Below are 108,744 nucleotides of genomic sequence, written 5' to 3'. Positions count from 1 at the left end.
TGTTTTCATTGTTTTTGTTTGTTTGTTTGTTGTTTAACGTCCCTCTCGAGAATTTTTCACTCATATGGAGACGCCACCTATGCAAATGTTTGTCCTATACTCGGCACTTACGGCCATTGAACAGTGAGGGATCTTTTTCGTGCCAGCATCTACTGCGACACGGGACCTCGGTTTATACGGTCTCATCCGAAGGACCGGTCTCCACGTCTCACAGTGGGATTCGAACCCGCGACGTAAGGATCAACTCCTTACTTCGCGACTCTAGAGCAGACGCTCTAACCACTGCGCCACGCGGGTGACGTTTTCATTGTGAAATAAAATTGTAAATTTTAGATTTCAAAATTGTAGTCTAATAGATAATTACAGGAGGCCTCCCATGTCAATTTCAATATCCCCCCCCCCCACTGACGTCAAACACACAGACAGCCGCACGAGATTTACATGCATATTAGGCCTCCATAGCTCCTGACCTATCGCTTGGCGAAATTTACATTCCGGTAGAATGATCAAGAAATCGTCTCAACTAACTTTCAAAGAGTTATCACAGAGAAAACAAATAGAAATGAAAATATAACATTATCGTACATTTAAACAATAAAATGCTTTCTTTGGTTGTTAGTATGGGAATTAATGTCGCAGCTGCGACGTTAATTCCCAAACTAACAACCAAAGAAAGACATTTTATTGTTTATATTTATATCTGTACAAATAATCACTTAAAGTAGGATTAAAAATATTAATTATTGTATTATTGATATGTACGTCATAGTACCTTTCTTTGATGGAGTAGCGACTGATCAAGAAATTTGTACACGTGATATGCCCAGTGTTGTTTATGCACTGATAAACGGCAATGGTTTTCTTTAGAAATAAAGGAGAAAATATTCAGTGGATGTAAATATATATGTATACTTACTAACTGGGTTGCAGTAAATCATAATTATAAAAGAATATGACATCAAAAGTGACTGTTTCATATTTCTGTCAAAAATATGAGTTCTGAAAATAAGAATATTTTAAAATGGATATTGATATTAGATATTTGTTTGGTTTACTACATTCTTTGATAAAATACATTTTTATTTGACAAGATAAATAAAGAATAATAATGGCAAAATCTGTATCACACCCCATATCAACCCGAGACTCCAATATCAGCCAGAGGGCTGATATTGGTCGAGGGTTGATATGGGGTGTGATACAGATTTTGCCATGTATTGTTTTTATTATATATTTGAAAATTTTAAAATTTGCCCATAATTAAAATAAACATGCATTTCTTATCTGTTTTTGTTGTATATCTGTTTTTAAAATATTTCTAAGTTTAATGGCCAATAAAAATTAAAGTAATAATAACTACATAATGTTGAATGATACAACATATTTAATGAAATAAAAATTAAATTAACAACATTAACAGTAAGACAGGACATTGCTTCAACTCTTCTCTGTGAAGTTTCTTTGTTTTCAGTTTACTCTTTACAGATCTCATATACGTACAAGGGTTGTCTCTCCGTAGACAAGCGTTGTTTTGTAGAAACCCGGTGTAATATATTAATGAAACTTTGTACATAAAACCAACAATAACTAATAAATGTATGGACACATATTGGATAATTATAAAGATTAAAACTATTTAAATGAATTATTTCATTGCCCGGTGTATGAAGATGGCTTAAATCCTACTGAAAGGTATTTACTTCTAAGAATTTCGAAAACAAAAATAAAAATTCCTATTAATGTATTGTAAACTAATTTTCCTCGAATATTGGTGTATATATTTTAATATGAATTTTATAGTATATAATATCCTCTGGTTTGAAAGCTGACGAATTGGAACATGACATCTGCGTTGACACAGGCGGCGCACTTGATGCTGATCAATAGTTCTGATCTTGAATTCACTCCTACGGAAACGTCTTAAGCCATGAATCTTTGGTACACATGAAAATGTTTTTTATTCTTAATATATCAAATTTACTGAGTACTGCTAGGGCGGTTTTTCTAAGTATGTGAAGGAGGGAAACAAAAAAAGAGAGACTGGCCGAGGAATCGGGCAAGACTGACACTGTGCAACTCAATTACAGAAGACAACCCCCTCCCACTCCGCCCCCCCCCCCCAAAAAAAAAAAAAAACAAAGAGTTTTTTACTATATTATTTTTTGATACAGGTACAAGTACATACTTTGTTTACGCATTTTAATGTTAAATTATTTCATAATAAATAAGATATTTCAGATTTATGTCTATAATCTTCATGATGAATTATAGAATTTCATTCTAGTAATAAGTGTATTTCTCCCCCAAAATTTGAACTGCTGACGTTTTAACTCTTTTTGACGTCAGAGATTGCTCCTGGTGATTAGGAACGATACCATGGCAATTACTTGTTTTCACGTAATCATGTTAAAACTCTGTAATTTATCTGCCAACAATACACTACATAAACCCAGGGAAATTTTATAAAGACATATTTATTTTTGAAAAAAGATATGAGCACAGTCTACGGAATTTTGGGACAACCCTCGTATATTTATGTAAAAAGAACAAAATAGAGATACACCTCTTTTTTGCCCCTTGTTAAGAGTGTCTCTTAGAACGATGCAATAGTTTATAATCAAAATCTGTTGTCATTCCTGTTATAAAGTGAGTATTGATTCTAAGTAAAATAATGCACAAAGGTCACAGGAAGATCAGATCAATTTCCAATTTTTTCTCATCCTTGGCTCACCTGAGCCGAAGGCTCATGTGAGCTTTTCTGATCATATTTTGTCCGGCGTCCGTCTGTACGTCTGTCTATTTGTCCTTTGGTCCGTCTGTAAACTTTTCACATTTTCAAGTTTTTCTCAAGAACCACTGGACCAATTTCAACCAAATTTGCCAGAAAGTAACCTTGTGTAAGGGGAATTAAAATTTGTTCAAATGTAGGCTATGCCTTCCTCCAAGGGTAGATGATAATGAATAAGTGAAAAATAAATGGACTCTTTTCAAAATTTTCTTCTCAAATTTGTTCAAATCAAACCCCGGGGTTATTCCAGGGGTTATTTTCCTTAAGAAAATAGTGTCCGCAGCCGTCGCCCACTTCAATTTTTAAATATGTTGTGTACAATTTTTTGAAAAATCACATTTCTCAAAATCTTTGCGGGCGATGCATGTGGTCTCTATTATCTGAAAGAAAATTCCACTGAAAATTGATGTCTTCTTTAACTTTTTTATCCGTTTGTCTTATCATGACAAGGAGCACACGGTGGATCTGACCGGTCGACAGGGGATGCTTATTCCTCCATGGCACCTGATCCCACCTGTGATGTTTTAAAGGTCTAGGTGATTGTTCTGTTCCCAATGGACTATTGAGCTTGATTACTGTTCGTTATCTTTATATTTCATTTCAAATGAATATTTGTGAAAGATATTATTTCCGCTTAATCATGCATGCATAAACTGCATTACACATACGCAAATCATTTGATTTAAGTCCAGAGAAACACATGCTTATTTTGAAATAATAAAATAACACGTCTATAGTGTTTTATAGAATATGCAGTACGTCCTTTTTTTAAAGTGCTAATGATTTCAAAATGGTATTTTTTTTTCAATTATTATTATATCAATAAAGGGATATACATTAGTAAATGGACGGCTATGAAAACTTTCTTTATGCTTTTCCAAATCTACAAACTGAATACAGGAGGCACTTTTTTAATTATTTAAAATACATGAATAAAAAATGATATCGTATTAATGCATAGTTGTAGCAATACTTCTATCATGTTTTACTTTTGTAATCAAGTGCCTTGCCTTTACATTCATGTACATACGTAGTGCTATGCAGACCAGACAGACAGACATTCTTTATTCCATCTCTAATATAGTGATTAGTTGTATCATAAACATATTGAAAAACATTACGTGGCAACAATGCAAAGGTTTGAAACACAAAGTCAATAATATAATGTATGTACAGGTGCAAAATCGAATAGTGATCACATGTTATTTTTTTTAATCACAAAGAGTTTCTGACTGTTCGTGATTTGAGCATGCTGTTATTTATTTTGATAGTAGAATGTTTATGTCCTTCATCATCAATGTGATGCCGGTTGCACGTGACATTATAAATGTGGCCCATTCCTCATCTGGAATGATTGCGTTCTTCTTGTACCCTAGCAGAGTATTTACTATAAAAGTTTCGGGCTTGTATGTGAGCTCGACATATGTGTTCACTGGTATACAATTGACGATTAAATTCATTCGATGTTCGCGGCTCTTGGACAGAATTGGACAATCTAAAATAAAATGTTGCACAATGTCCTGATATTTTCTCTTGCATAATTTACACAATACTTCTTCCTTCTCATACATAATTGAAAGATGTTTACATGCAAGTACATACGTAGTGCTATGAAGATCAGTTTTTTTTTTGTTTGTTTGTTTGTTTGTTTTGTTTTTTTTTTTTTTTTGCTTTTTTGTTTTTTGTTTTGGTTTTGTTTTAGTCACTAATTCTGATTTTATTGTAGTGCATTTTCCCCTAGCATGTTGTTATTTGCTAGTTAGAACCGTAATACCGTTTACCAAATTTGTGCTCAGTTATTTTCCCCCTGCATTTGATATGCTAGTAATTAAATAATTTTTTTTTAATTTGATTTCAATTTCTATTCTAGGAACAATTGACAATTTTCAGCTAAACTTAAAAAAGGTTTTTATTGTATGAAAAAATAAAACCTATAACGGTTCCACTCTCTAATTTTAATCGGTAAAGAAAAATAAATTATAATAATATACCGAGATGCTCACATTTGTATTAAAACATTAGACTGTCATAAAATTTTTAATTTATTTCTAGTAGAACAAATTAATGCATACTGTCAATTTACCAGAACAATGTTCCTTATTACACAGACTCTCGTTTATTTTTTTTATGAATGCCCTTAAGGAGAGTTGCTTGTCTGGTTTCTGGCTAAATAAAATATTCATAGTATATTTGGTTAAAAGTCTTTTATATTTTGATATTATGGATTGAAAAGATAATATTTTTCTTTCAGTCTCATAAATAGAAATTGTAAAACGAGTTTGAAATATAGCAGGAAATATGGACTAAAATTTTAAAATTTATCAAATAATTATGATTTTAGAGCAAGTTTAATCCTGTTAGAATTTGAAAGCATCAAATCTTAGAACTTATTTGAACAAAAAATCAGTAAAAGGTGTTTATCTCCTATTAATTGGTCTTTTTTGGTGTCATTTTTTATCTTTATATTGTATACTGTATGAATACTTCACCATATGTGAAAATAAGAAAAACATTAATATATGAAGCATATAAAATAACTAAAAAAGAGGAAATTCGGATCAGCTTATATCTATTTTAATTAAATTATTTCTCTTAATTTGGCATCATTTTATAGACCCAAAGTAGTATTATCTTTTTATACGAAAAGAAAAGCATTTAACCTTTGGAAATAGAAGAAGGCATCACATGATTTGCAACAGCTATTTTTTTTTTTTTTTCAATTCTTAATGTCAAGGGAAAAGATGACCCGACCTGTTCCAAAAATATAACCGTCAGTTTTAACATCACATAGTAATTTTTGTCTTTTTTTTTTTTTAATATGTCAAAATTTTAAATTATATTACTAGTATGTGGTTATTTTTCTGGAGAACTGGTCTCTCAGGGCTTAATGATAAGCAATAAATCTAAGAATGATTCTTCTTTTAAATTTTATCAAATTTAAACTTTTATCTAGTTCTATCCCCTGCAGGAGAAACAAAAATAGACCAGGAAGATTAAAGTGTAGAGATAAAGGACAGCACTGACAATAGGAATACGCTGTGCATCATGTAAGTATAAAATCAATATTAAACACATTTACAATTGAAAGAACAAAACGTTGAATCAAATTTTTTGAAATCAGTGGTAGGGCGCTCACTTCATGATCGGGAAGTACCGGGCTTGATTTTCGTTCGTGGCGCAGCAACAAACCTAAGAGATACACATAGAATGAATGATAGTGACTGTTCCTTTGCAAAGCCCTCGCCTAAGAAGTTAAAGTCGAGAGTCTTTCGGATGAGACTTTAAATCAAAGTATTCAGAAGTACAGAGAGCCGGGCTCATTTACAAAGTGATGAAAAAGAATTAATTATTTACGTGAAACATTCACTGTAATAACAGATACATAACAAGAAGTTCAGAATGGCATAAAGCATAAAAACGTCAAAAAATTAAATAAAATATAGTTAGAATTTAACAGCGTAAACAATTTATCTTTGTATCGTTCTGCGGTCTAATACCACTTACAGAAGTAAATAAACATTGACGCAGCAAGGTCAAACGAGTCTTTAGCGGGGAGTTCTGCAGCAAGGTTATAAACATTGACTCGGGCTCCAGCTCCAACTCTGGCTCGAACTCAAAATTGTACTCCTAGGAGTAGGTGATCAAAATCTTAGGTTATAAAAATTTTCGAGTAAGTACTCCTAAGAGTACGTATTCGAAATTTTTGAGCAACTATTATTTAATATGATATCATATTCAAGAAAGTGGAAATGTTTTGGTTTCTAAATAAATACCTTGTTATAGCATGTATAGGGTTTGGACAAATTAAGATGGATTGTGTATCATTATATCAGAAAATAACTTGCCAACAAATTCAAATCACTGTGTATTTGAAATGCACTTTTCATGTGTTATATTCAATTTATATGTTTATCTTTGTGCACAAAATAATGTAATACAATATTCTGATTTAATTGATGCTTTTTTTTTAAACCATAGCTTATGATTGAGGCTAATAGAAAATAATTTTATAAACAATCAAGAAACAGAAAAGAGGAAAAACAAAACCATAATTTTTATGTTTAAGTCTTTGTTTTTGTAGACAATTCTGTTCACAAAATCTGCCTCTTGAGGCCCAGATGGTTTGGTAATTCTTATATGTGTTCCATCTATGCAGCCCAAAACTCTAGGAAATCCTGTTAATTGCGAAATTAAGAAAATTTGGCCCTTAACATTACAATATAGTAGAGTGAGAAATGGTCTTCTTTGGAATATTAATTTACTTTATATAGTTAATAACAATGACAATTTTGTTAAAAGCTGATCTTGAATGTAGACCCAATGAATCCCCTCCCCCCCAACACACACACCCTCACACACAAACACACTCCTGTAATTATACTTTTATCAGAGTTAAAGTAGCATTAGAACAAGAGTTGTTTCCCTTTAGATGTGCCAACCTCTAGCACATACATGTAAAGACAATGAATGTTATCTTAAATCAAGATTCTCTCACTGCATTTGGCTAAGTCTTCAAAAAATGTAAACAATGATTAAGAAGGATTGCAAGTTTTTCCTAATTATTCTTCATCATTTAATCATAGAATCATTTAATAAAACAATTATTGTTTTGTTATAAGAATATGATGATGCTGCCATGTAAGGAATATTATATTCACATAGCACTAATTGAATGAGAAAGCAGCAATAATATAATTTTTTTTTCAGAAGGGCAGAACTAGTCCCTCCTATACCCTCTTTCACACTCACATACACGGGTAAAGGCTTTGAATTTATGAAAGAGTTAAAGTAGTCTATGATCAAGCTTTGTCTCCCTTTAGATGCGCCATGAATTATTTGTTCTACCATATAGTCAATGTATATTAAAAACCTGCAATGTGTGAAAATTCCACCATGACTTGATGCGCGCGGTCTCCTCTTGGAAATGAGATGTACTGTGGTGCCAGTTCAGCAATGAGGGCTGACACACGCCTTATGCATCGCCCGGCTGTCGATCTTGAGATTTTGATGTCATCACCAACGAGGATGTGAGTAGCACCAGTGGCTATAAATCTTAGTGTCACTAGTAATTGAAGGAGGGGTGGGACTGGAATGTTCCTCTGAGTTGGATGTGACAAGTCTGGCAGCTGACGCAGGAGATCCATAATGGTATCTGGGTGGAACCTGTACCTTGCAAAGACATCATCTGCCGACAATACGTTTTATTTCCATCAGTGAACTCTTCAAAATTAGAGGCACGTTTGGTCGTCTGACTCGGACAGCATGGCGTTGCGGATAATACAAAACATGCCAATCTCAATCCAATTTTAAATGTTAAATGTATTTGTCATTCCAATTAAAGAATAGAAGAACTAAAAGACATATGTGAGAGAGCGAGAACCCTAAATTTATCATCCATTTATAAAAAATACGACATTTCCGAGGCATGTGTATTGTATTTAGAGGTACCATACGATAAATAGATACATACGATCAACAATAGATATAAATTGATATCGTTGTCATTCCTACTCTTGATGTATATAAAGTTCACAACAATAAAATATTTCATTTGCATTTTCTCAGGATTTGTTCATCGACATTCAACATATTGTTTACATGTTTATGTTACGTTTGTCCCAGAAATCCCGCGAGATTTTCCGACTTTTTCACAAAAGAGCGCACTAAGAAGTATAACTCTTCCACAGTGGAAATAGAACGTATTCCTCCAGTGGGTTCGACCTGTCTCTGAAATTGCGCGGAACGCGTTCCCTATGAGCCATTTGCCTGTGTGCAGCCATTCTTACATGAGCAGACATCACTTGGAGTACACAACTGAAATCTCGAGTAAGCTCTTAAGCTTACTCGAGATTTAAGCAACACATACTCCATTTGGAGTACGTGTTCTGTACTCAAAAGTTTTATAACCTATATTTCGAGTACGTGCTCCAGCTCAAAATTTCGAGACAGCTTTCGAGCTAGATTTGGAGCCGGAGCTCGAGCCAAGTTTTATAACCATGAATTATTTCGAGCCATACTCTAAATCTATTTATTCGAGCCAGAGTTGGAGCTGGAGCCCGAGTCAATGTTTATAACCTCCTAGCCAGGACACGTGTTCCCCGCATTAGTGTACTGGTTTTATTCCATAATGTCGTGATCGACAGCTGATCAACGACCAGTTTGTCCTTTCTATTTAAAAAAAAAACAAGAAATGACTTTAATCATTCTTTTGTAATTTTCTTAAATTCCTTTTGAACTACTTTACATTAGATTTGCCTCGAATACGGTTAATACATACAGCATTGTGTGATCTATTTTTGAAAAGGAGTATGAAATTCTAGTATTTACCTGTATATCATATAATGCTAGGTGCTCTAGTTTGTGTTTCTACAAATATAACACATCTCTGTGCCAGGTATCAGATATCCTGTCCATGGTTCTAAACAGAGGCATTAGATACCCACTTTTCTTATCAAATATTTGGTGTTTATTTGCATATCCATGTAATACCTCATACTACCTTCTTTACTGTGAGGCATTAACAATACGCATGACGGCATTGATTCGATTTATTCCAGGTAGAGATCTGGGACAAAGACCATCTTAAAATAACTTCTCCTTTTCAGGGATTGTAAAGTATTTACAAATCAAGCATTTACGTTAAAAAACAAGCCGAGCATAAATTTGATTTTTTTTAAATTAAAAAAAAAATTAAAATTTATACTTGTGTAAATAGATGCGAAGATAATAAACAGTAACTATGCTCTTTAGTATAATTAGGGTCCTTGGACACATTAGAGGTGGGGTCAGATGCCAGGACGCATCCTCTCTTGAGCGGTGACACCCGTTCATTTTCTTGGTTGAGTTATAAATGGAATATATGTGATTTTAACGTCATTCAATATTCGACCTAAAGATAGCTTGCATTTACAAACAAGTTCGTAATATGGACAATTGCATTTGCACAAAAATTGAAATAAAAAGAATGTAAATACCTTGTCTGGTCATGGAAGGTTAATTTTTATCTCCAAAATATGGCTGAAATATACTATTAATCAATCAATCATTAAATACCTTGTAAGATCAGTTTATTTGTAAGTAGGTCGCCAAGGTTCAGAAGTGATCGTACACGAAGCATGTCCTTGAGTAGCGAAGTAATATTGGAAGACATAAACATCATAGTAAAACATGCAGTTTTGAAACGGATGTGTCAGAATTAGAGTTTTTTTTTTTTTTTTTTTTTTTTTTGGTCTTCTCTAGTTCAATTTGACATCCTGAGTCAACGTTTCAATAAATATAAATACCATGAAGGAAATTCGATTCTCAAAATCATAGATAAAAGAAATCTTTAGAACAATATCTGCACACTTAATTATTGCTAAAACACAATTTTTTTTCCGGACACGGTTTTGTCAAACCATTTTGTTCGACCTAAAATAATAAAGATTTTCTCTTATTATACCTTGTATCAAAATTATTATATGTACCTTAAAACAAAAAACAAAACCAAAAAACAAAAAAACAAGAAGATATTATCACATCCCCACTTTCTCCGTATTTTGGGTATCCTATGACCATAATTAGTAAAACATTGATAATATATCTTGTATTGGAGGCTTAAACATTGGGCAATTTGTTATGTAGACGATTCTAAAAATTCCATTTTGCAAGAAAATAAAGCTAGGTCGGCTACAATGTACACAATAAGTACCCATAGAATTTCCAACAAATTGGCGGAAGAACTTGTTTTAATATTTCATTTTAAAAAATACAAAGATATTTTCAATGAGTATCTTCAATGTCTTTTTAATATTAACTCCAAAGTATCTGGAAAAATGAGAATGATTTTTGAAAATTTCCGTAATACAGTAATACAGTAATACTGTAATACAGTAATACAGTAATACTGTAATACAGTAATACTGTAATACAGTAATACTGTAATACAGTAATACTGTAATACAGTAATACTGTAATACAGTAATACAGTAATACTGTAATACAGTAATGCTGTAATACAGTAATACAGTTATACAGTAATACTGTAATACAGTAATACTGTAATACAGTAATACAGTAATACTGTAACACAGTAATACAGTAATACTGTAATACAGTAATACAGTAATACAATTATACAGTAATACTGTAATACAGTAATACAGTAATACTGTAATACAGTAAGTAAGAGATTTTCAACATTTTCTGGGGATTGTTTTAGTACATTTGTACAGGGTGTAATCAACCTGTAATAAGAGAAAATATTACATGCATGAAGAAAAGGTAACACGGTGTACAATTAACAAAGGGAGATACATGTAACTCTTTGTTGTTGGTCATATTGAAAAGTGATTCGGATTTTTAGACAAAAGAATTTTATTGAAACATTTTTTTTTTACATCATAAACTCTTAAACGACTTATCGCATGTTTCTCAGTTACTTGAATTTGAAAGCGAATTAAGTTACTCATGATCACAGTTTATAAATTTTGTGTTTTTATGCAAATTCAATGCGCTAGTTTAACATGTATTTATTCAAATAAATACCCTGAATTAAAAATCCAATCTAATAAGATAGAGATCACATGACCGTGTCAAAGTCAAATGCGAGAAAAGCTCATCAGCTTTTCAAGTTAATGTTACTAAAATGTACGCGATACAATCTGGATTTTCTGTGTTATGGACGACCAAATCACTGACGTTGTAGATATGAAGATGGATATCCAACCTTAAATATTAGAACTGTTAGCAAGAGAAAATCCGCAAAATCTGACAAAACTTCTAAATTACTGTTAAATCACTAATTTTCGTGGGGTTTTAATTTTTTTTTCGAGGTATGTCTGTTTGTTTGAGTTTTGTTTAACGACCCTTTCGAGAATTTTTCACTCATATGGAGACGCCACCACTCGCCGGTTGAGGGTTGCAAATTTAGACCTATAGTCGGCACTCAGAGCCATTGAGCATGAAGGGATCTTTGTCCTGCCAGCACCTACTGCTACACGGAACCTCGGTCTCATCCAAAGGACTGGTCTCCATATCCCGCAGTGGGATTCGATCCCGCGACGTAAGGATCAACTCCTTACTACGCGACTCTAGAGAAAACGTTCTAACCACTGCGCCACGCGGGGGATATTTTCGAGGTATTAAGAGACCCATGAATTCATGTCCACCACGAGGAATGTAATTTTACACATATATTACTACTCAACAATTCGTCATCAACGAAATCAAATCCCCACGACAACGATAATTTGACCCCACGAAAATATGTGATATTACAATAGCAGCAACGATAGCAAGGGAGAAGCAGACGAAGAAAATCGAATCTTAATTTCAACTCTCAATATCTCTTAAAATACGCTTACAACAACGTTTATTGTATTTAGTACTAGTAAACAAGGTTGGAGCATATTTTTCATTAAAATACGAATTTTTCAGAGCATGCAATAAGTCCTTTAAGTTCTTTATACATTCATCAGTAAATTAAAGCAAATAATAAACCACCAAACGTTACCGTCAAGCAATGTTAACACTGATAGATAAATGATAATTATGTCACCTACAATACTATGCCTTACCTGGCTATACATTGTTTCTTTTTCAGGAGTTCAGGAACAAACTTCACAATGGATCCCCGATACTGGGCCCAAGATGTCCTGCGCTGTGACCTGTGTGAGACTCCAGTTCCCCCAATGTACTGTGACTTCTGTCATGTCAAACTCTGTAAAACGTGTGTAGGGGGGCATCTCTCTGATTTATCTAAAGAATATAAAGTGGTTCCATACAAGCAAAGGGTATCACTAATAAATTACCCAGAGTGCCTTACCCATACAAAAGAGCGGTGTGAAAAACATTGTGTGACATGTGAACTTCCAGTTTGTTCTCTCGGTCTTTCATCAAATTTACATAATTACCATGCATTGCTCTTTCCATGGGAAATATTTGACCATAAACAAAATATTATTCAAAACGACATAAAAGAGTTAAAAGACGTACATGTAATACATCTTAAATATACAGAAATGAAAGAAGAGATTAGATCCAGGAAAGTACGCTTAGAAAAACACTACAAGCGTCTGACCAAAGATGTCTCCGAACAAGGGGAATACTGGCACACAGAAGTTGACAATATTGTCGATGAGCGAAAATGTGAGATTCAAGAGATGAAAAAGAGGCACTTTGATGCCCTTCAAGAAGAGGAAGATGAAATCAAACAGAGCATTTCAAAAGTGAATGATACCATATATAATTTGAATAAATTAATCGATTCCGATGATGTGTCTCAAGTCATTGCTTACAAATCCAAAAACTCTGATTTAAAGAGATGAATGCCTCCAAGAAAAGGGGTATCTTTACCAAGTTTTACTCCTCTTAAAGTTGACAAGGGGCAGCTCCGTCGTCTGTTTGGTTCCTTGTCAGCATTAGCTATAACAAACGAAGAGAGGGATGCCTTTGATACACAAGCAGCTTGTACTTCCGCTTCTGTCAGAAGTTTGCTTGACGAATCAAAGCTCATCACCACCACAGACACTGGATATAGGTTTCCTGTAAATCTACACAATATTGCCTGCCTCGACGAAGAAAAAATTTGGGTGGGAGGAAATGATAAATTTATAAAACTCTACAATCTCCAGGGTAATCTGCTTAAGGCTATTTCAACCAAATCACGTAACTTTCCAAGAGGCATAGCTGTGACAAGAACTGGTGACTTGGTTTATACTGACTCAGATACAAAAACTGTAAACATAGTGAAGAACGAAGAGATCCAGGAAGTAATCAACCTACAGGAATGGAAACCTTACAACGTCTGTAGTACCTCCTCTGGTGATCTCCTGGTTACCATGGAAAGTTCTGACGAAAAAACTTCCAAAGTTGTCCGTTACGCTGACTTCGTAGAAAAACAGAGCATTCAGTTTGATATCGATAGGAAACCATTATTTTCAACGTATCATCTGAAATACATCTGCGAGAATAAGAATCGAGATATTTGTGTATCCGACTTTGATGGACATGTTGTAGTGGTGGTAAGTTACGCTGGAAAAGTTCGATTTAGATTCTTTGGTCATCCATTTCACGCGAAAGGGTCATTTCAGCCACTAGGAATCGCTACTGACACTATGAGCCAGATACTGGTCGCAGACTACAACAGTCACTCCATACACATTCTGGACCAAGACGGTGAATTTCTTGGTTTCATTAACAACTGTGATCTAGATTGTCCCTGGGGTTTATGTGTGGACATCAGAGACAATCTTTTCGTGGCTGAATGGCACATTGGTCAGGTGAAGAAAATCAAATATCTGTCCGATATATAAGTCACCCGCCCACTTTCGTTAAAATGTGAAACATGTATATCAATTTCGGTCTGTCGATCAGTATGTCTGTTAAACTGTCCACCATTATATCTGTCTTGAACACTTAAATCCCCGTATGTCTTTTAGCATTGCGATGAAACTGTACATATATATGTCATAACTTTTTATGACTTGACAAAGATTCATTGATTTTGAGGTAACAAAGACAAAGCTGGAAATATGCTGTATGAAATGGATTTTGACCCTTTGCAATGAAACTTAAGGCGGTGACTCTTTCTAGATAAGAAGATCAAAGTTACAATTTATGTTATCAACTGGAAAGCTAGTTTCCAGATGTTATCTTTAAAAGCTCATCAGCAGTTGCAATGAAATTATTTCATTTTCCTTCATTACTTTGAGAAGAACCATATTAATTTTGAAGTGAAAATGGAAAAATTCAGGTTCGAAATTCACATTTTACATACTTAGAAATAAATACACGTTTTTTGTTTTTTGTTTGTTTGGTTTTTTTTTTTTTTTGTTTTTGTTTTTTGTTGTTTTTTTTTTTTAATATGCCATATGCCTGACGTCCATAAGTCGCATCAGCTTCCAGGGTTGGTTCGAACCCTGAAGGGCTGATATGGATCTGCAGGACTGATACGTTTTTATACCACATCAAATGTAGATTAAAGCTTTAAAAAACGTTACCGAGTACCTTTGATAAGACACCCTTTTCATTCTCTGTTTTCTTTAAATTTTAACTTTTTGTTCTTTGATCTTATGAGCTAGTATGTGATTATTTGTTTATATTTGCTCAAGTAGAGGTGTGATGTATGTTATTACTAAGTATGGAATGAACAAAATAAAAGTTATCCTTTTCCATATCACATCTTGCTTCAGCCCTCGATCAGTATCAGCCCCTGGGCCTTTGGTCTTCTGGCTGATATTGGAATCTCTGGTTCATATAGGATGTGATATGGATTAGGGTATGCACTATTCTCTCTATAAGTCTAAACTTTTGAAATGAAATTTAAAGTAGGACAATGATTTAAGAAAGATCCCTATTTGGTTTTGAAACCAAAAAGTGACAGGGCAAGTTCACTATAAATTGGTTTTCAGGTTAACTTCGTCTATAAGTAAAACATGAAACCTTTTGATTTCAAGATAAAACTGTAGACGGTCAAGGTTACAAACTAATAAATTGTTAAAAATTGTTTCTGGTCCCTTGAGCAGGGGGGGGGTGTATTTCTTTGCAACACTTCATTAGGGGGAAATCTCGTCTTTATTATGACAGGCCCATTGAAAGAGTCTGAATATTCTGAATATCCAAGAAATACCATGGCCAGATTGACATACTTCAAGAAGTGGGAATTCATCAAAATGGGTGCCTCGCAGAAAATGAACAGATCTGATCTTTTGCTAATGTATAGTTTCCTCCTTAGAACGATATGCTCAGGTAAAATTAAATTACATGTACATATCCAATAATAAGGCCAGCAAAATTATGGAACGCCATAGCTGCCTGAAGGTCATTTTCATTTTAAATGAGGTGGTATAACCTTTATGTGAAGTGGTTAAGTCATTATATATAGTGGTAAAATCATTATATTCAATGAAAACTTTATTATATGGAGTGGTTTTATCTTTATATACAGTGATAAAATCATTATATACAGTGATAAAATCATTATATTCATTGATAACGTTATTATATGCAGTGGTTTTATCATTATATTCAGTGGCAATGTCATTATATGTAGTGGTTAAATAATGTAATGAAGTGATAATATCGATACATTATGTTGTAAAATCATTATATGCAGTGGTTTTTCCATTATATACATTACTGAAATCTTTCTGTGATGTGATGAATTCAATATATACAGTACAAACATAATTTGTGTGATAAAGCAATCATTACATTGTATGAAACCCGCTGCATGTGGAGTGCCAAGTTAATTTCATTCAGTGCGACACCTTTACATGAAGTGAAAAATCTATTATGTGCATGAGTACTAACATCATTATATTATATAGTAAAATTATTATATATATATTCCTAAAATCATGCCTTGCAGTGGTAACATCTTTATATGAGGTGGTTAATATTAATCATATGATGTTGTTAATTTGTTATATGATGTGGTCAAATCTTTATATGCATTAGTCGTTTCATGTTATGCAGTGGTAACTTCTTTATCATCATCTAAACTGGTCCTTTTATTTAAAAAAATGCGCGGAGTTCCAGTTTAAAGAGTGTTTGAAAATAGGAAACCCGGACCGTGGCAAATTAAAAGCCGGGGCTATTCGAGATTTTTCTAATTTCTGATTCTATTATACAGCTTCCTGATTTTATCAACTGTCCTGAAATTTTAAGACTCATTTTTATAGGTTAATGTGTATTCGCTGTAAAAATTGCATTTAATTTTAAAATACTTAGTAATTTAGATTTTCTTGGCGATTGTTGATTTCCAAGTTCAGTGGTGGATCCGGGAATCTTGAAAAGGGGGGCCCGACAAGTTTTTGGTCGGGGTAGGTAGTCCACAGCCAAACCAAAAAACAATTGATTTATTAAATCTTATGTATATTTTGGACACAAGGGGGGGGGGGGCGGCGGGGGGGGCGGGTCCCATAGGCCCTCTCTGAATCCGCCCGTGAGGTTGGCAAATCGGGTAGGCAATCAAGTAGACATTTTACGTGTTTTGTTTGTTGTTTGTTTGTTTGTTTGTTTGTTTGTTTGGTTTTTTTTTTTTGGTTTTTTTTGCCATATTTGACAGAAAGCTAATAAACTTTTAAATTATTCTGATGTTAAAAATTATTCATTCTTTGAAAGGCATTTTTTGAGTGAAATGACACGTTTAAAAAAAAACGGTTCACATAGGCGTCGGAACGGGGGGGGGGGGGAGGGGGGAGGGCTATTGCCCCCCCTTTTTTTTTTTACAAAGGTAGAGATAATATAGGCATTGAAAATTCGGGCGTAGGTCTAGCCCCCCCCCCCCCCACTTTCTACAGGCACGATTCATTGTAGTGAAAGAAGGGTAATTGGTAGTGTTTAATTAAAAGAATTTGGTACTGAAAGATGTTCGACCAACCCCCAAACCCTCAACCCCCCCCCACCACCACCACCACCACCACCCACCCACCCACCCACACCCCCGAAATAGGATTTTAGGGTTTGGAGAAAGAACAATTTTCCTTTTTTTTTTTTTTGCTTGTCAAGTTTTTTTTTCAGGTTTGATTTTTTTTTTTCTATTTCAATTAGCCACCCCACTATCAATTTCCTTCCGACGCCAATGGTTCATTAAAATCGGATTTGATCTCCCGGAAGTCAAACATAAAAAATCCGAAATACTTGTTCATTATCTTCATGTCATTTGATAAAATATAAATTAAAGTATTATCACATATACATGTAATTATAGGACTATTAATGCAAAGCCTTGTGTCAAACTTTAATCACGCGTAAGTTGCTTGGTTTAAGGATATCCGATCCTCAGCCTTGAAGGATAACTCTTAATTTTATCATTTTATTCAAAAAGGCTAAAATGATTTTAATTTGGTTGTTTGTTTGCTGTTTAACGTCCCTCTCGAGAATTTTTCACTCATATGGAGACGCCACAATTTGCCAGTGGAGAGCTGCAAATTTTGTCCTATACTTGGCACTTACGGCCATTGAGCAGTGAGGGATTTTTTTCGTTCCAACACCTACTGTGGCACGGGACCTCGGTTTATGGCTTTATGCGGTCTCTTACGAAGGACCGGTCTCAACGTCCCACTGTCGGAATCGAATCCGTGACGTAAGGATTGACTCCTTATTCCGCGTCTCTTAGAGCAGACATTCTGATCACCGTGCCACGTTGGCGACGGCAAAGATGAAACTTGAAAATGAAATGTTTTCATGCAGCAATTTTTATTTTAAGCATTTCAATGTGATTTAAGGTTTTCTGAAGTCTTAGAAACAGTCTTATAAATAGTTGATATTAGTAATTTAACATCCCCCCCCCTCCCTTGTTTTTGTGCAAATGGAAATAACTTTTACATACTACAGGACGAACATTTTAAATATGAAATTAATATGAGTAACTTACCAGAGAAGCAAATCTTCAGTCCAAAGTAAATGTCTTTTTGTAAATATATGTCTGTCTTGATCAACCATTGAAAAACTGTTGAACAAAAAATGGTCATAATAAAGCCGGAAAAACTCTAACCCAGTAAAGAAAATTAATCGAATCCGACCTTCCAAATCAATGACCAATGAAAACCAAAATAATAATGTCCACTTCAAAACACCTGACCAATGCCCTTAGGTATATATATAAGTATGTACAGGTAATGGAGAACTAAGTGGTGGATCTAGGTGTTGAATAACAAATGTAAATAAAAATTAAAATATATATATTCTCATTCTTCTAATTATTCTGACAAGTTCTATAACTTTATTTTTAAGAAATCCAACATTATTACACTGACCAGTGGACCTTTTCACAAAATATCTTACGACTATATGAGGCGCCGTTTTGGTATTTACTGCCAAAAAGTGATATCACCTATTCGAATAGGTGATATCACCTATTCAATTGGTGATATCACCTATTCGAATAGGTGATATCACCTATTCGAATAAGTGATATCACCTATTCGAATAGGTGATATCACCTATTTGATTTGAATTGGTGATATCACCTATTCGAATAGGTGATATCACTTATTCGAATAGGTGATATCACCAAATCGAATAGGTGATATCACCCATTCTAATAGGTGATATCACTTATTCCTTTTGAATAGGTGATATCACTTATTCGAATAAGTGATATCACCTATTCGAATAGGTGATATCACCTATTCAATTTGAATGAGTGATATCACCTATTCGAAAAGGTGATATCACCTATTCGAATAGGTGATATCACTTATTCGAATAGGTGATATCACTTTTTGGCAGTAAATACCAAAACGGCACCTCATACGACTAAGACAAACAATTTTCAGTTCTCCAAAAAGTGTGTAAGTTTAATTTGTAAAAGGTCACAAAATATCTTATATTTCTATCACAATAGAATATATCATGTATATTGTGAATTATTCTTTAGAAAAAATTAATATTTTCATCAAACAAAAAAATTACAGAGCTGTCAAATTTTAATCTTAGTCCTAACATTTTTTGTGAAAAGGTCAACAGGGCTTTTTTCACAAAAAATTCTAACAACAAAGATTAAAATTTGACAATTATGTTATTTCTTTGTTAAATAAGTTTTTTTTTTTTTTTAATTTTCTGAAAGATAACTCACAAATACACTGTAATATAATGCAAATATAAGATTTTTTGTGACCTACTGTGATTTAGATACCTATTGAAGAATTGGAAAAAAAATCTTAGTCGTATGGAATGGTGGGAATTAGATATTTTGTATTTATTTTGTATTTATCTATTTCTTCCTTGTCTTCACCGTTTACAAATTCCTGAATCCGCCAATTTTTGTTATGATTGTAATATGCTTGCTATCAATGGGGCTGTTCAAGCATGTGTTTTAAAGATTTAAAGATATCAAAACAGGCAACATCATCTATGACAGTCAGCAGTTGGCAGTAAGCAGCTGGCAGTTGGCAGAAGGTAGTTGGCTATTGTATATATGGAATTCCATATGTTCCCGGGTTTTATTTTTTTCCCTGCTATTAGCACTACCTTTTCAAGCGTCTGCACAACTCTGCTTTATTTACAATCATGGCCGACTGATTCGAAAATGTGTTGCTCAGGAAAATATTTATTTCCAATTTATGAATTACGAACATAGTTCTATATTCTGTTTTCTCATTTTTGAAAAAAAGGAGTTTGTTTGTTTGTTAGAGTTAGCTGAAATTTTACCAAAAATATACTGATTCATAAATTTTCATGGATCACGCGTCTGCTTGACAAGTGTTGACAAGTTTTGAAGAACAGGGGAATTTAAATTCAGCAACTCTTATCCACTTATTAAGGTATTCTTCTTTATTTAAAATTCAGAATTATGATGCTTTTAAAGTATATATTATTTAACCATGTTAACAGTTATATTGACTTTTTAAAGCAATTTTTTTCCTAAGAATATTTTGAATAGTATTTACATACCTGTTCATGTATAATGCTTCTGTATATTGAATAGAACATTTCAGTCATTTGTTTTTATTAATTAAAATATTTTAAATCTGGCAACTTCTGATGCTGTACCGTCTTTTTACGAGATTTTCATAATAAGTCACTTTACTTTTTGTAGGTTTTAAAGTAAATTCAGTTCTTATCAAAATGGCACATAGAAGATCAACAAAGATGTCCAAGAAGGAATTCAATGATCAATTTGAGGCATTTTTGAAGGAGGTAAAATACGTTGATAACAGTACTTATAAACACACATTTGTTTATAGAGCTTTTGACTTAAGTTGCTTACTATAAATATTAAGTATATTAATTATTATTCATAGTTTCATAGTTACATAGTCAATGAGTTTTGAAAACCTCAGTTCTACCTTAGACAAAAGTTATCTGTCCTGTACATCAAGGATTGTCATGCCTAGAATAAGCTAAAATAAATGTCATCAAGTAAGCATAGTAAGATAATGGTATTTCCAATGGATAAAGAGAATTAACAATGATGTCTACAATGGAGAAAACAACAGAAAGCAAATATAATGTGTATTTTGAGCTGTTAAAATGACAGCACAAAGATATTCTGATATCTTCCAGTTATCTGTATTTTAATTTTCTGTAATATTTTGGTTATGTTGGAGTTTGTTAAAATACATATCACACTTATCTTTGATCATTGTTGATAGCTGATATGTTGTTACACATGGAAATTTTCTACTTCTGTAAAGCTGTTTAAGCTACCTTAATGTAAAACATCACTAATGACAAAAATCCTGTTTTAACTAAACATATATATCTCGTTGAATTCTGTGTACAATGTAATTCAAAATAACGTAGTCTTAAAGTGTTACACAAACAAAGCATGAATCTGATAATTGACTTTTACTCAGAGATTCTTTTATTAAACTGTTTAGTAGATGTATATATTTTCATGCACTGTGCTGTTGGACCAGTGTAAAAATATACAAAATGTTACTATTTTTAGTCAATGTCCTCTGAAGAGTCCATGGATTCTGCAAGAGTGGCCAAATATCTGAATCCTCCGAAAAAGAAAGAGAAACCATGGTGGATGGAACAGGACGATGACGAAGACGACGAAGAAATTGGAAGAGGTTTGTTTATAAGATATTGGCTAAGATGGAAGGTGTGAATTTGTTCACATAGAAAATGATCATAATATGATATATTGTTGCTAGAGCTTTGTTTATTAGATATTAATTAAACTATGAGATGTGAAATTCTTTATGTCTAAATCATGGTAAAAAATGTGTAATTCTGCTAGAAAAAAATGTTGCACAGAATATTCTATCAACTTCAAATTGTATGTTACATTTATAAGTATGGAGGTTTTTACTTTCTAATTATGTCAATATAATGCATGCAGCTTTTCAATTATACATGCTAAACATAATTTATTTTTGATAAATAGGTCTCACAGCTAGTGGGAAAAGCTTTCTGAAGAAGAAAAAACCCGAGCCGGAGACCAGCACACCCATCAGAGAGGACCAGACAACATCCATACGAGACAAGAAACCTGACTTAGACAGTTCTGATGATGGAAAAAAGATCGCAAGTCCTGCAGAGAGACGAAGTAAAAACAAGAGAGAGGTAGACATCTTACATTGTATTAACTTGTATGTGTAATGGATTCATGAATTTCTTAGCTTTAAAGAATATTATTTTTGCAACAAAATTCCATTCCACTTCATGAAAGTTTATATATTTTCTTGGTTAACGCATCCGTGACTGAAAGTAAAATGCTCTGACAAACAATCATATATTTATTCAGTTCTTTTGGGACTTCATGAAAATGGAAATTTGATTTATATTGTGGGACACTCATATTGAAGTTGGATACATGTTGTTGAATTCTTTGCAGATGAAAGCAAAAGCAGTTAGAGGGAAAACAGACAACTCAATGAGCAAGGATTCCCTTGAAGACAGTAGGCAATTCACTTCATAGTTTTACAGTGTGTTAACTTAAAGTAGTTTACATCTTTTTTACAGTTACGTGTATACACTGTAACATAAAATATTTCACTTTACAGTTAATGCACTGTAATATGCAGTATTTCATTTCATGTTTTGTCATTAACGCATATTGTTATACCTTTAAAAATGTGTTCCTATATAAATCTATACTTGAAAAGTCTAACATTTCTAATGTTTTACTGAGCGGTCATAAAAAAATCGATGTTTGACCGCAGAGTGAGATATTGGACCTGTCGATGAGATATTGGACCGCATCACACCATGGGTGGGATTAGCTAAATCTCATTTGCATTCGTTGGTGTTTGACAGTTACGGAATTTACCATATTTAACCTGAGTGGTAAAGGGAATTTACATATCGAAAGCCAGCACAAGATGCATATATGTCAAAAATAAAAAAGAAAAGATATAACAAAACATTTATTGACTGTGTTCTAGGGCAAAATGTGTTTTGTCGACCCCTCAAACAAAACTGTTTGCCTTCAGCCTAACGGCCACAGGCAAACATTTAGTTCTCGGGGCCAACAAAATGCATGTTGCTAGTCAATAAATGTATACTACTGAAAATATTTCCTATTTCAGGAATATTAAAAATGAATTTTCTGTGTTTTTTTTTAATTTTTCTTTTATACAGACAAAAGTGACATTGTACATCATTGTTTACCACTGATGTTTTTTTATTTTTTATCTATTTTTTAATCAGTTTCCGAGAAGTCCGAGGAGGAAAGCACAAAAACAAACGAAAAGTAAGAGAGTATTTCCAGACGAACTTTATCTTATTATCATAGGATTTCCTTAGTTAATAATACAAATCTGATAAATATTGCAGTGCTAATGATGAATACAAGTGATCATTCTCGGTATCATACAGTGTTATAAGTAATGAATGTAGGTTGAGAATTTTGAAATACAGTATCCTATGACTTAGGGCTTTCAAAAAAAAAAAAAAAGAAAGAACTTTTGCAAAAAAAAAATTACCGGTAGAAAGAAAGTTTGCAAAATAGGAGGTTCCTTGTGGAACTAATGTTAGCTAAAATATGTTATCAACATTTTCTCCATTAAATATTTTAGTCATTACAATCATGATTTAGGTGGTAAAAGTACTGGGTACTGACAGATATTGAAGGCCTGCATGACTGCTATATTACTATTGACTTGATAACTGACAATTTGAGGATTTGATATATTTCCACAGTAAAATTAATATCAGGATATTAATATATTAATTGTGGAATATGCAGTCATACCTAATTGACATTGTGAGCTAGAAATAAAGAAAGTAATAATCATAAGGTAATCTACCTGCTGGTGTTTTGTAGGCGTGGCCTTGGTGGAACTCGGAGCAGTGCTGAACCCTCACAGAATGGAAGAACAGGTAATTCCACATTCTATTTATATCTCACAAATAAAAGATATCTGTTTTTATTTAAGATAATTACATGGTTTAAGTTTTTAGATCGTTGCTGAGATTATCATTTAATGGTTATAATTTATGCTTAAAACCTGAGAATGTTCACAACTTTAGAATAAGAGTTATCTCTCTTTGTACGTACAGGGAAACACACCATGCCTGGTATGGAGACATTGGATGAAATGGCAGAAAAAGAGAAATTCTTTCAGGTAAATTTTTTTAAAGCCCTGGTAAATTTTTATTTTTTTATTTATTGTTAGTTTTTTAAAAGAAACCTTGAGTATTAACTAAAGTCTTGTTTTATGCAATATTTGTGCTAATCTGTGAGAAATTATTTTAAAACAAGGATGAGGAAGGACAAAAGTATTGTTCTTTTTTAATTAATAAACATGTACAGTCGTAAATTTGATCCATCATCATTCTGATGACTGTAAAAATTAGCGTGACTTAGAGTTATATAAATCAAGCATATTCTGTGTCATTTGGAAGTTCCAATCTTTTTTTTTTCATCTATTCTGAAAATGAATCAAGCAAGCGCACAAAGCTTAAGATGTTTTAAAATGCACCACACATAATTGCAATATTTGAAAGATAGGGCAGTTTTTTCCCCTGCTATATGGGTAAATTCCTCTAACTTATTTTTAAAGTTTATTTGCAAAGTAAACTTTTACAGGACTTGGAGAAGAATGCATCAGGAGAGACTCTGGATTACAGTAGAATGAACCGAGACCTCAGCCAGAGTGCCACCACCATGTCACCAGAGGGCGCTGCTAAAGCTGCTGCCACACTGGCTGCACTAGAGGACATAGAACAAGAGGAGGAAGGATCACTTAATCCTCCTCAGAAGTCTGAACCAGTCACAGATCATGTAAGTCTGAACCAGTCACAGATCATGTAAGTCTGAACCAATCACAGATCATGTAAGTCTGAACCAGTCATAGATTATGTAAGTCTGAACCAGTCACAGATCATGTAAGTCTGAAATCATGTAGGTCTGAACCAGTCATAGATTATGTAAGTCTGAACCAGTCACAGATCATGTAAGTCTGAACCAGTCATAGATCATGTAAGTCTGAACCAGTCATAGATCATGTAAGTCTGAACCAGTCATAGATCATGTAAGTCTGAACCAGTGATAGATCATGTAAGTCTGAACCAGTGATAGATCATGTAAGTCTGAACCAGTCACAGATTATGTAAGTCTGAACCAGTCACAGATTATGTAAGTCTGAACCAGTGATAGATCATGTAAGTCTGAACCAGTCACAGATTATGTAAGTCTGAAACAGTCACATATTACATGTACTCTTTATTATTTTAATCATAAGTGTTTTAACATTTGACAAATCTTTAAAATTACTACTAAATATATTGATATGTACCTCCTCATATATGCAATTTTTTTGGCTGATGCCAAATGAAACTGTGTATTTTATGCAAAATGTATAGCTGGTGATAAGACCTTTAGATGTTTAACTTGATACCAAAATGACAAAGAAATGAATAGGAATTTCCAAAAATGCTTATCATTAGGAGATGTATATATTTGTTTCTTTTTTTCAGGATCCATCTGTTCAGAAACCCAGTATGTTATCAAAAGGTATATACACATTTATTTTTAGAGAGAAAAAAATTCACTCTCAATCAGTACAATGCCAAAATGCTCCTAACTTTTTGATCATGTGACCTAGTTTTATTTACACTGTCTCCTCTAACTTTTTGATCATGTGACCTGTTTTATTTACAGTTTCTCTAATGGATTCTATGGATTCAACAATGAACACGACAGGTTCTCCAAAAGTCGGAGGCACGCTCCAGGATCCAAGGAAATCTGAGGGGCTGGATGACGTAGACGGACAGATTCATGTCCAGCAATCTACACCGGGGTCATTTAAAACTGGAACAGGTAAGACAGAGTGTTCTACTGGCATTTCTGAGTCATAATTAGAAATACTTTAAGCAGAGTGTTTTGAGGGGTTTTCTTGTCTTCTATGCCTTTGAATGAGAGATAGATCTTTAAGGTGGGGTAAGGTATAGGGTTTTATATTCAAGAGAAATAAATTTTTCCTTCACTAGTGTTTGATAATTAAGTAGTGATGTGTTTCATTGAATAGATACAAGGGAGATTTTATGGTTTGCTAATGTGTAAAATTCAATTTTTAAAAATATTAAGCTCTGCAGGAACAGTAACCAGTGGGTATTTTGGTATTGGTTTTGATTATGTTGGTAGATGCTTCTTTATGGTTTAAATTGAAAACAATTTACTTGTCAACAGGGAAACGGTCAAGTAAGAAAAAAATGTAGCTTACTAGTCATATAACAAATGTATCCATGTATTTACTAGATAAAATATATCAGTAGCTAACTTCTGATTTAACTGGAAATCTAGCAATATTAAGACAATATCTAGTTTAAATAGAAAAGAGTAGTTTATTAGCTCACCTGAGCTGAAAGATCAAGTGAGCTTTTCTTATCACCTGTTGTTCGTCATCCGTCCGTTCGTCTAGCCGTCCGTCCATCTGTAAACTTTTCACATTTTCAACTTCTTCTCAAGAACCACTGAGGCAATTTTAACCAAACTTGGAACAAAGTATTGTTGGGTGAAGGGAAGTTTAAATTGTTAAAATAAAGGGCAAAGTCCCCTTACAAGGGGAGATAATCAAGAAAAGACAAAAATAGGGTGGGGTCATTAAAAAATCTTCTTCTCAAGAACCACTGGGCCAAAAAAGCTGAAACTTATGTGGAAGCATCCAGGGATAGTGTAGATTTTAAATTGTCAAAATCATGACCCCCAGGGGTAGGGTGGGGCCACAATAGGGAATCCAAGTTTTACATTGAAATATATAGGAAAAATATTTAAAAATCTTCTTCTCAAGAACCACTGGGCCAGAAAATTTGAAACTTACGTGGAAGCATCCTGGGGTAGTGTAGATTCCAAATTGTTAAAATCAGGATCCCCGGGGATAGGGTGGGGCTACAATAGGTATTACAAGTGGGGGAATCTTTGAAGAACAGCATGGCCAAAATTACTCAGGGGAGTGATGTTGCCCATGGGCCTCTTGTTTATTTTTTATTATCATTAAAATATAGGGTAGATTGAATTAATAGTTAACCAAATAATGTTTATATCACTATTTCTAAATATATAAATATTTTGTGTGACACTAGATGTGAAAGTTTAATGGGTGAATGTGATTGATGTGTGTAGGGAAGGGAAATAACTCTTGGTTATGGTTATTTGAGGCTAGAGTTATTTGTATGTTTGTTATACAGTCATGTATGTATGTGTTACAGTGCAGAGTTATAAATTGGTGATGGTTATGTCATGCTTATTTTTTTATTGATGCATTTTATGGATAGAACTAAGCTTTTCAAAATTATAAATTAAATAATTTGACATTAATTAAAGTAGAGCCAAGCATGCTTTTTAAAGAAGTAGGCAAGGAAAGTGTTAAATTGCTGGTTTTGCTTGACAGGAGAATTCAATGCCCGAATGTCAGGTATACTTCAGTCATACATGTATCATGAGAGTCACATGACTAAAATATGGTCACATGATCATAATGTCACATGAATCAAACTTCATTGATGAAAAAATTTCCGTCTTAATTTTCTGATTTTATACATATTACTAATTCTATGATACTAAGTGACGATCAATCTACAATTCATGTGATCATTTAAGAGAAGTACCATGTATTAAATTTTTTTTACATCCAATGAGAATTGATAGAAGTCCTTGTTTGGATTCATGATATTCCTTAGATTGACTTTTGTAGTGTTTAAAAACTTCTTTATCAATGATTATTTTAAATAAATATTGTTAAGTTCCTTTAGTATATTAGGTATGTTTTCTTTGAATACAAGATCCTAATAGATTTAACTCATGTTTATGTACATTTATATTTTGAATATGAGATCATGTTAGAATTTTCATTTTAATATACATTTATATTTTCATATTGTTTTTTGCGTAACCCAAGAAGCTTCAAGATATAAATATTGTCACCTGTTTTGCAAGTTATCTTTGCACAAGTAACTGAATAATACTGCATTTATAAACATAATTATTTTCAAATTTTTGCTTGCATTATTATTTTCAATAAATTTATTCATTTTTCTATTCTTTAACAAACAATTTCAAGTCTTGATAGCATTCATACATGTATTTGAATCATAAAGAATTTAAACAAAAGACACAGAATCATAAAAGTTTCATTGAATAACAAAGCATTAATCTTTCTGTCAGATGTGGTGTGCATATTTAATTCTCATGTTCTTGCAAATAGATAAGAGGTTTTGTAAATAAAATGTAAATATTTATTGATTAAACAAATTCGAAAGATACTGAGTATTTGGTTCAAGTGTTTATGTGAAAATCTTTCAATAGAATAACATATCACACAATTTTTTTTAAATCAAGTTTTTCTATCATTATGGAGCTTTCTCTAATTTCTAGTATCTATTGTAATTAAAACTGGTTCCCTTTTTTGCAGGTTTCATGGGAACCAACACCAGTAATGAGATAGAGGCTCTACACAAAGCTTTAAGGGAGGTGGGGCTCTCTCCTACCATAAAGAATGACAGTCAACCCCTGGACTCTTCACTGGCCAACAACTCTGAACTGTTACAGAAAATTTTATCTGCTGAGCCTGAGAAAGGTTTGTCACACAGATGTTTTCATTTGAAGTTCTTTGTATCACATCAACAATTTTACTTGAAGTACGGTGAATGTTAATAGTTAGGAGACTCACTTTGCAACTGGGAGGCCCAGGTTTAATGCTCATTCTCAATTCATCTTTATGAAAGGTAGTGGAATTTTAATTTCAATTTATATAAAAACCTCTTGGTCCAGTAAAATGATACATAATCACATCCAGGAATCCAGGAACTATTGCACACAAAATCTTGAATGATTTTATAATATTTCCAGAAACTATTGTTTACTTAACAACTTGTCCACAATAGGAATTTATGGACATATCTTATTTAATTATCCGAGTCAATTTGATTTTTTGACAGGTAAACAGAGAACAGTGGAGGAAGTCCTCCAGGAAATGGACAACATTGAGAAGCGTAACAGAGGTAAACAAGATGAGGAGGACATTCAGTTGTTGTCTGACAAGAAAAAAGTGCCAGCTGACAGTAAGTTTGTCATTTACCCTTCTCTTTTTAACTACAGTTGAACTTTGGTATCTCAAACACTAATATCTCAAATACCATGGATATGTCAAAGTGATTTGGAAGTCCTTGATATTTCAAATCCTTGGATACATCAAACTTTTTTCATAGGTCCTATTGAGTTTGAGATAATGAGGTTTGACTGTATGATTTTTTTTTTCAGTTTATTATTCTAGTCTCATACATTACAGGATTGAATCACTACTTAAAAAATGGAAGGGAAGTTAAAGGGCAAATGTTATTATACCCTTTGCCCATTATGATTAGATACAATCAAAATTTAAATTTTTAAAATATTTTTGAGAGACTTGTTTTCTTAATCCAGGTGAGAGGAGGATGGAGGAGGTCCGGGGGTTTGGCCTGTCCCCCATACATCAGGACCACTCCTCACCCCGAGGGTTTGATCAGTCCCACACCGAGGATACAGAGATGTACCAGCCCGTCACACAGATAGTAAGTCTTAACACCTCTAGTCCCCAGTACAGAGTGATTGGGCTCTCAAAACTATAAACAAATGTAAAGTTAACTTACTGTCTTCTTTTCACACCTCTAGTCACCAGTATAGAGAAATAAAGTCTAAATCACTAGGCTCAAACTATAAACAGATTGAAGTTAATGTACCAAATATTATTTTTATTTACTTTATAAAAGATAGCTAACTTGCAATCTGTAACAAATTGGTGATATGGAATGAAAGGGAAAAAAATAAGAATTTTATGGAGTTCCAGAATAATTTTTGAGTTTGTAGATTTATTAAGTATGGCAAAAGTTAAGCTAAACTTAAGAAAAATTCTTTCATCTTAAGGGTTCAAAAGCCAAGGTGAGTTGTGTGTTGTGGGATAAAATTTGTGTGACATTTTAAACTTGGATGTAACAATGAATAAGTGTATCAGTCTTCACCAGCGCTGTGTGTATAGCTAACTTTGGTTTGCTCACATATTTGGTTTTGCATGTGTTCAATCTATCAGGTAACAGGATTTTTGAATGTTTTGTTGAAATATTCACCCATTTTTGCATGGATATGCTAGACTATAAGTGTCATTATGTGGTAGATAGAAATCAGACCAACCTTATTACAGAGTTAAATAAAAATGCTGAATTAGGAAGATATGTATACTATTAACATGCTGCAATGAAGGGGAGTTATTGTTATCTTTTATCATCATGGGAAGGGGCTATTTTTATGTGTAAATCCTAAAATGTGGGACATATGCCATCTCTGAAATTCTGCGGTTTTACAAAGATCTGTTTAATAAAGATATTTATACACTGTACATGCAAGTATTTATAAAAATTTGTTTTGAAACAATTGTCTAAACTTTCATAAATTATTGAACCCCCAGCATTGTTGAAATTAAACTCTCTAATGTGTACTATTCATAATAACATCGTATTTTGGATAGCTTTTATTAGTATATAAAAATAAGGGAAACAATCTCCAGTTTAGATTGAATGTCAATTAAAATTTAACAAGTTTTTATCAGTAAGTATGATTTTATTTCCAGTCAATCTCAGAGAGAGGGAGATCAAAAAAGAAGGATTCTAAAGAGAAGAAAAAGTCAAAGAAATCATCTCCTACATCCCCAGGTCACAGTCTGTCTCCAAGGTCATCACCAAGGAGATGGATGTCACCAAGGTCAAACACTGCCAAGCTGGATGAGAGGTCAAGGTCATTATCTCCGACCAAGCCAGGTAATTAATTTTTTTTTTAAAGGAGTTATGATCAACATGATGGTGTATCTGAAAATATCTTACAGTAAATAATGCATTGTGAGGTCACATTATCTACCCCCAGCTCAAGTCTTGTGTTAGAAAATTTTACACCTGACTTACAAACCAATTAAATTTTGTGTTACAAGGTCCGTATTAGGAAAAAAAATTGTGATCTAAGTTGTTAACAGCAATTTTATTATTGGGGATTTTATTTTTGAAGCTTGGTTAGACATGTTAGAAGGTTAATTTTGATTATTGAAAAATTGCATAAAGTTTGTAATACCAGGTAAGTCGACAATTGATTAACAGTACATGTGTAATGGTTTTGGTTTTTGATATGAGCCTGGATAGCTCAGTTGGTAGAGCACCTGACTAGCGATGGAAGGGTCATGGGTTTGATACCTGGTCCAGCCATTCATCTTCTCCTTTCCTGTTACACATATAATGACATTCATAAGGTGTGTCCTTGGAGTGTTATAAATTTTATTGCTTGTCATACTTGAAACCATAAGTCACCTACATTCATCATGTTCATATGCTAGTGTTTCTCTGCTCAATCAAGTTACAGTACTCGAACAAAATTAAAGTTTTACAAAGTTTTACAACTTTGTCGGCATGATATTTCATTTAGACAAGTAAGTCTTTTGAACAGAAGGAAGGTTTGAAAACTTGATTGTTTTTTAGTAAAACATTGATTCAGAAATATTGTTACAAATATGGACACAATATTTGTGTGCAAAATTTTAACAGGAGTAACAGTTGAAATCTTGCCTTCTTTTTCACATCCAGGTTCAACTTTGAAGAACAAATACAGCCATATAAAAAGTTCTGGTTATGGTCAGCAATCCCCAGGAAGAACCCCTAGTAGAGAGAGATCATCCAGTGCCAAGGAGAGGGGAACCCTGAGAGCAGAGGACCACAGAGGGGCTCAACAGGGGGGGAAAGATGGGGCTCAAGAGAGGATAACTAAGAAGGAGAGGAAACCTGGGGTAGGGGGGAGAAAGAAGGGACAAACCTGGTCCCCAGCAGACATCTCGAGACAGAAGATCATAGGTAAGTAATTGTGAATATACAGTAAAAGAAAATCTCATTTGGGAGGTTTAAGGCCCAAACATTTAATCCTTGTTTAAGAATCTTCGCATCCTCAACAGTCAATAATGTGACACAATCATGTAGATTATGAGCATTCTGATTTAAAGCAATAGTTTATTAAGATAATTATGATTTTATTCTTTAATAAATTTTTTATTCATTTTTTTTCAATCTTGTAATTTTTTATTCATTTTTTTCCAATCTTGTGTACATATTTAAGCAATATGTGTTTAAACTGTTTCAGATATTGTACACAATAGTGATAAAATTTTTAATTTAATTTGTTTTTTAACTATGACCACATTTTATAAGTTTTCCTCCAAAGTTGTGATAGTAATTATGTATTGGGTTATACTACTGTGTTTTGAGTTGATATTTGTCATTTGATTAATATTTAGGTTCTGAGTTGATATTTCTCATTAGCTCTACTGGTCAGAGACCAGAAGAGCTTATGCAATAGTAAGGTGTCCGTCGTCCATCCGTCTGTCTGTCTCTCCGTCTGTCTGTAAACAATTTTTCAAAATGCTACTCCTCCTACAGTTTTGGTCTGATTTCAATATAACTTGGCACACAAGTAGACTACACTAAGATACATAATTCTGCTTATCGGTTTTTGATTTCGATGAATGATGTTGCCGTGGTTACTAAAAATAGAAATTTCTGTGAAAAACATTCAAAATGCTACTCCTCCTACAGTTTTGATCTGATTTCAATATAACTTGGCACACAAGTAGACTATACTAAGTTGCATAATTCTGTATATCGGTTTTTGATTTCGATGAACGGTGTTGCCATGGTTACTAAAAATAGAAATATCTGTGAAAAACATTCAAAATGCTACTCCTCCTACAGTTTTGATCTGATTTCAATATAACTTGGCACACAGGTAGACTATACTAAGTTGCATAATTCTGTGTATCAGTTTTTTATTTCAATGAACGGTGTTGCAATGGTTACTAAAAATAGAAATTTCTGTGAAATACTTTCAAAATGCTACTCCTCCTACAGTTTTGATCTGATTTCAATATAACTTGGCACACAAGTAGACTATACTAAGATGCATAATTCTGTTTATCGGTTTTTGATTTCGATGAACGGTGTTGCCATGGTTACTAAAAATAGAAATTTCTGTGAAATACTTTCAAAATGCTACTCCTCCTACAGTTTTGATCTGATTTCACTATAACTTGGCACACAAGTAGACTATAATAAGACACATAATTCTGTGTATCGGTTTTTGATTTCAATGAAAATTTAAAGGTGTTGCCATGGTTACTAAAAATAGAAATTTTTGTGAAATACTTTGAATTCAAAATGCTACTCCTCCTACAGTTTTGGTCTGATTTCAGTATAACTTGGCAAACAAGTAGACTACACTAATGCCCTGTTCACACGGAGAATTTAATTCGAATTAAACGTAAGTTACTGCGAATTAAATTTGAAACGCGTTCACACGGAGAATTTAATGCGAATTAGTTTAATTCGAATTAATTTACTGCGCATTAAATTACTTCGCATTAGCTCCGTGTGAACGCTAAGCGAAGCTAATTTGAATTAAATTTTGACGCATGCGTAAGGGCAGAATTAAGTCTAAGACCACTTGTCGGTGGTCAGATATAGTAACTTGTGCTATTTTTGAGTGGAAAACCAAAGAAAATTTTGTTAATCAATAAAATGTGTACAGACACAATGACATTATGTAAAATGTACCTGCTCTGCACAATGTGACGTGATTTGAAAATGACGTCATAATAGGCTTACAGAAAAGCCTTACTGTAGAAATATAATTTTAATTCGCATTAGTTTACTTCGCATTAGCTCTCGTGTGAACGCAATTTAATTCGCATTAGTTTAATTCGCATTAGTTTACTTCGAATTAATTTACTGCGAATTAAACTCTCCGTGTGAACAGGGCATAAGATACATAATTCTTTATATTGATTTTCTGATTTCGATAAACATTGTTGCCATGGTTACTAAAAATAGAAATTTCCTTGAAATACCTTCAAAATGCTACCGCTACAGTTTTGGTCTGATTTTAGGATTACTTAGCACACAAGTAAACTACACTAAGATACATAATTCTCTGTACCAGTTTCAGATTTCGATGAACAGTGTTGCCATGGTTACTAAAAATAGAAATTTTCTTGAAATACTTTCAAAATACTACTCCTCCTCCACTTTTTGTCTGATTTCAGTATAATGTGGCATACAAGTAGACTACAGAGATACATAATTGGTGTTATTGTTTTTTGATTTTGTTGAATTATGTTGCCATGGTTACTTAAATCAAAATTTCTGTAAAATTGTTTTAAAAGGCCACTCCTCATACAGTTTTAGTCTGATATAATAATAAATCTTGCCACAAAAGAGACTAAACCAAGGATCATTATTCTGTTTATTGCTGTTTCAAAGTTTCAAGTCCAAGTGCTACTTTTATCTTCCTTTATAAATACAACCAGTAGAGCTACAGTATCGTCAGAGACTTCTGGTTTGATTATTTAGGCTCTGAGTTGATATTTGTCTTTTGATTATTTAGGTTCTGAGTTGATATTTGTCATTTGATTTTTTAGGTTCTGAATCTCCAAAACAAAGTCAGGGACATAAAACAGGTCTGGATTCTCAGCTCAGGGTCTCAATCGAGTCATTCGCTGCTTATGTAGCGGACCACTTCACTCCAACTAAAAAAATGCCCAAGGTAAACTAAAAATATGTGAATAATATTTCTCGCTGCAAAGTTGTCAGATATTACTTTTTCATGTTACATGTATTTTTAGAGGTTCTCAAGGTGTTTTAAGCTATAAATACTATTTGCTTTTGTTGTTGTTTAGAGTTTTCAACATTTAAAGTTTTTATGACGTCGAGCTCTTGGAGCTCGAACGTCATCTAGCGATCGGCCAAGTGAAATCGCCAAGGGATGTACGCGACCGAATGTGTCAGTGGATGCATCCGCAATAAAAAATAGCAATAGCTATAAACCAATTTCTTTTTAAAACGCTCACAATGAATAATTATAGCTTGAAAATAAAATTGCATCAATTGTATCTACAATTAATTCTTTAACAAAAAAACGATATTATGTATTATTTTCACACAATAAAAACGTGATGGTTGTTGCGGATGAATTTCTACAGAAAGGTGCGTCGAATGACATGAATAACATTTTGGAACGATAACCGTGGAACACAAACAACCCAACAGGCGGTAAAATAATTACAAAATTACATAAACACGAATACTATAAGACTGAAAAGATTGAATTTCTAAATCTTAGCGTTACTTTTACAATCTTCTGACCAACTTTATCCTAAAAACCGATGATGTTGACCAGTATTACTGTATTTCTCCATTTCCTCCAATATACCACGCCCTGTCGTAACTCTAGACTGGCTTGCCTGTCTGATATGCGCGATATACGAACGATTTAGACAGGCAATACCAGTCTATCGTAACTCGATCGTACTTGTAACAGAGCAGAGTCATGGTTGTAGTTTAGATGCAATCACTAAAACAACGCTTTGACATTGGCAATTAGAAAGAATAATATATAAATTCATGAAGTCCTTCATAATTCTTCAATTGACTGAAAAGATATTAGTTTGATATTTATCATAAACATGTCCGACGGTGTCTGGTCAATTCGAACCCTGCTCCATTCGGACCATGACATGAGGCCCCAGACTGTAATTGTGACATTTTGTTTAAAACTATTTTTTTTTATTATTATTAGTATGTCACTTGAGTCACTCACTCAACCTATTGCTATCTTAAGATTCTTTTGAAATTATTTTTCTTGTTCGACGTCATTGAAGCCTTTCAGGCTTTTGATTTTTTTTCTGTTGTAGGCCAAATACTCAGAAGATGAACCATCTTTGGCAGCCAGCTGGAAGGGAGATAAATCTGTGGAGGGTTTACCTAATGACTTGGAAGAACTCCAAATCCTGGTGCTGTCAGAAAGAACTGCTAATCAAAAACTCAAAGGTTTTCAAAGACTTAAAAAAAGTGAAATTGTGAATAATGATACATATGGTTAACTATACACTTGCTTAATTTTTTTTTCTTTTTTTTTAAATATAAATTTGCTTTATACAATATTTGCCCCATTTCTAAAGTTAAAATGCACAAACATACAACAGCATAGAATATTTTCTGTGATTTTGCAGAAGACCTTGAGAATTCAGTGAAACATCATGAGAGAGAGATTGAGAAACAGAAACTGAAATATGAAGAGGAAATCCACAGACTCAAACAAGAGAACTACGTCCTGTCTGCCAAGGTTTGTGACGGGAGTAAAATTAAAAATAAAACCTATTTCTGTGCTTTGTGTCCTATCTCCTTGTTATTGTACAGTAAAGTTTTTATGTTCATGTTGTTTCAAGTCTGTTGATTATGGAGGTACTGTTTGCCACCAACATAATAAATGTTTTAAGAGTATTAAAGTCTTTAATGGAGAAAGGGATGGATGCAAGTTGTTTACACCTGAACGACATGGAAATAGCAATCATGGCAATTTGAATGAAACAGAGATTAGCTAAATGATGACATTTTAGATTTTCATGAAGTACTGTTACGGTACCAAGTATTGGTTTATACTGCACCAGTTATTGGTTCAAACTACAACAGTTTACAAATCTAGAAATGTATACACTCTAAGGTCTATGAACTTTTACTTAGAATGTTTCACTATGATTTTTTTTTACAGATACCAGGGGACAAAGATGAGTTAAAGAAACAGGTGATGAATGGTGGAGCTGGTGAAATCAGCACAGAACAACTGGAACGTCTGAAGAAGGACTTACAAGAACAGGAGAATCTGATAGCGGGGTACCAGCAGGAAAACCAGCGATTGTATGACCAGGTCAAGGTCTTACAAAAACAGGCCAAGGTCACAGAAGAGAGGATGTTTGATGAAAACCAGAGACTGCAAACTGAACTTGCAAATCTAAGGTGAAAGGCATAAATAAACTTAAAAAATAATAGTGGTAATCTTAGAAATCCGTACAATTTTCTACCTTCGGATTAATCAGAAATTGTGGTTCTGCGGAATTATGACCATATGAAAAAGTTTGTTTACAATTATATCTTTTTTTCTATATGATTTTTTAAAATAAATGCATAGAGGGTCCTATAAAGAATAAACAATATAAATATAAGATCTATATTAACAGGGAAAAGACTGGTGAAGTTGGAGATGTTTCTCTGACAAAAACCAGAGCCATAAAGCCAGACAAAGCAGCCCCTGATATAAACACAGCCCTGGGGGTGGGGCAGATAGCAGAGTTAGAGGCAGAATTAAGGGAGTACAAGGTTTGTCTACTTCTGATGTCATTGGTCAAAAATCAAGTGATAAGTGTTAAAAATGAAAAGATTTATATTTTTTAAGATGTCTTCCTGTGTTATGAAAATGTAACATTTTAAAGTTGTCTTCAATAAATTTTGAAAAAGAAAAAATGTACAAATTTGAAGCTGTCTTCAATCAATTTAAACAGAGAAGAGAAGCAGCCATGAAACGTGAACTTGAGATCTCACAGAGAACAAAAACAGAGTTAGACAAACAGATGGATAAACTGATCAAGGAAAGAGAACTCTTACAAGAAAAATTAGAAAAGGCTTCATATCCAGAGGATGTCAGAGTAAGCTACAGTTATCTTCCCTTGATTACATTTATGATGGTGTTTTAAGGAATAACCATCTAGTTTTTTTTAATTTTATGATGTGATCAAGCAGTTGACTTGCGCTGTAATTTGCATAAAATAATGCTGAAGGCGTTTATGCATAAAATTTTCTCGCAAGCCAATTTCTTGATCATCATTATAAAACAAAAAAATTGACAGATATTCCTTATATTTACATGATTTCGTAAATTCACTTGCTCGATCCAAGCCCCACCCACTTCTCTCTTGCTCTCTAAGTCTCACACTCCCACCCTGCACATGAACTTTTTTGATGAACCAATAGTTTTATGAAGAAATCAAGTCCTTTATCATTTGTAGTTTTATCTCGAACAAAGAAATTTGAAATGTAAATAATATCAGATAAAGACAACAATATGAAGAAAATCTGTAGATATATACAGAATACAAAATATTATGAATTGTGATATTTTGGCAATATTCAAGCTTTAATTTTACAGTAATTATACCCCGCTCCAAAGGAGAGGGGGGTATACTGTTTTACCCTTGTGTGTCTGTCTGTCTGTAACAACATTTTTGTCACAGTTTTCTTAGCAAGAACTTATCACAGATGCTTGAAATTTTAGCACATACTTTGTTGAGACATGCCAAATGGTGGGATTCATTTTTGTACAAATCTGATGTCAAATTCTTGTTCATCCTACTGAACTTGTGTACATTCACATCAAAGCTGGGGTATTACTAGTGAGCATTTGCTCTCAGACTTCTTGTTTTACTTGAGTTATTTCCCTTAAAATATTGTAGAATATCAGCAAACAAACAAAATTTTATGTAAATGAAATAAGAACGTTATAATATCTCTGCCTTCTTATCTTTTACTGATATTAGTCTGACCCATATGTATTTACTTCTGTGATGCATGTATAAACAGCAAGTTTATTGACAATTTCGTAATATCTGTAATTGTTTTCAAGATCTGAAATATAGCATATAGGTGTCTTAAATAGCATGACAATAATTTTATAATTAATTTCCCAAAACATTGGTGATCATTTATTAGATGTAAGTTGCATCACTAATTTGATACAATTCCATGTTGATTCTTGCTGATATTTTCAGGATTGCTGCTGTGAAAACAGCTTTACCAGAAAAAAATTCAGTACATTTTCCTCTCAAAATAATTTGAAAACAATTTTGTCAAAAAATAGACATTTATGGAAACTCGTAATTTTCCCCGAAAAAAGTGTAGGGTTGGGAATTTTGCTGTAAAAAAATGGGGATGGATGGGTAACCGGAAACACATTTCTTTTAGCCTGGTTATAAATTACATGCATTCCTTACTTTACTGTAGAGGTTAGAAGACAGATATAAAGAGGAGATAGACAGACTTAACAGGAAGTTAAAGTGGTATGCTGAAAACCAGAAAATGTTGGACCAGGACACCAAGAAACTTAAAGCTAAAGAAGAGGAAATTATCAAACTAAAGTCCAGGATACAGGAACTTCAGTCTGAGGTGAGTAGACTAAACTATGTACCAAATTTATCCTGCCCCCCCCCCCCCCCCCCAACACACACTTGGCTATTGGTGGAAGAAGCATAATAGAATAAATTTATATATATATATATATATATATATATATATATATATATATATATATATATATATATATATATATATATATATATTCTGTATGTATATGAAAGGTAATTTGGGATTTTTCCCTCACTATTTATTAGGTCAACAATAAATCAAAGTACTCAGAAGTACAGAGAGCCGGGCTCACTTACATAGTAGTGAACAGTGAACAAAGACCGATTGAATTAAGTCGACTAATTAAGAAATGAATGTAATATTTTTTTCTTTGACCGACGTATCAAAGAAAAAATTGGCCGGAAAACGTCATCAATGCGCGTAGCGCATTGATGAAAACGTTTTCTGTCCAAATTTTTTCTTTGATACGTTGGTCAAAGAAAAAAATATTACTTTCATTTCTTATCATTTAATTATGATTTTAAAATAATTATATGAAATTTTCCTTCAGTTTACTATTAAATTTACGCATCAAAAACAGTGTGTAGGAATATATCACAACAATGTTGCTGAAATTCAAAATGGCTATAGGCCTAAAGAAGAAACAACGTTCTCGATCAAATATTGCCGTGTCACTACCAACCTTTTCTAACAATAATTAACAGTTCTTTAACACAAAAAACTTACCTGTTGTGTTATTAATTTTTTGCTATATCCCAATGGGTATATTTTCCCCGGTAAGCTATCTAGGTTCGTATTTAAAGGGATGCTACTCAGATATCCTAACAACTTTTTCTATAGGTCACAGAAATTTTGGATTTCATTTGCACATCTCTTCATCTGAATTTCAAACTGAACATATAAATATGTATCGCAACCTGTCCATGCTGTAAAATCTGAGAGTCTGTTGCCTACTGTTTAACACTGAAAGAATTCCGTCCTCATTCATGCAGTGTCGTTTTTCTCGATCATTCTATTCCTAAGAAATAACAGATTAACGGCATCTCCCCGCTTTGACAGCATAAAAACATTTCTTCACAGTTCTATTGTTCATACCAGTTATCTCAAAGACAAACATTTAACATAAGTATGCTGATTTCTTTCCTTCTTTCCCATTACTGTATTGTTGTCATGCAGACGATCCGATTTGTTTAGCAAAGGGGGATAATTCAAAAAGAAACGAAAGTAGAAAATAAGTCAGGAACGTAACGGACAAGTTTCGAAATTCAGGAAAATATCTATTATAGAGAAAAAGTATTTAATTGTTCCTTCATGAACTTCTGGAAGCGGGAAATATACATGTAAAGACAGCCAAAGTAGTTCCGGCTGTTAAGTGCAAGCGAACTCCAAATTCTATTGATGCAGTTATCAAAAGAATTTTTTATCCAATCAGAATCAATTATTTTATAGAAATGAAATGATTCGGTTATCCAGATTTATTTTTAGTTGTTTGTTTTCTTTACATCTGAGTAATTTTCACTCACAGTTACACTCCACCTAGCACCTATGTCAGCACACAGTTACACTCCACCTAGCACCTATGTCAGCACACAGTTACACTCCACCTAGCACCTATACCAGCACACAGTTACACTCCACCTAGCACCTATGCCAGCACACAGTTACACTCCACCTAGCACCTATGCCAGCACACAGTTACACTCCACCTAGCACCTATACCAGCACACAGTTACACTCCACCTAGCACCTATGCCAGCACCTACTGAAAATTTCGTACAAACTACTAAATCATTGCCAAATAGCCATGGCATCATTGATTATAGTTATATTTACAGTATTCACTGCAATTCACACAGCCCATGAAAACTAACAACTAACAAATTTACAATATTTCTTTCATTTGAGTTTGCTATGTACTGCCGGACGTTGTATTGTGCTCAAAATAAATGTCACTACGATACCACACTCCACAGAGAAAAACAAAATCACAAAAATATCTCTCTGTAACAAATAGTATAAATTAAAAAAATGTTTAAAAAACTAAATAAATTGTAGTTAGAATTTAACAGCGTAAACAATTTATCACATGTATCGTTTCGGGGTCTTATATACTTCTTACAGAAGTAAATAAACATTGATGCAGCAATATTAAGGTCAAACATTTATGCACAGATGGGTCCTCAGCGGGAAGTTTTGCATCAAAGTGTACATCAGGTCTCATGCTCCCCACATTAGTGTTTGCCTGGTAACAAAACCTTCAATTATTTATAGAATGTGATGCAGACAGGGGGACATGATAAAAACCCTTCGCATATATTAAATTAATAATTAATCAGAGAAGAGGGGAGAAAGTATAGTTACCATATTTTTTTTTTTTTGGAGAATGTCATATTACTTTGTTTAATTTAGTGATTGTATTGTCTCAAAGTTGATTGAGCATACGTACTATATTCTTACTCGCAAATTTGGCGGTGAGGAAGCAGCATTTCCGGTTGAACACTGTAACAAAAGCCGGCTATTGCTGTACGAGCAATGAGCCCGGCTAAAAATGATTTGTTTGATGTACTCCTACCCTTTTTTCCCCCCAGTATTTTAAATTTTATTTTATTTTTTATTTGCTGGGAAAAATACAGGGTGTTTCAACAAACTTGTCCCGACTTTTGATGTCTTTATTTTTGCACAATAATAAAATATTTACACAATTATAACTATTTTATAGCACATTTTCTGGCAATACGATTGTGATATAAACAATATAAAATAATTTCATTATATTTTTTCCATTGAAGTTTTGATTACATCTTTAAAAAATCAGGTTGTCAGGTTTTTTCCTCCAAAAATGGTTCTATGGATGTTTGAACTAATCAACACAAACAGAAAATCTCCCAAATCACCAAGTCTAGTGCATAAGATTTAAAAAGAAAAAAGGAGTACTCATATGAAAACCATCTTTCTAGGAAACAAACTTTTCAAATGATGTCAAAATATATTCCATATAGGACTTCAGTCACAAAATGGGGAAGCTGACTTAAAAACATTGCGGCTTTTTCGAGCACATAAAAAATGTCGTTAAAATGAAAACTGCTGCTGAAGTTCAAACTTTAAAAATGCCTGTCTGAAAAAATAATTGACTCAGCATTACTTCAACTTCTGTATTGATAAAATTGTTTGGGTATGTGGTTTTCATTTTTGCAAAAAATTTCTTACATTGATACTGTCAAACTTTATATTGAAACTGCAAAGCCAGGACATGTTTGCTGAAACACCCTGTAGATTTCCATCATTTTTAAAGTTTAGGTTTTATCATTTCTCAAAAATGTATTTAGATTGAACTTTTTTAAAGCAATGAATTTTAAATCTGTCCAGCTGTCCTGTATATAAACCTGTAAAGAAAACATAATTTAATTTCTAAGTATATCAATGTATAAGGTAATTAAAAAAACTACTAATCTTCCAACTGTGAAAACGGGGGTTTAAAGAACATTAAACAAACATTTTTTTTTGATTGTCAACTAAGAATTAATTAAAAATCACTGAAAAAATGTTAAAATTAATATTAATTTTGTTTTAACTTTATTTGATGTAGGATATGCCAATAGATGATTTATCATATGAGACATCCTAATTTATAAATATTTACATTTGCTGTGTTCTTCTACTAAGGCACCTATAAAATTGGTTTGAGAGCCATTTTTGTGTATACTCACACGTAGAAATATACATGGAGAAACTCACACTAAAGTGACATCACAATGAGGCTACGGAGACGTTAATAAAAATATGACGATATAGGGCAGTGAGAAATTCAAACTTTGAGTATATTTTTGATGCATTTAAACATGTAAAATGTAAATATAAGGAATGTTTTTCAGTTAAGTGTGAATTATTGATGTGCAAATCACACAGACTTGCATGTAGGCATATTATTCATGAAGCGCCAATAACTCACACAAAACTTAAAAACATTCCTTAAATATACTCATCTTTTGTTTTGCATAATCCGATTTGTAAGAAAGTCTTTTTGGTCAAATAATTGATAGTAAATGAAGCACACTTCAAGTTATTGTAAGTTTCTTTTTTTATCAGGATCAAATCATCTCCACAAACACATCTCGTAGCTATAGGCATTGTTTACTTGTCCTGATTATTTTTTTTTTTCAAACCAAAACACATGGTTAAAACCATTATTTACATGTATTTGATTTTCTTCACTTTACAACTGTAACACTCAGCCACAAAGAGGTTGTCTCTAGTGTCTACACATAAACCCCATGGAAGGTATAGATCACAGTTATCAATGTAACGGAGGAACTGTCCGTCCTGATCTAGGATGTGGATACAGTGGTTGTTACTGTCTGCTGTCAGGATCTGACTCTGGCTGTCTGTTGTGATGCCGACTGGATGAAATGATCCCTTGTTAGTAGAGGGATGACCAGTGTATCTAAATCTGAGTTTACCTGCCTGATTAACCACCACCACTGAACTGGCTCCACAGTCAGCTACACAGATATCCAGATTCCCGTTCTCACTGATGTATTTATTGATGTAACCAGATGAATACAGAGGTTTACCTTCACTATCAAACTGAATGGTTTGTTTTTCTGTACAGCCAGAGTAACGGACAACTTTTGATTTTTTATAATCATCACTGTCCATGATAACCAGGAGGTCACCAGAGGAGGTACTACAGACACCATAAGGTCTCCATCCCTGTAGTCTGATCACTTCCTGTATCTGTTCATTTTTCACTATGTTTACAGTTTTTGTATCAGGGTCAGTATAAACTAGATCTCCACTCCTTGTCATTGCTATGTCACATGGTATCTTCCCTGACTTGGTTTGGATTGACTTCAGTAGTTTGCCATGGAGGTTGTAGAGTTTCATGATTTTGTCATCTCCACGTGTCCATATTTCTTCATCACTGAGACAGGCAACACTGTATAGATATTTATACCCAGTGTCTATGGTGGTGATGAGCTCTGGTTCATCAAGGAGTGGTTTGACTGGAGGACAGAATACAGCTTCTGGTGTCTTCATTGTGTAGCCATGTTCGTCTGTTGTAATGGATAATGCTGACAGAGAACCAAACATTTGATGGAGCTGTTCTGTGTTGATCTGATGAGGAGAGAAACTTGGTAACGAAACATTTACTTTAGGAGGTAAACTTCTGAATTCAGCATTCCTGGATTTGTATGCAGAGGTTAGGGAGACATCATTGGAGTCCAGCATTCTCTTCAGATCAAGCATGCTCTGTTTAACATCAGAAGTAATCTGTTTAATATCTTTTTCCTGTTTATTTAGAGCAGCCAGGTGTTTAGTTTTCATCTCATCAATTTCAGATTTTTGTTTGTTGACAATGATGTTAATTTCTCTGTGCCAGTCTTCTCCTAGTTTGGTGACAGCTGTTGTCAGTTTCTCATAATGTTTTTCCAGGCCTGTTTTTTCTCTTTGTATTTCTGCTGAAATTTCTTCATATTTAGGACATATTGAATTTAACAGTTCGTCAGCATCTTCTTCTATAGCCTCTTGCTTGGATTTAATTACGTCCAGTAAATTCAATAAATTATGTCCTTTATGAAAACTGGATGTTTAAGACAGAGTGAACAAACAGGAAGGTCACATTCCTTACAGTGAAGTTCACACAGTTTTCCAACATGGGTCTGACATCTTGGATATTTAGGTGTAGTTCCCTTTTGTTTGTATGGCACCACTTTATGTTCTTTAGATAAATCAGAGAGATGCTCCCCTACACAGGCTTTACAGAGTTTGACATGACAAAAGTCACAGTACATTGGAGGAACAGGTGTCTCACACAGGTCACAGCGCAGGACATCTTGGGCGCTGTAACGAGGGTCCATTGGGAAAGTTAAGGAAACTGTTTACCTAGGAAAAAAAATCAATCAGTGAATTTTACTATTCAGAGAAAACTACAAAACTACATGTATTTGCATCTAAGATCAAGTGAAATAAGATTGTGTTCTATGATAGAATTTAAGTAAAGAACTCCTAGTACTGGAAAATCCCCAGAAACATGACCACTCATACACTGGAGGTGTAAGTTGGAGGAACCTCCCTCCCCCCCCCCCCCCACACTCCCACACACACACACACATTTCTCTTACAAAAATCAAAAGGAATTTATTCATTTGTCAACAATAATTGAATATTATGTATAAATAATGTCATTTGAAGATAAATACATCTAATATGAGCTGATTACTTCTGTAAAACATGTTTATAATGAATTGACATTTACAGCAAAGTGATTTTCATTCCTCACAGCTTTAAAATCTTTTATGAAGGGAACTGATATAATGAATTACATTTACAAAGGAAACGAAAATCATTCATCATTAGCACTTCATTCATTTATAAACATGGGTATTTGATTATTTAACGGCTGCGGCATAATAACTGAAAACATCTACAGTTATATTATAAGAACTTGTGGACAATTTAATAAATAATTAATGTATATGTGATTTGCAAAAAAAAAACCAAACTTTAAGCATAAATAAATTTCAAAACAAGACAACATAAAAAATGAAAGAAAAATTAGCAACATTTGAAAGAATATACATCAAAGAAAAAGGAAAATAAAGCCCTTGATTACATCTATTACAGTATACATGTATGAGCATTCTAAAGAATCTCAAAAAAAAAAAAAGAAGAAAAAATATGCAAACTCCGGACAATATGAAAGGAGTAAAACACTTTGACTTCATGGCATTTTAAAGAAAATGCATCTGATCAAAAGAAAAGTGAAAATAAAACCCTTACTTACTATTGACAGGTAGTTTTTACAACATGGCTGTCAGTTGTTTACCTGGGTTATATTTAAATCCAGTCTCTCCAGAAAAAAAATAGATTTAAATGACTGAAGGTAAAGGTCAATGTTCATAATAATTTACACTACACGATCCATTTAAAAATTTATGTTTCACAAAGATACTAAGAATTAAATTTTAATTTACCAGTGCCATTTGATTGATTATCCTGCAATATCTGGATTTAATTTTTGCATAAATTTTTTATCAAAGTGAATTGGAACTTTTATATTACCCTTAATGGCGGTAAGATGTGGTTTCATCTGAAGTCCAGGTCCCTTTTCTTCAGAGCCATTTAGTACATGAAATACATGTAGAAACTTTGCTACTGTAGAACTACGTCTGTTTCCATCCTTGACAATCTAATTTTTTTTTAAAGGTTTGCATGCACAACTTAATATGTTAACTTAGTTATAATTATCTTATATATATGTGTGAAGTAACATTTATATTTTCAAAGCCATAAGCATGGATTCCCTCTAGAAAAATAAATTGAGATCATTATTATGTTCCTTTTGATGAGAAAAGATGGAGCTTTTACATTTCACATGCCTATTACCTGTGACAAGACTTTTCTCAACATACTATGACTTTTGACTCCGTTACAATGACCTTCATGTTTGACCTACTTTTCAAAATTGTCACATTATTGAAAACTTTTGAATTGGTGAAGATGAGGCTTTCATATATAACATGTACTTAACCTGTGATAAGATCTTTCAAAATATTATATGATTTTTGAACCAGGTGACATTGATCTTCTTAAATCCCCCCCCCCCCTTCCTCAAAAAAAAAAAAAAAAACAAACAAACAAACAAAAAACAAAAAAAACAAAAAACAAACAAAAAAAAAAAACAGGATCTAGACCCAAGGTTAACAATCAAGAAAACCCATCAAGAAGATGGGTTAACCTTAAATTGGCAACAATTTATGAGTGTTTAATGAAATCAAAGGGTCACAGGATATTTAACAGTGATTTGTTTGATGAATTAGCAAGACATTTAGTATCGTTGTATAAAGGGACGAATGCATTTCATCTAAATTAGATTCTGTCATAATTAAGTATGGCATGGACTCATCAGGTAACTCTGATTAATACATTTATATTTACAGACTGGTAAAAGATTGGAAGAAAATAAAATGAGAAGTACCGAGAGAGCCAAGGATGCCAAAAAAATCCAGGATCTTCAAAGACAGGTGACTTTCATGCTTTTTAGCTCACCTAAGCAAAATGCTCAAGGTAGTTTTTCTAAAATACGAACCCTATGGACCAGGGTTGTTCTGCAATTGTGGGAATATTTTTATGCCCCCGTATTGAAGATTTGGGGGTATATAGTTTTTGCCTTGTCCATCCATCTGTTTGTCTGTTTATCTGCAAAAACTTTAACATTGCTTATAACTTTTGATTGGTTGGAGCTATGGCTTTCATATTATTTCACATGTGTATTCCTTGTGACAAGACCTTTCTTTGGGTACCATCATATTTGACCTTTTGACCTTGACCTTGGAGTTTGACCCAGTTTTACAAAATTTTACCCAACTTTAACCTTGGCCATAACTTTTGAACGGTTGGTGCTAGGGCTTTCATTCTTCACATATGCAATCCTTGTGACAAGACCTTCCTTTGGATACCAATAACTTTGACCCTTTAACTTTGACCTACGAGTTTGACCTACTTTTGAAAAAGTTTAACATTGGCTATAACTTTTGAAGGGTTAATGCTAGGGCTTTCATTCTTCATCTGTGTAATTCTTGTGACAAGACCTTCTTATGGATATCAACAACTTTGACCCTTTGACCTTTGACCTACGAGTTTGACCTACTTTGAAAAACTTTAACGTTGGATATAACTTTTGTATGGTTAATGCTAGGGCTTTCATACTTCACATGTGTAATCCTTGTGACAAGACCTTCCTAGGGATACCAACAACTTTGACACTTTGACCTTTGACCTACGAGTTTGACCTACCTTTGAAAAACTTTAACATTGGCTATAACTTATGAATGGTTAATGCTAGGGCTTTCATACTTCACATGTGTAATCCTTGTGACAAAACTGTTCTTTCGATACCAACAACTTTGACCCTTTGACCTTTGACCTATGAGTTTGACCTACTTTGAAAAAAACTTTAACATTGGCCATATCTTTTGAACGGTTAGTACTAGGGCTTTCATACTTCACATGTGTAATCCTTGTGACAAAACCGTTCTTTGGATACCAACAACTTTGACCCTTTGACATTGACCTTGGAGTTTGACCTACTTTTAGAAAACTTTAACCTTGGCCACAACTTTTTAACAGTTGGTGCTTTGGCTTTCATTCTTCACATGTGTAATCCTTGTGACAAGCCCTTCCTTTAGATACCAACAATTGTGGACCATTGACCTTAACCTTGGAGTTTGACCTACTTTTGAAAAACTTTAACCTTGGCCATATCTTTTAAACAGTTGGTGCTAGGGATTTCATATTTTCGTGTGTATTTCTTGTGAGAAGGCCTTTCCATTAATTTTGACCATTTGACCTTGACCTTGATATTTGTCTTACTTTTGAAAAACTAACATTTCCATATCTTTTCAATGGTTGCTGCTAGGGCTTTCACATTTTTACGGGTATATTCCTCAGTACAAGACCTTACTTTGGGTACCAGCCTATTTGATTTGCATATGAGAAAGTTTAACCTTCGCTATAAGTTGCCATACGAGGGCATCAGTGTTTCACAAACACATCTTGTTTTTTAATGAATATATGTAGAATTCATACATTCTCTTTAAATTGCTTTTTGTAAAGCAGTAGGTCCTAAAGGGTCATACAATTATAGAAATACGTATATTAACTTAAACTGGTGTAAATTTGAATTTACTAAAATCATCAAATGGTAGGGTCCCAGTAAAGGGTTTATGTTTTGTCTTAACAATAGGGCAATGTTATCACACTAATACATGTCAAACATTTTTGTGTTAGGTACATATAGACTGAGATTTTTCTCAGATTTTACAATCTGAAGCCAGGTTTGATAACAATAAGAAGCGTAGAGAAGCTCAGTTAATATTGAATGACTAGTAATTATTCATTCTTAAGGGAAGCATTTAATTGAGTTTTCCTGCATCTGTATATCATAGTATAAAATTTGAAAAAGAGGGCCTTCTTAAATTGCTTTTTGTAAAGCAATAGGTCCACAATAAGTCATATTAAAATTATAGAAACATGATATTCACTCACTTTAGATCTGAATTTTTTTAAATCATGACCCTAGGGAAAGGGTATGGTCAGAGTAAATGGTTTGAGTTTTGTGTAGACCTTTTAAAATTATAAAAGTAGGGGTATATAAGTCACATTTATAAATGATTTCCATGTTTGGAACATGAAGATTGAGATTTTTTTCAGATTGCCATCTGAAGCCATGTTTAACCACGAAAAAGAACCTAAGAGATAAAATTATAATCCTATATTCTTCACAAGAAGCTTTTAATTGAATATTTCTATGTCTGTCTACCAACCTTTAAAATTTGAAGAAGAGGGTCACAGAAGATGACATTTTTTATATTGAAAAATATAAAGAAAATTAATTCTTGAAGAAAGTAGGAGAGCAAATGTTACATCTTTTAGCTGATATGCAAGGTTGAAAGAATTCCTGTGTGATGTAGATTCAACTTCATTCACAGTACTGCTTCAGAAACTAGGTTTGGGGTCAGAAACTTTAGTTGGATGCACAAATCGGGATCAAAATTGTAAAAGGATAAATACTGACATTTGCAATAAGAACTCTAATTTTACATATGAATTATTCCTTTGTCAGAAAACAGAATAATTTGACTTTTTTTTATTTCAAGATCTAAAATTCACAATCTGCTTAGATATCAAATGTAATATTTTGAAAGATGTTCATCATTAATTAAGAAAATTGTAAATCTAAATTAGCTTTCTTAAATATGTAGGTCAAGGAGATGGAACAGATAATGAAGAGACGACATCCTAACTCTCTGCCCTCCTTAATGATGACAGCTGCAGTGATCCCAGAAGATCAGAAAGAGTCCCCCATAGTAACAGTGCTGGAGGGGCGTGTCCGGAAACTAGAACAGGAACTGGAGAGTAGAGATAAAGAGGAGGAGAAGATGTTGAGGGCGGTGGAGCAAAAGTACAACAATATTAAGGTCAGGACCTTTATGTAGATGTGCAACTTGTATTTTCGCTTAGCATTATATGGTCATCTTCACAATATCAGGGGTTCTGTGTGAACTTGTTGTTGTTGGACCCCCAACTTCATTCATAAGCTGACTGCAGTGACGTCTTTTGGGAAAATTACAAACGTTTTTCTCACCTATTCACCGATCACATTAAGCCTTTCTGATGTTAAACAACTACATGTAGTTACATGTGCATTTGAGGTGTCAACTGATTCCTCTCTTTTTCAATACCTGTCTAATTTGATTGGTGCTTCTCATTGAGAGAAGCTAGCCCAAGAAAAGCCAAATGAAATTTAACAGTGGTTGAGAACAAGCTGATATTGTGAGGATGTATATACATTGGTATGGTGGCATGCCATATGTCATGTGTGAAATACGACTCTCCAAAATATATAATGTATAACTAGTTTATGGTTTCTATATTATTAATGTTTTTTTATTTGACAGCTGAAGTATGAGGATAGAATCCATGACCTGGAGACTCAGCTGGCAGCTTACAAGAGGACGGACGATCAGAACCTTAAGTCCTATGAACATCCTCACACTCATGCTGTAGCCCTCCAGCAGGAACTAGATGCTACCAGGGACAGGTATAAAAAGCAGGTTGCAGATCTAGAGGAGCAGGTATCTCAACTTAACTCACAGCTACAGAAGGCACAGAAAGGCCAGGGAGGTAAAATATTGTTTACAGTGTTTACATACTGAAGTTAGGTTTCTCAATTTTCAAGTGAATTTAACTACATATTTTCTGTTCATTTGTCTTTACTTCTTGATTGGCCAATAAATTTGTAGTGAACCTATTTTTAAAAACTTTTATTTTACATGATTTTTGAAAAAAAAAATATCTTTGGACCATATGCTTTGTTTCATGAAGAAAACTTCCTTTACACACTTTGTTTAACTCTTATATCAGGCCCAAGAAGACGAAATTTTAAATTAGGTATCAATATTTTTCTCCAGTTCCAAAAAGTGAGATTCAGGCTTCAAAGGAGAAGGAGATAGAACTGAGCAGCAAACTTCAGCTTCTACAATTAGAACTGAACAGCAAGAACCATGATCTTCAGGTTCTACACAAGTCTCTAGAGAGACTCCGAAAGGAAAAACAAAATACACTAGTCAATGGTCTATCTATAGGTAGGAAGCAAAATATACTCAAAACTGTTTAATTTTTTTGTGACTCTTTCCAGTTTTTGCATTTTTAAAAGTTTATACGTTGAAATGTTTGCGTGTAGATAAAAAAGGCAAGAGAGACAAGGAAGATATGAACACAGACATAGAAAAACCACATCCTCAAAAGCTTGAAAGTGAACCCTGTAGCCATAGTGCTGAGATCTGCAGACTAGCCGATGAAAATGAAGCTCTTAGAGCTAAGGTAAAATTAAATAAAGACAATTAATTCTTGATCCTGATTATTTTTTCATATGAATGTTTAGGTCTCAAAGACCTTCTCCCAAGAAAAAGGAATTTCGGTGTCTATCTTATTAATATGTGTTTGAGATTTTTTTTCATCTCAGATCTGTTTTATTATGCAGTGCATTGTTCCAATTTTTATTTTAAGATTGATGTTACAACTTGACTTAAAATAAAGGAAACTGCAATGTCTATGTCTGCTTACATATGTCACAATTATCGAGACATTAGTAACAGTTTATTACATGTCACATGATTTTGTAGATGGATGAATTACAGCTTGAAGCAGAACATAGTAGACTCAAAGTGCACAAAGTTCAAGCTGAACATGAAGCCTATATTCGCAAGAGTCGAGAAAATTATGAAGAAAAGGTAACTCTACACAAAGAGGCTGACCTTTTTAGTCTGAATACAAAATGTAGCACTTTAATATTATCTTATTCTTATTAAGAGGGAAAAACATACCATTGTAGTAGCTTTGAATATAAAATTGTCCAGAAATTAGTTGTGTAAAATTTTTGGATTTTTCAACCTAAGTTGTAGACTCAATATGAAGATGAAATCAATTTACTTTTCACTAATTATCTCCTTCTTGATTTTAGATCGAGGCTCTATGTCAGTCCCACCAGAAGGAGCTACAACAGATGCTGGCAGAACAAGCATTAGAACTGTCTGCTTCTAAAACAGCTCAGCTCCACAGTAAAGTCAATGCTCAGGAGGTAATAATTCTGAAGTATAAACAGCTCAGCTACACAGTAAAATAAATGCTCAGGGGGTAATTCTAGTATAATATAAACAGCTTAGCCCCAAGGGTTTGAAGGATCCCACGAAACGATAAAATTGTATCACAAAATGCAAAGGATGCGACAAAATAAACTTTTGAAACAAGCATTTTTATGCCCCCGGATCGAAAGATCCCGGGGGTATATTGTTTTTGTCCTGTCTGTCTTTTTGTCTGTTTATCTGTTTGTCTGTTTGTCCGTTTGTCTGTTTGTCTGTCTCTCTGTTGTCAAATTTAACCTTGCCCATAACTTTTGATTGGTTGGAGCTATGACTTTCATATTTCACATGTGTATTCCTTGTGACAAGATCTTTCTTTGGGTACCATCATATTTGACCTTTTGACCTTGACCTTGGAGTTTGACCCACTTTTGCAAAATTTTATGAGACTTTAACCTTGGCCATTACTTCTGAACAGTTGGTGCTTAGGGTTTCAAACTTCACATGTGTATTCTTTGTGACTAGGCCTTCTTTTGGATACCAACAACTTTGACCTTTTGACCTTGACCTAGGAGTTTGACCTACTTTTGAAAAACTTTAACCTTGGCCATATCTTTTGAACAGTTGGTGCTTAGGGTTTCAAACTTCACATGTGTATTCCTTGTGACAAGACCTTCCTCTGGATATCAACCACTTTGACCCTTTGACCTTGACCTAGGAGTTTGACCTACTTTTGAAAAACTTTAACCTTGGCCATAACTTTTGAACAGTTGGTGCTTAGGGTTTCAAACTTCACATGTGTATTCCTTGTGACAAGACCTTCCTCTGGATATCAACCACCACTTTGACCCTTTGACCTTGACCTAGGAGTTTGACCTACTTTTGAAAAACTTTAACCTTGGCCATAACTTTTGAATGGTTGATGCTAGGGCTTTCATACTTCAAATATGTAATCCTTGTGACAAGACCTTCCTTTGGATACCAACCACTTTGACCCTTTGACCTTGACCTAGGAGTTTGACCTACTTTTGAAAAACTTTAACCTTGGCCATAACTTTTGAATGGTTGGTGCTAGGGCTTTCATACTTCACATATGTAATCCTTGTGACAAGATCTTCCTTTGGATACCAACCACTTTGACATTGACCTTGACGTTTGACTTTTATTTTAAAAACTTTAACCTTCGCCATGACTTTTGAACAGTTGTATATAGGTCTTTCAAATTTCACAGGTGTATTCCTCGAGACAAGACCTTTCTTTGGGTATCAACATTTTTTATCTTTTGGCCTGGATTTTGACTTGCATTTGAAGAAACTTTAACCTTCGCCTTAAGCTGCCATACGGGGGCATCAGTGTTTCACAAACACATCTTTTTCTTTTCATTACAAGAATGGTCAACATCCAATCTACAACTTTATGTAATTATGTTTTACTTTAATAAAAGTGGTTATTTACAAAGTTCGAATCTGTTTTCAAAGTCAGGGGTCATCACAATTTTTTGAATCTCCGTTCGATAATGAGGACACCCACTTTTTTACTTACTTTATACATAGTCAGCGCATGTTTTTCTATTGTTCTACGTTTAACAGTAGTTGTATATTTATACCCCTGCTCCGAAGGAGAGGGGGTATACTGTTTTACCCTTGTGTGTCTGTCTGTCCGTAACAAATTCTGGTCGAAGTTTTCTCAGCAACTACTCATCGCAGATGCTTGAAATTTTAGCAATCTTTGTTTAGGCATACCATATGGTGGGATTCATTTTTGTACTAATCCGATGTCAACTTCCTGTTTATCCGTGCATCTGTCCGTACCATACATAACAAACTTTGGTCGCAGTTTTCTCAGGAACTACTCATTGCAGATGCTTGACATTTTAACACACTCTTTGTTTAGGCATGCCATATGTTGGGATTCATCATTTTTGTACGAATCTGATGTAAACTTCCTGTTTATCTGTGCGTCTAACCGTACCATGCATAACAAACTTTGGTCACAGTTTTCTCAGCAACTACTCATCCCAGGTGCTTGAAATTTTAACACACTCATGTTTAAGCATGCCATATGTTGGGATTCATCATTTTTGTACGAATTTGATGTCAACTTCCTGTTTATCCATGCGTCTCTCCATACCATACATAACAAATTTTGGTCGTAGTTTTCTCAGCCACTACTCATCGCAGATGCTTGAAATTTTAGCACAATCTTTGTTTAGGCATGTCATATGGTGGGATTCATTTTTTTTTATCTGATGTAAACTTACAGTTTATCCGTGCATCTCTCAGTACCATACATAACAAATTTTGGTCATAGTTTTCTCAGCAACTACTCATCAGGGATGGGGTAATTGTAATCGAGTAATCATAATCGATTGTAATTATTACTGTTTTTCAAGTAATCGACAGTAATCTGTAATCGAAGAGATTTTCGATCACTTGTAATCGTAATTTAATCGATTACAGCTAAAATTTTCAATGTAATTATAATTACTTTTTCGATTACTTTCGATTATTTATACATAAATGGATGTTATTTTAGAGAATTATTTCCAGTCAGTCACACATAAATATCAAATATAAACCACCTAGTGTAATATTTGGATTTCCTAACATTTCTTATCATAAGTTTAATAATGTTCTCAATAAAATTTGCATTATAGACCTACTGGTCTAGTTTAAATAATTCAGAAGTGTATTTCAACCATTTATTAATAAAATGTACAGATTTTTTGTGTGCATTTTACATGTACATTTGACCCACTGTCCTCTTGCTGCATGTCCTTTTTCATATTTCAGATGTTGAAAAACTTTGTCTTGTAATAGAAAATTATAAATAGCAAAAACAGATTTAAGTGCTGTATAAAATATAAATAATTTGGTAAATAAACTACATTGTACTCGAAAAAAGAAGAAGATGGAAATACTTATTCATACCTGAAAATGTTTAAACAACTTCAAACTTGTGTTTTAGTAACTTTAAAATTTGAAAAATCATTCTCATGTTTTCATTTAAAATTGTAAGGTTGCTTTTAAATCAGTGAGAGCTAGGTTATGAGTGTCTGTAAGAGAGAGAGTAAGTGTCACTGTGTTTGCTTATCTTAATTGGCTAATTAATTGACTGAGACATATCCCTGATAGCAGATAATGAGGTGTAAACTGTGAACTACCTAGTGTTTAACTTTCCCCATTCCATTGAAGACAAACAATATTATTAAAAAAATTAATAGCTCTCAAAACACTTATTTATTTCAATACAGAATGAAATTGTGCTACATGTATTAGTTAAATTACTTAAAGACACATTTAATTTACATGTTTATTACTAAGAGTTCATTTTAATTTACTTATTTTTTTGAAAAAAGACACGTACAGGAATTTTTATGTGCACTGTCAACATACGGGCAGCCCAAAAACTTCTAATGAATAATTCACAATAAAATATTGAATAATTTTTTCAACAAGTCAATAAATATGGAGGTTTGGATCCAAGGTTGAAAGGAATAATTAATTCCTTGGCATATTTTATTGTAGGAATCATGTCTCCACGTTCCATTGGAGAGAATCCCTCATTTGGGCATTTAGTGAGAATGTTAGCCAGAATAAAATCTTAAAAGGATCTGCACTGAAATTGCAGGAACACAAACTTCAGTGGATAACATCAACATTTACCATTTAAATATTGCTTTGATATTTGAAGGGATAAAAACTTAAAAGTAATTGATTATTAATCAATTACATCTTCCAAAGTAATCGATTACAATCGATTACAGGAAAAAAATGAGTGTAATCAATTAACAATCGATTACACAAAATTCCTCTAAGTAATCGATTATTAATCGATTACATTTTACAGTAATCGTGCCCATCCCTGCTACTCATGGCAGGTGCTTGAAATCTTAACACAATATTTGTTTAGGCATGCCATATGTTGGGATTCATTTTTTACTAATCCAATGTCAACTTCCTGATTATCACTGAGTTTGTCCATAACTGAACTTGTGTATTCACATCAGAGCAGGGGTATTATCCGTGAGCATTGGGTCACAGACTTCTTGTTGCATAAATAATAATGTGTCAAAAGGAGATTAATAGACAAACATGCACTCATGGTTAAAAAGAGAAAAAACTGCTTCTTACATTCGCTCTCCGTGTTGTAACCAAGGATTGTGACATGTTGAATATAATTCACCATGTGATTTCTTACCTCAGGTAACTTTGTGAATACTAAATTCCGTCGTGTGACTTGTAAGGTAGCATGTTTTGTGCTAACTAGGACATTGTGTTCGAACACATTAAGTAATCTGGCATTGATATAAAATCTGCTTTAATTACATTGACGTGCTCATATTGTTAATTTCGTTTTGAAACCTTTGTCAGAAGTGTATTTGAGCCATACATAATGGACAGGGAGCTTGGAAAGAGTCATCATGTTCTTTTTTCAAACATGTCATTGTTATTTATAAAGTCTAATCTTAGACCCATTCTCACAATGTTAGCTCCACCTCTCATGCATATCTGATGTTCAATCAAGGGCAAGTAAGTGTAAATTCACTATATTTGGAAAGCAGTAAGGACAAAAAACATTGAATCATTTTATTGTATCACAGTCTAAAATTATTTTAAGATTTAAATTTGGTTCCAAATTGACAGGATTCTTTCATAAACATACAAAAGTGAAATAAGGTTTAGATATAAAAGCAAAAGAAGCAACTGAAAAAGACCCCAAAACGGGCATTAAGTGCAGTCATCCTTTATCCCACAAAATGATAAATTTTTATTTAACAATATCATTTTTCTTCTTTGGCCACAAAATCAAATCCCTTCAAATCAAATATTGTTTTCCTCATGCAACTAAAATTTGATCCCTTCTTAATGTGATTTTACAGTATAATGGTGAAGATAGAACTAGAAAACATAATGTGTACATGATTGTCCTTTGTCTACAGGTGATGATCCAGCATCTGAGGGAACAGTTATCTGCAGCTCAGGTAGAACTAGAACAGTTGTCTGTACTTAAGATTAAGGAGGCCAGTCACATGACACGTATAGAGAAGTTACAGGAGGAACTCAGGGATGCCAAAAAGTACCACTCTCCTGTAAGTGTAATGTAAAAAGTACCACTCTCCTGTAAGTGTAGTGTAGAAAGTACCAATTTCCTGTAAGTATATAGTAAAAAATATCTCCTGTAAGTGTATCATAAAAAGTACCACTCTCCTGTATTTTGAGAAAATAATTTAGGGACATGTCAGTAATTTTCCATAGATTATAAACTTTTATTAGTAGTATTATTAGAGTCTACACAATCCCAGTTTGGTAAAAATTGCACAAGAAATCATATCTGAGGAATTGAATACCGATTACGAGCAACCTTGTGAAGGACCGAATAGCCAAATCGACAATTGCTATTCAGGTTTCATGTAATCATGAAACGAGAACAAATAGATATTGAAACTTAAAATAATCATTTTATTTAATCAAAATACTATCATTGATGTTGAAATCAAGTGAATTACTTGTAAAATACGAATGAAAACGTGTAATGACATTATCAACATACACTTCTGGTATGTATAATAGTAGAACAATGATGATCGGAACTGAAAATTCCGGATTTTATTCACTTTCTATTTCTCAAACCCCCCGATCTCTCGAACTTTTGTTACGGTCCCTTGAACTTCGAGAGATCGAGAGTCACCTGTAATAATTTACAGTATTAGCTAGCAAAAATTGACAACATAATTTTTTTTCAATTTCAAGGGGATGAAACATTTTGAACAAATAGAAGACAAGATCCTCAGTATAGAGAAGAAGCATGAGAACCGTGAGAGAGAACTACAGGATGTTATACAGAAATCTAAGGACTCCCACACTAAAGAACTAGAACAGCAGGCGGCAAAATGGAAACAAGTCGTGGAGGTGAAGAACCAAGAGATCCAGAGATTCCGAGTGGAGCTGGACGCCATATTGGATGTGTTAAGACTGTTACAAAAACAGGGTGTGGTTTTACCAGTCAGGACTAGTAACACTTATTCCTAGCAGGTCTTATCAGTAATAGGATTTTAGAATCTGTTATAACTATATGGATACTTACTATTGAATGTAGTTTTGATGGTGCATTATATTTCATTCCTTTTATGAAGAAGAGGCTTAGCAAGAATATTCCTGCAGACAGGTTCCTGTGTATTTTAGCAGTTTTGAGGAAGGACACTGAGATTTTTGTTGTACATGTTTTTTGATATGGGAGCATCGCCAGAATATCTCTTTGAATTGAAAATGAGACAGTCCAAATTGTCACATTAAAGAACATTTTTTCTAAAGGATAAAAAAAATAAAAGAAAGGTTATTTTACACTGAATGATCAAATATATGATTGATCAAACATTACTTATTTGCCAAAGACAAGCATACGTTTTTTGCTGTTATTTTTACTATATTTTACGATTATCACATAATTACATCAAAGTGGACTTGGATAATACAGACACCTATACAATCGTAATGTACCATGTCATACAGACAGGTAAGTTGTGGTTCCGTCCATATTATGTCACTGATGGCATATTCCTTAAAGAAAAACTGTCATTTATTTATTTATTTTTTTATATAAGTATTGTATAATAAAGATATGTTAACTTAACAATACACTTTAATCGTTTTTCAATTTTGTACTCCAGTCCCTGAATATGTTTGTTATATCAGACACATTATATCCATCAGAGGGTCACTGGGGATGTACAAGGGTTGTTTATAAAGTTCGTAGGCAGTGACGTTTTTGCCCAACTTAATGGTCCTAGATATAATTATTGTAAACCAATATATTTGTAATGAAAATTCAAGTCAGAATAGTAGGGGTTTTTTTTTCCTTGAAACTAATACTAGTATTTTGAGGGGGGAAATCACATTCTTTTATGGTCGCAGGTAGTGCGCTCGGCCCAGGGTTAAAAAATATTAAAACATGTAAAATGATTATTTTCTTCAGAAAAAAAGCCAAAATTTAATTTTAAAAGTGTATCTCAAAATAAAGCGGTGATAGCTAGTGTAGCTCATTTAATAGAAAATGAAAATATAAAGGAAAAAACCTTAAGAAATGTTTCAAAAATTGACCCAAAAAAAGCGACGTTGGTCAACCGAATGGAACACCATTCAATCATAAAATGTTTAATACAGTTGAAACGACGTCAGAGACAAAATACTCATTCATACAATCGGAAATTTAGTTCATTGATTCGAAATTGGTTTATATGATTTTTCAAAGGTGTGTACAATTTTACAGTTAGTAAAGAACTGGAAAACTACTGTTATTGAATGAAAACAGGATATTTCTATGCATTACGTTGTTATAAATCTAGCGTACCGTCGAACTGGACCGAACAGCCTGTGTATACGAAGTGTTTATTCTGATGACGCTCGTAAATTATCGTGGATTGTCCCGAATTTTTAAAGTTTACTCAATTATGGGTTATATATACGTTTGAAATTATTATTGCACAAACTTAGCAATGTGCCATATTAAAGAAAAATAGCTTATGTCCACAATTAAGGATAAGAATACAAAATCCATATTTTTGACGTCATCATGATAAACGTCAGACTGGGTCACGTGACTTCGATTCCATATAAACTAGTGTATTTTATTTTAATTTTTTATACATTTGCTTAATCATGGGCTTTGACAAAAAATATCGTAAACATTATTTGACAGTGTGGTCATTATTAAGAAAACAAGAGCATTTGACTACGAACCGTCATGGACAACCCTCATACTTAATATTGTAGATATCTGATGCTCCTTGGCAAGGATCAGTTTTTGATATTCATACTCGTAAAACAGTGTTTTTTTTTTTTTTTTTTTTTTTTTTTTTTTTTTTTTTTTTGGTAAATTTATCTTGCATATTTATGCCTAAATAGAAATTGGACACATAGCACATTGAAATCAAGAAGTAAGGACCAAGTGAAGAATATAAAGAAAAACTAAATATCAAAGTGGAACAGAAATCTGAAGCTGCACCATATTTAGGACTACAAGAATACAAAATTAGGAGGCTGGGATGTCTTGTAATATTAAAAGTGTGCATTCCTGTGCTCACAAGACATGAAGATCTTAAAGGAAAAGAAACCTAAGAATAATTTGTTGTTCATTCAGATAAAACACCTTAATCTGAAATATAGTTAAGCTTGTTGCAAAGAAATAGTAGGTCTTCCGTTGAAACAGAAGATTTATTTAGATTTAATTTCGGAGCTGTTTAGTAGATTAGCTTCATACATAATTGATAAAAAAAAATAACTATTGAGGTCGAATCTTTAAAAAATGAATTGTTTTATTAAATTTTTGTTGTTGTTGTTGTTGCTTTTGTTTTTTTTTTAATTAAGATATAAAATATTTTCTTCGTTATACGGGGATTAACGATTGCCACATTGCAGAAAAAAATAACACGTCTAAGCTGATTATAGTATATAAATTTATTATAATTGCAATGGTTGCAACAATTGACCTTCGCTTTAACAAATAAAGAGAATTTTCTGATTTTATTTATATTTTTAAGGATTACTTGTTTGGTTATTTACGTAAAACATTTTATTATTAATCTGTACGTTATAGCTATGGAAGAGCCTGCTCTTTAAGAAATCTTTGATTATACAGATCGATTTAAAACGTTACCCTTTCGAACCCGTGTAGATTGATTAAGGGCTTTTGTATAAAATAAAGGTTAAAATATCCATTGGATGTAAAAACCTGATCGGTATTTGTAAGAGGGCAACAGAACAAGACTATATTTATTTTTTTTTTTAAATTTACCAAAACATTTTCTATCAAGATTGTCATATTAGAATACAGTTTGTAAAAAATTCGAATAAATTCTGCACAAAGATGTAAAGAAGGCTTGAACCTAAGATCATAAGAAGAACAAATGACCTAGCTATAATACAAAATGTTTTATAAGTGTACATGACAATATATAGTACGCACACCTCTTCCTCGACAAACACTCATGTAGTACTGTATAAATATTTACAAAACTTTTATTCTTTTTTACTGTGTAACATTTTCTTCATTTCATAATATACATGATTCAAAATTTATTTATGAGGAAGAGAGCCTCACTTTGTTCTTTCAACTTTTTTTCATTGGAATATAAAGGGTTTTTTTATTGGCGATTTAAATCAATGTTGGAAATTTTTAATTTCTGAGGATGAAATTTAGGGCATAGGGACACTAGGCCTTCAAACTTGTTTTCATGTACTTGATTTTCTTCACGTTACCGCAGCGACACTCAGCTGCAAAGAGGTTGTCTCTAGTGTCCACACATAAACCACATGGTTGCTGGAGATTACAGTTATCAATGAAACGGAGGAACTTTCCGTCCTGATCTAGGATGTGGATACAGTCGTTGACACTGTCTGCTATCAAGATCTGACTCTGACTGTCTGTTGTGATGCCACGTGGACGGAATGATCTCTTGGTAGAAGAGTTATGACCAGTGTATCTAAATCGGAGTTTTCCTGTCTGATTAACCACCACTACTGCATGGGCTCCATAGTCAGCCACACAGATATTTAGGTTCCTGTTCTCAGTGATGTATTTACTGTAGAAACCAGATGAATACAGAGGTTTAACTTCACTATCGAACTGAATGGTTTGTTTCTCTGTGGAGCCAGAGTAACGGACTACTTTTGATTGTGTTTCATTTTCACTGTTCATGGTAACCAGGAGGTCACCAGAGGAGGTGCTACAGACATATTGTGGTATCCATCCCTGTAGTCTGATTATTACCTGTATCTGTTTATTCTTAGCTACATGTATGTTAACAGTTCTTGTATCAGAGTCAGTATAAACTAAATCTCCACTCCTTGTCATTGCTATGTCACGTGGTATGTTTCCAGCATTGGTTTCAATTGACCTCAGTAGTTTGCTCTGAAGGTTGTAGAGTTTCATGATTTTGTCATCTCCACATGTCCAGATTTCTTCATCACTGAGACAGGTAACACTTTTTAGTCCGTCAGATCCAGTGTTAATGGCGGTGATAAGCTCTGGTTTATCAAGCAGTGGTTTAATTTGACGGGATACAGATTCTCCTCTGTTCATTGTGCAGCCATATTCTTCTGTTGCAATCGATAATGCTGACAGAGAACCAAACTTTTTATAAAGTTTGTCTGTGTTGATCTGATGAGGATAGAAAGTTGGTAATGCAACGATGACTTTACGAGGCATATTTCTGAATTCAGCGTTCCTGGATTTGTATGAAGAGGTTAGAGAAACATCATTGGAATCCAATATTTTCTTGAGATCAAGAATACTTTGTTTTACATCAGAAGTAATCTGTTTGACTTCATATTCCTGTTTATTTAGAGCTGCTACGTGTTTGGATTTCATCTCATCAATTTCAGATTTTTGTCTGTTGACAATGATGTTAATTTCTCTGTGCCAGTCTTCTCCTTGTTTGATGACAGCTGTTGTCAGTTTCTCATAAGGCTTATCCAGGCCTGCTTTTTCTTCATGTATCTCTGCTGAAATTTCTTCATATTTAGGGCATATTGAATTTAACAATTCCTCAACATCTTTTTCTATGGCCTCTTTTTTGGATTTATTTACCTCCAGTAAATTTAATAAATTATGTCCTTTGTGGAAGTTGGATGAAAGACAGAGTGAACAAACAGGAAGGTCACATTCCTCACAGTGAAGTTCACAAAGTTTTCCAACATGGGTTGGACATCTCGGATATTTAGGGGTAGTTCCTTTTTGTTTGAATGGCACTACTTTATGCTCTTTAGATAAATCAGAGAGATGCTCCCCTACACAGGCCTTACAGAGTTTGACATGACAAAAGTCACAGTACATTGGAGGAACTGGAGTCTCACACAGGTCACAGCGCAGGACATCTTGGGCGCTGATTCGCTGGTCCATTGAGAAAATTAAGGAAACTGTTTACCTAGAAAAAAAAAATCGTTTTTACTTATAAATTAATGCTTTGTTTGTTTGACGTCCCTTTCGAGAATTTATCACTCATATCGACCACTTGCCGGTGGAGGGCTATAAATTTAGACCTATACTCGGCTATAAACTAATCCTCTCCATTAAGTGAAACAAAAAAAATATTTTCTACTAGAGGACTCAAGTAAAAAAAACCCTACTGTCAAATCCACAAGGGCAAATCTACTCATGCACTAAAGAAGTACATTGGTGCCCCCCCCCCCGGCCTCTTTCCAAATCTTTTTCAAATATCGGGACAAATTCAGGACAAAATCAAAAGAGAGGAAAACAATTTCATTGCATTTTAAAGAAAAATCGTCTGATAAAAAAAAAAAACAAAAACAAAAACGAAAAAAACAAACAAACAAGGCTCTTACGAATTCTACACAAGTCGTTATTCCAACATGGCAGTGTGTTGTTTACTACGAAAGCCTATTAGGATCAATCTATTGAGAAAAAAATTAAAAGGCGTTAGAACGCCTTTCGAAAAGGCGTAATAACGCGAAAAAAAGGTGTTATAACGCCTTTTGAAAAGGCATTACAACGCGAAAAAAGGCGCAATTACGCCTTTCTAGAAGGCGTTACTACGCCTTTTCAAAAGGCGTTATTACACCTTTTCAAAAGGCGTTATTACACCTTTTTTAAAGGCGTTATTGCTACTTTCTAAAAGGCGTTATTACGCCTTTCCAAAAGGCGTTATTACGCTTTTCCAAATGGCGTTATTACGTTTTTTATTTTCAATACATGACTAAGTTAACCCACCCCGTGGGCTACTGAAACTTGAAATTCGAAATTAAATATAAGGCTAATTTTTCAAAAATAATTTAAACATTGTAATTAGATTTTCAGAAGAAAGATTTTTAAATGTGTGATATATATTTTTGATAAACCAACTTAGTCCTTCTCTGATGCCAGGCACCTCTACCAAGGGTCATGGATTTCACAAATTTGGTTGAAGGCTGTTTGCTCATTATACCCATGCAAATAGTTTGCCTGCTTTTTTCCATAAACGAAAGGAAAACATTTTCAAAGAGCAAGAGCCAATTACGGCCTTTTTTTGCCCTGAGAATTTCTGAAAAATCAAAACTACCCAGTTTTGGTTGAAAATGTAGTATTTATAACTTGGACCCTTGGTGACCGTGTATCTATTGAACATGACGTAATTTTCTCTCTAGTCAATGCATTATGACGTCATAAAATGCATCATTTTTCCCATATCCTGTAAATTCCCTTAAAAATGGCCAAAAGTTGAGGTATTTTTTCAATATTACATATAGAGCACAACCTCTGATCCAAAATATGCAATTAAATAATGATAGATCAGTTTCTGGAGATCACAAAACATGTTTTAATTTTTGGATCGTGGGCTGTGCTCATATTTTAATTCTTTGCTGAAGGTAGTCAAATACACATGTTTTCCGCAAAATTCAAGAACATTGCATTTTCCCAAAGCTTGTTTTCCAAAACCTGGATTCTCAAAAAGAAATTTTGTGATGGGAAATGAAAGCACTAAGTCTCTACTTTATTTTGATATATGAAATGGAATAGAGGTTGATAGTCGATTAATTGATATAAGGACAGGGCCAATTTATGCATAAAGTGAACCTAGCTCTTTGACATGAATTTTTAATACATGGTCATTGAAGCCCCAAGCTGCATCTGCCTATGTCCTGTAGTAGAGTGTTGATTTCTCGAAATACGCATGCAAACAGTTATCTGCGAGATGTGCAAGAAAATAGAAAATACCTTTAAATTCTGTATAGGGGGAAAATAACTCGCGGTGTTAATATTCGCTATATTCACGGTGTTAATAAATCCGTGAATTCAAGAAACAGTGAATAAGTTTTCAATAACCTCCATGTTTTATTTGGAAATTTGGAAATAGACTACGGTAGGTATTTTTACGTGCAGTACATGGTCATTTCAGTAATTACGAGTAGTACTTGTCCTTCAATTATTTTAATTATCACGCTTTTTTAATTCAAATCAGCAGATAATATCATGTGTTTGTCAAAAAGCTGTTTTAATAGCCAACGTTACATGTTTCGTCAATCCAAACACGTGGGTCATGGGTTTTGATTACCTGTGCGTAACTAATGTTACCTCGTGTATTTGTTACCTGCATTATTATGCGTAATAGTTTTTATCGACATTTTGATTTTAAAAAATCACTCAAATAACTATCGAACTTGCTGAAGATGTGGAAGGATATTATTTCGTCGACATACATTAACACATTTATTACCGTCCAGTGGTTTTTCGCCGCGATGTATTATCCCTTTGGAAAGAAGATCTCGGGGTGTACATGCACTCATCGTAATAGCATATAGGAAAGTCATTCGACGTTTATAATCAAGGACTTTTAATAACTGCACTTGTTTTAATTAATCGTCAAGTAATTATTGAATCTAACTATTTTTTTTATAAACCTACCCTGTTGTTCCTGAAGTGAATACATAACGCTGATTAATGCCGCTCTAGCTATGCTATTAATAAATTAAACGGATATGGACAAGGAAGGTAACTGTTATTATATACCAATTCCGCGAATTCAACAAACCGCGATCGTGTCAGAGGAGAGAAAACCGTGAAAATTACAACCCGTGAAATTAATCCCCTATACAGTATTGCATAAATAAAGATGGCTTTGATTCAATCTTTCATATATTTATTAGTATAAAATAACAAATTTCCATTTTTGCACAAAACGCCTTTTCAAACAGGCCGGGGGAGGGGGGCTACTTGTCAATTTTTTAAGAGGCTGTCCCTCCCCCCTTCAAATTCATGGGCCTCTCAAAGGCATAATAACAACTCTTCAAAAGGCATAATAACGCCTTTTGGAAAGGCGTAATAACGCCTTTTGAAAAGACGTAATAACGCCTTTTGAAAAGGCGTAATAACGCCTTTGGAAAAGCGTAATAACGCCTTTTTGAAAGATATAATAACCCCTTTTTGAAAGAGGTAATTACGCCTCTTGGAAAGGCGTAATGACGCCTTTCGAAAAGGCGAAATAACGCCTTTTTGAAAGGCCTAATTTTTTTCTCCATATATATACTAGTATTGATCCTAATAGGTTTTCATAGCTTACCTGGTTTTTCAATCTTCCTGGTCTACTTATAACCAGTCCCTCACATATTGATTTAAATGACTGAAGGTAAAGGTCAATATTTATATAATAATTATATGCAAATAAACATATTAAGATATAATTTACCAGTGTTAATTGGTGCTTTTATACTATTCTACACGACCTTGAGATGTGGTTTCATCTGAAATCCAGAAATATGAAGTGGCACTATATTTAGGACTACAAGAATACAAAATTAGGAGGCTGGGATGTCCAGTTATATTAAAAGTGTTTTGTGCTTTGTTGTGCACAGTGTTACATGTACACACTCGAACACGTGTAGATTGATTAAGGGATTTCATATAAAAAAAAATAGGAGAAAATACCCGGTGGATGAAAATACACGACCGGTATTTATATTAGGGAAAGTAACAAGACATGAATATATGTATTTTCTAAAATCTAATGATAAATGATCTTTCTTGATTATCAGAAAATTCTGTTCTAACCTCTCTCACTGCCTTCAACTGAACATTTCTTTCAGCGATTGACATAACAATTGTTCAAATTTACTTTGAAAAATTAAACATTATTATAAGAAATTAAAGATTACTTAGTCTTTTTTTATGAAAATTACTTTATGTTACCTATGATATCAAATTGCATGTATTCTTTAATGTACTATAGAGGTTAAAAGACAAATATAATGAGGAGATAGAGAGACTTAACAGGAAGTTAAAGTGGTATGCTGAAAAACGGAAACTCGGACCAGGACACAAAGAAAGTAATAGCTAAAGAAGAGATTACAAAACTAAAGTCCAGGATATAAGAACTTCAGTCTGAGGAGAATAGACTGACTTCTGTACCAAAATAACCCATCTCTTTCTTCACCCATCACCTCAGCACGCAGCAAATGGTGAATAAAGCATAACAGAGTGGAGGGTGATTTAGATCACGAGCAATAGTAACAATAGCTGAAACTATCAGGACTATGGTTAAATCGAACTACCAATAGTTCGACTAGACTGAAGTCACATTTTCACTATAGTTCTACCCACCTCATAACAATGGTTAGTCCTGTTTAAAAAACTTCAATGACGTTACCCATTGTTAGTAGTCTACGTATATTTTATCGATTCAACCATCACTAGTAGGATATTTAAAGATCCAACTGGCCATCAGTTGGATATTCTGTTAGAGGGCATTTTCCAGCATGGCTGTCATCTGTGTTTAAGCCCGGGTGAAAATTCTACAATAATTCACAGAAATTTGAATTCATGTTTCACATTTATTTTCTGCAGTCTTTATAATGAAACATAAGCTAATATTGTTTGAGAAAAAACTGAAGGTAAAGATTTACGGGGTTTTGGGGGGGGGGGGTATATTAACTAATTAATGAATAATAATTTGCATAAATCGCAAAACTATCTATTACATTCATGAATTAAAATGTAATCGAATGTGTATGTGTATTAGAATTTTGAAACAAAAATGACAGTTATAATAATCTGAAATTGTAACTGATCAGATTATTTTATGACCAGGTTTGATTAAAAAACATGTACTGATAGTCATTGCAAAATGTTTGATATGGCATATAAGATTTACTTACACTTTCATGTGTAAAAGGTTTATCACTATTTTTTTAACATAAGTTAATGTAGATATTCAAAAACTAAAACTCATAAAGTTTTGTTCTTTGGTTACTATTAACGACGTCTTTTGCTAGAAAAATATTCATAAAAAAATATTTTAACAAAAAAATTTTTTAAATGACCTATGACAAAGTTAGTAAATTTACGAGTTACATTTTTATTGAATAAAGCAGCTGTCTATGATGTCAAAAAGACTGGAATTTAATTTATCGTGGGGAATAATTGTATAAAAAGTTGAAAAAAGTTTTGATGTTATTGATTTCGGTAAAATTTGTGATTTCAAATTTTCTTAGAGTTCCTTGGAGGTTTTTAGTATCCACATCTGATTGACATCACTTCTCGAATATACTGTTGTACAGTACTCCTGAACTTTCTCCTTCATTTCCGTCAATATTTTAGTGAGGAGTAAAGAAAGAGGCTTGGTAGAACAAATACTGAAACCCGCTATGTATCTTTTTTTGTAAAGATTTTTATGTACATAAAATGTCCAGCATATGGATCGCAATTTAAATTCAATTTGATTGTTGGGAATATTAAATATATTTAAAAATGACATATCATTTTAACCCTCTTCCCCACAGTCACGCATTTTAACGCATATACCATTTCCTACATGTATTTCTAACGCAAAATCACGCATATACCGTTTCCCCGCAATCACGCATTTTCACGCACTTTCAAAAGTAAATTTAATCTTCAATTTAATGCCAATTTCCTTCTAATTTATACTTGCTAAAATCTCATAAAATAAGAAAAGTCATAAATTTATTAAAATATTACGTCATAATTATTTACGCTAAGTTTTAGAGAAACTTGTACCTAGCTATAAAGTGCTTGCGAGGAAAAGGTAACGTCATATTTCTATGACATGAACATTAAGGTCAAGATCTAGTAAATGACTTCAGACTAACTTTTCGGTGCTAGATCCATTATGACGGCTTAATCAATTTTAACTTTCTTTTTCCCGTACTTTTCGGCTCTAGTAGAATTTTGTAGAAAATAAAATACTTTCATAGAATTCAATTTGAAATCATGTGAAAAGTAATCCCGATACCTATATCCAATTTAATATTATTTTAAAGAAGAGGCCAAGAACATACAAATTATCGTTTTCTGAGAGACTGTAGGCAATCTGGATGCATTTCTTTGTCTGATACGGAAAAAAACTCCCGTATTCATGACTAGTTTTCTTAATTTCCATTGAAAATGACAGTTTAAAATACGATTTTTCGTCTTGTTCATCTACAAATTATGCACCGAAACACCTTATCTGACCAAGCTAAAGTTATAAAGCACCATTAAAGAAATTTATTTCTCAAATTTGAGAAATCTGTAGGCACCTTTCATTTACTAGATCTTGACCTTAAGTGTATGTTGCGTCACAGTTCAGTAAGTTGTAGAGAGTTAAAGAATTTTCCTCTTTTTAAAGGGAGCTTTTGATATAAGTTGGATTTCCACTTTCAGAATTAATTCCCAGCTCCCCTAAAATACAATAAACTTAATGAGTCTAACAAACAAGAACAGTTTCTATTTTCTTATTTTCATACAAATGTAATTAATTCCTTCGACTATCATTATAATCATTTCATTATTCAGTAAAAAAAATGTTTCCAACTTGTTAGAACTTGTATCCAATTTCTTTCTATTTATTATACAATAAAGTTTGTTCAAAACAAATTAAATAGTTTTCAAAGTCTATCTCATAATATTGATTGCTTTAATTTCCAAATGATACACAAGCTTTGAAGTCCTGATATATGAAATATGGAGATGCAGAACAGTAATCATGCAAAAAACTCCATTTAAAAAATACAAATAAGAACCTCTAAAACATCATCAGAAGTGTGAGCAGGTGCCATAGACAAGCAAGCATCCTCTGTCGACCGGTAACATCCGCCGTGGGTTCCTTGTCATAATCGAGAAAAAACGAAGTAAAAAATCCAAAGACAATTCAGTGTGTAAATAAAGGCCTAACAATTAGTATGGAAAACGCAAGTCAGCAATCGATTTCATGAAGAATGTATTTGCTGATAAGGTCATTGTATCGACCATGGAACCTGCGACATGATGACTTTAAACGATAATGCTGATATTCTTGCTTCTTCATAAACTTTTTTGGCAATAGCATGCATCGTTTTAGAAAATTATTGTACAATGTGAGTAGAGCATGTTACTGCGTATCTAATCAACTGGGAGACATACATGTAAATCCCATATGCAGGAGATATGGGTATGCTGCTGCATAAATAACAGAAGTTGACAATAGAAAAGTTATCACGTTTATCATAAAGTTTTGTTATAAGGTTATACCATTGACGCATTTGTCTAGTAAAAATATCCAAATATGAAACCGATGTGTCAGACTCTGTGATATCTTTTATTTCAAGCTCATTGGGATATATCGAGTCGACATATCAATTGAAGTAATCATTGCTAATTGATAATACGCCATTGATATATCTAAATGTCGAGTTGAAGGCCACAGCAAGTGTTTTCTTCTTCTCACGTGTAAAGTGTTGAAAGAATTCTGCTTCATATGAATACAAAAATAGGTCTGCTTATAACGGGGCGCATTTGGTAAAATGGGAAATTCGACAGATTGTAAGGTAGATCTGGTCTCCAAAAACTACAAAGAAATTGTCGATCAGAAACTCAAGCACGTTATTTTTTAAATATCAATTTTAGAGTACTTGTGTAAAAATGTATTTTAACAAAATAGTTTTCCAATTGCTTAATGACAAGGTAAGTAAATTTACGAGTTCTATTTTTATTTAAAAAAGCAGATGTCAATGATGTCAAAAAGCCTGGACTGAAAATTGACGTGGTACAGTCAGGTTAGCTCAGTCCGTAGAGCTATTGCTTCGTGATCGGAAGGCGCCGGTCCTGGGTTCGAATCACTGCCGCGACTGACCCAAGTCAATAAAAAAGAGGTAGCAACTGTTCCTTCGCCAAGTGCTCGGCACTTTGACGTGAATGTTGCGGGTCCTTCGGATGAGACCTTAAAAAACGAAGCCCCTGTCCTGGTACGCGTTGGCACGATAAAGAACCCTCAATGATCAATGACCCTGAGTGCCAAGTAAAGGTCTAAATTTGGGGCCTTTCAGTGGAATATGATGAAGTCTCTATATGAGCGAAAAATTATCGAATGGTACGTAAAACAACAATCAATCAATTAATTTATCGTGGGGAATTTTAATTTTAATTTCAATTATTGTGAAAACACTATTTGTACATGTAAAGTCAGCTCTACGGGGTATTTAACAGCGGACATCAAAAGCATGAATTTTTCAAACATTACTTTTTATGGCCGCCAGGGGATATCGTACGTAGTATTTTTCGTCCACTTTCTGATCCTCTTTCTATCCTTTCTTCTGTTCTCTCACCTCTACATTCTTCAAACTTTGCATTCACCTTTGTTCAAAGAAAATATTCAAGACGTTTTCCTCAAACTTCATACAGTGGTACAGACTGGGAAGAGAGACGTTCATCTGTGTCATATTTTTTTTTTTACCTTGACTTCCCCTTTGAGCTTTAACTTCAAAATTTTCGGAAACTTTATTACACATCGTAAACAGATACATACTGGTTAGATGAAATATGGAGAAAAGCATCCAAGCCCAAAGTCCATCAAAACAATAGAAATCGAGAGTAAGCAAACACGGACCTCGAAAAACATCAGAGGTGGGATAAGGTGCCATGGAGGAGTGAGCATCCCCTGCCAACCGGTCACACCCACCGTGTGCTCCTTGTTATGATCGGAAAATAATGGAAAAATCCCTCGACAATTCAGTGTATAAATAATGGCCTAACAATTATCTATCATAAAGTTTTGTTGTTAGGTTACCATAAACGTGCTTTTCTAGTAAACAATCCAAAAATTGAAACAGACGTGTCAGATTCTATAGTATCTTTTATTTCAACTTCACTGGGATATATCGAAAGAACATATGATTGGAAGGAACTATTTATTGGTAATACGTCTTCGATATATCTTAATGTTGAGTTGAAGACAAAAACGAATATTTTCTTCTTTGCATGAAGAAGGTTTTGAATGAATTCTGCTTCATATGAGTACAAAAAGAGATCTGCTAATAAAGAGGAGCAATTGGTACCCATGGAAATTCCAACAGATTGTTGAAATATCTGATCTCAAAAACTACATAGATATTGTCAATCAGAAACTCAAACATCTTTTTTATTTCAACTTCAGAGTACTTTTGTGTACAATCAGAATGTTTTTTTAACAAAAAAATGTTTGAAAATGACCAATGACAAGGTAAGTATATTTAGAAGTTCCATTTTTTATTGAAAAATCAGCTATCTATGACGTCAAAAAGACGAGGGCAATGGTTGCATTATGTGCTGAAAAGTCATGCGTTTTGATGTTATAAATTTTTGTAAAATTTTGTGATTTCAAATTTTCTAAAAGCTTCTTGGATTTGTTAAGTATCCACATATAATTTACACCACTTTTCGGATACACTGCTGTACAGTACTCCTTAAGTTTCCCTTCACTCTGTAAATATTTTAGTGAGGCGTAAAGAAAGAGGTTTGGTAGAACAATTACTCGAACCAACTATGTATCTTTGCAAGGATTTTATAGAGTTTTGGAATCCGGTATAAGTATGGTAATTTAAATTCATTTTGATTGTTGGGAATCTTAAAAATATTTAAGACTGACATATGGTATTGAAAAAGAGTTATGAAAGCTTTGAAATTGAGTTATGGGTATAAGTAGGATTGCCACTTGCAAAATAAAATCGTAGTTCCTATAAAAAACATAACCAGTAATGAGCCTTACAAAGCAAATATTGTAACCTGCTTTGTCAGCTGGGACCAGTACATACTGATCTTGTAATCTATCTTATTCTTGTTTCACTTCTGCATTGTGGAAGACAGTAGGATAAATGGTTTTCATATTCCCCCTCAATCGCTTAATGCGAGATTTCAACATCGATCTGATACTTTTAATCCATTTTGAACAAAGTGTCAAGGTTTTTTTTTCATATTTGGCCTATCGTCTGGTGTAATGTTTCACAGAATTCATAATATTTTTGAAATTAGTACGCTAGTTGAAAGATCGCGTTTCCCACACTAAATTTTGCCCTTTTATAATAAGTGATTTAAGGTTCTCATTATTAACTATAAATACGTCACCATTAATGTCGTGTCCAGCAGGACTATAGTAGTAGGGTGAAGAAAAACATGAACACATCTTCTCGTTGTCTACGGAAAGGTGTACTCAGTGATGGGCTATTAGTATGATGGCACGTCTTCTCTAGAGTTCTATCTTTCATTGACAAAATAGAATGACCAGGTAAATTAAAATGCTTGTACAGAAGCTGCTGCCCCCTCCTTCTATTTCTTAATTTGAAATCTATGCCCCGATATTCTGTTAAAAATTGAACCCTTGGTTTAACCGACATAAATAAGCCAACAAAGGGTACACTCTATTCCGTATACAACATTAGAATTAGATTGCAGTTCAGATTTTCCCAAGTTTTGGTAAAGAAGCTCTGTCCACTATGATTACTAGAAAACGAAAAGTAATCAAACTCTCCCAGGTTTTTGACAGAACAATTGAAATAAAACATATAGTATCGGAAAAGGTAAAAAAAAATGACACACTTCAAAGCATTATAAGTTTCCTCTGTCATCAGAATCAAACCTCTATCACTGACACATCTAGTTATAAACATTGTTTACATGTATTTTATTTTCTTCACTTTACTGCTCTTACACTCAACTACAAAGAGGTTGTCTCTGGTGTCCGCACATAAACCCCATGGGAAGTACAAATCACAGTTATCAATGTAACGGAGGAACTGTCCGTGCTGATCTAGGATGTGGATACAGTGGTTGTAGCTGTCTGCTGTCAGGATCTGACTCTGGCTGTCTGTTGTGATGCCGCGTGGAACGAATGATCCCGTGGTAATAGGTTGATCACCAGTGTATCTAAATCGGAGTTTTCCTGCCTGATTAACCACCACTACTGCACCCGCTTTTCTGTCAGCCACACAGATATCCAGGTTCCTGTTCTCACTGATGTATTTAAAGTAATCAGATGAATACAGAGGTTTACCTTCACTATCAAACTGAATGCTTTGTTTCTCTTTGGAGCCAGAGTAACAGACAACTTTTGTTTGTTCTTCATCACTGCCCATGGTAACCAGGAGGTCACCAGAGGAGGTACTACAGACATTGTAAGGTGTCCACCCCTGTAGTCTGATCACTTCCTGTATCTGTTTATTCTTCACTATGTTAACAGTTTTTGTGTTAGGGTCAGTATAAACTAGATCTCCACTCCTTGTCACTGCTATGTCACGTGGTCTGTTCCCTGACTTGGTTTGGATTGACTTCAGAAGTCTGCCTTGATGGTTGTAGCGTCTAATGAATTTGTCATCTCCACATGTCCAGATTTCTTCATCACTGAGACAGTTAACACTGTACAGTAGACTATTATTCCCAGTGTCTAAGGTGGTGATGAGCTCTGGTTCATCAAGCAGTGGTTTGACTGGAGAGCAGGATACAGGTTTTGGTGTCTTCACTGGGTAGTCATGTTCTTCTGTTGTAATGGATAATGCTGACAGTGAACCAAACATTTGAATGATTTGTTCTGTGTTGATCTGATGACGAGAGAAACTTGGTAATGATACATTGACTTTAGGATATAATCTTCTAAACTCAGCATTCCTGGATTTGTATCCAAATGTTAGGGAGACATCATTTAAACCCAGTATGTTCTTGAAATCATTCATGCACTGTTTTATATCAGAAGTGATTTGTTTAATTTCCGTTTCTTGTTTATTTAGAAGAGCCAAGTGTTTAGTTTTCATTTCATCAATTTCAGATTTTTGTTTGTTGACAATGATATTAATTTTTCTGTGCCAGTCCTCTCCTTGTTTGGTGACAGCTGTTGTCAATTTCTCATAATGTTTTTCACTCTTTGTTTTCTCTCTCCCTATCTCTACTAAAATTTCTTCATATTTAGGGTATACGGAATTAATTAATTCGTGGACATCTTTTTCTATGGCATTTTCTTTGGATTTCTTTACCTCCAGTAAATTCAATAAATTACGTCTTTTGTGAAAGTTTGATGAAAGACAAAGCGAACAAACAGGTACATCACAATGCTCACAGTGAAGATCGCAAATTTTTCCTACATGGGTTGAACATCTTGGATATTTAGGTGTAGTTCCCTTTTGTTTGTATGGCACCACTTTATGGTCTTTAGATAAATCAGAGAGATGCTCCCCTACACAGGCCTTACAGAGTTTGACATGACAAAAGTCACAGTACATTGGAGGAACAGGAGTCTCACAAAGGTCACAGCGCAGGACATCTTGTGCGCTAAACCGCGGGTCCATTGGGAAATTTAAGGAAACTGTTTACCTAGAAAAAATAAATTTACTAAGTGAATTTGCATAATTGGTAATAACCACAGAAATAGTTACATCTTAAATTAAGTGAAACAAGATTAAGTATTATTAGTGAATTCAAGTAAAATATGTTACTGGAAAAAACCCGAAGGCATGACTAGTGATGTACTGGAGGTGTCAGTTGGAGGACCTTTCACTCAAAAAAAAAAAGATTTTGTTTGGTTATCAAGAAAATTTTTAAAATATAAATTATGTATTTTGAAGATAAAAATACATCTATTATGCGCAGTATATCTCAGTAAAACATGCTTGCAACGATCATGCTTCTTATAAATTGACGCTTAAAGTGAAGTTATTTTCATTTCTAGTGGCTTTAAATTTTTTTGTGAACTTAACTGAAGTAATGAATTTTGTGTATAGCATAGCAAAATCGTACAGTTCTGGCACTTCGTTATAAGTTTGTTTTATTATGTGCATTTTAAGAAATCTGAATAAGAGTAGATAAAAGAAAGAAATGTGTTTGTGAATCACTAATACTCCTGTATGGTACCACAGGTTCAAAGGTTATAGATAATTTTAAAGATTTTTTAATGAGGGTCAAACCAAACGTTAAAATCATGAGGTAAAAAATATTGGTACCCAGGGAAAGGTCTTGTCACAAAGAATAAACAGAAGATATATGAGAGCCCTGGCGCCCGCTGTTCCACCGTTATGGCCAAGGTCGAAGTCCAGATCAGAGGGAACACACGTCGAAATATAGCCATACCAGCAACCGTTTGAAAATTATGGCCACGGTTAAAGTTTGGTGAATTTTTGTAAATGTAGACCATGTTCCAAGGCCAAAAGATCAGATATGTTTGTTCCCTTAGAAAGGTCTTGTCACAAGATATACACACGTGAAATATGAAAACCCTAGCACCCACCATTCGACAGTAATGTTCAATGTTGAATGTTTTCCAGACAGACACAGAGGGTTGACATAAAATGTGAATTTCCACATCAATCCCTCTAAAAATTTCCTTTCAACATAAGTTACAACGGTTAAATACCCAGAAAGTGCTGGATTGTTAGTTTACCTAGATATTTGATAAAAGACTGGAGAGAAGGGCTGGTGCATACAGTGGCTGCAAGGTTATTGTTGAGAACATACACGGACGATAGCGTTGCACGAAGGATTCCGTACGATTCTCCAAGGAAATTCTACAAACGATCCTTCACGCACATGATTCTACACGTTACAAGAACGATCATGGTTGTTAACGCAAAAGCACGATTCTTCAAAATAGTGAAAAAGAATTTAGGGGTGTACATTTTCGAAATGAAATAAGACTTAATAGTTATTTGGATTTCAAATACTTATGTTAATTCATGGTTATCCAACAAAGTAATTTTATATCTTTTAGATATGTTAAGATGATTTTTTTTAAGCTACAGATAATTTATAATCGACAGTTGCTTATAATATCAGATGGAATAAAGTAGCCGAGAGCACTTATTCTATTGGATTCTATGACGCATAATTTAAGAGGAGGATGGGATTTAAATAATAATGAAGGTTTTTTTTACATAAGAAATAAACCCTTCTTTATATCTGTGCATCTGTAAAATCAGCGGGTGTGATCGGTTGCTCACTACTCCATGGCACCTGATCACATCTCTAAATTTTGAGGTCCGTGTTTGCTGTGCTCCGAATTTGTATCGTTTCATTAGACTTTCGAGATTGAATACTGTTTGTTATCTTCATATTACATTGTAAACACATTTCCCAGAAGTTTTGAAAATAAAGTATCCAGGATAAAAGTACTGATTTTACACTTATTTTGTATGAAGAATTTGCGGACAATACAATAATGTACATATTGCAAACTTATTCTTCTTCTTTTCTTTTTTTTTTTTTTTTTGAAACCGTTCACGGTAGCTCAGTCAGTAGAGCGCGATTGGGAGGTCGTGAGTTTGAATCTCGGCCGCGACAGACCTAAGTCGATTAAAAATAGGTAGCAACTGTTCCTTCGCAATGCACTCGGCACTTTGAAGTGAAAGTTGCGGGTCCTTCGGATGAGACCTTAAAAACCGAGGCCCCGTGTCACAGCAGGCGTTGGCACGATAAAGATCCCTCACTGCTCAATGGCCCTGAGTGCCGAGTAAAGGTCAAAATTTGAAGCCCTTCACCGGTATATGGTGACGTCTCTATATGAGTGTAAAATTCTCGAATGGGACGTAAAACAACATACAATCAATCAATCAATCTTTTTTTGAATTGATAAGCATTTTTCTATTTTGTAATTATCAGTTAATTGATGTCGCTGTCCAGAAATCATAAGTATTTGTTCTGTTTCAGAAAGGACAAAATATATTTTTTTGTAAATAAAATAATAGAATTTACCACAATGTTAGCAATGATTGATTGATCAAATGTTATTGTACGTCCCGTTCGAGAATTTTTCATTTATATAGATGTAACTATACACCGGTGTAGGGCTTCAAATTTAGATCTTGATTCGGCACTCAAGACGATTGAGCAGTGAGAGATCTGTATCGTGTCATTGTCCGCCGTGACACGTGGGCTCGGTTTTTAAGGTCTCATGAGACAATCAGCAACTTTCACTTCAAAGTTTCGAGCGCTTGGCGAAGGAACAGTTGCTACCTTTTTTATCAAGTCGCGGCCGGGGTTTGAACCAACAACCTTCCGATCAAGGAGCAAGCTCTTTACCGATCGAGCTACTGTACCATCCTAATAGGAAAAGATTATGGAGCCTTACCATAAATATTACAACATGTGTAAAACTCAACTCTCTTAGAAGTTTTCATGAATATGTGCATACTAAGTTTACTCCACAATGAAGAGATTTTTTAAGCAATTCAAAAATACAAGTTACGTCGTTTCCATCTTCTGTTTGCAAGAATTACAATGATCACTGTATAAAAACTGTGTTCTTCAAATAGCAATTGACTGAAAGGATTATACATGTATGAAGGATTCTGTACTGTAACCATTGCACAGAAGAATCCATAGTTGTTCTAAAAACAAAATTTAAGAACATTTCGAACACAAATAAAAGATTCTAAAGAAACGATAGTTCCTAGTTTCATCTAGATATTAATCTAGAAGTAACATTGTTGTTATTCATATGTCTATAAATTATTTTAGTGCATAATATTTATTTTCAAAATAAAAAGGAATTGAGGGGATACACTCCCTCCTGACAGATGATTTATTAAAAGACATTATTTATAAATACCTGGATATAGCACAAATAATACTGTTGTATTGCATAAGGCGAACATTAGACAGATGAAATCTACTTTCAAAATCTTTTTTTAATAAGATTTGTACAAGACAGGTAAAATCCGATACATAGTTTTCATATATGACTTGTTATTATTGTTTCCATAAAACAAGCCATGAATTAAACACAGCTTTCCCAAAATCATTGTTGTTTTTTTATTATTATAACAAGACACAAACTCTATACCAAAATAAAAAAAAAACGTAAAACAATATGTAATATCAATTTACCACCAAAAAATCAAAGCATGATTGATTGATTTTCGTAAGCCTTTTAATCCAGAGTCACCCAAAAGCTGATTTTGTCTACCATTTCTAATCCTCCTTGTAAATAAATATTTTTTTGAGCTTTGTCACATTTTGATTTCCATTTAAACTAGAAGATTTCTAGGTTTAGTAATAGTATTGCTTCTTTACTAGGGTTTTGTAAAAGTATAAAAAGATAGTTAAGTTTTTGGCAGAACTTATGTTTTCAGAACTGTGACTCTTCCATTATCGAATTTATGCTTTATTTTTGGAACTTGAACAATATATCATACTGTGCGTGTACATTACACTGTACGTGTAAATTGGCGAATTCAAAATTAAGCGCAGTCACTGGGTATGGAGTTGTTGGCGTAATCTTGAATTAGCGCTACACATGTCCGTGCAGTGTACTGTATACATAAATAATTTCTTAGCGGTATTCATGAATTAGCGCATCGTCTGCGCCAAAGCCGCTAAAATATGAAGCCCGCTTTTTTTAGTTCATATACAATATATCAATAATTTTATCTAAATCTACTGAAAAGTTAGTTACAATGAAGTAAAAGTTGTGCGAACAAATTCAAGTTTCCAGCGAAAATAATGAAAAACTTGAGTACAGAATTTATATCATTTAGTTTAAGCATAATTTATTAGTTTTAATTTTAGTTTTTGAGCTGTAAATTATAAGTCCTGTAAACTGTTAAATCAAAAGTATCCAATGCTGAAAAAAAGTTATTCAGGTGAACCATCAAGGACAAGCCAGGTATAATCTGCATTTTGGAGTATTTTATGTTCTTATGGTTACAATTCCTTAAATGTTTTTATTTTTTTAAATCATAATTGCAAGAATTTGTGTACAAAGAAGTGACAGATAGGGTGCAAGGATTCCTCTGTCGACAGTCTCTTTGGATATAAATCTGTTCAGATAGAAACCCCATAATAATACAGATGTACAAGAAATCCCTTCTGTTTCTTGATTTTTTTTTTCTGTAAGAAAATCTCTCTTTTTTTCATAATGGTGTGAAACAAACTTCTGCTTCTTTTACCTGTTAGTAGAAATTTGTTAAATTTCCAAATACCTTTTCCTATCCTAAAGGGTGTTACATTTTTAACAACAGTGGTCTGATCTTATCCTAATTTAAGTGCTAAATTTTAAACCAAATTACATATACTCTCAAAAATTATAATATAATCTCATCGACCTTATTTTTAGTTGATTTTTCTCTCTCCGTGTAAACATTTTAAAATCTGGATTGAGAATCCTAAAGTAGTCAAGTATTTGAAAATCATTCATAATTTCTAAAAGTTGTCGTGCTATAATAGTTTTCTGTATCTACTGAAGGGTCAAGAGCCAGATTAAAATCATCACATAATATAAAATCATCATTGTCAAATTCTAAAAATGCTTTTCTTTCCAACTCTGGATTATCAGTGTTCGGTTTGTAGATGTAAATTAAAGTAACTTTATTTTATCGGGAGCTAATACACTACCATTACCATTCCGTTTCTCCTTTTGAATCTGAATTCAAAACTGCTTTTAAAGAAAATGTAAACCCCTCTTTAGTTTGACTTGTGCAAGTTGAAAATACATTTATATCCCTATTGTGATTAAACGTAAGGTTCTTTTTTTTGTACATGTAATGTAAGTATTATGAAAATAAATAGATGAATGACCTGTTTTCTTATTTAATAATTTAAAACATCCTGTCTCTCGATACCTGTTGCCAAACCTTGACAATTCACTGTTGCTATTATAATTGAGTCATTTATTTATTTCGAAGTCATTTTAAAAACTGATTAAGAATAATAAATTGAAAATGAAAAGCATCATCTTCCGGACTTTCAGTATCAAAATACATAACAGAAAAACAGGGGAAAATGTACACACTCACCAACACACTGGCACACTTTACACACAAAGTGCACCGCCAAGGTACGCCCGTCAAGTTTTAATTTCAAATATCATAAAGTGTCAAAAAGTGTTTGGAATGAAAAAAAGAAAATCATGTCAACATTGATGTAAAGATTTCAGTATTTTTTTTCCATTCCTAATGTTTGATGTGCATCTCCTACGGCATAGTTATTAATTAGAACACATAATGCATCATATATTTCTGAACTGCTTGTGTAAGATTATTACAAATGCCCATCTGCATCTTTCTTTATTTCAATTTTATGAATTATGAACTATGCTACAGTCTGCTAAAACATCAAAACACTAATCATTATGTTTATTCTTTAGAATGTAAAATTGTCATCTTAGTGAGTAATAGCACTCTGCAATTTGTTGAGATATGAAATATGTACTTAAAAAACTAAATAATACAATATGAAATTAGTTTTAATTAATTTACACCAAATTTTGAAAGTAATGGCTAGCCAACAAGAACTATTTAATTTGTCAAATACTATTAATTGCAATTAAGAGGTTAGATTCCTCTGCCTAATTCCCAAGAGATATAGATAACACCTGTATGATCAGAAATGCTCTACCAGAAATTTCCTTACACTAAACTCTTTGATTAATCCCTTAATGAAATGCAATTTTCGGTATCAACATTCTCCTTGAAACACTGTAAGATCATTGCTTGATATTTACACCCATGGGACAATTAGAATTTCTTTTATTATTGACACAAAGAACACATTACACTTTTTAAAAATTGCTGTAAAATATATAATGAATATGTCTATTTTCTTGATTAATTATTTTTATAATGTTACGGCAGTACTCTTACATCTGTTGGAATTGAGGTCACAATGACCTCTAAGTAGGATGCAACACACCCTCTTCCTAAGATGCATTAATTGAAAAGTTTGATGATTCTAGGTCTACTAGTTTTTCATTTATGAACAGGACATGATTTTTCCAATTTTGGCCATATTATCTTAATTAAAGGTCACAGCGACCTAAATTTAATGTACGACACACCTTCTTCCCAAGATGTATCGCGGATCGCTATGTCACGCACTAGATTGACATTCATCTGCGTTAGATGGTCATGCATGGTGAAGATGTCTTCTAGAGTTTTAAACTCTGTTTAAGATAACCTTGTTGTACATGTCGCTGTTACGGAATTGTGCAATCACAGGGCGTGGTTCTTTTCCATTTCCTTCCGGAATCTAATGGATAGCCAGGACATCAGAGGGGTCAAGATAAACATCAACCCATTCTTTAAGCTTTGTGAAGAGCCTTTGTCTAAGGGTTTCATTTTTCTCGTATGTCCAGTTTATGAATTTGATGTTACTCTTTCGGAAATACTGCTGGTCTTAATATGCAAGGGCTGACCCTACTATAATTTTACATTTTTCTAGTTGTTCCTTCGGAGATCTTATTTCATTTGCCTGTACACTGAGTTTTTTGTCTCGAAGAGTGCGGAAATCAAGATTATATCCGTCTGAAAACTCTTTTGTTTGTGTTTCGAATTCTTTTCGTTTTCTTTATTTTTCCTAAAATTCTTTCTTTACTTTGTTTTAATACTTTATTTTCAAAAGCTTGTTTCATCTATAAGATTATTTCTTTTTTAGTCGCCCGCGTGTCGCAGCGATTAGAGCGTTTGCTCTAGAGTCGCGGAGTAAGGAGTGGATCCTTACGTCGTGAGTTCTAATCCCACTGCGGGACGTGGAGACCGGTCCTTCAGATAAGACCGTATAAACCGAGGTCCCGTGTCGCAGTAGGTGCTGGTTCAAAGGTCTTACGTGCCGAGTACAGGTCAAATTTGCAGCCCTCAACTGGCAAGTGTTGGCATCCCAATACGAGTGAAAAATTCTCGAAAGTTAAACAATCGAACAAACATTTCTTTTTATCTCACCCTTCATTTCATTTTCAATTCAAACAGTCGCCCGAGTGGCGCAGTGGTTAGAACGTCTGCTCTAGAGTCGCGAAGTTAGGAGTTGATCCTTACGTCACGGGTTCGAATCCCACTGTGGGACGTGGAGACCGGTCCTTCGGATGAGACCGTATAAACCGAGGTCCCGTGTCGCAGTAGGTGCTGGCACGAAAAAGATCCCTCACTGCTCAATGGCCGTAAGTGCCGAGTATAGGACAAAATTTGCAGCTCTCCACCGGCAAGTGGTGGCGTCTCCATATGAGTGAAAAATTCTCGAGAGGGACGTTAAACAACATACAAACAAAAAAAATTAATTCAAACAAACTTTCTGAGACTATGAGTTTAACATCTGATTTTTCTTTAACCATAGACTCTCTAATTTTTTCAAGACTGTCTTGAATTTGTCTAAGATCGCAAGCAATTTCGTCATGTTGTTCCGATTTACTGTTGTGATCTCAACTGCTAGTTCTAGGTTTCTTTACCGCACCCTTCTCATATACAATAGATTTTTTTCTGACGGACACAAGTGCCGCTTTTAAATCTAACTGCACTTTTTTTTTTGTTCTTTGTTTGGTGTTTTTCTGCTAACCCCCTTTTATCAGCCATTGTGGGTGAGTATGAGTTTACGACAAACAAAGTCTTCAATTTAAATAGTTCACTTGTGTTCGTATCAAAAAGCCAAGAATTAATGTAGCACTCACCAGATTGCGTGTATCAAACTCCTTAACAAGCATTTGGTACACTTAAAACTGTACAGAAACCGAGTTTAAGAAGTAAATAGCAGAGCCTAAATTTTTTGGTCATAGACCATCATGTGACCGAACTCCGAAAATGCATAAAATACAAATAAGGACAACATCAAATATAGAAGTAAAGATAAATCTAGTGGCACTTGTTCGATAATACATCAAAAGAAAAAAAATGAAAATAAAGCCTTTACGTATTATTGAAAAGTAGATTTTCCCCCACATGGCTGTCAATGTTTCAATCTTCCTGGTCTATTGATAACCGTGCTGTCTCCCAGGTAATGATTTAAAAGCCTGAGTAAATATAAACGAAGCAGTGTTTAGCGGTGCTGCAAGGGTTCTACTACAGTTATTGGCGACATCAAAGAAATGCCGCGGACATTATTATCCAATAAATCACTAACGTCATCAAAATATATCAGATCAGAAACACATACCAAACTTGTGCAGGTAAAATTTATATTTCTCTTTAGAATCTAATACTTATTTAGACCACATCGATGCGTCGTTTTGTGCAGCCTAAATAGTGAATTTTGCCTTAAGCAGTAGATTTGTCAATTTTTGAAACAAAATGGATCTATTCCACGGACTTCCCTGCAACATTTACACTGCGTAATTATACTGATCAAGCTATAAATTAGACAACTGATTTGGCTAGTTTACTTTCATAAAAATTAATAAATATATGTTACAAACGAATTTATAAATGATAAAAGGATATTTTGAATATAACGAAAGTAAGTTGACCGTCTTGTGTTAAATGGAGCAGCCTAATCGCGACATGATGATTTTATTTTTTTTTTCTCTACAGAGCAAACGATCAGCAGTAATTTAAAGCTGTTGGTAGAATAGAAAAAAATCTAGTCGTGAATGGTGCAGGATAGCCTCTTTGCTCTCGAAATGTTTTTAGAAATATAAAAGCTTCTGCTAACGCCTATTTCAAAACATTTCTCGATCTCGTAGGTTATCCTTCAGCATTCACGAATCACGAAGTTTGTTCCTTCAATCAAAGAAATATAGACGTACACAAAAATATACCTTTTTAAAATGAATTCATTTTTGTGAATTTAAGCTATTATATTATCTTAATTTAGTTTGGTCACCCGATCTGACAGTTACGTGATAAATGTGTACTGAGTGGAGGTCATGAACAAATTTCAATATTACAAGGGCATACAGTAATTCTTATTAAAAATTTAAATGATAAATTGTTTCTACATATCCTGTAGTTTCTGGAGAGTACTGATGTGGTACAACGCAAAATGTAATGACAACGTAAAATGTAATAAACTGAGATTGTTACACTTTCCGTTAATATATTTTGTTATATGCAATACAATGTAATGCGAAATGCAATAATACACTTTTTGGATTATTACATTTTGCGTTATTACAGTCTGCATTGAAGTAAACGCAGAATGTAATATTGCAGAATGTAGTTATGGCTCATTATCTCCACAAATAAATGCAATTTTCAATGAAATTGGAAATAAAGTATATTGCAATCGATTAAATTTTCTTTATACGACTCTGGCTATCTTATCCAAATATCCCCAAATTTACTGTTGGTATACATTTTACATCGATTCCTAGGCAAAGTTTATTAAAACAAAATGACTTGTTAATTACCATAAATAAAGATCACCATATTTTCGAACTTTTGGAACTTTTCTGGTTATCAATTGTTTTTATCCCACCAAAATATTCTGATATAAATCGAATAGGATTTAAGATTATTTATATTTTATATGTTAAAGCGAGTCTGTTATATTCTGTTGTAAATTCTTTAACTTGTTACGCCTCGGTTAATGGATTCTCTTTCAGTTTGGAGGGATAAGTTTTTACTTCTAGTAATACAAGTTAATATTTAAATTTAATTTATTAAAATTTGTGTACATTTCGACACAATCTTAGGAACACAAAATGTAAATATATATGTATTTATATTTTTAATACCATATGATATTTACAGATTTTTGAAACCTCAGGAAAAATTATTTAAGATAGTCTCAAATGATATATAGACGTTAATATTAAATCGATAAAGTGTATTATAACTGGACAACATCGATTGCCATCTACATTTCTTTGGATTCACAAAAGTTTCGGAAACCGTAGAGAATATAGTTCCACACAACGAAAACTGTCATGAAAAGAGTCATCCTGAATCATGATAAAAAAAAAATGATAAAAAAAATATAAACTTCTAGAGTTATGAAATTAACAGTAAGAATGCATGAAAATGTAAAGAAAATACATTAAAGGATCAGTCATTACAAACATTCCCGAGAATTATTTTTTGGGGGTAAAACTTAATTTAATGTCGAGATTTTCAACAATGTCATGAACATATATCAAAACAAGGGAATTGCTTATGGACAAATATAGAATGATATCAAATCTTGTGCATTACTAAAAATAACAATATTGATAGGAAGCACAAGTAAAGAGAAGACACGTATAGAAAAAGCTAATGTCACCGTTTAGGTAAACGTTTTGTTGTTATTTTTACCAAACCAACAGTTTGAATGCTTGATGTCCAGGGAGAAAATAAAAGTTATATTACATCAATATTTTTAATTGAGGTTCCATTGAAGGTCATATCAAAGATAACGACAGTGAATCAGTTTTCTTTTTTCTTTTTTTTTTTTATTTGGTTATGTTTTGTTTTTGTTGTTTTAGGAATGGGAGTTCCGCTGTTTCAATCAAGAGGAGGGGGTACTGATGTAAAATTCTTTTTCTACACAGTTTCATACAAGCTCTTCAACGTGGTTGGAGAAGGCAGGATACTGTAGTTTGAAATATTAATATTAAGTAGGGGAAATATTTTCGTGGGTCTCGTTATACAAAACAAACAAACATACAAAAGCCCGACAAAATTAAGTGATTTCAAAATTCCGTATGGAAATTTTTTTGTTTAGAATTTTTTAACTTGTCATCTGCATATTCATGTATTTACATTCCATATTTATTTTGCTTATAAAGTGTGTGAAAAGCGACGGTATTCAAATCACCATAACACGGACATGGGGTCAGAAGGTTAAAGTATGCACTTTATTTTGACGTCACAAACGTTGAACGCCGTGCAAGTGCAATGTGATAAGCGGAAATCAAAATTCACGCCCACATTGAACAGAAGCAGTTGCAATGGCACTTCCATTAATTGTAACTTACTCGAAGGAAAAATACAGAAAATATATATCACTTTTGTGGTCAAGGCAAGGAGTTTAAAATTGTAAATACAAGCATTGAATTATTATTTTTTGAAAAATGTAGCCTCATAACTGCAACGGTGTGTGCAAACAAATTTTGATAACTTGCTAACGTGCGTTACTCAATTTGTTTGTACTCACTGTTGCAGTAATGAGACGACATCTTTTAAAAAATAATGATTAAATGCTTTTATATATATTCATGAATATTTATCTTAAAGAAATTGTTCTGCAACCAGTGAAAAACGATGACAAAAAAGTCTGATTGAATGATTTTAGCCAAATGGGAACAAAATTCAGACCTAACAATTTATTCTAAAGTCCTGAGTCTGCAGTCATACAAAATACTATATTGCTCTTGCTTATCTTTCATTGTCTGCACACGAACAAAGTCTCAGATTTAAAATACATTGCATAAGGAAATTCAACAACAGATTGATTTCTGTCTATAAATATCATTCACTCCATCAACAATAGGAAAGTATATTGTTACTCTACATGTATACTATTGGAGGCCATTTTTGGATTTAGAGGTAAGACATTACATTCTTTTTGTGCAGCCTAACCTCAAGCTGAATAAAGTATATACATTATGTAGAATGTGATGATATCGCCAGCGTGTTAGAAATTTCACTTGTATATCATTTTTCATATTTGTTGAGAAAAGATTTAGTTGAATCACATGAAATGCCATCTTGTAAACTGCCGAACTTGTGTTAGATGACATTGTTTAAGAGCATTTTGAAAAAAAAAAAGAAGACAATTCTGGTAAGTAAGCTTTACAGAAACTTTCTTCAAGAACACAGAAAAAAAACCTACTTACTATTAATGTCTTACAAATTGCTAATAGGACAATGTACCGAGAGCTACATTAATCGCTTGGGATAAATTTGCGCTTTGTACATGTACGCGGGCACAAATGTTCCGTAGAAATTTGTTCCAGCCTACTTAAAGTGCATTTAAGACTATAAAGGCAACCCAAGAAACCTCCGTAATTTTTTACCCGCTGAGTGATCAAAAATTGTTATTCTGCAGAAATATGACCCAGTGAAAATAAGTACGTTTACACATACATGTCTTTAAGGTAAAATGAACTTCATAACAACGATGTTTCCAATTAGAAAATTAATAGAAATTTTTTTGTTCTAAAACCACTTTTAAGCGTCTTATAAATCACCTTTAAACTTTGAAATTCACTAATAAATTTTAACGAAAGTAGGTGTACTCGAAGAGCACATTTCTCCAATAGCATAACAATTATCGAAGTATAGGATACTTATACTTTACTTAAAAGTGAATATTCTGTTTATAATATCAATTTTACTTTTAAATTTTGTTGCATAAAATTTGAAATAATTTGACTCAGTTGCTTCAAATGTTTGTATGAATTCCGTTTGTTGACAGTGAAATAATCAGAGTTTGCATCTCTAATTAATATCATATGACAGGGAAATTATTTTAAATTCATGTTTGATAGTTCATCTCCAGTACAGAAGAGTTTGACAGTATGCTTTGAATATTATATTCAAAACTTTGGATCATAATGCCCATATTTCATCACAGGTATTTACAAAAATAACTTGGGAAGTGGGGATGGAGGGTGTGGGCATGTTACATTCTTAATATATCATAAAATACACATCTGACAATCCCAAATTAGAGTTTACGTTAACCTTGTTTAACTTTCCCTTATTTAAGATTCTTCTATACATATATGTATTTCTGCAAAATGTTTCGATCATGCGTAAAGAAAATATATAAGCAGCTATTATACAATTTACAATTTTTCTACCAATTCATAAAGTTTAAAAATTTGTTTTCAGCAAGCAAAAAAAAAAATAAATAAATATCTATGTTCAAGAGATAATTAATCTTATACTTTACCCTTCACAAACCTTATTAAAATCCTCCATATGAATTGGTATTTTTTTGGAAGCATGATGAATGTGATTTTGATTAGACTAAAATCACAATTTCGTTAACAATGTCATCTGGAAATGTGGTACAGACGTCATTATGGACCCCCGTTACAGTACTCACGACATCTTCCTCTGTGACCTGTGTCAAAAACCTGCATTAAAGAGTCATGGTGATCTTTGTCAGATTAAGCTGTGTGAGGCTTGTGTAGGGGAGCATCTCACTGATTCATCCAAGTTGTACCATACAAACACACTTCCTCTTCTAATAATCAAAAGCGTCCAAACCACACTAAAGAACATTGTGAACTTCATTGTCAGAAATTTGACGTTCCTGGCTGTTCTACATGCATGTTCCCTGGTAAAAACGGAGGACATGATTTATCAGCTCTGCAAAAAGAAAGTCCTAAAACAAAAGGTTCAGAAAAAGACTTGAAAGAACTTAAGAACAGAATCTATCCTACATATGAAGAAATTGCAGGAACTATAACGTCTAAAAAAGCAATTCTGGAAAAACATTACAAGAGACTGACTACAGTTGTCATCAAAAGAGGACAAGACTGGCACAGAGAAAATAACATCATAGTCAACAAACAAATATCTGAAATTGAAAAAATGGAAACTAAACACCTAGCTGTTTTGACTGAGCAGGAAAACAAAATTAAACAGATTACTTCTAAAGTAAAACAGAATATTCTTTATCTTAAGAAAATACTAGACTCTAATGATGTTTCCCAAGCTTCTGCATACCGATCCAAGAATGACGAATTCAAAATTTTACCCCCAAGAGTTCTTTACCAAATTTCATTTGTTATCATATTAACACAGAAAAACGATCAAATGTTTGGTTCTCTGTCAGCATTATCTATTACATCAGAAGAACATGGCTACACAATGAAGACACCAGAAGCTGTGTCCTGTCCTCCAGTCAAACCACTGCTTGATGAACCAGAGCTCTTCACCACCATAGACACTAGGTATGACTCTTTCCGCAATGTTACCTGTCTCAGTGATGAGGAAATCTGGACGAGTGGGTATGACAAAATCATTAAACTATACAATCTTCAAGGCAGACTGCAAAAGTCAATTAAAATGAAGACAGGGGAATATCCAGAGGGCATAGCAGTTAAGGAGTGGAGATTTAGTTTACACTGACTATGATACCACGTCTATAAACATAGTTAAGAATAGAGAGATACAGGAGGTGATCAGACTACAGGAATGGAAACCAATAAGTGTCTGAAGTACCTCCTCTGGTGACCTCCTGGTTGTTATGTTCAGTGATGAAGATGAACTATCAAAAGTTGTACGTTACTCTGGTTCAACAGAAAAACAAACTATCCAGTTTGATACTGAAAATAAACCTCTGTATTCAGCTTGTCTCTCCAATAAATTCATTACTGAGAACAAGAATCTAGATATCTATGTGGCTGACAATAGAACTAGAACTTTAGTGGTGGTTAATCAGGCAGGAAAACTCCGATTTATATACACTGGTCATCCCTCTACTACCAAGGAATTATTTGAACCAGTCGTCATCACAACAGACAGCCATAGTCAGATCCTGACAGCAGACCATTATAACAACTGTATCCACATCCTAGATCAGGACGGACTGTTCCTCCGTTACATCGATAACTGTGATCTTGTCTGTCCATGAGGTTTATGTGTGGACACCAGAGACAACCTCTTTGTGGCTGAGAATAGAAGTGGTAAAGTGAAGAAAATTAAATATTTGTAAAATATTCATTGTTATCGAAGGCTTATGTGACAGTATTATACAAGAGAAAGTGAAAAGATGACATTGACTATTTGATAATTTGATATATTTGATAATTTGAAAATCAAAATTGGGCAATCACTATTCAGACCTAATGTTATTTTATTCTGATGTTTGTTGAAATATAATCTTTACTTGATTTACACTAAAATTATTGATAGTTTCTCAATATAATTATCTACTGAATATATATACTGACAATATTTTTGAATTACATTTACGAGGTAGAGCATAATACTGAAAAAAGAAATGTAAACAAACAGAACAAATATTGAATTTTTTTATATTTGTTGATTTCATTTATGTAGAAAACTCGGGATAGCATGCTTTGACAAAGTTTCAAAACAGATATTACTGATACATGGAATGTTTCTCACCCATAGTACTCTTTAACATCTTATAAAAGAAGCCCATTGCCGGGAAAATCTAGAGGTTTTACCTGCTTCTCTCTGCTCATTGATTACTTTTGTCATATAAAGTCTAACACATTTGACACATTAAGATCTTGGGAGAGCTGAGGATAACATTTGTATTTGCATGACTGTATTATCCTTAATCATGAAATATTATCATTTTATCATATGTATAAATTTACTTATTTCCGTAGGGTCATTTTTTTGTTTGGGGGTTGTGGGAACATTAATAAATGTTGTCGCTTGAAAATTTATAACATATAAGTGTAAATCTCTTTATTTCACAAAAACAAAGAAAATTTAATTAAGTCTCCTGAAAACTAGTGATTTCAAAGTATTTACAAAAGCTTGAATTTGTGTTGATCAATCAGGAAAATAAAATTATAAGTTTTACTTCCCTATGATCATGAAAGGGAAATTGTTTTATATTACACTGCGATATATACAGTGTTTTTGTACATACATTGAGGGTGGCTTTAATTACAGAGAGCTATAAAAATGTTGACTCATCTTTGACACTATTAAAGACGAAACAAAAAATGACCCTATGAAAATATGTAAATTTACAGTAAAGTACTTCCTTGTTTACAAAAACTGCCAAAATTTGCAAAGAAATTACAGAAAAACATTTTAATGCACGCTCACCTGTTAAAGTGTCGCATAGTACAGAGAACAATGCACTCAGGATATACAGGAAAATCTTCAAGGAAATCCACTTATATCACTTATATGAAATATGAAGATAACAAACAGTTATCAAGCTCAAGAGTCAAATAGCAAAACATTTTTTGAAAAAAAAAAAGTCGGTCAACATTCGACTCAATAATAGATTAAATCTGAAGTGTTATCAAAAAGAGTGGTTTATTGTAAAATCTTTAAAAATGGAATCAAATAATCATTTTTTGAGGAAGAATTATTTGTTCAAATGGATTTGATTAGAATTTTAGAAGAGTAATAAAGCTTTTTACATTTCCTACGGGATATGAATTTGTGGGTCTCTTCACGAAAATAACGAAAATTGAACCCCTAAGAAAATTGGTAAAGAAAAAAAATAATGCAGTAGATTGCTGTATAGGGAGCATGGGTTGTAATATGAACTATTGGATGATTTTGTTGTTATCAGAAGAAATGATGATTGCTATCAAACCTGAAGAGAATAGAAATTGTGCAGAGAAATCATCTGAAAAATAGAGACACAAGTGGATGTCCACTTTGCATCAGTATTATCTGCTACTGTTAAATAATAGAGTATGCGGGGTGTTTAAGCAGACTATAGAGCAGGATGTCTTTCATTTATAAATCGAAAATTAGTATAGACATCAGATGGCAGTACGAGTAATTAGCATATATTATAGAAACAATACATGGTACTGTCAAGATGACAATCCCCCATGCTTTCTCATGATAAATGTTGAAGACATCAGAATAAAAGACAATGTATCACAAATATATTTGGATTCCAAATTTCTAGATTTAAGGTCAGACGACAGGTTCCTCAAAAATATTTAATTTTTCCTAAGAGTTTGTCATTTGAGTATTGCTACTTAAACAAGTTTACTAACAAAAAATTGAGGTATCTTACGAGGTGTTTGTGCATACAACCAGAGGAAGGAATTTCATAATCCTAATGAAAACCACTTCAATGTGCTAATAAATCGGGTTCATGAGTAGATTTGAAATTATAAACAAGTTACATTATGAAGTCATTCCCGTGACGTTATGTAGGCAACGTTAAACATAATATGATTGTGACGATAAAATATTCACAATTTTATGAGGCGCTGAGATTTACAGTTCATCTGATAAGATTTTAGCACCTATCATTTATGTACAGTAATGGAGACATTCTATGTAAAATGTACATAATTAAATAATTAGAAATAAGTAAATTTATTTGAACAGTTTTGTTTAGGTTTAATTGGTTTTATGAAATAATGCTCATTAGCTTTCCGTAATTGTTCATTTCCTCTTTTACTTTGTAAAAAAAAACAGAATACATTAAAATTGCTTTTGATGCAGGATTCGAAGTGATCATCAAAGAGGGAATAAAATCATAACGGATCTCTACTATAAGAGCACAGATTCCCATCAATATTTGATTTTCAATGAATAAAAGCAGACTTTTTCTTCCTATCCAAAGTGTAAATGACCTATATACCTGGAAAAGACTTTTAATGAAATTCCTTTATTTGACATCCAATCTGTCAGATGTAGGGTTGTATATACTCAGAAGAACGATATTACAAGATATTAAAGTGATTAAATTTTATTTAGAAGAATGATACAGTATTCACGTGAATAATGAAAAGATGATCGATTTGTGGTTCTGTTGTTCTTGAAAATATTTTTCCTATATAATGCAAGGTAAATTATTGACTCCCCTTATTGCTACCCCAACCTACCCTCAATAGCCATGGTTTGAAAAATTTGAACCTACACTAACTTAAGATGAAAGGTTATTAATAGGATTATACGGTCTTGTATTGCCCTTTCTAAGAAGAATTTAACAAATATTTATATCATTGTATTAAATTTTCTATTCCTTATTGTGACCCTACTATAACCCTAGAGGCATGATTAAAAAGAATTGATTCTGCATGGCAACATGAGAATGCTTGCGTACTGATATGACTTATTGATTCCTTGCTGTTCTTAGAACACATATGAAGACCTTTTTCATTATATATATTATTTAAAGGTGGTTCCTTTATATTAACCCCACTGTGACTCTGCTGACCATTATTAGAACAAAAATTAATCTGTACTACCTGACGATGTTGCATGAATAATCATTGCTTTGTTCATCTTGAAAGTTTCCACTTCATTAAGTTCCAGTGGTTCCGAAAAGATGAAAATGTTAGTTTACGAAGCCAATAGCGAAACAAAGACAGAAAACCCATACCAGAAAAAATCATTGAAGCATTTCTTTTTGGTTGCCAGGGAGATATAATCGAATGGTGAGTAAATACTAAATGTAGAGTTAGAGATAGAAAAATATTGGTTTATCCTCAACCATTAAAGGTATATATGATAAAAAAAAAACCCAGAAAACTCATAGTTGCATGATTTACCAATCATAGAGTTCCCGTTACACTGCACATTTCAGAAGTTCACAAAATGACAATTAACTATATATATTGTGAAAACTTATTTGATCAATTTTATAAAAAAAAAAAAAAAAAAAAAAAAGACTATTATTAAGTTTTGGCCATAAGCGACAGGCTCTTAACAACAGAGGACAAAACTAACATTACGCTGTTGTCATCTGTTTATGTTCAGTGATGTGTGTAGTGTTAGCAAATCAAACACAGCAACAAAATCACTACAGAGCTCGTGCCCATGTTAATAAACATGGGTATTTGCTGAAGGATATGAAGAAAGCAGTTGTAATTCAATGTTGAGATTTTTATGTAAGTAAAATTCAGTAAATTAATTTCTTTTTTTAAAGAACAACGTAAATTAAAAATAATAAACAAACAATACATCTGTGTCCATGTCGCTTTAATCCACCAAAAAGTCTGAGGGATTATAAGTATCCGACATGATATACAGAATACATGTTGTAAGATACAACCATTCAAATACGATGAATTGGAGTACAGGCCTTTTGACATCATAGACAGCTGCTTTTTCAATAAAAATGGAACTCGTTAATATACTTACCTTGTCATTGGTCATTTGCAAAATTATTTTTGTTAAAAAGCATTCTGTTGTACACACAAGTACTCTGAAGTTGATATTAAAAAGATGCTTGAGTTTCTGATTGACTATATCTATGTAGTTTTTGGAGATCAGGTCTTCCAACCATCTGCTGGAATTCCCTGGGTACCAATTGCGCCCCGTTATTAGCAGACCTATTTTTGTATTCATATGAAGTAGAACTTATTCAAAAACTTTAAAATGAGAAGAAGAAAACACTTGCCGTGTCCTTCAACTCGACATATCGATATATCGACGACGTATTATCAATTAACAATAATTACTTCCATTATATGTCGACTCGATATATCCCAGTGAGCTTGAAATAAAAGATACCACAGAGTCTGACACATCTGTTTCATATTTAGATATTTTACCAGAAAAAGACTTTAATGTTAACTTAACAGCAAAGCTTTATGATAAACGTGATGACTTCAACTTTTCAATCGTCAACTTCCCTAACTTATATAGCAATATACCCTTATCACCTGCATATGGGGTATATATCTCTCAGTTGATTCGTTACGCAAGATCATGCTCTACGTATGAATAATTTCTTAAAAGAGGCAATCTGTTGACAAACAAGTTGATGAAACAAGAATATCAATAGTCTCATTTGAAGTCATCATTTCTTAAAATTTATCGTCGATACAATGACCTTGTCAGCACATACAACCTATCATCAAGTCAAATGCTGACTGACGTTTGACATTCTAATTGTATTTTATGATATTAATTATAATATTATCTATATACTGAACTGTCTACAGATTTTCCGTTTTTTTCCTTTTCGATCATGACAAGGAGCTTACGGCGGGTTTGACCGGTCAACAGGGGATGCCTCTCCATAGCACCTGATCCCACCTCTAAATTTAGAGGTGCGTGTTTGCTCTGTTCCAAATTTGTATCGTTTCATTGGCATTTCAAGATTGAATACTGTACGTTATCTTCATATTTTATTCATTATCTGTATTGGCCAATGTTCCCATTTGGGTCACAGTTCAATTCTATAATTTGCAATAAGAGTCAATATATTCTTCTTTTTTTTTTGAATACATTTTAAATTTTAATGAATGCTTAAGATGCCAACAATAAGATTTCATTTTCATTTTACCAGAATCGAAGTCAAATTTGAGTCCAAATGAAATGAATGGTTATATTGATAGAAGTAAGTACAGTAGGCCTGTGTATGAAAATAATGATTACAAATATAGAGCATATCATTAACAAAAAGAGATAAACAATTACAAATTACAAGATCACTGATCAACGTCAAGACCAAACCTGATTCTTGGTGACCAGATCAACTTCATTGTTTGAACAGAAGATGACAATCACATGTGAAACATAAGAACGTGACATAATTTAATAGCCCAACAGGTATGTTAACATTGATGGATGGACATATTGTTCAAATTCTTTCATCTGTTTCCTTTGCATATTGGTAATATTTTTCTATTGAATTTGGACAATTAACTTTTGGATGATCACTCAAATCATATATCACTTAGGTGCCAGTTCCTAACAGGCACAATTTAATTTAACATGATGATTTTTCCTGATCACTTAAATGAAGTTGCTTTTCCTTTAATATCAAGAGCCTTTCTGTAAAACATAACAAAATACTATAATTACATTATGAATAAATAAAACATTAATAAACTAAAAATATCACAAAAGTAATTTTGAATATGCCTTAAAGATATACTTCTATACATTTATGGATTGAATTATTTATGTTATTCGAAATTTTATTTATTTTAATTAAATACGTATCCAAGACTACAGTAGTATAACTCATGAGGGATCCATGATGTGAAAAATACTCTATCTAGGGATTTTCCGTTTTAATATGGCATTTGACATTTCTACTTCTTAAAATTTTCTCTTTTTTAAAGAATCTTTTCCTATATAATCCAATGTTAAACATAAATCTCCTAATTTGGCCGAACCCTACCCCCTGGAACCATGAATTGAACAGATTAAATATATACATGTACGTTACCTGAGGATGCTTTTTTATTAAGGAGATACGCAAGGTACTTCATAAAATTGTAATTTGCTGGTTATTTTTCAGGATATTCTCAGTTTAGATAAACAAGTAAACAATCAGCATCTGTAACCAGCGGTTTTAAAAAGATTTATTATACCTCTACTGATTCTTCACTATATAAGAGTTAATCGATATATTTTGCTGATTCCCTGAAAATCACCGTAAAAAGACTGATTTGCAAAAAGGTGGGTCAGTTTGTTGAACTGATGCACACCTATTCGGAGTACCTAGCAACTTCTTTAAGTCATATGTAAAGTACCGAAATGTTCCAAATAAAATCATGAATATTCAAAATACAGCACAGTTAAAGTTATATATAAGGAGGCGGGACCTATTTTATACGGGAAGAAGCAACTTGTTATGGTGACGTCAACATGGTAAACTAATGCGCACTGAGTGCTAGACGGATCACGTCACATGGCCGTAGGAACGGGGGAGTGTGCCCCCCCCCCCCAATAATTTTGCCGATATATTGAGTACTACAGAAAATATAGATACTATATGCTTGTGCCCCCTCAATAAAAACGTCTGATGCCCTCCCCCCCCCCCCGGCCCCCCATTTTTTTGCTTGTAAGGAATTTTTGGTAGTTGCCCCCTCAACCGAAAATGTATGGATGTGTCCCCTCCCATCTGAAATTGCTTCCTGCGTCACTTTGTCAACGTGTAAATTGTTTAAAATAAACAAAGTTGCTTGCAGATACATTTATTTTATAGACCATTGATTCAAATACAAACATCTTTTATTGAATTTATTTATTTTATGTACATTCTGAGTAATCGGTATTTCCATTGCGCAACTTATAATTGCACTGCGAATAAAATAGAGTTGCAGTAAGGGGTTTTGCAAAAAAAGTTTAATTTTCGTATCGGCGTAATAAAACAGTTTAAGCTTATCATTGAGGGAGTCAGCAAGATTCCAGTTACTCCGCCCCTCCAGCAGGCAATCAGCAGCCCTGAGTGATGTCCCACTGGTCAAAGAAGCATATGTGTAAACGTGTCGATTGATCGGGCAGTCATCGGCTACAATAGGAAGAGGATTAATGGTCAATGAAATGATCAGAATACATGTAAAAAAAATTGCTGAAACTCTTTTCATTTCCTATACACTGAATGTTATTCTTTATTCACTTTTGTTCAAATCAAACTTTTAAAAGACAAGAGATAATAATATATAATTATTGTTCCATAATAAACATAATTATACTCCCTACAACAATCACAATTTTAAGTTGTTTGTATAAATCATGCATTATCTCTTAGTAGAATTGAAAATTCTAAGTTGATTTCAAATAAAAGATTACGGGATTTCAAGGTCACAATTTGGTCCATTTTCTCTGAAGGTCTTGTGGAAATTAACAGGACTAAAATCGATTAAGTCTTAAAGCTACTCTAAAACCTTAACAATTTTTTCTTCTAAACACTGTAAGCTTCATGTGCCACTTTACATGTCAAGTTAAAAACCAACCAGGTTCAACTCCAAATAAAATATCTATAAATATTGTAGACTTTTTGCTGTAAAATACAGCATCTCCTAACTGTAAGTTGTTTTCAGCAGGTGCGGGATTGCTACATCTTTTTAAGTAACGATGTCAATTTCTTGCCTTTCTAAAGTATCCTTTCACTGACATTTGGTTTTAACCCTCAGCATAAATTGTAAACTTATAGTCATATAATTACTAAAATTGTATAATGCTTTAAAACAGCTGTCACCAAACAAGGAGAAGACTGGAACAGAGAAATTAACATCATTGTGAGCAAACGAAACTCTGAAATTGATGAGATGAAAACTAAACACCTGGCTGCTTTAGATAAAAAGGAAAATGAAATCAAACAGATTACTGTTGAAGTAAAAGAGTGCATTCTTGATCAGAAGAAAATAATGGAGACTAATGATGTCTCCCTTTGCTCTATGTACAAATCCAGGAGTTCTGAATTCAGAAGTTTACCTCCTAAAGTAAATGTTTCATTACCAAGTTTCTTTCCTCATCTGATCAACACAAAACAACTCCATCAAATGTTTGGTTCTTTGTCATCATTATCCATTAAAACAGAAGAACATGGCTTCACAACGAAGATACCAGAAGCTGTACCCTGTCCCCCAGTCAAACCACTGCTTGATGAACCAGAGTTGATCACAACCATAAACACTGGGTATGGCCAACTATACAGTGTTACCTGTCTCAGTGATGAAGAAATTTGGACAAGTGGGTATGACAATATCATGGAGCTTTACAACCTCCAGGGCAAACAACTGAAGTCAATCAGAACCAAGTCTGGGAAGTACCCTAGTGACATAGCAGTAACAAGAATTGGAGATCTAGTTTATACTGACCCTCGTACAAGAACGGTGAACGTAGTGAAGAATGATCAGATACTGGAAGTGATCAGACTACGGGGTGGAAACCTTACAATGTTTGTAGTTCTTCCTCCTGTGACCTCCTGGTTATCATGGACAGTGATGATCATAAACAATCAAAAGTTGTCCGTTACTCTGAATCTACAGAGAAACAAACTATTGAGTTTGATAGTGAAAGTAAACCTCTATATACATCTATTTTCTTTAAATACATCAGTGAGAACAGGAACCTGGATATCTGTGTTGCTGACTTTAGAGCCTGTGCAGTAGTGGTGGTTAATCAGGCAGGAAAACTCAGATTTAGATGCACTGGTCATCTCTCTACTACCAAGCAGCCATTTAATCCAGCCGGCATCACAACAGACAGCCTGAGTCAGATCCTGACAGCAGATTGTAATGGACTTTTGCGAGAAGCGCAGACTTTTACAATCGACGACTTACTTTTACACTAGGGCATTATACGGAAGCTCTTTTGCGATATAAACATTAAGCTCAAGAGTTAATTAAACGATGATAAAGGACCATTTCAAAGCAAATATTACGTTGTCTAGGAAGGGATCGGCATCCACCCTACCCTCAACCCCCTCCATTCCCACTTTGACCAATTCTTGCTTAGTTTTTCTTCCGATATGTTTTTTTTCTTCCTTATTTCATTCTTTCAGAAAAATTAGATTGAAAGGAGGTACTAACCTCACAAATAAGGTAATTTAAGGTATGCAATTCTGCCTCTCATCATCTCTTGCATTGATTGCATACCGGTAAATCATGTTAGTGCCCCTACCACCATACCTATAACTACTGTTAAGGTTTTCTTGTCTATTATCAATTCCGTGCCTCCGTACATAAGGCAGGTTTAAATGTCAAAGTAAGCCATCGACTGTAAAAGTCAGTGCTTCTCGTAAAAGTCCAATAGCAACCGTATCCATATCCTAGATCAGGATGGACAGTTCCTCCGTTATATTGATAACTATGATCTACAGCGTCCATGGGATTTATGCGTAGACTCCAGAGACAACCTCCTTGTGAATGAGTGCCGCAGTGGTAAAGTGAAGAAAATCAAATACTTGTAAATACTTCATTGTCATTGGAAGTTTCTGTGACCGAGATACAATATGAATATATTTTACCGAACATAAAACACTCTTTTTTCCTAGAATATCTTTTTGTAAGAAAGGGGTGCATATTGTAAATCACAACTGGATTTTGACACGGTTTCTTTTTTTTTAGGTTAAGCACAGTTATCCTACTGACATACCGCAGTATTACCAAGAGACATAAAAGCCTTTTTTGTTGTTTACCGCTACGTTTACAGCTTACGAAATTATTGTTGGAACATAAAATTGTTGCAAATGTTTTTCTCATAATCTCTGTGAATGCCACAATTAAAGATGTTATTAATAGATGTTTACACATTCCTTTGCTACATGCTTTTGTAATCATAGTACAAGTGTACCTTTAATTAATCAGACACTCGGTTAAGAAATAACAATAAGCATTTTTATAATGACATAAAATTAAATAAAAATTATTTGGTTTAATTTAAATAACTCATTAAAAATTCATTTCACCATCTTCACTTATCTGTACGTCGGACCATTAAAGCCATTGTTGTGAAAATGTGTACACTTGTCACTTTGATAAATATCTCAAACACTACACTATGGCGTCTACCGATTCCAAAGCATTTCTTAGAGATGGGGCACTTTTTATTTAATTACTGCACTTATCATTGTCTTTGAACATTTTAATTTTTATGCTTGAGGGGTCGATTAATTAATAACCTTCATATATCATTTTTCAGAGATTTTAGCGTGTATTTAATGTACTGTAAACCAACTATTATTCGTGTCTTCTATAATTCCGCGATTCGTCGATTTGAAATCAATCAGCGACAATTAATTTTTGCGACTTAGGACACATTCTCTATAAATACAAGGCAAAATAAATGGTTTGCGGCGATCAATATCCACGAGTTAAAATAGGTTGCGAAGCTCGCGGATATTTCTCGCACGCGAATAAAGTTAGTTTAAAGTAATTTGACTGATTTTTATATTTATCGGCTTCTTATTTCATTAATTGAAAGTTAACATGAGGCCCATGGGCCACAATGTCACCTTAGCAATTATGGCCCTTCTTCTTTTTCTTCATTAACAGATTCTTTTTTTTTATATTCCCTTGTAAAATCACCCATAATAGTAGCCCCGCCCTATCTCCGGGGTCATGATATGAACAGACTTGCGCTACCCCCAAAGTGATGATTTGAAAAAAATTGAATCTACACTATAAAATGAAGGCTTTACATAAGTTTTATCATTTTTGGCTTAATGGTTCTCGAGAAGATTTTAAAAATGCCAATAATTTTCATTTATTCTTGATTATTTCCCCTTGAAAGAAAGCGTGGCCCTTATTTTGAACAAATAATACCCTTAATCCAAGGATCCTTTTCGGAAATTTTGGTAGAAATTGTCCCGGTGGTTCTTGACAAGAAATCGATAATTTTCACAGAGAGATGAATGGCAGACAGAATGTGATCAGAAAAGCTCACACGAGCTTCGAGCGCAAGTGGGCTAATAATAGCAATAATCAATAACATTAAAAACAAATTACAAGGTCACAGATCAAGGTCAAGGCCAAAACTGACTCTTGGAATATAGTCTTAAAGTTATACGCGACTTGTAAATAGGTATACACCATATTAGATTTTAATATCTACTTTATCAGCTCTAAGGTACATGTATACCCTTCGCATTCAATTCTTTACACCTAGCTGACTGCTTTATTTTCATGGGTATCGGCGTTGAATGGCAACATATGTTAGTGCTGGTTATCTTACATTGCCTGTGTTTACATTTTATTGCAGTTACAGTTAGGTGTATTTGTGTGTGTTTGTATATTGCACTGACCTGTGCAACTGTTGTAAGTTTCTTTGGCATCTTTCTTTTCTGCCATAGACGTACACTGTTATTTTTGTCGCAACTGAGTGCTATATATGTAGCATAAGTCCGTCTACACAGGCGACAACTGATTACATTGAACAGCGACTAAGTGAACGGCTTATATATGGACCCTCTGATATAACGACTGAATGAAAGAATATGGCGAAGAAATTCCTTTTATGAATCGTATTCAGTTTTAAGTCAGAGGAAGACGGTACATGTAGCATCTGGAATATACACAATTCCTTTTCACAAGTTTTACAGAGTAATCGCTCTTTGCCACACGGAGGCGTTGTCGTCGGCCGACATTACGGTGGCGATAATGTGACAAGAGTAACATTATGTTCTACATGTACGAATAAAGAGATGACAGACTCTGTGTTGTCTTTGTCGTCCAAAACTACCTTGCAAAAGAACGAATGCCAAAGTATGTCATTAGAAAATAAACCTGCCGAGAAAAACCTTATAATATGTTTTAACAATTTTTAAATGCCTATACGCCCGTAGTGCTATTTATCCAAATTCTTTTTATTTGACGTCATGTATAACTTATTTACATGCAGTGTAATATCAAAACAAACAAACAAAAACAAAAAATATATGTATTTAAAATTAGTGTTTAACAATTAAAAACAATAAATCTGTCCGTCTAGCTGTAGGTCCGCCCCTTACGCTTTGGGGTACCCATCTCTTATCCGCAACTCCTCTTATACCACTGAATGCAATTTAATGAGACTTTCACGGAATCTTTATTACATCGTACCATTGCAGGGCATTGTGTACCTCTTATTTTTTTTTTTTTATCAGAGACACTTATTTCGGGTCTCCCATAGCAAAATATGGATTTTGCATTATAAACATATGGGACGCGGGGGGTATCATTTTGTGAGCTCAATGCTCACAATACCTCTAGTTTAAATGTTTATTCGGAAAATAAATCGGTTATTGATTTAAATTTTTGACATCTTTGAAATACGATTTCTTTTAACTTTTGTTTGTTGTTTAAATTTATTTCAAAGAACAACAAGGTGTAATATTTATCAAAATATATACATCAGTTGTGTATTGGATCCAAGAATAAGCAACAAACATTTATATGAACAAACAAGAAAAAAATACATTTAAAAAAAAGTCCAAAAACAAACAAAATATGAATCAGATAACTTTAACTTTCTGTTTACAAGTCTTTGTATCAGTATTAAAGCAATATTTCATTTACAAAAATAATGAAAAAATAATGGAAAAAAGAAAAAGTTGTTGCGTTGGGTATGACCTGATCATGATGTTGTCATGGCGTCAAGTCGCGTGATCAAAACATGGCGGCGCCCATAAATGAGGTCAGCGTATTGTGTAAAGAGTACCAATTAATTTCCCATAGAACTCAATAAAAACCTTATGTCCTCCCAGTACTTTACTAATTCCCTTTCAAACAAATCTCTGGTATAATTTGAACTTCATTTTAAGCACTTATTAAAACACACAAAAAATATACCGTACGGTGGCGATTAAAGGTCAAATTTCCAGTTTACAACTTACAGTGATCGGAAGTAAATGAAACTCTACATCTAAAATCAACCCCACTTCTTTAGTTCCCCCTGGTATTTCTATACTTTCAGCAATATTCTCTCTATCCGTCATTTATTTCAAACTTTAATATTTTTACTTTAAATTGAAAATATTTACATAACTGAATTCAGCCAATCAGGTAACGCCTACCCAATTAGTACTATTCTCCATCTTGTCTAACCAGGAAATGATGTAAACATCCGGGGATTTGATACTCTTTTTCCATAACAGCACAGCTGTATGGAATAGCTCAGCAATTTTGTAAGTATGCAAGATGGACATATTTCCAACTCAAAGATCTGTTTTTATTACAAATTGATAAAAAAAAAATCCTATTGATATGGAAGATAATTTTTTTGATGAACAATTGCATCATTAATCACATAAACTTAAGTTTCTTACTCTTGGAGACCAAATGAACCTTATTTTCTGAAATCATCACATAACAATAACACGTGAAATAAAACAATACATTTAATATAAGATTCCAACAATATTGTTAATATGGATATTGCCCATTCACAGATCAGCTTCCTTTGTTAATTGTTGACAATTTCCAATAAAATTTGGTCAGCAATATTTCTGATGATCACTTCATATATTCATTCAATGCCAGTTTTAGCAAACAAAATTCATATTAACAATATAACATTTGTTCCAGAATCACATTAATGAATTGTTTCTCCACCAATATCAGGAGCCTTTAAGTTGTTTTAGATTTTCTGTAAAAGAGAGGGGAAAAAACCATGGTAATTATCTTTTTTAAGAATAATGCAATGTGACATAGCACATTATTAAAGTAAAAATAACATTACATATACATTTAAATAGATATATATTAAAATATGTCATAGACTTACCAAAAACACGGCTGTATATTTTCTGTAGAGAATCTTAACTGTTATAGACTTACCTATAACACAATTGTATATTTTCTGTAGAGAATCTTTATCGTTATAGACTCACCAAACACACAGCTGTATATTTTCTGTAGAGAATCTTTACTGTTATAGACTTATCTATAACACAACTGTATATTTTCTGTAGAGAATCTTTACTGCTATAGACTTAACTATAACACAGCTTTATATTTTCTGCAGAGAATCTTTACCGTTATAGACTTACCAATAACACAACTGTATATTTTCTGTAGAGAATATTCACTGTAATAGACTTACCAATAACACAACTGTATATCTTCTTTAGAGAATCTTTACTGTAACAGACTTACCAATAATAATGCTGTATATTTTCTGTACAGAATCTTTACCGTTATAGACTTACCTACAACACAGCTGTATATTTTCTGTAGAGAATCTTTACTGTTATAGACTTACCAATAACACAGCTGTATATTTTCTGTAGAGAATCTTTACCGTTATAGACTTACCAATAACACAGCTGTATATTTTCTGTAGAGAATCTTTATTGTTATAGACTTACCAATAACACAGCTGTATATTTTCTGTAGAGATTCTTTACTGTTCATATTCCTTCTGTTTCCAGGGGAGATAAGTAATTCATAATCCGGACCGTATGCCATAAAGTACTGAAATGATTGTTATGCAGAACTGTAAGCCTTGAAATTAAAATATGTACAGGTTAAATACATGAAATAAATATGCGTCTTGGATGACTGTATTAGAAATTGTGAATCCTACCAAGTCAAAAGTCCTCATGTTCTTTCATTAAACTTACCCATTACACAAAGTAAAGTTAAGGGGACTGTAGGTTTCCTCCTCTTCTGTTCATCTGTCTGCCTGTCTGTCCTTCTGTCAATCCATCTGTCTGTCTGTCAATCCACCTGTCTGTCTGTCAATCCACCTGTCTGTCTGTCTGTCACTCCATCTGTCTGTCTGTCTGTTACTCCATCTGTCTGTCTGTCTGTCTGTCAATCCACCTGTCTGTCTGTCACTCCATCTGTCTGTCTGTCTGTCACTCCATCTGTCTGTCTGTCAATCCACCCATCTGTCTGTCACTCCATCTGTCTGTCTGTCTGTCAATCCACCTGTCTGTCTGTCTGTCTGTCACTCCATCTGTCTGTCTGTCTGTCAATCCACCTGTCTGTCAGTCTGTCCCACTCAGTATTCCACACTTTGTTTCTTAATGCCGATAGAGATTGAGTTGAGTTTTGGTACGTGAATGTATCTGAGTTTTACAGATCTAGTTTGCATTTTGTTTCGCTTCAATGACTTTTGACGGAATTAGAGCCTTATTAATTTTCAAGGGTTAAATTTAAACTTAAATTTTAAACTTAAATTTTCAATTTTTTTTTTTTACATATTTTTTTCTCAAGAGGTGCAATATAAATTTATGCAGAAAAATTCAGCATATTAACTGAAATATGTTTTAGTATACTGGCAGTGTGACACCTTACCTTGTGATCTGGGATTTCTGGAGGAATTTTTCGTCCACAAGTGACCGCGGTTAGATGGGCCCAACATCTAGCTGTGTTAGCATTGTGGTAACCTCCTAAAAACATTCCAAATACATGTATATATTGTACATGTACATTTACATCTTAACTTGAAAAACATTACTAATCCCACTGAGAACTAGCATACGTGAATGATGTTTTGGAGTTTACAATTTTCATTTCAACAAGACAACGCAAAATAACAAAATTTCACAAATTCTTGATTACGGAAAAAGGAAATTTAAAGAATATTCTAAATATATAAGCTTTGTCCTGGATTGAGAAACATTTAATAAAGTTATTAGACAAACTGTAGGACAGTAGTCATGTGAAAATTTCCCTTCTGATGTTAAAATTGACATTCTGATGTTAAAGTTGATAAAGATGGTTATTGCACTGTCTGAGAGTTTAATTTGACAGTGTTATTGGGTACCTTCCTTGTATAACACACCACCAATTTCATAGGTGGGAATAATGATACCAAGATATTTTGTATGTAATCTTGTGTTTGCATTCTCAAAGTGTAGCCAGATTTCTCCCTTTTAGATACAGTAAAACCAAGAAAATTTTACGAGATATCTGAGGTTTAGCAAGGATAAAACATTGGGACTTCCAAATCACTTTGACATAACCATGGTATTCGAGATATCCATGTTCAAGTATCAACATGCTTTTTTTGCCAAAGTGTACATTGTAAGCACTGCGTATTCTATTCTCACCTCCTCCTAATACAAGTGTTGGGAGCTTCCACTGTAGAAGGAATTGTAAACATCGACCATACGCTGTGTGAGTGAGATTAAAGGAATCCATAGGGTCACCACTGAGTCCATCAGCTCCACACTGACACACCACTGCCTGGGGTCTATACACTTCATGAACTTTGTGTAGGACTCTGAGAAACAAATAACTAGATTTATTTACTATCTATATTAAATTTGAATGCATGGCATAAGAGAGAAATCTACCCCCACCAGCCTAACATCGCCTCCAGGTAACATAATCATTTTTCAATTTTATATCAAAATATGTCTTACATCATGTTTAACGACATACCAAAATTAAACATTATTGGACCATACATGCCAACTTTCCCGATTTTTTCGGGAGTCTACCGATTTTTAACCCTACCTACCGCTTGTCTACCGATCTATTTTTTTAATCCCATTTCTACCGATTTTTAGGAATTCCGGATTTTTTACCGATCCGCTTTGAATAATACCGCATTTCCGTGTGAAAAAAGATGGCAGTTCAAATGTTTATCGGTAGATATATGTTTATTGCCGCTGATAACAGGTAATCAACAAGGTGTCAACTGTGCAACCAGTCATTACTGTGGTTTTAATTGCTCCCGATTCTCATTAACAGTGTATATTAACCTAGACAAGCATGCCAGATGTGGAAATTTTAGAAATACACACGACAGGATACAAACTTATGACGAGATCACACTTTACAGCAAAATTTGACAATATACGTATAAGCTGTTAATAAAAGGTTTTCAAGTTTAGGAAATACAGCATTTCTCACTATAATTACGAACTACGTCATTGATCATGGAAAAGACACTGCCAAAATCCAACTTGAAAAGATGCGTCTGCAACATAGGTACTATGGTCTGCAAGTACAAACCGTTAGTTTTTTAAAGCAGAATTCCAGGAGTGGTTCACAAAAAGTTAGAAAGGAGAAGACGTACCATGCCTTTTACAGACTTTGTATGAAAACATTAAAAGTGACTTCTTCTTAGTATTCCCTTTGATTTAAAAAAATACAAATAAATTGTCTGTGACTTAGTAGCTTTATAAAATGTGTAATTTACCAACAGACAAAAACAGTAACTGCATGAACTCTTTTAGTAACTTGCATAATAGCTTATTTGTAATTAAGTTTAACATCCTTATCCATGTAATATCTGCATTGCTTATGGCAGGGGGGTAATGTTTATCTTTATATTAACATAATAAATAATTTTGATTAAAATTTCTTTTTTAAATTTCAAATAATATTGTGTTTTTGTTGAAGTTGATAGAGAAGAAAACACTATGAAGTAGTGATAATATATGATACAAGGTATTAGACTGATATTAAAAAAAAAAAACAACAAATACTTATTTTCACGACAAAATGCCGCGAATTTAGAACTTTGAAAAATGTCGTTACGCGCAATCTCCCCCAAGGAAATTTTCAAAAGTTGGCATGTATGTTGGACATTCATACATAAAGCATAGCTGCAGAACTGTAGCTCTCTGGTTCAGAAAATTCGGACACGTCAGATAAACCAGAGAGCTACAGATCCAAGCGTTGTAAAAACCTTCAATTTACACCGCTGCTTTTTTGTCGCTCGCTTCAGGTTTTATTTCTTGTATTTTACGCTTTCCCCCGCTTTAAGAATGGTATCCAATAATTAACTATATATTTTACTCCTATTCCTGATACTTTATTTACCAAATGGCCGTATGTGGTTTTGGAGTATCAGTTTAAAAAATGCATTCCAATGTCCATGTTGATGTGGTCCTGAAATAACACGCCAAAGTTTTAATTATCTCATTTTTTTACAAACATATTTCCTTCTTTATAGACAATATACGTGATATTTGAACCTTCTGAATTTAAGTATTTCTTATTTACATTTTCTCTGCAAGAGTATGTTCTTTGAAAGACCTTTTTTCACACGATCCCCAATATGGACATCAGAGTGGGAATTTTTTAATCCGACATTCCTCAACCATTAAGGGCTGTTTGGGACCATTGAAAGGTAAATAAAATATCAAGATTTCATTTATTAAAATGTTTTCTTATCAAGAATGTTGTCTACTTTGGTCAATTTCTCTGGAAGCAGTGATATCCAGACTAGACAAGTTTTACTGTATAAATAAACAAGAGGCCCATGGGCCACATCACTCACCTGAGCACATTGGCTTGGCAAAAGCACAAATCAGTTCAGTATTGAAAAGATTAACGGGGGAGGGGGTCTTGAATTTTAAACTACCTGATGATGCTTCCATGTCAATATAACAAATGGCTTTGTTGTACTTGAGAAGATTTGAAAAAAAAATTCCCATATATTGCTTTGTAAAAATTTGATCCTCCATTGTGGCTCCTCCCTATCCCAGGGGTCATCATTTGAACAAACTTGAATCTACACTACCTGAGGATGGTTCCATATCAATATGTAAACATAGCTTTTCTGTTCTAAAGAAGAAATTTTTTTTCTATATATTTTTATGTAAAAATTTTTTCCCCCATTGTGGCCCGACCCTATCCCCGGGGGTCATCATTTTAACAAGAGGCCCGTGGGCCACATCGCTCACCTGAGCACATTGGCTAGGCAAAAGCACAAATCAGTTCAGTATTGAAAAGACCGGGGGAGGAGGGGGGGGGGCTTG

The 108,744-nt window shown here is 33.5% G+C and overlaps 3 protein-coding genes and 2 pseudogenes across 5 annotated transcripts in view; 2 read left to right on the top strand and 3 right to left on the bottom strand.

The window, feature by feature from the left end:
* The first annotated feature begins 19,972 nt into the window (after positions 1-19,972).
* On the top strand, positions 19,973-58,401 carry LOC133186320 (centrosomal protein of 162 kDa-like). The gene is made up of 33 exons (XM_061321555.1): positions 19,973-20,040; positions 20,316-20,416; positions 21,171-21,297; positions 21,615-21,793; positions 22,065-22,128; positions 22,880-22,922; positions 23,496-23,551; positions 23,732-23,796; positions 24,261-24,455; positions 25,151-25,187; positions 25,335-25,493; positions 27,064-27,087; positions 28,084-28,248; positions 28,610-28,732; positions 29,094-29,221; positions 30,274-30,460; positions 31,271-31,534; positions 34,147-34,271; positions 35,419-35,554; positions 35,737-35,849; positions 36,276-36,520; positions 36,742-36,880; positions 37,063-37,206; positions 38,558-38,719; positions 46,639-46,722; positions 49,462-49,677; positions 50,158-50,383; positions 50,671-50,844; positions 50,943-51,082; positions 51,385-51,492; positions 51,723-51,839; positions 56,783-56,932; positions 57,594-58,401. The coding sequence occupies exons 2-33, from the start codon at positions 20,345-20,347 to the stop codon at positions 57,870-57,872; spliced, it is 4,446 nt and encodes a 1,481-aa protein (XP_061177539.1). The 5' UTR covers positions 19,973-20,040; positions 20,316-20,344; the 3' UTR covers positions 57,873-58,401.
* LOC133186329 (uncharacterized) lies at positions 42,880-55,691 on the bottom strand (annotated as a pseudogene).
* A 2,277-nt stretch (positions 58,402-60,678) lies between the features above and the next one.
* Positions 60,679-74,920, bottom strand: LOC133186351 (uncharacterized). The gene is made up of 3 exons (XM_061321605.1): positions 73,278-74,920; positions 64,552-64,579; positions 60,679-62,756 (listed from the first exon to the last, which is right to left on the bottom strand). The coding sequence occupies exons 1-3, from the start codon at positions 74,892-74,894 to the stop codon at positions 61,051-61,053; spliced, it is 3,351 nt and encodes a 1,116-aa protein (XP_061177589.1). The 5' UTR covers positions 74,895-74,920; the 3' UTR covers positions 60,679-61,050.
* A 13,322-nt stretch (positions 74,921-88,242) lies between these two features.
* LOC133186242 (uncharacterized) lies at positions 88,243-99,542 on the top strand (annotated as a pseudogene).
* Positions 99,543-103,406: 3,864 nt separating this feature from the next.
* The window catches only part of LOC133186338 (histone deacetylase 8-like), a 33,365-nt gene continuing 28,027 nt past the window's right edge, over positions 103,407-108,744 (bottom strand). For all 3 annotated transcript variants that reach the window (XM_061321590.1, XM_061321589.1, XM_061321591.1), the window contains exons 9-12: positions 106,081-106,253; positions 105,323-105,417; positions 104,389-104,494; positions 103,407-103,667 (exon numbers count right to left, since the gene is read on the bottom strand). In XM_061321590.1, coding sequence (XP_061177574.1) covers positions 103,639-103,667; positions 104,389-104,494; positions 105,323-105,417; positions 106,081-106,253 — 403 coding nt within the window. In that variant the 3' untranslated portion in view covers positions 103,407-103,638. The remainder of the gene's footprint in view (positions 103,668-104,388; positions 104,495-105,322; positions 105,418-106,080; positions 106,254-108,744) is intronic.

Source organism: Saccostrea echinata, unplaced genomic scaffold (assembly GCF_033153115.1).
Source record: "Saccostrea echinata isolate AGI-Se365-2 ecotype Australia unplaced genomic scaffold, CSIRO_AGI_Sech_v1 ptg000013l, whole genome shotgun sequence".
Classification (NCBI taxonomy): Eukaryota; Metazoa; Mollusca; class Bivalvia; order Ostreida; family Ostreidae; genus Saccostrea; species Saccostrea echinata.
The sequence above is the reverse complement of the archived record's forward strand: the minus strand, read 5'-3'. Positions and strand labels throughout refer to the sequence as shown.

Bases quoted from the DNA above. Each gene is read 5' to 3' on its own strand.
- LOC133186320 (XM_061321555.1), top strand. From the start codon at position 20,345: ATGGCACATAGAAGATCAACAAAGATGTCCAAGAAGGAATTCAATGAT. The intron at 21,794-22,064 runs GTAGACATCTTA...AATTCTTTGCAG, and splicing joins GAAGTAAAAACAAGAGAGAG to ATGAAAGCAAAAGCAGTTAG. The intron at 50,845-50,942 runs GTAGGAAGCAAA...GTTTGCGTGTAG, and splicing joins AGTCAATGGTCTATCTATAG to ATAAAAAAGGCAAGAGAGAC.
- LOC133186351 (XM_061321605.1), bottom strand. From the start codon at position 74,894: ATGGACCCGCGGTTTAGCGCACAAGATGTCCTGCGCTGTGACCTTTGT. The intron at 64,580-73,277 runs GTAGTTGAGTGT...TAACACCGCGAG, and splicing joins ACACCAGAGACAACCTCTTT to TTATTTTCCCCCTATACAGA. The intron at 62,757-64,551 runs GTATTTTCTATT...CTAGGTAAACAG, and splicing joins CCCCTATACAGAATTTAAAG to TTTCCTTAATTTTCTCAATG.